This window comes from Mustela putorius, unplaced genomic scaffold (genome assembly GCF_011764305.1).
Source record: "Mustela putorius furo isolate JIRA1106 unplaced genomic scaffold, ASM1176430v1.1 tig00003863_pilon_pilon_pilon, whole genome shotgun sequence".
Taxonomy (NCBI): Eukaryota; Metazoa; Chordata; class Mammalia; order Carnivora; family Mustelidae; genus Mustela; species Mustela putorius.
Window position 1 is genome coordinate 435,447 of NW_025422015.1, and position 144,179 is coordinate 579,625.

Below are 144,179 nucleotides of genomic sequence, written 5' to 3' on the forward strand. Positions count from 1 at the left end.
GACACTACATGCCTGAGTAAAGTTTTGGGGCTTTATTCTAAGAATTATTTGTAACCACCTAAGCTTAGATTTTAAGTGGGGAATCATTGTGTTACTTGACACTTTTATATATAGCCTGGCCAGCTAACTAATGTTCTGTCTTGCTCTGGAGAGTTTCTGTTTCACCCACCTGTTTTGTGTGTACTGTAGGACACTGTCTTTCTGGTCACGGATGGTTGGCTGAGCTGCAGATAGATGTCCTAATCAGATTAACTCTACCAGATGCTGTCTCTTTTAAGTTTGATCTGAGGATGACCAAAATGTAAAGTTGGGAATGTTAACTTGGGAGCTGTGGAATTACATATTGTGTCAAAAAGGTAAAGAAGCAGATAAGCCAATATGGAGTAATTATTAATGGGAAAGAGAGGCTTAATGACAAAGTGAGATTACTTTCCTATAATTATTCTTGTCTTATTTCAGTCTTAGCTCTTATGAAGACCTGAATGCTTTCCTAGACTTGGGTACTGTAGACACCATGCATTCTCGTTATTAGTTTGGGTTTCCCAGATGCACACCTTAAGACATAGGTTCATGAGAAAAATATTTATTTAAGAAGTGTTCCCTGAAAATAATGGAGTGGAAAAAATTGGATTGGGAAGGAAAAAAGCATAATATGAATATAAACCCAATGGGGGGTAACTCTGGTTCAGTATCTCAGGGGAATTTTAGAGGCAGTGTTGGTCATACCTCTGGAGTTTTTGCAATCAGAGTGGCAGGGAGCCAGGGTGTCTTGTGACCTGTCAGTCAGTAATTAAGAACTGCCCCCCCCAAAAAAAACCCAAATTCTAAGAGGATTCCAGTTTTCTGTGCCTATAGATGAGAGAAGCTTTTGAACATGGATTCCAATATTGGCTGTCAAAAGTGGACACAAACTCACTCGGAGCCATGTGGTAGAGAGTAGTTACTGATCCAAGGAGGTATGGGCCTAGCATTCTAACACTATCGGTTAGAATCCTTAAAGTCATCTTTTTCTTTTTTCTTTTTTTTCAGCCAGCTAAAGTTTATTTTATATAAGCTTCAATCAAAAAGTCTAAAATAACACAAGGATGTTATTAGGTTGCCTTTTATAACAAGAACTATGGGCTGTAGAGCAGAGAATAGATGGAAAGGTTTTCAGGTTTGGAGGTAAACCAGTAAGGAGGTTATTGAAATAATCCATTGGCTGATTATTTTATTTATTTTTTTAAGAAAATATTTATTAAGTGTCTTGTACACTGATTGGTGGGAATAAAACAATGATTAAGGCTGACAAGTTACTAGACTTAGCATATATTTTGTTTAATAAAGGCAATAGGACAAACTGACAAAAAATGAATTACATGTGATGAGAAATATGTGCTTTAAGGAAATATTTGAAGGTACTGAGTCTGCATCTGAGTGTAAGAGAACATTCCTTGGAGAAAGTGTTCTGGAAATTGGATCCTCAGGGCACCTGGGTGGCTCATTTGGTTGCCTGACTCTTGATTTCAGTGCAGGTCATGATCTCAGCTCAGATCATGGTCTCAGAGTTGTGAGATCCAGCCCTGTGTCAGGCTCCAAACTGAGCATAGTGCCTGCTTAAGAGTCTTTCTCTCCCTCTCCCTCTGCCCCTCCCTACTCTTTTGTCCTCTCAAAAGAAAGAAAGAAAGAAAGAAAGAAAGAAAGAAAGAAAGAAAAGAAAGAAAGAAATTGGATGCTCATGGAAGCTATAGCCAGAGTATACCTAGATAATAATAGCCTAGGAAACTGTAATACCAGTGAATAGAAGTGACTTTATTTGGAAGGTGTTAGAGGTAGAAGTAATAGGCCATGGTGGCTATTTGAATATGAAAGAGTTTTGATTGGCTGGCTAGACATACTTATATTACTGGGGAAAAAAATTACAAAAAAGTAAATTTGAGAGTTAATACTTAAGTTTGTCTTGGCAATGTTAAATAGGAAATGCCATGAGACTTCTAGATAGATTTGTAATACTATTTGGAAGGCGAAAGTATAAAAATGGAGGCCTTACAAAGAACTATAAACTTCTAACTCTAACCTGATTTTGAAGGAAAGTTTAATTAAAAAGACTGATGTAGTCTTAAAAATTTACTGGACATAATCCCAATGTTATTTATCTTCTCCTCTACTTTCATTTCCCTTGGTTAGATTAATTTTTTAAGTTAGATTTATTTTTTAAGAAAGCCTGAGCCAATCATTACAGTGATTTATTAAGAAAATTTATCATGCCTTTTTTATTTGTAGAAAGTTATTTCGCAAACTTTATCATTTAGTTTTGCAACTCTATAATTTTGCTTTAGCCATGTACCACCTATACTATTTTCCTTTGAAAGTACTCTTTTATACTGTTCCCAAGCAATAATAGCAAGTAAACCATAGATTTGATATACTAGTTATATTTTTATAATGTACAATAAAATAAATGCATAACTGTCATGTATTACTTACCATTAATCATGAATCATGGCAAATGTTATATCAATAGTGGTAAATGTACTATGGTTGGGGAAATATTGGTTTAGATAAGTAAGTCTGTGAAGGGGTTAGACTCTGGGTATTCCCTCCCTAGATATGGCTTCTCACATAGTTACTTTTCAAGAAAAAAAAAAAAAAAGGTAGATTTTGCCAGTGGAAGAATTGTATGTAGATTAGAGACCATACATTTTGTTGGTTGTCAAGAGACTCAGTTATTCAGAACTTAACATGGCAATTATGTGGAGGTTCATGCTCCCTTCAAACCTGTAAGGGAGAACCCTTCCTTGTCTTTCACTAGCTTCTAGTGTTTTGTTGGCAATCTTTGGTGTTCTGTGCTTTGCAGAGTTTCTCTGGGGGATGACTCACAGCATTCTTACCGATGAAGGCAGAGGCTGTGAGATTGCAGTTTCCCCCAGAATACTATCTTTGGTGGCATCGCAGTTCTCTTTGGTACATTGATTTGTTAGACCATACTCCTTGGGTTGGCAATTTACTAAGAATAAAAGATTATATGATAAGCTATTAAGCTTATATATTTAGGGGCACATGGGGTGGATCAGTTAGTTAACCATCAGACTCTTGGTTTTGGCTCAGGTCATGATCACATGTATTGTAGGATGGAGCCCCATGTGGGACTGCATCTGCTTGAGGATTTTTTTCCTCTGTCCCTCCCCCCATCACACAGGCATGCTCATGCTCTCTCTCTCAAATAAATAAATAATTTTTTAAAAAGATGCATATATATTTAGAATTATATCTTTTTGTTCCATGGACAGTTTTATCAGTATAATTGGCTTTCTTTAATAATTCAGTGTGGCATACTATAATCTTTAGTATAGCTAATGAAAAAAGGGTCTACTATACATTAATATTCTTATCATTTCCTGAAAAACCTATTGACCTTACAACATTTATTATTTATTCTGAAGGTAGAACAAAGTACTAGGATGGCAGTGTAATCCCCTTTCATGATCCAGAAGAATATTTTAAGGAGCATGAGAAAAGTTTCTGTCAATGAGGAGGAGCATGACACTTTAAAAAGAAGAGGAAAAACTGTTTATTCCCTACTATCCTATTGTTCACAAACTAGAACATATACATCATACATATATATATATAAAACATATTTACATATATAAATATGTACATATCCATGTATAATACACATATACCTATAAAAGGCAATATTATAAATAATAAGATAATAGGGAACAAAATATGGCATAATAAAAGATATTTGGTTAATCCAAAAGAATACAGAAAAGGAGAAAAAAGATAGCATGGATTAGGGGGACATTAAAAAACAAATAGTAATATTACAGTGCTAAAAAATTCAACAATAACATTAAAGAAAAATGAACTGAGGACTCCACGTAGAAGACTAAAATAATAATTATATGGCATTTAAAAGATAAACAAAAGAAATATGAGAACGCAGAGTGACAGAAAGTAAAAGAATGGAAAAAGAACTATGCACATACTCATCAAAAGAAAGCCAGTGTAGGTAGGTATGCTTATGCAGACAATCATGTTAGAGTCATCAAGAATTATTTTTAAAAAGTTCTAGCTCCTACCAAAGAGAAGCAGAGTGCTTAGAGAAAAGGGGGAAAAAGTAAACCAAAAAGATAACTGGATAAAAAGAAGAGTAGATTTTTGAGATAGGGGTACCTGTGTGGCTCAGCCGGTTAAGTATCTGACTTAGGTTCAGGTCATGATCCCAGGGCCCTGGGATCGAGCCTCATGTCTCTCTCCCTGCTTAGCAGAGGGCCTGCTTTTCCCTCTCCCTCTGCCTGCCATTCTACCTACTTGTGCTCTCTAACTCTCTGTCAAATAAATAAATTAAATCTTTTTAAAAAATGAAATAACCAGTGCTAAAAAATGAAAATTGTAATGGTAGAATTAAAAGTCACCCCAAAAGATTAAAGAAGAAAACTGCAAAAAAAGAAATGACTGAGATGGAGGACATATTTTTTAAGTGTTCTTGGAAGTAAAAGGAAAGAGAAATGAGGAAAATAAAATAGTAAGGGGAGGCTAATGAATATGGACAATAGATAATAATTATCTAACTTTTTAATAACTTTCAGAGATAGAAACGAAATTAGAACAGATGCAAAATCAGATATAAAAACTTTTGATCTGTGTTCCAGGTAAAATCACTGTAAAACAACTAGTGCTAGAAAAAACTAGCAACATTTTTTTTTTAAGCCAGAATTAGAACAATATGTTCCAATTGGACATACAGTAGAGGGCGAGACTTCCCAGGGGGTAAAGATAAGCTACATGCTTTCCTAGTTGTGTCTTTTTTTTTTTTTTTTTGAACATTTATTTGCATGGTTAGGCCCTTTTAGGGGTTTGTGAAGATAAGGGAGTACAGTGATATTTTCTATAAACAGGCTTAGATGTCAATGGATAAAAGCAGGTATAGCAGAAGTCAGTAGAAATCTTCCATGACTAAACACACTCTTTATAACACTGGAGAATGTTTCCCACTTCTAGCAGTGGGAAAGTCACTAGTTGACTAGTTTGGAATGAGTTAGTCAACTAGAAGTTGTATGTACGTCCAGCAAAACATTCTAAAAGCCGTATCATGAAAAGTCTTAACACTTCTGCTAAAGCACACCACTCTCTCTTCTATAGCATAATCTACTTTGTAAGAATCAAGACATGGATTTCTGTTATCAAGGCCATGTTGAGTACCAGCTCTTCTGTTATGACATAGTGCAATTCCAAATTCAAGGCATCAAGTTGCAGTGAATTCCCAGAACCTTCAAGTGACAGAGTTTTAGCTCAAAGGCACCAAAGCAAAAAGATGTTTATGATATTACTGTTGTCTTTAATTTTCCCAGAACCTAGGCAATAGCAACTGGATGGCTTGAGCACCTATGAATGGAGTTCCAGCTCAGAGTGACATCTCTGTGGTACATATGAGTCCAGAGTTGAGAATTTTTGGCTCAGCTCATGCAGTGATAAACACAAGAGATGGTTCATGAATACACATAAGCATACTAAAGAATTCTGGAACTACTTGGGAGATGAGAATCTTATGAAAAACTGTAACAATTATAAAGTCAAGCATTTTGAGCTCAGTACAGTTGAGATATCAGTGTTAATGTTATTGGGACCACATTCATAACTATAAGCTTATAAATCTACTATTCTCAGGTAACAAAGTTAAAAGAATAACACCAATCACAAAGCAAACTCTCAGAAGCACCTGGGAAAGTATATCAGTCAGGATCCAGTTGTAGGAAACAGAAATCATAGAAGCTATGTTAAGCAAAAAAAGGTTTAAGAGAGGAATTATTATTAGAAGGTCTTGAAGACCTTCTAGGTAGGTGTTGAAGAAGGAGCAAGTACTGATATCACAATTAAGAACTAGGAAGAACCAGTGGGTCACCACTTGAAGTCTTGTAGACTTTAAGCAAGAATAGATATAACTGCATGCAGGGATCAGAAAGATTATGCAACTGCTGCTAAATACTCATACAGCCAGCAGCTGGGTCCTGGAATGTTGCTAGAGGGAAACCTAGACTATCTATAAACATGCTTGGCCATGGCAGGACCCAAAACCAAAGGAAGATGGCTTTTCCTTTACTTCCACCATCTAAATATCATGCAAGTTCATGAAATTGGTGACATGTAAGTCAAATCCAGATCCTGCAAAGGAGTTAGGAAAATATAGTTTGTTAATTATTAGCATTTGCTGTAGAGGAAGGTGCACTAAAAGAAGGTTGTAGTAGGCTTTGGGTATCTACTTACCATGTCACCACAGTAGGCTGAAGGGATCAACAGCAAAACAATAAAAATCAGGTTGGGTTTTGCAAAACAAAATGCTAGTGAACAAGGGGAAGTCCCTCATAGAATTTCAGATTGAAAAGATAGTAACCTAAAAATTATACTTAGTTCATTTTCTTTCTTTTGTATAAGATATTCTTAAATATTCAAGGATTTTTTAAAAAGGTCACACGTTTTAAAAAAAAATACTTAAAGACTATGTCTGGTCAAATGAAAGATGAATTGAAATGAAAATTTCAAGAAAGGAAAAGTTTTGGTATAAAAGGATTTAAAGATTATTTACAATTTACCTGTTACTAATAGAAATTCCAATCTCAAGGATCCACTTGGATCATATGTAGTCAGGTGAATTCTGTAGCTCAAGATAGAATTTAGACTGTGTGTTTCCTTCAACTATTTTATTTCTGCCTGTGCTTCTCTGATAATAGTAGAAACAGTCTTTACCTGTTTATCTCACGATAGAGATGGAGGTCACTTCAAACTACAATAGCTATATTTCTCTGCTTGCCTTGATAACAATGTCTAAATTATTTACAAAATTGGGCAATTGGATGCAGTGTTTTTGCTTCTATCCACAAAAACAGAACTGCACAGAAAGAAGTCATTTTTAATGCCAAGGAATTTCAGTCATGTTTTTCTGCATCTTTAAAGCTTTCATTGAAAGACCTGGGTCTTTGTAGACTATTTTTTAAATTGGAAAAGATTAATAAACCAACCATACTAGATATTACCTGTCATCTCTCTTTATATTATCTTCTCTTCTGTATCTCTGAATATTTGTCTGAAAAGCAGTACCTGCACTATCATCAGCAACATGCACAGCAATAAGATGCAAAAGTCCACTAATATAAAATAATACTTTTATAAGGATGTTGGGTATGGGTAATTAAAAAAATTTTGTATTCACCAAGTTTTTAATTAATTAAAATAATTAAATTTAAGAAGGCACCATACTATATTACCAGGATGTCAATTTTGTTCTGTCAGTCTATCTATATGACTAGATGGATGGATACTCATACACATTAAGGATAGTTATGAATACTGGGGATATAGGTAATGTATGGTTTTCTGTATTTTTAATTTTCTAAATAAGCCAATCAGAGAAAGACAATCATCATATATGATCTCCCTGATATGAGGAAGTTGAGAGGCAATGTGGGGGGCTTGGGGGTAGGAAAAGAATAAATGAAACAAAATAGGATCGGGAGGGAGACAAACCATAAGAGACTCTGAACCTCACAAAATGAACTGAGGGCTTCTGGGGGGAGGGGAGTCTGGAGAGGGTGGTGGGGTTATGGACATTGGGGAGGGTATGTGCTATGGTGAGTGCTGTGAAAAGTGTAAACCTTGTGATTCACAGACCTGTACCCCTGGGGATAAAAACATTATGTTTATGAAAAAATAATAATAAATAAATAAATAAAACGTGCATTAACTATGGGCATCTAGCTGGCTCAGTCAGTAGAGCATGCAACTCTTAATCTCAGGGTTGTGAGTTTTAGCCTCATGTTGGGTGTATAAATTATTTAAAAAAATAAAATTTTTAAAAAATTATTAACTTAAAAAAAAAGATTTTATTTATTTATTTGACAGACAGAGATCACAAGTAGGCAGAGAGGCAGGCAGAGAGAGAGGCGGGGGTAGTAGACTCCCTGATGAGCAGAGAGCCAGATGCCGGGCTAGATCCTAGGACCCTGGGATCATGACCTGAGCCGAAGGCAGAGGCTTAACCCACTGAGCCACCCAGGCACCTCTCATTAACTTTTTGATCATGATATCTTGAAAGGTTAATTGTGCTGTTTTATAAATAATCTTTGATGATAGTCTTGGCTCAAAGCAATACAGGAAGACCCCTAATTTTTGAATTGGGTTTTTTCCTTTCTAAATTAAGGAGTGGTCCTGTGATTTTTAGCTTTCCAGGGCTCCCCCTTTTTCATTCAATATAAGAGTAACATTTCTGGAAAATATAGTATGAAAACCATTTATTTAGGCAGTCTGGGGTCAAAGCACCTGGTGATTCCATTTCAACCTTCATATTCAGTTAACTGTGTTTTATTTTAAACCTGAATGACATAGCCATGGTTCCTATAGAAAAATACCGGATTCACATCTTTAAATGCTTGTTTTTGTTGCCAGATTTTAAAGGGAAATAAAAGCTAAACAGAAATTCTCAGAAGATTTATGAAACAAAACTACTACTACTACTATACACATACACACGTTCTTAAAATATAAACTATTTTAAAAATTATTACTAAGAGAAACAGTATGGCTCATAGATGGAATATACATGTTATATAGATAATATGAAATGTATATGTATTTCTTAAAAACATAATAAAAACATAATTCAGTGACATCAAGTAGAAGCATAAAATACCTTCATAAATGTTTGTGCAAAGTTGAGTACATATTCTTTCACTTTATCATTTATTCATATCATTTTTTCCCAACAAAGATGCAAAAAACAAGACTAAACCTGGTAAGAATAAAAAAGGGATAGATTTTCTTCAACCGTTAATTGCTCTTCATTATCTACTCCTAGCACGTTCTGTAGCTACTGCCTCAAAACCTACTTTTTACTAACTGCAGTGTTAAAAATTATCTGGTAACTTAATTAGAAAGCTCAAATATAGAATGCCTCACAGTTAGAATTTTAAAAAGGAATTTATAGGGCACAGTAGAAAGGAACAGTATCAATACTGAAGGGGTATAGATTCAAGAAATTTACAGTTTGATCTTTTCATTTGTTAACTTTCTGACTTTGAATAAATCACTAAGTTCTTTAAGCTTTCATTTTTTCCATCAAATGAAGATAATGAACCTAACGTACCTTGTAGGACTACTATGACCAATGGTAATTCTTGTGATTTTTCACACAAAGCCTGATCAATAATAGGTGCTTGCTAAATATCCCTGCACTCACTATGGAGTCACTGAATTCAAAAGACTAGTGTTCTAAGGATAGTATTCCTGATGGTACTTGTAACCAGTAGAGAAGATTATTTTATACTTTTTAATCTGGTGAGAATGATTGACTACTGGCATTGGTGGGTAGAGTAAGTAACTTCGGGGAGGCTCTAATAGGCTTTTTTCCATAATTCTATATTTCTGTCCATCTAGTGAGTTAAGAATCCTTTCTAGTTCAAGGACTCTTTCACATTTCACGCTTATTTATGTCCTAAAATTATTCTCATGGAAGAAAGAACTTTGGGACGGGAGGACAGTGAAATAGCATAACCAAAGATTGTTTATGAATAGCTATCCAGTTTAGTTATTCCCATGCTTGGTAATCTCTATAGTGCATCATTTTGACCAGCAATGATGTTTGGGTGCTGCAGAATACAGATGATGAACACACTTCCTAAGCCTCTCTGTTGCTGCACTCAGCCAAAAAGCTGCACATGAGTCTAAACAGATGTTACTGTTGTTTAGGCCAATGAAGTTTATAGAGTGCATGTTTATCTTTCAAAAGAGATTGTGGAGAGTTCATTCAGTCTTGAGATCCAATCTTTCCGGAAGTTGGACTGCCTAGTAAAGTTGGAACAGAAACTGGATGAGTACATGAAGTCATTTGGGGGCTGTCAGAAAAAAAAAAAAATAGTCCTTTACTACTTGGTAGAAAAGAAATAGGACACATGAAAATTGATTTGTCTAAAAATGGTTGTATTTTAAAAGACTGAGCCTGAACGATAGTTCACATTTTAATACATTTTATGCTGCTTCAGTGTAACTGATACCTAAAAAAAAAAAAAAAGCCAATTTATTAGATAGGAAATAAGCACACAGGATCAAAATTTCCTACACACATTTCATATTAGAATAAAATTATCTGCACAAGGAGAAAAACATCAAAGAAATGAAAATTTCATATATCATTTATGTGAGTCATTTCTCTTTTGAAGTATTGGCCACAGAAAATGAAGAGTGTACTTGTCCAATTAACCATTTGCCTTCTAACAGTTTAACAAAGGAGATAGATAGGAAAATAGTCAACTGCAATGCAGTGCTATGAAATATATATAAGCTCTACCTTGGAACATTTGTCTTTTTGTTGCCAAACATCAGATTGCCTTCCTATTTTAGAAGAATGCCAACATAAGTGGGAGGGATGATTCATTCTTATAAAGGCTGAAAAGATGTGCATAATACTCTCTGAATCTTCTCAGTGAAGAGTGTGTATATGCCACCCAAGTGTGACAAAAGCCAGGACTAGCACCATGGGTGTATGACCTGTGCTCAGAAGAGTCCAGCACTTGGTTTAATGCTCTGCTGTCACTGTCTTGAAATTTCTAATAATTTTTGGATAAGGGACCCCCCATTTTTATTTTACACTGGACCCCACAAATTAGATAGCTGATCATGGTAAGATCACTTTTCACTCAACTTGAGGGAGTGGAACAAAGTCACATGGGGAGTTGGAAAGGGCTAATAGTGTCTGGAGATGCACTGAGGATTCAGGGTGCAACAGTGTACCAATAGTACAAAATTTACACAGAGTGCTGGCAATGCTGGTGATAATGATGGGTATCAAGAGAAAACTTTCTAAGAAAATCATGGCATGATTTTAATGATGCCTTGATTAACAATAGCATATATTTTTATCCTTCCTATTGATTGTCTGGGCTACTGTAGTAGTCTTCTAGGGCTATTGTAGTGAATAACCACAAACTAGATGGCTTAACCACAAAAGTATATTCTCCCAGTTCTGGAGGCTAAAAGTCTGAAATCAAGGTGTCACAGAGTTGGTTTCTTCTGGAGGCTCTGAAGGAGAATTTGTTACATGCCTCTCTCTTTGGCTTCTGGCAGTTGTCAGGAATCCTTGGAATTCCTTGGCTTATTCCTTAAGAGATGTATCACTTCAGTTTCTCCTTCTGTCTTAACTTGCATATGGTATTCTCCCCTGTGGGTATGTGTCTTTGCGTACAAATTTCCTTTTTCTTAAAAGGACACCAGTCATATAGGATTTAGAACTCACTGTATCCAAGTGTAGTCTCATCTCAACTTGATTACATTTGAGAAGAACTTATTTCTACATAAGGTAATAGTACAGGCTCAGGTTGGACATAAAGTTCTGGAAAACACTATTCAACCCAGTGTAGATGCTAACACACTTTTAATAAATTCCTTTTCTATCTAAGTCATCCAGAAACTCATTGTCTTATTTCAACCATAAACCTTGATAAGTATGAGCATTCTTTGTAGACTTGTGTTGGTTAGGGAATAAAGTATTCTTGAAGTTACATATGAGCTGCATCCTGAATAATAAGTGTGAATGAGCGAGAAAAAAAATAGAGTACAGTGTTGGCTTTCCATCCTGAAATACAAAGGCACAGAGGCTGAAAAATAGCAATAAATCTTTTGGATCTTCAAGTATTTAATTTGTGTAGAGGATTTGGAGAGCTGGTGGCAGAAATGGGAGATTTTGAAACAAGAAACTAGAGGTCTAAAAGGATGAGACAAGAACAGGATCAGCAACTTCAACTTCATGCACTGGCAATAAGAGCGAAATGACAGTTTTTCCATGAGAGTGACATCAATAGATCTGTGTTTTGGAATGGTCCCTCAAACAGCAGCAAAGAAATTGATGGACAGCGAAATAGGGAGAGGGGAGATTAATGAAAGGAATTATGTAGTGTAGGCAATAGTATGAATGAAGTCTTGGCTATGATGATGGCAACATGGAGATCGATTGTATCTCGAATCTGTGGGACTGATAAATATCTAGATGTGGAAAGGAAGAAAGGAAGAATGTAAGGATGACTTCAAAGATGGATAATGGTGTTCTTGTTCTCTGAAATGTTAACTCATTAACTGTTAATTAACCATTAAATTAACAATTTCTCAACCATTTTGGAAATGAATCTTTAAAACTTGGCCCTATTAACCAATTTCTATTTGGAACCAGAAAATTCTTTGCTGTGTGTTTGTGAGGACATGTTCTATAAAATTTAAAATATTTAGTGGCATCTCTGGAACTACCCATCATATGCCAGCAATACTCCTCTACTTTAGTTGTCTCTAGATATTACCAAGTATCCCTGGGGAGACAAAATCACTACTGGTTGGAAACTGCTGGGTTCATAGTAGATAGAGTAGGTTTGGGGTAGAGAGAGATGAGTCCACTTTTATACTTTTACTTTCATCATGTCTGTGTGGCATATAATTGGATACCCTGCACTGCAGCTGGAGGGAGGAACCTGAGACTCACTGTAAAGATCTCGGATGGGATTTCAGAATATTGTGTACCTGTGACAATTGAGACTTGGGTAAAAACCAGATTGCCCACAGAGTTTAAGAACGGAAGACCATGAAGAAGTATCTAGGAACTGCAACATTTGGAGCTAATGTAAACTGAAGACACTGAGTTTGTCAAAGTGACCAAGAAGGACAACCTGAGAGTCTTCTTTCTCTTCCCTCTTTGTGCCTCTCAACAAATAGGTAGTTACACAACTTTTCCAATAGTAATTACTAAACTGCAAAAGAAAACAAAAACACAACATAACCCAAAGAAGTGCTTTAGGGACCCAAACTGAGGATTTAAACTACGTGTAGAGTTTGGTAAATGACTGTGGAAAGGGATGTTATCTCATAGTAACTCCAAAATATTTTTTTAAAGATTTTTATTTATTTGACACAGAGAGATCACAAGTAGGCAGAGAGGCAGGCAGAGAGAGTGGGGGAAGCAGGTTCCCCGCTGAGCAGAGAGCCCAGATGCGGGGTTCCATCCCAGAACCCTGAGATAATGACCAGAGCCAAAGGCAGAGGCTTAATCCACTGAGCCACCCAGACGCTCCATAAGTCCAAAATTTTAAAACAATTTTTTAAACCTCTTCACTCTGAAAAAAGTATTAGATGACAAGTTGTAAGAGTATTTTTAAATTTGTGGCACCATGGTCTCATTTCTGGACAGATTCTTTTAATGTTGCCAAAAGTTAAAACTTAAAGTATATTAGACATATTTTAATATTTGAAACCTTTTTAAAGTTACATTTAAAAATGATTAAAATCTCCTAGAGAAGTGAGCTACTGGGTAACAGAACCAAACAGAAAGTAGCCTTTAGAAACTAAAACCATTAATTGATTTCACAAAAATTAACCTTTAAGCAACATTGTGAGTAAAAAGACCCATTTCTCATTGACTGAATGAATCTTTTATTTTATTGTCCTTTTAAAATCATAGAAATCATTCATGAATATGTTATTGTTGTAAAAGATTCAAACCACACAGAAATATTTAGAAAAAAAAATGAATGTCCCCCTTCTCTGATCTGCCACCCCTCCTGCCTTCCCCTTCTTTCCCTAGATGCAACAATTCTCAACTGTTTGTTGTTCCTCCATCTTGTCCTCTGTGCTAGACACTGAGTGCACACCAGTGAATGTGAAACATTGTTCTGTGACTTGCTTTTTTCCTTTTCCATATCTTGGAGGTATGAAAGAACCTTTAGCACCATATAAACAAAAAATTTTTTCTTTCAATATGAGAGTGAGCTAATATAATTAAATCAATCCAACATTTATCACAGAGAATGACAGTAATAATTGCACCACTGATCATTCAGCTAACTGACATAAAATCTTTGGAACCCATTTGCTGGATCACTGGTGAAAAGCATGTTGAATTTTGAAGTCTCAGTCTTTAGGTTTGATAACTGCTGAGACAAAATACTGTCCTTCGTTTCACAGCAACAAGAGACCGCAAGAGTGACAGTATTCTGTTTTACTAAAATTACCTTTTTACTCTATCAGACATATGTAGAGGTAACATTAATGTAATTGCCTGAGAAGAAAATTCAGGAAACGAGGTGAAATAATTATTTTCTATGTTGCAAAAGATACTTAGCCAATTTCTTATTCTCGTTATTTAAGTGCCTTACCCTCTTGGGGAAAGCCTGGGGATATTTCCTAATGAAAAATTAACTTGGCTGAGGAGAAAATTGTGACGCTGACCTGACAATTTCATTTGCTGTGTAATTCCAGTTGAAACCTTGCATGACACAGATAATGCAAAGAGATCTGCAATGAATTCACTATTTAATAATCCTATAGGGGCATCTTCTGCAAGACTGTTACAATTAAACCTGCTTTTTTCACCACTGATTTCCTTCTGCAGGCTAATGCTATTCTGACAACATTGTTCATCATCTTGATATGAGTGTGGAGTATTTTCATATCATCAGAGAAAATCATTTTATTTATTCCTCACAGAGTGAGTGTTTCCTAAATTAGAATAACAGTATATTTTATTCCTCATTATCATTTGTTAGCTAAATCCCATGAATAAATTTGCTGTTTGTTTCTGAATAAATTCTCTTTGCTATCATTTTCACTTTATCGCTAGTTTAATCTTTCATCTGGACCCTACTATTCACCTCCTTGGACATTAACTTTTTCCTTCTCAATGAAATAAGCAGCTCAGTACCTCTTCCCCAAGCCAGTACTAAATATTCACATCCAGTATTAATAGGAAGATGACTGGATGGGGATTAAAAACTCAGAGGTCTGAGTCCCAGTTCTACTTCCCCTTTCCAAACAAATGACTTTTGGCCAAGCTTTTTGTCAGCTTGAGTTTCTTCCTCTATAAAAATTGGGGAGAATACTATCTGTACTACCTCTATTTCTGTGGTTGTTTTGAGGATAAAGGAAAAAAGAAAATAAATGTCTGTGCAAAAGATCTTTGTAAACCATAGCACATTATACAAAGGCAAATTATTAAAATGCCAGATACAGCTTAGCTGATCAGGGAACTTTTCAAAATGTTAGTTGAATCAATAGCTCTCAGTCATTATTTGCCTCTACCAGCAACTTCACAGAGTAAGAGAGACCAGAGCTGCAATGAGCTCTGGGCTTTTAACCTTGTTCTTGTGCCCTATTCCTAACTTCACCTATCCCAGAGCTCAGTCAAAAACATGCAGATGGGTCTCTGTTGACTATGTATGAGCTGTTGATTTTGCCACTCTGGACACAGCTGATTGATCCTAGGTAGACATCTACCCCAAACTGAACTAACCAAGACTCTTCTCTGAAAATCTGATCTTTGCTAGGGAGACAAACTTTCCATGTCATTAAAGTGGAATCAATTAATGATTATGACCTAGAGAGAAACATCTTGAATTGTTGTTGTTAACATGCCCAGCTTTACTATTGATTCCTTTGATTCCTAGGTCCTTCCTAGGATTAGGTACTCCCTAGTATTCTGTAAGGTAAGTAGATAAAAAACAAATAATATGTACCTCATAGGGTTGCATAGTGTGCTTACAATGGCACCTGGGACTCAATAAGCATTCAGTAAGTATTAGCTGTTGCTATTATTAAATTACTTCGAATAATGCCTGGCATATATAGTGAGTTTTTAAGTGATTTTTTTCCAGCTTTATTGAAATATAATAGACATAAACCCTGTAAGTTTAAGATGTATAACATGGTGATTGACGCACTTATATATTGCAAGACAATTACCAGTGTAGCATTAGCTAACACCTGCATCATGGCAAATGATTAGAGTTTCTTTTTTGTGTTGAGAATATTTAAGATCTTCTCTCTTAGCTACTTTCAAGCTTATAATAAAATATTGTTAACTATAGTCACTATGCTTAACATTAGATACGCAGAAGTTATTCATCTTGTAGCTAGAAGTCTGCACTCTCTAGCTAACATTTCCCCTTTTCTCTTACCATCCTCTCTGCTCCTTCCTAACCCCCACCCCTAGTAACCACCATTCTAATTTCCATTTCTACAAGTTCAACGTTTTTAGAGGCCACATATATGTGAAACTGTAAAGTATTTGTCTTTCTTGGTAACGTTTCACTTAGCAAAATGCCGTCAGATTACACCCATGTTGTTACAAATAGCAGATGACATTTTCTCATGGCTGAATAATATGACATTGTGTGTGTGTGTATATATATATATATATCTCACATGTTCTTCATTCATCTGTTGAAAGACACTTAGATTGCTTTCATATCTTGGCTGCTGTTAATAAAACCTTACTAAATGTAGGGGTGCAGATATCTGTTTGGGATCCTGTTTTCATCTCATTTAGATAAATACCCAGAAATGGGATTGCTAGATCAAATGATAGATCATATGATCTATTTTTAATTTCCTGAGGAACCTCCATTCTGTTTCCCATAGTGACTGTACCAGTTTACATATCTATCAACAGTGCAAAAAGGGTTCCTTTTTCTCCACATCCTCACCAACATGTTATTTCTTATCTTTTTGATGATACTCATTCTAACAGGTATGAGGAGATATCTCTTCTTTTTCTAGTTGCTTGTGGTGTTAAGGTATTTAATTTGAGATCTTTATTTTGTCTTAAATTAGGCATATAACACTATAAATTTTTATTGTAGAGCTATTTTTGCTATATCCTATAAACATTAGTATATGTGTTTCCACTTTCATTTGTCTCAAGATAGTTATTGATTTCTAATTTGATTTCTTCTTTGACCCATTGGCCTGTTAGGAGAATGTTGTTAATCATATTTTTGTAAGTTTTCCAGTTTTCTCTTAATTGATTCCCAGTTTCATACTATTGTGGTCAGATAAGATTTTTGATATGATTTTAATCTTCTTAAATTTATTAAGACTAATATATGATCTGTCATGGAGAATATTGCATATGCACTTGAAAAGAATGTGTCCGCTCTTGCTATTGGATAGAATGTTCTATAAATGACTGTTAAGTCCATCTGGTCTAATGTGTAGTTTAAGTCTAATGTTCCTTTCTTGATTTTCTGTCTAGATGATCTATCCGTTGTTGAAAATTAGATAGTGAAATCTGCTATTATTATGGTATTGCTGCTTATGCCTCCCTTCAGTTCCATTAATATTTAGATACTTACGTTGGGTGCATAAATGTTTACAAACATTATATCTTCTTGATAAATTAATCCTTTTATTATTATATAATGACTTCCTTTTTCTCTTGTTTCCCCTATTGTCTTTTATAAGTATATCTTCTCCTGCTTTCTTTTGCCTTCCATTTGCATGCAATTTTATTTTTCTATCCTATCAGTTTCAGTCTGTGTGTGAAGTCTCTTATAGATAGCACACAGGTGGGTCTTATTTTTTCAAATTAACCTAGCCATTGTATTTCTATTGGAGAATTTAGTCTGTTTACATTAAAGTAATTATTAATAGCTATGAGCTTACTATTTCTTTTTTGTTAATTGTTTTCTAATTCCTTTGTTCTTTCCTTTCTCCTTTATTCTCTTCCTTTTTGATTTGGTAATTTTCTGAAGTGATATGCCTTCATTACTTTCTCTTTTTTTGTGTATGTACTGTAGGCTTTTTTTTTCTCTTTTTGTGGTTATCATGGAGATTACATAAAATATCTTATATCTGTAACAGTCTATTTTAAGCTGACAAAAATTTAACTTCAGATGTATATAAAAGTGCTACACACTCATCCACATTTTATACATTTTTCATTATTATGTTCAGTTAGCCAATATACAGTACATCATTAGTTTTTGATGTAGGGCTCAATAATTCATTAGTTGCATATAACACCTACTTCTCATCACAACATGTGCCCTCCTTAATACCCATCACCTGGTTGCCCCATCCCCTTACTCCGCTCCCTTATGTAACCCTCACTTTGGTTCCCAGAGTCCAGAGTCTCTAATGGTTTTTCTCCCTCTCTGATTTCTTCCCATTTAATTTTCCCTCCCTTCCCCCTATGGTTCTCTGTGCTATTCCTTATGTTCTAGGTATGGATGAAACCATATGATAATTGTCTTTCTCTCCCTGACTTATTTCACTTAGCATAATCTCCAGTTCCATCCATGTTGATGCAAACAGTAGGTATTCATCCTTTCTGATGGCTGAGTAGTATTCCATTGTATGTATGAACCACATCTTCTTTATCCATTCATCTGTTAAAGGACAAAATTGCTGTATGAGTTCTAGCGATTTGGTGGTGGAGTCTTTTGAGTTTGACTCCTCTTTGAGAATTTGAATGCTTTTTATTTCTTTTTTTTGTTTGATTGCTGATGCTGGGACTTCTAGTACTATGTTGAACAATAATGGTGAGAGTGGGTATCCCTGTCATGTTCCTAACCTTACGGGAAAAGCTCTCAGTTTTTCCCCATTGAGAATTATATGAACTGTGTGCTTTTCATAGATGGCTTTTGTAACATTGAGATAGTCCCCACATCCCTATACTTTGAAGAGTTTCAATCAGGTAAGGGTGCTGTATTTCGTCAAATGCTTTTTCTGCATCAATTGAGAGTATCATATGGTTCTTGTCTTTTCTTTTATTAATGTGCTTTTTAACATTGATTGACTTCTGAATGTTGAACCACCTTTGTATTCCAGGAATCAATCCCACCTGGTCCTGGTGAATAATCCTTTTAATGTACTGTTGGATACTGTTGTACAATTTATATTTTGATGTCACAATTTACATCTTTTTGGTTGTATATCCATTCAAAAATTATTATAGTTTTGTTAATTCACATATTTTTCTGTTTTGTCATGTATACACTGGAGTTACAAGTCATCTATGCATCATCATTACAGTATTAGAGTATTCTGAATTTAATTACAGTTAGCTTTAGCACTAAGTTTTATATTTTTATGTGTTTTCCTGTTACCAGTTAGCATCTTTCATTTCAGCTTGAAGCACTCACTTTAACATTATTTGTAAGACTAGTCTAGTAGATGAACTCCTTGGGTTTTCTTGCCTGGAATTTTTAAAAAAATATTTTATTTATTTGCCAGGGAGAGAGAGAGAATGGCAGGCAGGCAGAGAGAGAAGTGGGCTCTCTGCTGAGCAAGGGCCCCAATGTGGGACTTGATCCAAGGACACTGAGATCATGACCTAAGCCAAAGGCAGACACTTAACCAACTGAGCCACCCAGGTGTTCCTATCCAGAAAATGCTTTACCTCTCCTTCAATTTTGAAGGGTAGTTTTGCCAGGTAGAGTATTCTTAGTTGGGGGTTCTTTTTTTTCCTTTCAGCTCTTTGACTATATCACTCACTCCCTTCTGGCCTACAAAGTTTCTACTAAAAACCCTACTGATAGTCTTATATAACAAGTTGTTTTCCACTTGTTGCTTTAAGATTTTCTTTTAGTCTTTAATTTTTGACACTTTAATTATGATGTGTCTCATTGTGTGTTTCTTTGGATTTTTTTTTTTTTTTAACTTTTGAAGCTTCTTTGGTCTGGATGTCTATTACTTTCTACACTTTTAGAGAAGTTTTCAGCCATTACTTCTTTGAATAAGCTTTCTGACACTTTCTTTCTTTGTTCTCCTTCTGGGACCTCTATAATATGTATATTGGTCCTCTGGATGGTTTTAAAAGTCCCTTAAACTATCTTCACTGTTTTAAATTTTTTTTTTTAATTTTCACTTTTCAGATTAGATGAATTTCAGTGCTTTGATTTCAGGTTCACTGATTTTTTTTTTCTGTTTCATCTAATCTGTTATTGAAACTGAATCCCTCTAATGAATTTTTCAGTACAATTTTTTAGTACAGTTTTGTATTCTTCAGCTCTGCGTTTTTAGTAGTTTTTCATTTTTCATATTTTCTATCTCTTCTTTGAAATTTTCACCTCATTGATGTATTGTTTTCATGACCTCTGTGAACATTATGGTTGTTATTTGCATTCTCTATTAAGAAAAGCAGTTCTCTCCATTTTATTAACACCTGTTTCTGGAGTTCTTTTGTTTGAAATATGGTCCCCTATTTCTTTATTTTTCTTGACGCTGTGTTGGTTTCTGCTCATTAGATAAAAATAGCCAACTTTTCCAGTATTGATAGAGTGTCTTGGGTAGAAGCAGTATCATCAATCAGTCTGACCTGAGTTTTTCATTTTGTCTTAAACTCTTGTGAATGCCCAAGTTGCCTTCATTGTTCCAGGTGCCTCCCCATATTTGAGGGTGTGCCCAGACTCATCAGTGTCCTAAAAGGGAGGATCACAGTTATTACCTCAACACCAGTTGATCAGAAGTTGAACCCTCAGACAGCTGCAGAAAAGTATGTAGATAGGTTCCTTCCTCAGAGAAACTGGGAGTTAAGCATTTTTCTGCTCTCCCTGTGCCTGACCCAGTTGTAAAGCCATGGGAGGGGTACAGGGTGCTCCTGTATTCATTAAAACTGCTCTTTTTGTTTGCTGTAGTCCTGTGGTATATAAATGCATACTGGCTCTCAAAGCCAAATGATCCAGGGGCCTGTGCCTGGGGCAGCAGTTAGAAAACCTGGGGTACCAGATGTGTGAACAAGCTTTTTTCTAGTGAGATACCGCCTACTTGATGTGGGTTAGAGGGAAAGGACAGAGATGTCCAAAGGCTTCCCTGGTCTCTAGGGATGATGTCATTCAGCCCTAAGATGTGTGTGCTAAATTAGAAACTTGATCCATGGGCAACAGCTTTGAAAGTATACAAATAGACTTCTTTCAGAGAAAGACTGAAAGATGGGTGTTTCTGTTTATTCTTTCTGCTCTGAGCTCTGGGAGGACAGCCAATTAAGAACTGATTCTTTATTTGCTACAGTCCCGTTGAACTTCTGAATGCAAGTCCCAGTGGCTATCAGGACCAGGCAATCCAAATCCCAATCTTCAGATGGCAGCCACTGAAGCTGGGGTACAGATGTGTGCACAAGCTACTTTTAGAGAGATGCTGGTGATTTGGTGTGACTAGAGGGAAAAGGCAGAAATGTTCACTGGCTCCCCTGGTCTCCAGGGAGCATGGCAATTAGCTCCTAGAGGTGTGCCAAATTAGAATCTCTATCTTCAGTAAGTAGCTTTTAATGTATGCAAATAGACCTTTTTCAGGAGAAGACTGGGAAGATTGAATCATTGCTCCCCCCCACCTCCGCTCCTATCCAGAGCTCTGTGGAGATAGCTATGGTGAGTCCTTTAGAGTAGAACCCATTAAGAACTGTTCCTTTTTCTCCTATAGGATCCAATAGTCATGTGGACCTTGTGGATGTAAGCCCCATCGGTTTTCAGAGCTAGAAGTTTTGGGGTCCCTCTCTCAGAATGGAGTCTTAAAAGTTAAGGTGTTGGATATGGGTTCTAAGCCATTTTCTCTCAGGGAGAAACTGGGAGTTAGGAATTCCCTCCTGATTATATGGTTTCTGTGCTGGGGTGGAGTTTAGAGTGAGTGTGTCTTGGCCTTCTCTACCCATTTCTTTGTGGGTGCTTTTGCTTATCTGATATATAGGAGTCCCTCAGTTTCTAGAATTCTTTCAGAGAAAATTGCTCAATGTATAGCCATACAGTTGGTTTGTCTGCAGAAGGAAGGGACTTCTAGCCTCCTATGTTGCCATCTTGGACTGGATCCACAAATCGAATGTTAGATATTATTAATGGTACTCTACTTACACAGCTGTTTTGAGGAATAAAGTAATTAGTTAATGCATGTAATTTACTTATTATAGTGCCAAACATGTAGTAAGTGCTTAATAATTATTTGCTATTATTTGTAGCATACGAATGCTATAAAAGACTATATATATTATCTTTCTTTTTCAATACACATTGTTTCAAATATTTTCACCTTTGTACATAGAGAGTGATTACATTTTCTTAAAACTGGTAAATGCTGTTAGTTTTTCATTTATGTATGGGCATTTAGGAATCTTTAACTTTTTAGAAAACTGCAAAAAGCTCCTTAAAATATGCTACCCTGAACATGAATTTGGTTCTCTTATAGTATAGATATCTGGTATTGTAAATTATAAAAAGTTGGTCATTAAAGTAGTTGTGTCCATTAGCTATTATGGCTATGTGTTTTTCTATTGCCTTACCAATGTGTCGTGTTATCAAATTCTGAAATATTTGCCAAAAAGATTTTATGAGTTCATTGCTTTAATTTGTATTTCCTTGATTACCACTGAGAAACACTTTTGTTTATTTACTTTATAGAGTCTTTGTATTACCTTTTATGTAAACTGCCTGTTTTCTTTTTGTTTATTTGTTGTCTGATTTAGAAAGTCTGGTATCCCCCTAGAAATAATGGAGAGTCTCTTGAGAAGACTGAGAATATTACTTTCTTTCTTAGACCCACAACTTTGGGTGTAGAAAAATGGCAATGAATTATTTTAGAACAATATTTCAAATTAGAGTTACAATGTGCTCTTAATTATACCTTTTAAGCAGTGTTATTTAAATTGAGGTTGTCAGCATCAGTCTCACTGAGGAGGCGCTTTCAGATATGTGCATTCTCAGGTCCTCTCCAGACCATTGCATCAGGAGATCTAGGGGTAGAGCCCACTAGCTGGGTTTTAGTTTAAAAAGCCCCCAGATGATTGAGAAGCACCAAAAAGACCATTCAAAGATTCTTATAATCATCATAAGATTATGATTATGTTTGTCTTATATTACTTAGCAGTGTTAATATTTAAAAATTTTACTGGTATACACGACAACTTGGGTGAGTCTCAAAGGAATCATATGGAGTAAAAGAAGTCATTCCCACACATACTGTATGTTCACATTTATATAACATTCTTGAAATGACAAACTTATAGAGATAGAGAACAAATTAATTTTTGCCGGGAGTTAGGGAGTATAGAGGGTGATAAAGGGCTGGAAGGTGGGGGTAATAAAAGGAAATTACCAGGAATTCTTGTGTTGTTAGAGCCATTCTATGGTAGTGGATACACAAACTTACACATGTGACAAACTGCATAGAACAGAATGCACACACTCGTATATACAAACGCACACACACACAAATGAGTGCAAGTAAAACTGGAGATATCTGGATAAGATTAGTGTATTGCATCAGTGTCAATATTCTGGTTATGATATTATATTACAGATGTGTAAGCTGTTACCACTGGGGAAAATTGGGTAAAAGATAGAAATGTTCTCTCTGTATTCTCACAACTTACATCTGGAACAACCAATTCTACAATTATTTGAAAATTTAAAGCTCATTAAAAAACAACAACAAAAGCTTTATTAGGTTTAACTGTTACTAATTCCTCCATATATTGATAGGAAAATGGCTTATTGTCATTTTCACTCTGAATTTGGCAATTTGTTTAAATTCTTTTAGTAATATGTTTGAAGAATGAAAAACAAACAAAAACATGAACAAACAAACATGCTGGATGAAGAACATTTAATTTCCTATTGAAAATATTGAGGAAAAAAAGACCATTTTTAAACATAGCATTAATTCTTCAAACAATGTATCTCTAATCTTCTGATCTTATGTGAATTATTCCTAGATAAAATAATAAGAAATCTGTAAAATACAGAAATGCTTACAGAGGAAAACATAACACACATTTTAATTTTTAACTTTGAACATTTATGACTGGGTCCATTTCTATTTGCATAACAGTCCTCCTTAGAGAAGTAAAAACATAACTGAAACATGTAGAGTGCAATTTTTACAAAACAGACATGAAAAGAGCCATGGGAACTCTTAACTACAGATGGTAGTTTTCAAGTAATTACAAAATAAGATTGCTCAATAATCCCTAAGTAGTCCTTAGGACTACTTAGTCCTAAATAGTCCTCCTAAGTAGTCACACCACTAATTAAAGATTCCAAGAGAATGTGTTTATGGATCTTTGGTAAATCATTGCGATTTTCATGTTGACACAATTTCCCATCTAGCCATCCTAAAATACTCCAGGCTACCGATTTTGTTTCTTTTTCTCCCCAGAAGTCATCTGGGAGCTCTTATGATATACCTATAGGAATCTTATAGGAATCCTTTTATTTTGTCCCCTTCCTGGAACTTTGCTCTGAGAACTACTTATTTTGATTTATTGGCTGGCATCTTTAGACATTGATTGAACATTTATTTCAGGCTTGGATGATACACATTAATACAACTCTTCATTTGTGAAGAGTTAAAGTAGTCAGTAAATGTTGAAAGACAAAAGACAGATTGAGTTTTTATATCTATTTATAGTCTTCATTTCCTCTGTACGGCTGACTTGTTCCTGGACTGAGTAGTGTAGGTTACATTCCATCCAACATCCTCTTTTACCTGGGACTTAAGAGCTGACACAAAAATTTACCAAGACAGTTAGTAGAGTTTACCATATTTAGAATTCTTAAATACAGTTATTAATTTCAAAAGTTGTTTAGTAATTTTCACAAACTAAACTCATTTAATTTATAAGAATCCAGCACGTGATTTACTCTTTATTTCTATTCATCTATTTGTTTCCCTTAGTGTCCTGGAGGGTAAGAATGAGTTGCTGTCTTAGCGGTGGCTATTTGGTGAATATAGCATAGAAATTGGAAAAAACATGGGTTGGTAGCTTTGCTTTGGGATGAACTTCCTCAGTTGGATTCTGTTCTCAGAGAATTTTTAGAAACACATCTATGTGCTGTGTGGTTTAAGGGAAACTGCCCTGAAATAGTTACTCAAACAATAAGAATAAAAATATATCCTTGAAATTTGAGACCAGATTTATTTGTAAGTCTATGTGTTTTTCTCTGTATTTTGGGGATCTCTTTCATTTTTTCTAACATGGGTTTTGACCCCTTTCTAAAACCATAGGGAGAGAAGCAGTCTTTTGTATTTCCTGTATACTGAGTCACAGGGTACCAAGTTCTGGTGCCAAAAATCCACACTAGACTCCCTCCCCATAACCAGTTTCTTCAAACAGGTCATTGAAGGGCTCCTGCAAGTATAATTTATGGTGCTTCAGCATTGATACAAAAAATGCTGGACTGAATTCAGAAACAAGGGTCAAACGATGACAATGAGAACAATTTCAGATTGTTTTACTTGCAGCTGACTACCAGGCTGCTGAAAGAGAATGTATATCTGGAAGAACTAAACAGTCAGCCTTCCTAAGCCAGCCTTCATTTTATATATGTATATATGTATGTATGTATGTATTCATTCATTCATTTAAAAAGACAACACTTGATTCCTTGGCGAAAAGACTAACATGTTTCCATCTTTCTCCTAAAATGTTCAGTTATAAAAACTGGGAAAGAGCTCTTTTTTGTCATGGATTCCCAAGGAGTGGTAAGACTCAATTTTGTGAGCTGATTAAAAAGCATTAAATATTTGTGGTCAAGGAGAGACTGACCTGATGAAGCTTCACCACTGACATTAGGCTGCTCTGTGCTTGTACTGTCATACAGTGGCACAGTACAGTTTTCATTCTCATGTGAATAGTACGTGTTTTGTATATCACTCTGTTGCACTATTACTCACCATTATTTATCTCCATATGAATTCTTCCCCATTTTTAACTAATATAGTCTTAAAAATTCATTAACAAGTGCTCACTGTAGCAGCACATATACTAAAATTGGAACAATGTGGAGATTAGCATGGCACCTGCACAAGGATGACTCGCAAATTCATAGAGTTCTATATTAAAAAAAAAATCCTTTAACAAAAGTAAAGTAACATTATTGAAAGGGAAAAAGATAATGGCTTCAGTCCTATTTGCCTGAAAGTCTTAGATTTTCTAGATGATAGAACAATCTTAAATATTTTGAAAAATTCCTACGTTACTAGTCTTTAATCTGAAAAAGAAAAAAATGTATATCTATTCATGCTTTTATTAAATAAAAAGAAAATAGCCATTATATAGCCTTTATCTTTGGTCCAGTTTCTGACAGCATGAATCACACTCTTTCCAGTTAGGGCAGCTCTTCCATTCTACTTCACATAGAATTTTTACAGGCTTTTCCCTTACCTAAGCCTAAGAACCTCACCTCTTTTTCTGTTATTTTATCTAATTTGGGAGGTAAGCAGGGTTAAAAACTAACAAAAAACTGCCAAGGAAATAATAAGGCTCTTGTCTTTTTGTTGAATTGAAACACTCCTATGCAGTAAAATATAAATTAAAATGCAATATGTCATCCTTTTCCATCATTTGCATGAGTACCACACCTACTGTCTACCTTTGGCAAGAAAGGTCATTTGCTGAGAATAACGATTCATGTTGCCTACACTTCTTCACGGACTTTCTGTCCATGCTCACCAACAGCATACATAAAATTAATTCTACCTGGCACTTTCTTTAGTCTAGGTTCTTGAAATCACTAGACCTATGCTGCCTCTGAACAAGGATCTTCTTATCTGACTTAAGTCTCCTGAGTAACTCAGGCATGTGATGCTGACCCCAGGGCCCTAGAAGGGGCCCTGGAATTCAATATGTGTAAAGCAAGCCACATTTGATTTCTTAGCAATAGAAAGGCAATCATCATGTGGCATCATTTATTCTCTGTCAAAACAAAGTGAATCTCCTCTATTATTGTTCAGTAGTAGTTCAATGTTATGATATATTTATATTATTAATTTTTTTCTTTGAAAACCCATTAAAAACTGTGGAGGAATAAGAGTAGTTATCATGTACTACATGACCACTACCGTGTTAAATGCTTTAATTAATGGCTGTATTTGACTTCAACCGAAAAGAAACTCGCTGCAATCTCCATTTTTTTCCAGAAGTAAAACATGAGGTCTAGAGATTAAAGAACTTATCATCATGCAGTTAAGAGGAACTGGAGGACTGCCTTGATTCATAGACTTCTTTTCTCCAAAATCTGTGTTCTTTTCCACCTTGCTATAACATCTCAAGAAAATATCCTACTTATTCTGAATCTGCTTAACAGAATTTGTGATAATATAATCAGGGCAATCATGCACCTTTGTACTCTGAGGAAAAATCTGTTAATTCAACAAATATTTACTTTGTAAGAGTTATGTGCCAACTGATTCCTTTTTTTCTACGTTCTTCAAATATTTGTCAATTTTATTAATGTGGAAACTGCTTTAGAAATAATACTCATTTTGCAAATGGGTATCAAAGACAGTGCTTTCATCTAATGCTAATTGTTAGAACATTGAGCCTATCAGAAATCTTTAATACCTTGTTCCTTCTTTCAGACTTGAGTCTGAATATGAAGTATTATACTATTCTTTGAAAACTTTTTAAAGACCATAATTCCAAGTCATCACCAAAAGATAAAGTCATCTCTATTGAAATATTTTGAAATTTAACTAAACGCTGAGATTTTATAGTAGTTTTAAAATAAAATAAATGGATATTTGGCTTTAAAATCCCCTAACTAGGCAAAAACATTTAAAACATGTAAACAAAACTAAATCTAATTCATTTCATGAACACAAGCAAAATATATTTCTTATAAATGTATTGCTCTGATAACCATAAAAGAATCGTAGGCCATTTTTCCAAAATGGTGTAAAATGATCACTTTTTTACCAATCCTCTGACTTATATAAACCATAACCGATCATTGTAAAGGTTAAAACACTTTGTCATTTTCACTCTACAAGCCATCTTGCAGTGTCAGACCTCTGAGCTTTTTTACAGATTAGTTTGAAGGCTCCTAGTTTTTAAACATTTGTGCACAATAAACTCTTAGTAAATACTACTTTACTGATATGGTTTTAATGGTTAGTGTTTTTAGATGTTTGACAGTTTCTGGGGTCAAAAATAGGATACAAAGATGACCCCTTCAATGACTCTGAGGTTGATGAGCAACCATGGAAGTCGTACTCACTGCTTTCTCACTAATTTCGGCTAGAGGGTCAGGTTCTCTTAGGTCCGAGTTAGAATTCCCTGACTTGGTGTATATCAGCATTATGTTTTTTGAAGCTGTTGGTAAGTCACACTTCAGTCCATAAGGACAGAAAACTCAGGATCCTCTGGGTTTTGGGATAAGAGTTAAATCACTGTACTCCCCATTTATTTGTCATTTTAAGGAACCTAAAGGCAAAGATAGTTCCACCTGTTCTAAAATGTTCTCATCTGGGGCGCCTGGGTGGCTCAGTGGGTTAAGCCGCTGCCTTCGGCTCAGGTCATGATCTCAGAGTCCTGGGATCGAGTCCCACATTGGGCTCTCTGCTCAGCAGGGAGCCTGCTTCCTCCTCTCTCTCTGCCTGCCTCTCTGCCTAACTTGTGATCTCTCTCTCTGTCAAATAAATAAATAAATGAATTTTTAAAAAAAAAATGTTCTCATCTCCCTCAGAAATCCCTACTTCTTATATAAACACTATAGACCAGGATCTTGAGCCTTAGTTGCAAAATGGATGAACTTTTGGATAATTTGTAGTGGCCATTCTGGGATAACTTTAACCTAGATAAGATACCCCACATTAAGGGGCACTCTTGAAAAGAGGATTCCAGACCTCTTGGAGACCATAGAATGCATTCTTTGATTGGTATGCATAAGTTTCTTTCTTTCTTTTATTTTTTAGATTTATTTATTTATTTGAGAGAGAGCGAGAGAGAGAGCACAAAAGGAGTGGAAGAGGGAGAGGGCAAAGCAGACTCTCCGCTGAGCAGGGAGCCTTATGTGGGGCTTGATCTGGGGCAGACATCTGCCTTTGGCTCAGGTCCTGATCCCAGGATCCTGGGATGGAGCCCCCCTCCCCCCAATCAGGCTCCCCGCTCTGCGGGAGGTCTGCTTCTCCTCCTCCCATCCCCCCTGCTTGTGTTCCTTCTCTTGCTGTGTCTCTCTCTGTCAAATAAATAAAATCTTAAAAAATAAAATCTTCAGTAAAAAAATTTTGATTTTGAGGGGAGTTCTCTGAACCTCCTGAATTTTGATGCTCGTTCCCTTTGCCATATTGGGGAAATTCTCCCTAATAATTCTCTCCAGTATACCTTCTGCTCCCCTCTCTCTTTCTTCTTCTTCTGGAATCCCAATTATTCTAATGTTGTTTTGTCTTATGGTGTCACTTATCTCTCGAATTCTCCCCTCGTGGTCCAGTAGCTGTTTGTCCCTCTTTTGCTCAGCTTCTTTATTCTCTATCATTTGGTCTTCTATATCACTAATTCTTTCTTCTGCCTCATTTATCCTAGCAGTGAGAGCCTCCACTTTTGATTGCACCTCATTAATAGCTTTTTTGATTTCAACTTGGTTAGATTTTAGTTCTTTTATTTCTCCAGAAAGGGCTTTTATATCTCTCGAGAGGGTTTCTCTCATATCTTCCATGCCTTTTTCGAGCCCGGTTAGAACCTTGAGAATTGTCATTCTGAACTCTAGATCTGACATATTATAAATGTCTGTATTGATTAGGTCCCTAGCCTTCGGTACTGCCTCTTGTTCTTTTTTTTTTGTGTTGAATTTTTCCGTCTTGTCATTTTGTCCAGATAAGAGTATATGAAGGGGCAATTAAAATACTAAAAGGGTGGCAACAACCCCAGGAAAATATGCTTTAACCAAGTTAGAAGAGATCCAAAATCATGAGGGGGGAGAAAGGGGATAAAAAAAGGTTCAAAAAGGAAGAAAGAAAGAAAGAAAGAAAAAGAAAAAAAATTTTAAAAAAAAGAAAACACCTTTCAGAAAGTGGTTGTTTTTCTGTTTTCAGAATTGCTGTTCTTCTTCTCTTCGATCTGCCGATGGATTTTCAGGTGTTTGCAATCTTTAGATAAGCTATCTAGCTGATCTCTGGCTAGCTGAAGTAGTCTCAGCCTGCTACTTCTCCGCCACCTTGACTCAATAAGAATAGGCCCACACCCCGTCACCTAATAGTAAAATTTACAAGTCTCAGTGACAAAGAGAAAATCCTGAAAGCAGCCTGGGAAAAGAAGTCTGTAACATTCAATGGTAAAAATATTAGATTGGCAGCTGACTTATCCACAGAGACCTGGCAGGCCAGAAAGAGCTGGCATGATATTTTCAGAGCACTAAACGAGAAAAACATGCAGCCGAGAATACTATATCCAGCTAGGCTATCATTGAAAATAGAAGGAGAGATTAAAAGCTTCCAGGACAAACAAAAACTGAAAGAATTTGCAAACACCAAACCAGCTCTACAGGAAATCTTGAAAGGGGTCCTCTAAGCAAAGAGAGAGCCTACAAGTGGTAGAACACAGACCATATACAGTAACAGTCACCTTACAGGCAATACAATGGCCCTAAATTCATATATCTCAATAGTTACCCTGAATGTTAATGGGCTAAATGCCCCTGTCAAAAGACACAGGGTATCAGAATGGATAAAAAAACAAAACCCATCTATATGTTGCCTCCAAGAAACACATTTTAAGCCCGAAGATACCTCCAGATTTAAAGTGAGGGGGTGGAAAAGAATTTACCATGCTAATGGACATCAGAAGAAAGCAGGAGTGGCAATCCTTATATCAGATCAATTAGATTTTAAGCCAAAGACTATAATAAGAGATGAGGAAGGACACTATATCCTACTCAAAGGGTCTGTCCAACAAGAAGATCTAACAATTTTAAATATCTATGCCCCCAATGTGGGAGCAGCCAACTATATAAACCAATTAATAACAAAATCAAAGAAACACATCAACAATAATACAATAATAGTAGGGGACCTTAACACTCCCCTCACTGAAATGGACAGATCATCCAAGCAAAAGATCAGCAAGGAAATAAAGGCCTTAAACGACACACTGGACCAGATGGACATCACAGATATATTCAGAACATTTCATCCCAAAGCAACAGAATACACATTCTTCTCTAGTGCACATGGAACATTCTCCAGAATAGATCACATCCTCGGTCCTAAATCAGGACTCAACCGGTATCAAAAGATTGGGATCATTCCCTGCATATTTTCAGACCACAATGCTCTAAAGCTAGAACTCAACCACAAAAGGAAGTTTGAAAAGAATCCAAATACATGGAGACTAAACAGCATCCTTCTAAAGAATGAATGGGTCAACCGGGAAATTAAAGAAGAATTGAAAAAAAATCATGGAAACAAATGATAATGAAAATACAACGGTTCAAAATCTGTGGGACACAACAAAGGCAGTCCTGAGAGGAAAATATATAGCGGTACAAGCCTTTCTCAAGAAACAAGAAAGGTCTCAGGTACACAACCTAACCGTACACCTAAAGGAGCTGGAGAAAGAACAAGAAAGAAACCCTAGGCCCAGCAGGAGAAGAGAAATCATAAAGATCAGAGCAGAAATCAATGAAATAGAAACCAAAAAAACAATAGAACAAATCAACGAAAGTAGGAGCTTGTTCTTTGAAAGAATTAATAAAATTGATAAACCCCTGGCCCGACTTATCAAAAAGAAAAGAGAAAGGACCCAAATAAATAAAATCATGAATGAAAGAGGAGAGATCACAACTAACACCAAAGAAATACAAACTATTATAAGAACATACTATGAGCAACTCTACACCAATAAATTTGACAATCTGGAAGAAATGGATGCATTCCTAGAAACATATAAACTACCACAACTGAACCAGGAAGAAATAGAAAGCCTGAACAGACCCATAACCAGTAAGGAGATTGAAACAGTCATTAAAAATCTCCAAACAAACAAAAGCCCAGGGCCAGACGGCTTTCCCGGGGGAATTCTACCAAACATTTAAAGAAGAACTAATTCCTATTCTCCTGAAACTGTTCCAAAAAATAGAAATGGAAGGAAAACTTCCAAACTCATTTTATGAGGCCAGCATCACCTTGATCCCAAAACCAGACAAGGATCCCACCAAAAAAGAGAGCTATAGACCAATATCCTTGATGAACACAGATGCGAAAATACTCAACAAAATACTAGCCAATAGGATTCAACAGTACATTAAAAAGATTATTCACCACGACCAAGTGGGATTTATTCCAGGGCTGCAAGGTTGGTTCAACATCCGCAAATCAGTCAATGTGATACAACACATCAATAAAAGAAAGAACAAGAACCATATGATACTCTCAATAGATGCTGAAAAAGCATTTGACAAAGTACAGCATCCCTTCCTGATCAAAACTCTTCAAAGTGTAGGGATAGAGGGCACATACCTCAATATCATCAAAGCCATCTATGAAAAACCCACCGCAAATATCATTCTCAATGGAGAAAAACTGAAAGCTTTTCTGCTAAGGTCAGGAACACGGCAGGGATGTCCATTATCACCACTGCTATTCAACATAGTACTAGAGGTCCTAGCCTCAGCAATCAGACAACAAAAGGAAATTAAAGGCATCCAAATCGGCAAAGAAGAAGTCAAATTATCACTCTTCGCAGATGATATGATACTATATGTGGAAAACCCAAAAGACTCCACTCCAAAACTGCTAGAACTTATACAGGAATTCAGTTAAGTGTCAGGATATAAAATCAATGCACAGAAATCAGTTGCATTTCTCTACACCAACAGCAAGACAGAAGAAAGAGAAATTAAGGAGTCAATCCCATTTACAATTGCACCCAAAACCATAAGATACCTAGGAATAAACCTAACCAAAGAGACACAGAATCTATACTCAGAAAACTATAAAGTACTCATGAAAGAAATTGAGGAAGACACAAAGAAATGGAAAAATGTTCCATGCTCCTGGGTTGGAAGAATAAATATTGTGAAAATGTCTATGCTACCTAAAGCAATCTACACATTTAATGCAATTCCTATCAAAGTACCATCCATCTTTTTCAAAGAAATGGAAGAAATAATCCTAAAATTTATATGGAACCAGAAAAGACCTCGAATAGCCAAAGGGATATTGAAAAAGAAAGCCAAAGTTGGTGGCATCACAATTCCGGACTTCAAGCTCTATTACAAAGCTGTCATCATCAAGACAGCATGGTACTGGCACAAAAACAGACACATAGATCAATGGAACAGAATAGAGAGCCCAGAAATAGACACTCAACTCTATGGCCAACTAATCTTTGAAAAAGCAGGAAAGAATGTCCAATGGAAAAAAGACAGCCTCTTCAATAAATGGTGCTGGGAAAATTGGACAGCCACATGCAGAAAAATGAAATTGGACCATTTCCTTACACCACACACAAAAATAGACTCAAAATGGATGAAGGACCTCAATGTGCGAAAGGAATCCATCAAAATCCTTGAGGAGAACACAGGCAGCAACCTCTTCGACCTCAGCCGCAGCAACATCTTCCTAGGAACAACGCCAAAGGCAAGGGAAGCAAGGGCAAAAATGAACTATTGGGATTTCATCAAGATCAAAAGCTTTTGCACAGCAAAGGAAACAGTTAACAAAGTCAAAAGACAACTGACAGAATGGGAGAAGATATTTGCAAACGACATATCAGATAAAGGACTAGTGTCCAGAATCTATAAAGAACTTAGCAAACTCAACACCCAAAGAACAAATAATCCAATCAAGAAATGGGCAGAGGACATGAACAGACATTTCTGCAAAGAAGACATCCAGATGGCCAACAGACACATGAAAAAGTGCTCCATATCACTCGGCATCAGGGAAATACAAATCAAAACCACAATGCGATATCACCTCACACCAGTCAGAATGGCTAAAATTAACAAGTCAGGAAATGACAGATGCTGGCGAGGATGCGGAGAAAGGGGAACCCTCCTACACTGTTGGTGGGAATGCAAGCTGGTGCAGCCACTCTGGAAAACAGCATGGAGGTTCCTCAAAATGTTGAAAATAGAACTGCCCTATAACCCAGCAATTGCACTATTGGGTATTTACCCTAAAGATACAAACGTAGTGATCCAAAGGGGCACGTGCACCCGAATGTTTATAGCAGCAATGTCCACAATAGCCAAACTATGGAAAGAACCTAGATGTCCATCAACAGATGAATGGATCAAGAAGATGTGGTATATATACACAATGGAATACTATGCAGCCATCAAAGAAATGAAATCTTGCCATTTGCGACAACATGGATGGAACTAGAGCGTATCATGCTTAGTGAAATAAGTCAAGCAGAGAAAGACAACTATCATATGATCTCCCTGATATGAGGAAGTGGTGATGCAACATGGGGGCTTAAGTGGGTACGAGAAGAATCAATGAAACAAGATGGGATTGGGAGGTAGACAAACCATAAGTGACTCTTAATCTCACAAAACAAACTGAGGGTTGCTGGGGGGAGGGTTTTGGGAGAAGGGGGTGGGATTATGGATATTGGGGAGGGTATGTGCTTTGGTGAGTGCTGTGAAGTGTGTAAACCTGGTGATTCACAGACCTGTACCCCTGCTGATAAAATTATATGTTTATAAAAAATAAAAAATTAAAAAAAAATTTTTGACCATCTGAGCAAATAACCTTAACTTAGTCCGTCTTCCAGAAACACAATTTGAATCAAACTGTTCTTTCCAGATTTTATAAGTATGTGAGACATGGCTAAAATTTAAAAATGCAAGCTATAACATCTCTGTATCTGTTCATATGTTTATGTATATGTGTGTGTGTATGTATGTATATATGTATATATGAATATTATGCATATGTCATATTTTAAGTTTTCTATTTACTTGGCTTAAAAAAATAAACTCTTATGCAAATTAAGTATTCCTAAAGCTCAGAAATATAGAAACCAGCCTTTTTTTTTTTCAAATTCACATAATATGGAGATTAATTTTTATAAATTAAAACTAGCTTAAGTTTTTTTGAATTTATAAAAACAGTTATGTCTCCAGTGTTTTCAACATTAAATATAATGCAAAATATAACTATTTCTACTTATTACTAGTCAAATAAGCTCATGTTATCTCTATACTACAGAATTTGTCAATAAGAAAGAACTTCAAATGATAGTTAACTGCTTAATATGTAACATGAGCTATTTTTTTAAACTAACTTAAATAGATATAAATGTAATAGAAGTTTATGCTGTTAATCTAAATAATGGATATTCATTTAATCTTTAGATTATTTTAGATTATTTTCAGATAAGATAATATACTGGAACATTAATTGCTAAACCCATTTATCTACTTTTGACTTCGTAATTTTTTTATTGAGAGACAAAGGATATGTGGGTCTTTTGCCACATTAAAAACTGTACTATGAAGAGTATGAAAAGGGGTGCCTGGGAGGCTCCAGTGATTAAGTGTCTAACTCTTGATTTAAACTCAGGTCATGATCTCAGGGTCATGATATTGAGCCCCATGTCTTAAGAATCTCTCCCCTTTCTGTGTGCCCCTTCCCACCTCACCCTGTGCACATACACACTCTCTCTCTCTCTCTCAAAAAAAAAAAATATATATCTAAATATTTTAATTTTATAATTATGTATTTGTGATAATTTTCTAACCTATTATAGGACACTAATATATGAAACAATTCACAATTGTCTGCTTTCTAATTTTCACTGGAAAATAAAGATTACCAGTTGTTCAAATTTATAATCATATGTAGAAGTAAAACTCCTAAGAGACAATAAAAGTGAGGAGAAAAAAACTTTGTATACAAAGTATGGGAAGAAAATGGGATGTTATTTTTATATGAAGAATATGTAGGGTATGTTTTAGTTAAGGAAAAAAGAGAGTAATTCTGTCCTAAAATGAAATAATAATTGGCTGTTTCAGAAAAAGAAAGATAAAAGTAGTAAGATAAAACTTAAATGGATAGAAAATTGAAGAAGTGTTGTGGAAGTTTTATGTTAGAAGGCCAAAGGTGGCTAAAATTAAATGACTTATTTATAAAGGTTTTTAAAATGAGATCAATAATGTACTGATATAAAACTGGAATTTAATTTTCTTTCTGTAAAAATCACAGAATTTCTTAGATTATTGGTCTGCCACTATTAAAAAACTTTCAAAGATTTGTCTTTATGTATAATGTAAACTTCCAGGAAACAAGATTATACATCTCATCAAAATATTTTCTCTTTTTCAAATTGTCTTTATTAGGTCTTTGATTATCTAGAAAAACTAAGAATTTATAGTATTTAAAAAACTTTCTTTTTTTAGGCCTATAGAATTTTTGTTGCCTTTGAGATCTTTGTTCAGTTTGGCTAAATGGATAATTAAGTGTTGTTTTACAGTGATTTGTGATCTTTTTTGATCAAGTATTTTACATCTTTTGACTTTTTTTTTTAGTATAGTTGACATGCAATGTTACATAGTTTCAAGTGTACAAGTATTTCACATGTTTATTCATTATGCTATGCTTACCACAAGTGTAGCTACCATTTGACACCATGCAATGCTATTACAATATCATTGACTATATTCCTTATGCTGTGTCTTTTGTTCTCATGGCTTATTTTTTCCATAACTGGAAGCCTGTATTTCCCACTCCTCTTCATCCATTTTGCCCATGCCCTCCATCCCTTCCTCTCTGGCAACCATTCTCATACACTGTTGGTGGGAATATGAATTTATATATCTACTGTGGATAATAATATGGAGGTTCCTCAAAAAATTAAAAAATAGAAATATCGTTATGATCCAACAATTCCTCTACTGGGTATTTACGCAAAGAAAAAGAAAACCTAACTTGAAAATATATATGCACCTGTATGTTTATTAGAGTATTATTTATAGCAATCAAGATATGGAAACAGCCTAAGTGTCTGTCAATAGACCAATAAAAGGGAAGTTATGTTATATATTGGAATATTATACACTCATAAAAAGGATGAAACTATGCAATTTGTGACCAAATGGATAGACCTAGAAGGTATTATTCTAAGTAAAATAAATCAGACTGAAAAAAACAAATACCATGTGATTTCACTCATATGTGGAGTCTAAAACAAAACAAAAAAACAAATGAATACACAAATTAAAAGAGGAATTTTACCTATAAATACAGAGAACAAATTGACATTGGCCCTAGCAGCATTTTTCTAGAGATGTCTCCCTAAGGCAAGGAAAACAAAAGCATCTTTTGTCATTTTTCACCAACTCCCCGGAAGCAAATTCTAAATGAATCTTTTTTACCTAAATTAACTTTGGTATATTCTGAAGGCTCCCTGCAAGAGCTCAAAGATTTGCTCTGTCTCCTTATAAAAAGAGAAATATTAATTTATTTAAGCTTATTTGACATATTCAATTGGGTGGAAAACATCATCAAATTTATATGAGCATATATTATCAATATAAGTGTTCCAAAAAGTATATGGAACTCCTAGAAATCTGGTATGTCTTGGTATTATACTACCAGTCATAATTCCAGTTATTATTTTTAAATATTATATATTATAAAAACAATCATATGGACTTGTCAATTGCATCATATTTTTAGTGAACTCTCACCACATCTTTAACCATGGCTATTTTTTAATCTTTTTTTTCCTTGTGACTTATTTGTTTGTTTGTTTCTTTTTTTTCATTTTATTCAATTTTATTTCTTTTCAGTGTTCCAAAATTCATTATTTATGCACCACACCCAGTGCTCCTTGCAATACATGCCCTCCATAATACTAACCACCAGGCTCACCCAACCCCCCACTCTCCCTCCATTCCAAAACTCTCAGTTTGTTTCTCAAAGTCCCAAGTGTCTCATGTTTTTTTTTAAGACTTGTCACTCATGGAAAGTTGTTGTTTTACCTTTATTCTTCTCTGAAGGCACTGACAAACAGCTATAGGCAAAAATGGTGCACCTTCAAAAAGATTTATGAAAAATACCCTAAAAATTGCCCTGGAATACAAATTTCTAATACCTTGAAGATCACAACACTGAACTGAGTAAGAATTTGTAGAACTCTAATCGAAAAATTGATTGATTCATATAACCACTAGTTCAGTATCAAGAAAAACGAGAATTAATTACATGGGACTTTACATAGGACTAAATGAACTGATGAAGATGATTATAATTTTTATGACTTTGTTTAAAAGATTACTTATACTTTAATGTTTTGTTCTCCAAATTTAAAGAATTCCCTTTTTTCCTTTTTTTTAAAGTCTTCTATAACTTATAGCAATTAGGCATAGTCCACCTTTGCAAAACAAAGGTTGAAACATTTTTTTCTCCCTATCTGATCCCTCTAGAGTTCAGAAACTCTTATTAAATATTATTTTATGATAGTATAGGTATTTATAGGAGTTCAAATATAATCTGTTTACTTTGTAACAGGACACGTTTGAGCAAGTTCTTAGCTTGGCTCCGTAGCCTAAAAAGACTTTTAAAGGTCTGATCTGAGATTCATTATCACCTGACAATTTTAAAGACCAAAGATTAGCTTTACAGAGCTACTTTATTGGTAATATCCAAAGCTTGGACTAGAATATCATGTTGAGAATATGCATAGAATCACTATTCTTGCTACATTTAAGTAATAATCAGACCACATTTAATGACACTGTACATATTTACAAACTAGTCTCATTATAATTATCTTTGGCAAAAATGGAATGACTATTAAAATTGTTTCAATAGAAAACTGTAGTAAATCCTTTTTCAATTCTAGTTCTGTTCATTTTCTTTGAAGTTTTGTTATTTGACTGTTAACTTCAGAGAAATCACAACAGTGTGGACAACCCTCATGCTTGTTGCTGTAGGGGCCACTTGGGAGTTTACCAGAACATCCAGTGACATCGTCAAAGACAGTCAAACTGCAAATCAGGAAATTACATCAGATCGAAGCTGCCATTCTTATTCCATCATATAAAGATGCTTTGAACTCAAATCTAGACATTTTCTCAACTGGCTGCTTTTCATACCCAGATACTAAGTTTATATTTTACTCCACCTATTAATCTTTTTTTCCCTTTTGTTTTCATAAAAACTTCTCTTATTAAATACCTGATCACTTACATGATAGAGAGGCCTAGTTTAAGTGGAAGATCACTTGAAATACCACTTCCTGAAATATCTTCATGTTCATTCTGTCCTAAGAAATTGTGAGCCAATATATGTCATGAGCCAATATATATATATGTGATTGCCAATATATTATGTCATGTTATATAAATAACTCTGGAAAAAATTGAAACCCAATTATACATTACCTCAAAAATGTAGGTTGACTTAGAAATGCAAGATCCAAATCTGATTGTAACACATTTGATATTCTTAAATCTTGTCTCCTGAGAATCTTTTTCTGGGGAATTTTTTAATCCTTGGCTATTATTATCCTCACAGTTATTATATTAATAACCTCCCTAGTGCATTGTATCCTCTCAAGGTTATTAAATGCCTTTCAGCAACCACTTATATATCAAATGATATCCACCAGGATTAGACAATCTGCAGAACTCAATGATCCAACAACACATGCTTGTAATGGTGATGGCGACTGTTAGTAATAGCCACTACATGGCTATCCATCCCAATGACTATGTCAGCAGTGGTACCCAAGAATAACACTACACTAGTTGGTCACACCCTTAGCTTGCTGACACAGTGACCAAAAGTGGAGAATTATTAAAATAACAATGTACCAGATACTATAGGGGAAAAAAAAGAAAGAAAGAGAACTTATACACAAGATCTTGTCTGAAAACTTATGTATTAAATAACTTCTCTGAGTGTTTGACTAGATCCTCAACCATAACAAATACAAAACTAAACTCAGCATGTTCTTCATACTGTACTCCATCACTAATCATACATTCCTCCCACATTTAACTAAATCTATTCTTCCACTAATATCTCCTATTTTGCTTATTAGTAAAACTCATCCACTCTTTCATACTAACCAGAAACTGCAAAGTCATTCTCTGCTCTGTCACTTTCTCTACCTACTTCTTTTTTTTTTTTTTGAAGATTTTATTTATTCATTTGACAAAGAGAGATCACAAGTAGGCAGAGAGTCAGGCAGAAAGAGAAGGGGAGGCAGACTCCCCACTGAGCAGAGAGCCCGAAGCGGGGCTCGATCCCATGACACTGAGATCATGACCTGAGCCGAAGGCAGCGGCCTAATCCACTGAGCCACCCAGTCGCCCCCTCTACCTACTGCTTTAATCAGTCATTAAGGACCTTCAATTCTGCTTCTGGTTATCTCTTTTTCTCTCTATCCTCTTATCATCTCCTACTTGGACTTAACTGAGATAGGCTTCTGTCCAAATTTTCCATCTGTCCTTTTCTCCCTTCTATGTGCACTGTAGTCTGAAAACGATCTTTAAAATACAAATCTTAATATATCACTTCTGGGTAAAAATCATATTACTCCTCATTGCCAAACAAGGAAAAAAGTCACTTAAATTATAGAGAAATATACCTTCACATAAATTCTATTTAATTATCTATCTAGCTATCTAATCTTTATACTTTCATCATATACATTTTTCCCATGCTCTTGACTCCCAGTAAATTGTATTTTTCTTGAAATATTTGTTTGGATCCATATTTTCTGGACTTTATTTTATGAGACACACAAAATAATTGGATTTATTTCCATAAGATAGAGACAAGATTCAGATATGATTTATGAAGGAGAACATAGTAATGATTGACAAATGAAGAAAAGGAGAAATAGCTACAGTACATGGTTGATGCGATGGTGATGAAGATCAGAGCCTGGGGAATAGAATAAGAAAAGAGGTGCGAGGAGGTACTTTGTGTAGCTAAGATCATATATGAATATATCTGAGCTGTTAGGATTCACCTTATCAGCATGGTTTTTTGGCATAACACTCACAGTGGACAACTGAAGGGACAGAAGGAACAAAGAGTCTTAGATTTTTCTTAAATGTCAGTATGAGGATTTAGAAGAGAAGTGAAAAATATGAAGAAGAGTACTATACAATTAAATGAGAACCACTTGCATTTAATATAAGAGTTGTATAATATCACTAAAAAATTGGAGCATCTTTTGGTCACGAAACCGTCTCCTGTTTCACGTTAATAGTATTAATTTGTTAGCAAACACTTTATAAGACTTTTAGGAATGAGTACAATCTGGAGTAAAGAGTTGTGTTTTTTTTTTCCCTTTCTACTTTGAAGTTGTTTTATGCTGAACACTGTATAGAGCTCTACAGAAATAAATAAACACAAGATAATCCCTACCCTCAAAGGAAATTACAAACTTGTTAAGAGTTTAAAACAAGCAAAACAAAAATCTAGAATTTATTCAATTAAGTAGAAATTTAGGCCCCAAACACTTTCCTCTTAAAAGTGTATAACCAAAGCATGAAATAAAGGGACATTTAATTTGTTTTGCTTAATTTATTGGTTACCTACTAAAACCAGAAGCCCCCTAACACTGAACAACAAGAAAGTATTCATGGGAAATATTCAACATGCAAAAACATGCCTTCCAAGAAACCAAACAACCCACACATAGCCAATTAAAGTGAAGCCTCTTACTTCATACTCTAAATGTCCCCAGTTTGAAACTGTGTCAGTGTGAGAATATTTCACAGCTGTAGTACTTCTTTTTAGAGAGATTTCCCCACCACTGTCAAAATTCTGTAACAAAGAAATCATTACTTAAAGAATCATACCCAAACTTCTAATAATAATAAGAGGTACGGACAGATATGTCATTTTGAATTATTGTCCATTGAACAAACAACTATTAACATAATCAGTAATAATTTATGCAGATACTATGTATCCCTTGATGTGATATGATGAGGTTACCTCATCTTATGATGTGTTTCCTTCAAACCATATCCTAAGCCTTATCATGAGAAAAACATCAAACAGCCTATGTTGAGGGATGGTCTACAAAATAACCGACCTATACTCAAAATTGCTAAGGTCATCAAAAACAAGTAAAGACTGAGAAACTCTCACAGGTTAGAGAGTAGGAGATTAGATGACTAAATGTAATGTGGTATTCTGGATTGGACCCACATCTATAGTTTAGTTAATAGTACTGTACCAATGTTACTCTTAGTTTTGACAAATGTGCCATGGTTATGCAAGGTGTTACTTAAAGAAAACTAGATAATGGGTATATGGAAACTCTAAATTATCTTTGCAAACTTTCTGTAAATCCAAAGTTATCCCCCCCCCAAAATATTAAGCACACATGCATATACACCGCCCCCCAACCAGGACTTAATTACAGTTTTTTTTTTTTTAAATAAGTTTGCTAAGTACATACACCAATAGGACCCTTCTTCTCATGGACAGACAAAACCATTTTACTAGTTTCTTGATATTTAAAATCTAAGCTTAGTATTAAAGTAACTTTGAGATTTTAGTTGTATTAGAAATTTAAGCAGCCCAAGTGAGACTTTTAAGATTTACATTATGCATGCAGAGAAACAATGGTGAGTGCTTTGTGAAATCAATGTTACTCAGTTTTTCTTTAAATTATTATTTATTGAACACTGGTAGGACTCAGGAAACTTTTTAAAGCATTAAATTTATATGTAGGTAAGCTGGTACTCAGAGAAACATTTTTTAAAATTTATTTATTTATTTGACAGAGTACCTGTGAACACAAGTGGGGAGAGGTGGAAAGGGAGAGGTAAAGGGAGAGGGAGAAGATGACTCCCCGCTGAGCAGGGAGGCCCCACTTGGGACTCCAAATAAGTACCCTGAGATCATGACCTCAGCCAATGGCAGACACAACTGACTGAGCCACCCAGGCTCAATTTATTGCCAGACTTGGAGCCAGAGTACAGTTCTTCTGAATTCCAGGATATAGTTATTCCAGTCATGCCTTGAAATCTACTAGACTGCTCCCGCAGTTCCATGGGGCATGTGAGATACCCAGTGAAGTCATCTTTTGCAGTGGAATTTCTATCCCAATAAGCTAGTGAATGGGCAGAGACCATAATTTTTCTATCATGACTTATAGATTAAGTTGCTGCATCCTTTATGGGGATTTGGTTATCCTCTTTACAACTCTACCTGGTTCAATTGCTGGGATCATTAGAATTATGAATTAAAGATAATAACAAGGTTGCTTGCTGTATTCCTTTTAAGGTTGTTAAAGTAGACAGTCTCTGAGATGACATCCTCACATAATTGCTTTGTGTAATTTACAGGCAATTAGTGTAGACCTGATTTAGTGAGTTGCCTCTTAGTGAATCTAATACAGCAGAAATGAGGGGAGGTCACTTCCACAATTGGCTTATAAAAGATTGTGGCTTCCACCTTAGGAGTGCTTGGTGGAAGAGCTCTCAATTTCTCCTGAAGCACTTTCGGCTTCAGGGAAGCCAGCTGTGAGTCATGAGGCAGAGCTGTGGGCAGACCAAATGGGAGAGGACTAAGGGCTGCAACAACCACGTGAGTGAACTTGAAATTGAATGCTCCCTAAAACCTCCCTGCCCAACTCAGTTGTGACTGCAGGACATAAGAAAGCTTGGGCTAGACCCATCTAGCTAAGCTAGGCCTGCATTTCTGATCTGCTGGAACTGTGAGATAAGAATTGCTGGTTATTTTTAAGCCACTACATTTTGAGTAATATGCTATGTAGCGGTAGAGAACTGATACAGTTGATAAGGGGGAAGGGATGGATTTTAACCAGATACATATATTTACTTAATGTTGAGTGTATTACTACAATTTTCTATTATCTTTTTTATGAAGACTAAGAATAAAGTAACATTCGCTTATTCAAATTTTGTCTGTTTGAGAGGTGTAGTTTATAATTTTCTTGATAATTTAAAAAATAATTATAGAAATACTTATTCTCTCATTTCGTTTTTTTTGGTACTTAAGGCCATCTTTGGGACCAAAAGAATTAAAACAAAATAGAGGTTGAACTTTAGTTTTATTTTTTGATTGTTAAAATGTTCTAATGAGATGAAAACATGTATTTACTGAAAACTGTTATAAACCACCTGCCATACTTTAATTTAAATATAATGAAGGTTATGACATAGTAGTGTCTCTGTTTATAAGAACACCAGCCTAGTGCCTTAACTGGCACAGCAGCCTATGTGATACTTTGAAAAGTGCCTGTTCTTTCTTTTTGTTCCTTTCTAATTAAATCATTTTTATACACATTCAAAAACATTTTATATTATTTTTTTTTATTTTTTATAAACATATATTTTTATCCCCAGGGGTACAGGTCTGTGAATCACCAGGTTTACACACTTCACAGCACTCACCAAATCTCATACCCTCCCCAATGTCCATAATCCCACCCCCTTCTCCCAAACCCCGTCCCCCCGGCAACCTCAGTTTGTTTTGTGAGATTAAGAGTCACTTATGGTTTGTCTCCCTCCCAATCCCATCTTGTTTCATTTATTCTTCTTCTACCCACTTAAGCCTCCATGTTGCATCACCACTTCCTCATATCAGGGAGATCATATGATAGTTGTCTTTCTCTGCTTGACTTATTTCGCTAAGCATGATACGCTCTAGTTCCATCCATGTTGTTGCAAATGGCAAGATTTCATTTCTTTTGATGGCTGCATAGTATTCCATTGTGTATATATACCACATCTTCTTGATCCATTCATCTGTTGATGGACATCTAGGTTCTTTCCATAGTTTGGCTATTGTGGACATTGCTGCTATAAACATTCGGGTGCATGTGTCCCTTTGGATCACTACATTTGTATCTTTAGGGTAAATACCCAATAGTGCAATTGCTGGGTCATAGGGCAGTTCTATTTTCAACATTTTGAGGAACCTCCATGCTGTTTTCCAGAGTGGCTGCACCAGCTTGCATTCCCACCAACAGTGTAGGAGGGTTCCCCTTTCTCCGCATCCTCGCCAGCATCTGTCATTTCCTGACTTGTTGATTTTAGCCATTCTGACTGGTGTGAGGTGATATCTCATTGTGGTTTTGATTTGTATTTCCCTGATGCCGAGTGATATGGAGCACTTTTTCATGTGTCTGTTGGCCATCTGGATGTCTTCTTTGCAGAAATGTCTGTTCATGTCTTCTGCCCATTTCTTGATTGGATTATTTGTTCTTTGGGTGTTGAGTTTGCTAAGTTCTTTATAGATTCTGGACACTAGTCCTTTATCTGATATGTCATTTGCAAATATCTTCCATTCTGTCAGTTGTCTTTTGATTTTGTTAACTGTTTCCTTTGCTGTGCAAAAGCTTTTGATCTTGATGAAATCCCAGTAGTTCATTTTTTCCCTTGCTTCCCTTGCCTTTTGCGTTGTTCCTAGGAAGATGTTGCTGCGGCAGAGGTCGAAGAGGTTGCTGCCCGTGTTCTCCTCAAGGATTTTGATGGATTCCTTTCGTACATTGAGGTCCTTCATCCATTTTGAGTCTATTTTTGTGTGTGGTGTAAGGAAATGGTCCAATTTCATTTTTCTGCATGTGGCTGTCCAATTTTCCCAGCACCATTTATTGAAAAGGCTGTCTTTTTTCCATTGGACATTCTTTCCTGCTTTTTCAAAGATTAGTTGACCATAGATTTGAGGGTCTATTTCTGGGCTCTCTATTCTGTTCCATTGATCTATGTGTCTGTTTTTGTGCCAGTACCATGCTGTCTTGATGATGACAGCTTTGTAATAGAGCTTGAAGTCCGGAATTGTGATGCCACCAACGTTGGCTTTCTTTTTCAATATCCCTTTGGCTATTCGAGGTCTTTTCTGGTTCCATATAAATTTTAGAATTATTTGTTCCATTTCTTTGAAAAAGATGGATGGTACTTTGATAGGAATTGCATTAAATGTATAGATTGCTTTAGGTAGCATAGACATTTTCACAATATTTATTCTTCCAATCCAGGAGCATGGAACATTTTTCCATTTCTTTGTGTCTTCCTCAATTTCTTTCATGAGTACTTTATAGTTTTCTGAGTATAGATTCTGTGTCTCTTTGGTTAGGTTTATTCCTAGGTATCTTATGGTTTTGGATGCAATTGTAAATGGGATTGACTCCTTAATATCTCTTTCTTCTGTCTTGCTGTTGGTGTAGAGAAATGCAACTGATTTCTGTGCATTTTATATTATTTTTATTGGCTATTTTACATTTTGTTTGGATTTAAGGCCAGATCCTAAGTCTTAGTACTATTTATACGTCCTATGTCTATCTGTAATTTTATGTACATACATATATAAGTACAGGCATAGATGTATCTTTATTTCTTTATTGCCTTTGTTATTATAGTTCAATTAAAGTAACCACAAAAAACTTAAGCTGGATTTATATCAGAATCTTCTGACCTTTCTCAAATAATATATATTCATTATGAAGAGGATGGAATATAAACTTGAGCAATTTTTCCCAGATAATTTTGCTGTTAAATCTCAAGTAGATAAATATGACTCTAAAGAATTTTTCTGTTTTTCCTCTTTGAAATCAAACATTTCTATGCATCTGTTAAGTTAAAAAAAATATATCCTAGGGATTATTATTATGGAACAGTTATGATGGGACATACTGAACATTAAACATGGATTTTGCCCTCACATGACTCACAATCTGGTAGAAGGGACAGAGAGAAAGCAACCGCCTACAATTCTGTGCTTTATGTATATCATCTTTAAACTTATGTTCAAAAGAATAGTGACTCTAAAATCAACATAAAGAAATCAACTGCATTCCTTTACACTAATGATGAAGCATCTGAAAAAAGAAATAAAGAACACCATCTCATTCACAATAGTATTAAAAACAATAAAATAAATAAATTTAACCAAGGAAATGAAAGATGTGTAAAATGAAAATCATAAAAGTTTGCTGAAAGAAATCAAAGACACAAGTAAATGAAAAGTTACCCTGTGTCCACAGATCAGAATTAATATTATTAAAAAGAGCTATCTACAGATTCAACACAGTCTCCATCAAATACCAAAGGCATTCTTCATAAAATAGAAGATAAAATCCTACAAAAATATGTGGAACCACAAAAGACCCAAAATAGTCAAACCAATTCTGTGAAAAAAAACAAAGCCAGTGGTATCATGCTTCTGTATTTAAAACTATACTACCCCAACCATAGTAGTAAAAACAGTATGTTAGTGGTATAAAAATAGACATATTGACCAATGGAATGGAACAGAGAGCCCAGAATTAAATCCTGTCATATACAGTCAGCTAATATTTGACAAGAGAGTTAAGAACACCCAATGGGGAATGGAAAGTCTCTTCCATAAATGGTAGTGGGAAAACTGCAGAAACACATGCAGAATGATGAAATTGGACAGATATCTCACACCACTCACAAAAATTAACTCGAAATGGATCATCGACTTAAACATAAAACCTGATACCACAAAACTCCTAGAAGAAAATATAGGGAGGAAGTTCAACAATATTAGTTTTATCAATATTTTTTGAGGTATGACCCCAAATGCACAAACAGGAAAAGAAAAAAAAAATCAGCAAATGGGACTACATTGAACTCAAAAGCTTCTGTATAGCAAAAGAAATGATTAACATAGTAAAAAGACAACCTACAGAGTGAGAAAACAATTTTTGCAAACCACATATCAGATATATCTAAAACATATTTTTAAAAAATCTTCAGTCAACTCAATAATAAAAAACAAATAAACAAACAAAAAACAACCCAAACTATCTGATTATAAAATGGACAAAAGAACCAAGTAGACATTTCTCCAAAGAGGATATGAGATGGCCAGATGCTCGACATCACTTATCATCAGAGAAATGCCAATCAAAATCACAATAAGATATCACCTCACACCTGCTAGAATGATTGTCAAGAACAACACCATACAGTCCATCATTCGTTTTTGATGCAGTGTTCCATGATTCATTGTTTGCATATAACACCCAGTGCTCCATACAGTATGTGCCTCCTTAATACCCATCACCAGGCTAACCCCCACCAACCCCCTTCCTTCTAAAACCCTCAGTTTGTTTCTTAGAGTCCCTAGTCTCTCATGGTTCATCTCCTCCTCTGATATAGTTCCCTTCATTTTTCTCTTCTTTCTCCTAATATGCTCCATGCTATTCCTTATATTCCACAAATAAGTGAAACCATATGATAATTGACTTTCTCTGCTTAACTTATTTCAATTAGCATAATCTTCTCCAGTCCCATCCATGTTCATGCAAAATGCAGAATTCATCCTTTCAGATGGCTTAGTAATATTCCATTGTATATATGGACCACATCTCTTTTATACATTTTGTCTGTTGAAGGGCATCTCAGCTCCTTCCACAGTTTGGCTATTGTGAATATTGCTGCTATGAACATTGGGGTGCACATGCCCCTTCTTTTCACTTCATCTGTACCTTTGGGGTAAATGCCCAGTAGTGCAATTCCTGGGTCAGAGGGTGGCTCTACTTTTAACTTTTTGAGGAACCTCTGCACTGTTTTTCAAAGTGGTTGTACCAACTTGCATTCCCACCAAAAGTGGAGGTGTTCCTCTTTCTCCACAGCCTCTCCAATGTTTGTTGTTTCATGCCTAAGAAGACAAGAAACAATAGATGTTGGAGAGGTTGTGATGAAAAGGGAACCCTTAAACATTGTTTGTTGGAATGTAAATTGGTCCAACCACTATGGGAAAAAAAATGGTTTCCTCAGAAAATTATGGGTCTACCATACAATCCAACTTCTGGGATATATACCAAAGAGAATGAAAACAGTTTTTCAGGAAGATACATGTACTCTCCTGTTCATTGAAGCATTATTCATAATAGCCAAGATATGGAAATAATCCAAATGCCAATCAACAGATGAATAGATAAAAAAGATGTAGTGCATATACACAGTGGAATATTATTCAGACATGAGAAAAATACTCTCCCATTTGCAACAACATTGATGGACCTTGGGTACATTATACTGAGATAAATCAGATAAAGAAAGAAAAGTAATATATGATATTACTTATATATGAAATCTGAAAAAGTGTAGCTGTAAAAAAAAATAGTGTAGGGGCGTCTGGGTGGCTCAGTGGATTGAAGCCTCTGCCTTCAGTTCAGGTCATAGTCTCAGGGTCCTGGGATCAGGCCCCACATCAGACTCTCTGCTCAGCGGGGAGCCTGCTTCCCCTTCTCTCTGCCTCTCTGCCTACTTGTGATCTCTCTCTGTAAAAATAAATAAATAAAATTTAAAAATAAATAGTGTAAAGTGGAGGTTACCAAGGGATGGGTGGTAGAGGTGATAAGAGTGCTGGTATTTAAGGGTACAAACTTGTAACAGGTAGTAAATAAGCCATAGAGATCTAATACATGGTTTAGTGAATATAGATAATAATATTGTACTATAATTATGTAATATGATAACTATCACTACATGAGCAATCATATTATAATGTATAAATGTATCAGAGTAATACACTCTATACCTTAAACTTACACAATGTTGCACATCAAATTTATTCAATAGCTTCTAAAAACAGACAAAACAAAATAAGCAAACAAAAAGAATATTGACTCAATTTTGCTACTCTGACAGTTGACATGAGCAGTGACTTATGAATGTTTTAGTCCCTGTCATCATACTGTGGCTAGATTATTGTCTTAGTTCATTCTGGCTGCTGTAACAAAATATCACACACTTCGTAGTTTATACACAACAGAAATTCATTTTGTATAGTTCTGGAGTCTGAAAGTCCAAGATCAAGATGCCAGCATTGTCCGGTTCTGGTGAAGACATGCTTCCTGATTGTAGACTGCTGACTTCTCGTTCTGTCTTCACATAGTGGAAGAGGCACAGGATCTCTTTGGAGCCCTTTTTATAAAGGTTCTAATCCATTTATGAAGGCTTTGTCCTCATGACTTAATCACCTCCCATCTCCTAATATCATCACATTGGGCATTAGGATCCCAACATGTAATTTGGGGGGTTGGGAAGAACACAAACATTTAGGCCTTAGCAGTTACTATAATTTTTTGTTAAGTTTGCCTTTCATTTTGAGATGTTCATCAACAGATACAAAGAGCATTTTAAGGGGCGCCTGGGTGGCTCAGTGGGTTAAAAAGCCTCTGCCTTCGGCTCAGGTCATGATCCTGGGGTCGTGGGATCGAGTCCTGCATCGGGCTGTCTGCTCAGCGGGATACCTGTTTCCTCCTCTTTCTCTGTGCCTGCCTCTCTGCCTACTTGTGATCTCTATCTGTCAAATAAATAAATAAAATCTTAAAAAAAAAGAGCGTTTTAAGTCAGAGCATTGATTATAATTGAAACAAAAAGTGAAGTCACTGGAAATGAAGTTATTTGTACAAAAAACTCAGGACAAAGAACAAATCACTCAACATGTGATAAATATTAAATATGTAGTCAGTGATACTCAGTAAAAGGTAAGGAGTAGCTAGAGATGAAATTTAAAAAAATGTATTCATTAAAAAAATATATTTATTGCGGCTAGGAAGATCAGCAATGTGGAATGCCTATTGACTTAGTGCTATCTCAAGCAAGGATAAGACTTTGAGATGAAAGAGCTGATGACGACATTTTTTCCTCTGGAAAACTAGGATGATTCACAGGTTCTAGGCCAGTTGTCCTTTCTGTACATCATCAAATTGTGTGGTGGTACATGCTGGCTGCTGAGGGACTCGCTGTGATCCTCATCAAGAGAGACATTACCTGCATCAACAGATATTCATATGGATGAAGTAGCGTATTTTGAGAAAAACTATGGCTAAAGATGACATACGAGGAAGGAGCTAAGTGTGCCTGGTTTCAAAGCTTCAAAGGACTCAAATAAGTACACGCTCATTTCATGGAGACGCAAATGCAGTCTGTGAGCCAAAATCCCTCTCAGACATTGTGGGCTTAAATACAAAAAGGTTTTGGAAGGCCTCCTCTGTGATTAGAGGTTAATTACAATTGTCAGAGAAATACTCATAGTTTAGAGCACTCAGGACAAATCTTTAGAGTATCAACAGACACATATCTCAGGCCCCAGCATGACCCAGTGGTTTCTTTTCGGGAGTACTGTCCCAGTTTTGGCACTCAGCCTCTCCTTTTGCTGGTTCCCCATATCCTTGTGGCTAAACTCTGACTTGCACTTGATAAATTCTTCCCGTTATCTGTTGCATTTGCATTTCACCTTATCTTCTAGTTTTGGTTTGTTTCCTAATTTCTTTAGTCACAAATCTCTTAATAACACATTTGAAACTAATAGAATAAGGTTAAGGGGGATGAACACAATGTTCTCTCTTCTCCACTGGATCATAAAAAATTCCACTGGATAAAAGTGCACTTTGTATAGTCAAAGTCATGATTTATACAAGTCATTAATATTTTGTAAAAAGTAGTAATTTCTCTTATCACATATAGTGAACGTTTTTCCCATATGATCTGAAGAGACACATGTAAACAATACAGTGTTTGTTTTATAAAGAGATAAAATAGCATGAATACAATAATCTCGATTAAAGTACGATTTATCTGTAGTCACATGTGCATTATTTATATGAGTAAGAAACATGAAGATAAAATGCAATAACATAGAGTAAGTCTTAACTCACAAACAGATGTGACATTGTTTAATCTACAAGTAGCCTGGAAAGAGTGGGTAGGTGTTTATCATATTCTTTCTGATGTTTCAAGCCCAAGTAGTAAAAGGATGTGTAAACTTTCTAAATTTTGTCAGTAAAACTTATTTCATCCATTGCTAAATTTCACTCAGTTTGAGGGTGAAACAAAGCAGTTGTTAATGCCATATAACTTTGCTTACACAGTGGATGAGGTCAGAACATCATGAAGGGCCCATACTATGATGTAGGAAAGGCCAAATACTTGAAGATTAACTATCATGAGTATTTGTGGTAGCCAGTGCACGTTTAATCATTTGCTATCCTAAAGAAAAATGATTTACATTAAATCTCACCCTAACCATTTTCAATTGACAAATTGTGAGCTTTATTAACATTGCAAAGAAGAAGAATAAATAACCCAGGGTTGAGTCATCAAACCCTTTTGAAGGAAAGAAAATGAAGAGGGTTTGTTGAATGAGAGAAAAATGAAATCAAGGTAGATATTTGGTAACATTCAGCATATTGAGCCCTATAGTTTCTTCATTTCTGTACTACATCCTATAAACTTCATCCTCCTTGGTCTCCTCAACTCAGAAAGTCTGTGGGATTCTGAAGGAGTTCCCCCATTCTATGCTGCACCTTGAAAACTCCGAGGACCTTAAGCTAGGACAAACTTACGGCTCATCCGGTTCAAATCCCTTCTCTCAGGGATCACTGTTCTTTAGAGTCTAATGTTCAATGCCTTCAAAACTATTGCTTCATATATTTTATTTGTTGTTTCAGCTGATACAGATAAGAGGTTAAATTTTGTCTTTCATCATGTTGTTCAGAAGTGGAAATTTTTTTTTTGTTTTGTTTTAATTAAACAGTTGAATTCCCCTGGTTGGCACCAGTTCTAAGTCAGCTCCCCATTTGATCCATTTTGAATTTTTGTGTTTGGAATGACGTAGGGATGGAGGTTCATTTTCTTTTTCAGTTGTTCTAGCACCATTTGTTAGGAAGCAATATACTGCACGGTTTCACTTGAATATGGAAACTAATAAAAAATTTAAAAGTTGAACTCAAAAAAATAGAAAGTAGAAAAGTGGTTTTCAGGGACTGGGGTGTGAGGGAATAGAGAGAGGTTGGTAAAGGGTATAAATCTTTCAGTTACAAGACACATAAAGTTTGAGAACCAAATGTATAACATGGTGACTATAGTAGTTAACACTATTGTGTAATTGAAATTTGCTGAGAGTGGAACTTAAAAAAAAAGGTAAATATGAGAGGCAATGGATGTGTTAATTAACCCAATGGAGGGAATCCATGCACAATCTCTCTCTTTCTGTTTCTATATAATACATATATATATATATGTATATATATATACTCATAAGATATTCAAAGTATACAATGTGATGATTATATATAATATTATATATAATATATACTATATATTGTGATGATCATCACAATGTGATGATTATATATAATGTGATATTATATTATATATAATCATCACATTATATTTTGAATATTTTGAATATCTTATGATTTTATTTGTCAATTAATGCTCAATAAATCTGGAAAAAGAGGTATATCTTTTCCCACTGAGTTTAGTTGATACTTTGGTTAAAAATTAATTGAGCATACATATGTGGATCTAATTTTATAATTGTAATTCTGTTCCATTGACCAGTTATCTCTTTATATAGGTATTCTTTAATTTCAGTGTTATTTATAGTTTTTAATGTAGAAGTATTGCACATATTTCATTAGATTTATTCTCAGATATTTGAAGGTTTTGATATTATAAGTGCATTTTTTTTTTAATTTTTATTTTCCAACTATTTGTTGTTAACATATAAAAGTAACATTCACTTAGTAGTTTTTTTAGTAGTTACACAGATTTTTGTACATGTAATCATGTCATCAGTGAATAATGGGAGTTTAAGTTATTCTTCTTTCATAGTTCCATCTTTTCTTTCTTTATCTCATACATGAACAAGAGTGCAAAATCTTTGCCCTGTCCCTGTTTTGGAGGAAGAGGATTTAGTATGTCACCATTGAGTAAGATGTTAGCTGTAGGCTTTTCAAAGAAAACCTATAGCAGATTGAAAAATGTCCTTTTTCTTTCTAGTTTATTAAAATTTTTTATCCACTGAAAAGAAATTAAAAAACATATATACATATACACACATATATATGTGTGCATATAAAAACATATATATATACACATATATATGTGTGTATATATATGTGTGTGTATATATGTGTGTATACGTGTATATATATGTGTGTGTGTGTGTGTATATGTGTGTATATATAATACATACACACACACACACACACACACACTCCGGGAAAGGTAAATACATGAACAAATACAAAAACAGTTTTATAGAAAAAAAAAGTTTGTATCATAGAAGAGGATTAAATTTTGTCATATATTTTCTCTGCACCCATATAGATAATTGTATTATCTATCTATTATCTATTTAGGTAATTTCTCCTTTATTCTGTATAAAGTGGTAGTTTATACTGATTGAATTTTGAATATTAGGCCAATCTTGCATTCTTGGGATATACCTTCTTGATCATGGAGTAGTGTTCTTTGTATTTGTTGCTGAATTTGAAATGCTAATATTTTGTTAAGAATTTTGCATCTTCTTGTGAGGAATTTTAGTGTATAGTTTTTCTTCTTTTGAAGGCTTTTGACATCAGGTATTGCTAATGTTTTAAAACAAGTTAGGAAGTATCCCTTCCTCTTCTTTTTTTAAAAGAGATTATATAGGACATTTTAAATGTCTAATAAAATTTATCAGTGAAAACTTATGACCCTAAAGTGTTCATTGTGGAAAAGTTATTATCTACAATTTTAATTTCTTGGGAAATATAGTTTTCTTTAGGTTTTAAATTGTTTCCTTTCCTATTTGGTCTGACAATTTGTGTCTTTAAAGGAATTTGTATATTTTATCTAAGATGTTAAGTATATTTACAAGAATCTGTAGTAATAATCCTTCTTGCTTTCCTGAGAGCAACAGTTTGTGTTGTACAAACTTTTTTTTTAATCATTCTGAAGATTAGACAATTTTACTAAAATTATCAATAATTATCAATAATAAAGTAACTTTTGGTTTTGTTATCTTTCTTTGTCATTTGTATGTTTCCTATTTCACTGATTTCTTCTCTTATTTTTTTAAAATTTCCTTTCTTCTACTTATTTGGGATTTAATTTGCTCTCCTTTTTCTAAATTCTTAAAGAAAACTTATTCATTGACTCCACACATTTTTCTTTTATTTAATGATTATTTGACAAGCTATCAATTGCCCTCTAAGCACTACTCTAACTGAATTTCACACATTTTGACTTGTGGTGTTTTCATTCTTTTAGCTTATGGTTTAGTTCTTTTAGTTCAAAGTGTTTTCTAATTTTCTTGTGTTTCTTTGATATATAGTTTATTTGACTTTTATGGCTTAATTTAAAATTAATTTGAAGATTTTTTCCAAATCAAAATAGCTTATATTATTTATTTCTAACTTAATGCTTGTGTGACTAAAGAATATACTGTATATAATTTCAACCATTTTATATTTGAGATTTATTTGACAGCACAGCATATAACCTATTATCAATGTTCCATGTGCTATTGAAAATAATGTGCATTCGTTCAAATTGGTGGTTAGTATTGCTCAAATCTTCTGTTAAGTTCATGAGCTTTTGAGATTATGTCTTCTTGAATGGTCAATTTTCTTAACATTTTGGAATATACCTCTTTATCTTTCTTTATATTCTCTTTTGTCTTAAAGTCTTTTTTGATAATAATAAAGCCATACCAGATTTATTATGCTTAGTGTTTGCATGTATTTCTTTTTCTGTACCTTTACTTTCAGCTCTTTGCTGTACCATTATATTTATTATGTGTTTCTTTTTTTTTTCTTTTAAGATTTTATTTATTTATTTGACAGAGAGAGATCACAAGTAGGCAGAGGCAGGCAGAGAGAGAGAGGAGGAAGCAGGCTCCCTGCTGAGCAGAGAGCCTGATACAGGACTGGATCCCAGGACCCTGAGATCATGACCTGAGCTGAAGGCAGCAGCTTAACCCACTGAGCCACCCAGGTATCCTATTATGTGTTTCTTATAAATAACACCTGTTGGGTCATGCTTTTTTATCAGTCTAACAATTGATATCATAAGACAAATATATAAGTTATTTATTTTCTGTTTATCCAATTTTTTAATTTGTTCTTCATTTTGTGCCTTGTTTTGGGTGAATTAGGCATTTCTCATGTTTAATTTTACTCCTTTCTTGGCTTTTTATGTCTATCTCTTCATGTGTGTATGTGTGTGTGAACACACTCTATAACACAGAATGATATGTATCTCTAACTTGTCGCAATATACCTACAAATAATTGTATACTTTTTCATGATTCTTACAATATTATCCCAGTTTTTGTGCTCTAATTGCATTGTATTTTACTTTACATATGTTATAAACACCAACTATTATTTTTGTTTTAAAAAGTGAGAAGTTTTTAAAGATAAATAAATATATAGATAGTTTAAGAAAACTATTTTATATTTTACCCAAATATTTGATATTCTGATGCTCATCAGTCCATCCTGTGAATCCAGGGTTTCATCTATTAACTCCTTCCTGTCTCTTTTAACATTTCTTATAGGAAAGGTCTGCTAGAAACAAATCATATCAGATTTTTATCAGTTGGAAGATGTATTCCTCTTTATTTATTTATTTATTTATTTATTTATTTCATATATTTTTATCCCCAGGGGTACAGGTCTGTGAATCACCAGGTTTACACACTTCACAGCACTAACCAAAGCACATACCCTCCCCAATGTCCATAATCCCACCCCCTTTTCCCAAACCCCCTCCCCCCAGCAACCCTCAGTTTGTTTTGTGAGATTAAGAGTCACTTATGGTTTGTCTCCCTCCCAATCACTTCTTCTTTCATTTATTCTTCTCGTACCCACTTAAGCCCCCATGTTGCATCACCACTTCCTCATATCAGGGAGATAAAGGACTAGTGTCCAGAATCTATAAAGAACTTAGCAAACTCAACACCCAAAGAACAAATAATCCTCTTTTATTATTAAAGATAAGTTTTGTTGAGGGGTACCCGGGTGGCTCAGTTCGTTAAGCATCAGACTCTTGATTTGGGCTCAGGTCATGATCTCAGGGTTATGAGATGGAGCCTGGCTTCAGGCTCTGCACTTACTGCAGTCTGCTTTTCTTCCTCTTCCTTCTCACTGCCCTCCCCCTACCCCAGGCACTCGCTTTCTCTGAAATAAATAAATAAATAAATAAATCTTTTAAAAAAGATATATTTTGCTGAATATAAAATTCTAGGTTTTTTTTTCCCCCCAGCACTTTAAATGTGTACTTACCCCTTTTTCTCTCGCCTGTTTTCTGATGAGAAGGTAGACATCAACAATGTTGTCATTCTTGTCAATGTAATGTATCTTTTTTCCTCAGGCTACCTTTAAGGTCTTTTTTTTAATCTTTGGTTTTTAGACTTTTGTTTAAGATGTGCCTAAATCTGATTTTTCTTTGCATTTGTTCTGCTTTGGTTTTGTCGAGCTCCTTATATTTGTATGGATGATTTTCTTAAATTTTGCAAAACTGTCATCCAGTGTTTCATCAAGTATTTCTTCCATTTCCTCTCTTTTCTTTCCTCATGAAACTACTTTGGTTTGAATAGTGACTGCTTGCTATTGTTCTACAAATATTAACAGATCTGCCTTTTTTTTTTTCCTCTTTAATGTTTCAGTTTGGATATTTTCTTTTGTTCTGGCTTTGAGTGAACTGATCTTTTGTGACCCAGTTGTTAAGCTTCTCTAATGAATTCTTCATTTCTGATAACATTTTGCATTTTAATCATTCACTCTTAGTTTTTTTTTCCAGCATTTCCATTTCTTCACTAAAATTCCTTATCTCTTCACACATGTGGTCCATCTTTTCCACTGGATCCTTTAGGGTTTTTTTTTTTTTTTATATTGTAATTATTTTGTAATCTCTTCCTGATAATTCTAACATCTGCATACTGGCATGACTCCAGAGATATCTTTTATAACAAAGTCACCAGCTTTTTGAACCATGGGGATTTTGTCTCTCGTTTATAGTTCAGCTGCCTGCTCTTTTTGCATTATAGATAATCTTTCTGTGCCTGCCCACTCAGCGTTTAGCTTTGGGAGGGTATCTGCAAACTGTCAAGACTGGAATGCCTTTGAGGGATTTCTCTCAGCTCCTCTTACCTCCATCCTTCTCTGAAGGTGCCTGCCTTTGTTTCAGGATCACCCACATGCCTCAGGAGGATCTCTCTTAGCTCCGCTGTTAGCCTGTAGTGTATTCCGTATGGAGACCTATGAGAAAGAGCCTTTGGTGAGTGCAGATTTGCTCTCTGGCTGGGTCTTCTTGAAATTATATCTGCCCATAGTCATTAGAAGTTCATTAAAATTTCAGCTGATTCCTTCCTCCTTACTTCACCTCCTTGCATTCCACCAAAAATGAGAACAGGCATGTGTCTCTTCTCTCCTACGGAAGGCTTGTCATTTTTTGGATTCAACTAAGGTTCTTTGTCTCTTCAGTTCTCTAGTGGATTAAAAACAACAGTGGGTGATTTAATAGCTTATATCATTATGATGTTAATATGAAAATCAGAAGAAATCCCCAAAATATAGTTACAAAAGTTGCCAGTGAGAATACGTGCTTTCCCCCGTCACTAGGATGGCTACTATAAGAAAATCCATCGATGTATTAACTGTGTCAGAATAGAACGGAGGCAGTCGCTCTGAAAGCTAGAAAAAGACAAGGCAAGAACTTGATTTCCCAGGGCACCTGGGTGGCTCAGTGGGTTAAAACCTCTGCCTTCAGCTCAGGTCATGATCCCAGGGTCCTGGGATGGAGCTCCACATGGGCTTTCTGCTCAGCAGGGAGCCTGCTTCCCTCTCTCTCTCTCTCTGCCTGCCTCTCTGGCTACTTGTGATCTCTGTCAAAAAAAATAAATAAAATCGTAAAAAAAAAAAAAAAACAAAAAAAACCAAAACTTGATTTCCCCAGTGCTGGGGAAATATGAGATAGAAGTCAATATTGCCTGAGTGAGAGGCACAGTAAAGACCATACAATTTGCTTAATTCATTGGTTTGTTTATTATTTGATCAATTTACTCATTGCTTTAATAAATGATTCATAGTTTTATTAGAGGGATAAGCATATAAAAAGGCAGGAAAGAGTAAATTTCTCTACATGTTGTAGTAGAGGTACAAGTGCTCAGTAAATGTTGGCTATTTTTATCAGTAATATTACTGGCAAGGCCTATGAAAATGTGATAAATCAGGATAGCAGAGAGCTGCTGGACAACTCATTGTGCCACTGAAGAAGACTGTGTCAAAGGTGCTAGCTGAGCACATACAATTAGTGTAGGACCCTGGGTTACATGGAAATTCTGGGAAGGGAGTGGAGTTGAGATAGACGGGGTTGAAACAGTGGAGTTCAGAGAGAGAGGACCCAGTTGCTACTGGTTCCAGTTGTTTCCAGTAGCTGGATTATGGTCTTCAGAGATGCAATACAAATGTCACATTTGCATTTCTTGCAAGGCAAAGACAAGTAAGGAACTGAGTGAGAATTTTAGAGGAGAAAAATGTAACTTGCACAACTATAGAGAACTTTATTAGACTTACCCAGTAATAATATGCATGCATAAGACTCAGATGTTGGCTTGTGTTCTAACAGGTGTCATTTTCTGAGCATGGGGAACTTTATGAAATTAGCATATCTAATAGTAAATGCCGTATTTAAAAGCCTATGACCATTGAGCTAAGAATTTTTCTAAACTTTTTAAGTGGAAGAGGCTATTTTGTCTAGTTAACATAAATATTTCATTTCAATTCAATTAGGGAAATTACTGAGCATCTAATAATGCCAGATACTTTGGTGGCCATAGTGACATAGAAGTAAATAAGACATATTCCCTGTTTTCAGGGATCCCACTGATTAATAGGAGAAGAAATCATGTAAATAAATAAATTAAATTATACAATGTTAGAGCTAAGTCCCTTAGGAGGGGGACAGTCCTGTAATTGACATGAATGCATCAAGCTATTGTAATATGATAGCATCATTGTTTAACGTTTTGCTGAATTTATTATATCAGCAACTGTTTGTTCAGTACCTACTATATTCTTTCAAGGTACTATCAATATCACAGTTCTCTTTTAATTTGAATCTATATTCATGTGGCAGACTTGTGACTTTCCCCTTTGGGAGGAGAATATGCTAACCACTTGATAGGAGAACTGTGGTCTACCCAGCAATGATATAATTTCAGAATAAATAATATGTTGACATGCAGTATATTTACTCACAAACCTATCGATTTGATTAATGTCAACTAACCATGTTTAGTTTGATTATTCTAGATGAAAAAATAAAATCAAGTTCCCAAATACACAACACTGCAAACTGCCTGTTGAGGAAAAAGTGCCCCCACTTCAGTGTTGATGCTGAGTGTATTTCAGTCCACATTAATCCACCTAAGCCCTTACATCCATATTTCCCATGAAAACACTTTTGTATGTAGTATTATTCATTGCATTCACTTGCATTTTGACTTAATTTATTCAGTGAAGTGGATTACTTGTGAAATATGTTTTTATATTATCTGATATAATATATATTTCCTTTTTCATGAGAAAAATTTAAAATGATTAATGAAGCAATGTTTTTTTTTTTTTTTTTTTACTAATTGTAGGGAATCATTTTTGAGATGTGTGAAAGGATATTTAATGGGAATTAGCAGCAGGGAGAGAGAAAAATCTGGGAAAATTTGAATATTATAGCTTTTTGTCCTATTTAAAGAAAAAAACTCTAATGTAGTAAATTTTACTAGGAAACAGAGAAAACACCTGTATTCTATTTTGACTCAAGGTGGAGAAACACAAAGGAAATAGAAACTATAGTGTACCTTTGGAATTACTAAAAAATATTGAAACTAAATAATTGATGAGAGAGAGAAGCTAGAGCCACTGTCTTTTCAAAGTGTCCTTCTTGTGATTTCAGAGCAATCTGAGAAGGTCAGAGCCTCTCATTTTCACTGACTACAGAGTAATATAAGACTGTATTTAATTATGAGATTAAATGAACATATGGCCAGTGATTTTAAAGGAAGAGAGTTAGAATTTAAAAAAAAGTAATTTTTATCAATAGTAATGAAGCATAAGGAATAATACAGAGGGCATGGGGAGATGGAGAGGAGAAGGGATTGGGGGAAATTGGAGGGGGAGAAGAACCGTGAGAGACTGTGGACTCAGAAACAAACTGAGGATTTTGGAAGGGAGACGGTGTGGGGTTAGGGGAGCCAGGTGGTGGGTATTAAGGAGGGCACATATTGCATGGAGCACTGGGTGTGGTGCATAAACAATGAATTCTGGAACACTGAAAAGAAATTTAAAAAATAAATATAAATTTTTTAAAAATGTTAAAATAATTAAACTAAATAAATAAATCTTAAAAATAGTAATGAAAGAATCAAGAACAAAATTGAGAACTAGTTTTGCTTTTCCTTTAGGAAAATTGGCATATAAATATAATATACACACACAAAATATAATTGTATGTAATACATAATTATGTAATATATTATATCATATATTACACATATGATCTCAATTATTTAGATTTTACTTGGGTTTTAGATACACTTTCTAAAACTAATAGGAAAACTTTTAAAAAAATTTAAGAAGTCTACTTTTTGAAGTTATTAAAAGATATGTATCAAGGGCATTCTTATCCCTTTAATATTTATAGCTATATTGATACTTGTGACTAAAGTATCAGATTCAACCCTGAGTCTGAGTTTAACTGACCTTCATGATTTTAAAGGTTATTGCAGGCTAAAAGATAATTTCTACAAGTCTGGCTTTGTAATCTTCTAAATAAGACTAGAACCTTTCTAAAAATTAATAATTAGATATATAAAGCAATCTAAAAGAATGGCAAATCACTTAAGTAAACACTTAAAAGTACAGAAGATCACAAATGCTTACCTTTGAAAGTCAACAGTCCAAATGAAGACCCAAGTTTAAATTCCCATTGAGAATCCAAACTCACAGAACCTCTAGTTAAAGATAGTGAACATAAGTAGAAGGTTTACCATTTTTCTGTTCCCTGTTCCACTGAAACAACAAAATTGAAAAACAGATCCAATGCTGCATTGCAAATAGGAAGTGATACTAACTGCACAATTGCAATTGTGAATGATTTCTGGAGAATAGGATCTTATAGACAAATAAGCCAGACTATGAGAAAGCATTGGGAGTCCAAGACAGTCAAAGGTGAGACCTCCTGGATATGTTGGGAAAATCTCCAAGTTCGGTGTGTAGTTATGGGGTTTGGGGAGAACTGTGAAATAAGAATCAAGATAATTATTTAAAAATCTGTCTTTAGGCTACCAGGGCAATGGGGCCTTTTACGGCCTCCCTACACAGTGACTTACAGCAGCAGCATTTTTTTCTTGAGTTTAAGTGAGAGAACTTCTTCCTAAAGAAACTGAATGGACCACGTAGGATGGGCTAGCAATCCAGGGTGACACTTGTTACTTGAAACACAGGCAGAGCTGGCTTCCAGTTACATAAGAGCTCTAAAACTACACCGAGGGAATGTAAAAGGAAACACCTCTCAGACTAGGAGAAAAACATGCTGAAGTACTCCATTCCCAGAGTAATATTTTTGTTATTTTGGCCTAGGGGCAGCCTGCCTGCTTATCCACTAGCCACACATTCTAAAGTCATGCTTACCTATTTACACAGACAGGAAAGCAGTCTGCTCATTCCAGGGAAAGGCCTTCTGGGGAAATAGATCCAGACCTACCCAGAGTGGGTGTGACAGTTACCCTAATTCATCAATCAAGTCCTCTATTCATAAATATGAATCACCAACTAAAGATCATCAGAGTTTAAAAAAACCAACAACCCAAATGCAGAGCAACAAGCTAAAGAGACAGAATAAATGACTACAGAGGAAAAAAAAAAAATAGTTCAATGAACCTAGGAAGGCCACAAAAATATTCAGAGCACATTCTCAGAAAGATTTATTTGGATATTAAATACATTTAAAAAGAAAGACAGGAAACCAGGCTATTATTAAAAACAAGCAAAATATTGTGGAATTAAAAGCATATTTTCTGAAAATTTATAGAAGAAATCAAACACATTAAATTAACAATCTATTCTGAAAGATAAAGTTGGTGAACTCACAAAACATAGAACAAAGAAATGAAAAATATGGGAAAAATTGAGATACAGAAATGATGTAATATTAGGAAATATTAGGAAAGAAATTTGTCCTAATCAAAGAAAGATTGTACAAGTTTTCAGACTGTACTACCTGTACAGGATCTTTCAGAATTCAAAGGATAATGAGAACACTGTGAAAGTTTCCAGAGAAGAGGAAACACAGGTGGCTGAAGGCTGCTAAATAGTGATTTAAGAACAGGAACCAAAGAAAGGGAGTTGTTCCTACGTTTGAGGGGTTATGAGTTGACCTTTTGAACAAACAGGGATTTATGTAAAAGTTTTGCAAAAGAAGTATAAGTTTAAAAGACTACTAGAGTTCTGGAGGAGAAGAGAACTGTTAGCCCTTAGAGACTCAGAAACAGCTTCACAGAGAGGGTGCCTTCGGATCTGGGTTTTTTTTTTTTTTTTTTTTTTTAATTTTTTATTTTTTATAAACATATATTTTTATCCCCAGGGGTACAGGTCTGTGAATCACCAGCTTTACACACTTCACAGCACTCACCAGATCACATACCCTCCCCAATGTCCATAATCCCACCCCCTTCTCCCAAACCCCCTCCCCCTGGCAACAATCAGTTTGTTTTGTGAGATTAAGAGTCACTTATGGTTTGTCTCCCTCCCAATCCCATCTTGTTTCATTTATTCTTCTTCTACCCACTTAAGCCTCCATGTTGCATCTCCACTTCCTCATATCAGGGAGATCATATGATCTGGGTTTTGACATACAAGTAGAAATTTGCCTTAAATGTCAGGAAATCACTAATCTGCTTACTTTAAATGACTAGGAATCTTCATTTCCTTTGCTTCTATTTCCACATTCTCTTTTCCATTTCATTTGTGTTGCCATATTTATGCTATGTTACTGTAGGTTTCTTCAAACCTCTTGTAGTAAACAGGCCATTATAGTTTAAATGAATAAAAACATTTTGTGTCTTAAATATAAGAAGCAGGTAAGTTGAAAGTTTTGTATTTTCCAGGGAAATAACTAAAAATAGTTACACATTATTCTTAACTTTATCAGGAAGGGGTTCTCACTCTCATGCCAGAGGCTTTAGTACATCATGTTAAGGATTTAGTTACTTAAATGAGATGATATTATTACTGGAGGAATTGGTCAACCATGACTTTTCAACAAGGAATGAAATCTTCTCTAGATTAAACATTAAAATTATCGGGTTTTCTATTTATGCCAAAACAAGAGTGAGGAATAAAGATGAAGAAGGAACATCTCATGTGACAGTTGTGAGACTGCCTGGTAGCTGTGACAATATTCTGGTAGCCTTCCTTTTCATTTGAATGTCTATGAGAAAAGGGAAAACAGGATGATGAAACCTGAAAACAATACGGTTATTTTCAAAGACCATGGATTTCCATAAATTATTTTCAGAAAAGACGTTTTAATTTAATGACACAAAACAATGACAGATTATTAGTGAGTCAGGAAGTTGATGAGCACATTTTATTGAGTACACTGTGTATGCAGGACTCCACACTGGCTATTTTAGGAAAGGCATTGTCAATATCAGTGCTGATGACACCTTTGGGAATAAATTGGCAACACTCAGAGTCACCCAAATAAGGCAAAAGCTGTTTCAACATTTTCATGTTACATGTGATTTTCAAATTTCCTTATCATAATATTTGGAAATGAGGGTTTATATTTTAATAATGCAATTTTCCTTCACGTCAGAAAACAATACCTACAGTTGTAATTTTATATTATCATTTGTTTGGTAATGTTATGTGCACATAACGTTTGGAACAAAATAGGTAGGGATCCTCTGCACCCACCTGCATTGAGTTGGCCTTTTTTTTTTTTTTTTAAAGATTTTATTTATTTATTTGACAGAGAGAGATTACAAGTAGGCAGAGAGACAGCCCGATGTGGGACTCGATCCCAGGACCCTGAGATCATGACCTGAGCCGAAGGCAGCGGCTTAACCCACTGAGCCACCCAGGCGCCCGAGTTGGCCTTTTTAAAATTGACTTTCATGGTCTTTCACTTTGATATTTTATACCCTTTCAAAAAAGAGGGAAAAGCTAGTGTGTGAGGGCAAAGATGCTGCTTAGCTCCATCCCTTAGCCCAGAATCAGGAATATTTGTTTTGAAACCTAACAGCATTAGCCTGACCATAAAGAAACCTTGAAATCCATCCGGAGGCTGTCTTTGGCAAAAAGCAGGAAGATGTTTGAGATGGCAATATAAGATTTACATAAGGCATCTGAATAGGAGAAAAAGGATCACTTAAGTGTTTAAGAGAAAGATTTGGAACCCAAGTTGGAATTTAGGCTTTTTGGTTTCATTGCTTGGCAAGAGAAAATTGTTATCATTTGAAAAATCTTTGTTTTGTTGTTTTCAGGTTGGTAATTTATCTAATCATTTGGGCAGAGAGCTTAATCCCTTCTCAAAGCATGTAGAAATCTGACCTGCAAAGAGCCTCACTCCACCAATGGGAGGTGATGTTATGATTTTCTTCCCCTACATCCACCTCTTGAAACTCTGCTTGCCATTTTTCCTTTGTACAATGAGGCTGCCAACTGTGATGGTCTTAAATGCCTTTTTCAGCTCTAAAGGTCAAAAGGTTTTTCAGTTCACTTTTCATTTTTTTCCCTACATAACCCATATTTACTAACATTTTTAAAATGAACATACATTACTCATTAGTCAGTGTTGCACAGCTGTCTAAATGCTTGTATGTTTATTTGTGTTCCTATTTTCTGGTTTACACTAGAACTTCTGGGGAAGCAAGGGCCATGTCTTATTTGTTCAATACCAGTACCCAATCCATTGAAATATGTTGAAGAAAAAAAGATGACTCTGTGTGTGTGTGTGTGTGTGTGTGTGTGTATAGATTGATGGTAGAGTTTTCAAGTTCAGAGACACATAAAATGTATATGAATGTGGTCATGAGAAAGTGGTGGAAGAAAACAAAAATGGAGAATGGGGAAAGAGGGGACACATTTTAAATCAAATTTTCCATTTTCTTAGATTTTATAGCATCTTGATGTTTCATTCAAATAAGCCAAAGTAAAGGAGGCAGCATAAATCTTGTACCTATTATATTCTGGATTTAGGTCATTTGCTATTTTTCTAAATAGCCTGAAAATTTCTGAGGGTAGAACAGTGACTGAACAGACAGATAGAAGAAAGAGAAGTCTTGACACACAGGATTTCTCTGAGTTCTGTTTACCTTCTTATAGAAAAACAATTATACAGGGTTACAGAAGGCCTTAAATTAAGAATGTCTGTTTACAAGTCCATGAAAGCAAAGAATGTCAAACTCCAGCCTCAGTGTACAACTGTTTTGAGGAGCTGTCACTGCAGTATTTGAATTAGACTAAAACTTCCGTGAGTTAGCACTGTGCTCAGAGGTGGATACCATGTCTGTTGGGCTAAAAATTACGTAAAGAAATGTCAGAGGGTCAGGTCTAGTTAATTTCTCAGTTGTATGATTCCTTCTCCCCTTCATTGTTGCTTTACCATCTATCAATATTGTGTTTGGCAAATATAATTAAAGTTGTATTAATGAAGCCTTTAACAAATAAGATAACCATCACCTAATTTGAAAGCTGATTCAGATGAGTGTATTTCATTGTTCTCATCAGTTACTTCAAGTCTTACCTCAGGGGACATGACATCTATGAAGAGTCTTCTGTTATCCTTCTTTCTATGGCCCCCTTTCTGAACAACTTCCGAACTTTCTGAATACCTGGCAATTGTGTGTCATTGCAGCATCTTCTGGAACAACTTCAGTCACTTGGCAATTGTGTGTCATTGCAGCATCTTCTGGAACAACTTCAGTCACTTGGCAATTGTGTGTCATTGTAGCATCTTCTACTCTCATCCACCTCAATGGAATCACCTCTTTTTATGTTTATCTATAAGCTTCTTAAGAGTTCAACATGGTGTGTTCATTCAGGGTAGATCATCTGTCCCTGGTTCCAGGACATTTGTGTCAAAGATGCTCAGTACATAGCACATAAATGACAGTCTAGATGAATGGATAAATTCTAAGTTCTACCTCTATAATGATCTAATTTGATGTAACCTTTCTCCTGGGATACCCGTAGAAATTCTGCTCTAAGATTCTTTCTATTTTGTTTTTCTTCTCACACTGTTGTGTTGCCTCAAAGCCCTATAAAGATAACTGCTGTATTTACTCACAGAAACAAACTCTCTATTCCCACTTACAAGCAGGCTATCAAGAAATTGTGGTTACAACTAAAAAAATAGTGACAAATTTCCAAACCCATAGAATGTGCAACACCTAAGAGTGAATCCTAAGGTAAACTATGGACTATGGATGATAATGATGTATCAGTTTAGATTCATTAATACTAAGAAATGTACCACTCTGGTGGGAGATGTTGATAATGGGAAAGGCTGTGAATGTTTTCCTCTCAGTTTTGCTGTGAACATGAAACTGCTCTAAAAAATAAAGTTTTTTAAAAATAGCAACAAACAATATTTAAGATAAAGGAATATTCCACCATGCCACTACCTCATGTGTTATAGTTGTGCTTCCCAACCTCTCTCACAATTCCCAGTTCCCAGCATGTGTGTGTGTGTGTGTGTGTGTGTGTGTGTTTCTCTCCATGTTGACATCTATGAGGTTTCTGCTAATACACCTTGCTTCCTCCATTACTGAATTATTTACTCAATCTGAATATTGTCTAAGGCCCAGGCTTAGTGTTACATTATCACAATGCTCCTTTTCCTTCTGTCACCCTGGGTTCTCCTCTGTGTCCTTGTACTGTGCCGCCCTCTATGCTAGAGTTCTTTCTTTTCCTTGTGTTCTTTCCTAGACACCTAGGACATTGAGGGATGTCCAGATGTCTAAAGGAGAAGTTTTAGATTTATTTTCTAATTTGTTGTATAATTTCTATGCTCTTATGAGCACCATCTCTCATGAAAATGTCCCAGTTTTCATTGCTTTAACGTCCAATATTTTCTGTTTTGTTACCATAGGCAGGACTTTTGTCATCTATCAGACTTAGCTTATGAACATCTTAGCTATGAGGAAACATTTGTAAAAGAAACCTATTATTATCCTTTTGAGTACTTTATTCAAACAGCAAACAGTAATAAAGGCAGAAAAAACAAAGAATTGTCAGCAGTCACTGTGCACATTAGCCACATGTCCTAGACTCTCTGACCCAGTGTACTTTTCAACTCTTTTATTCTACTGCCCTACTAGGTATCTTGCATTTTAAAAAATGCATTAGTGGGGTGCCTGAGTGGCTTAGTGGGTTAAGCCTCTGCCTTCAGGTCAGGTCATGGTCCCAGGGTTCTGGGATTGAGCCTGCATCAGGCTCTCTGCTCAGCAGGGAGCCTGCTTCCCCCCACCCCCGCTCCGCCTGCTTCTCTGCCTACTTGTGATCTCTCTCTCTCTCCCTGTCAAATAAATAAATAAAATCTTTTAAAAAATAAAAATTAAAAATTAAAAAAAAATGTGTTAGTTTAGTCCATGAATATGGTTACCAAATAATTATAGGTTATACCAGTTTGGGCTCTAATAGAAAAGGGAGGTAAAAATGAAGTAGCCAGATGTTTTAAGAAGGAGAAAAAAAGCTTTGAATGGAAATTCTCTCCAGATTTGGTTTCAAAGGCAGTGGGGAAGTGAGTAGGACAGTCATCATGATTACCAAATAATACATGATTGCCAGATTCTGAAAGTTAGCCAAATATTGATTGGAGAAAAAGTTTTTTGAGGGGCAAAATTAAATAAACTACTTGAAAATGTTTTAAGATACCCATTACCTAAATTTTAATTCTAAGAACAGATAGTTGCATTTAATGTTTAGAACAGATATCTTCTGGAATGTGGCATAATGTTTTTGAGAAATACCAGCTTTATAAAGAGATTTCCATGTTTTCAAATTTTGTTCTCCTAGTCAAATCAATTAGTTTTGGCCACCATGACTATTGTTGGAACCCCTTTGGGAGCAGAGGGCTAGCCAAGCTCTTATCCAACTATAGTTCTTAAGCTATGGATAGGAAACAAAGCAAAACATTTTACAGTTGATTATACGAACTTGCTTCCAGGTGTTGCATCTGGGTGTTTCAGTGAGCTCCATTTTTAACAGGCAGCAATTGGTACTACCTTGGTTTTATCCTCTGATGCTCACTTAAGGTAAGATTGGATTTGAAGATTGGTTAGAGGGAATACTGACCTAGTTTATTTCAGTCTATTCATAACTTTCATCAGCTTTCACCACTACTACTCTAATCTGTTAGAATCAAAAACAGAGAAGAGTAAGCAACCTATTAGAAGCAATAGTGGTAAATTCTAAAGTTTCCCTTCTCCCCCTATCTTTTGGAAATATGTCCTATTTGGTTGGGCTTCTCTGCAAAGTCTACTTGTTCCAGGGGTTGCTAACCTGGTCCTGGAGTAGGAAAGGAGGATGTGCAGACACATTTAAACTATGGGGCTCTTAGTAGACCACTTTACTTAACTGTTCTGTTGGTGTACCTGTACTATCTTTTAAGCAGTCTTCTGTCCCATTTCTTGGGTTTCACCACATGGGTCAAACCAATGTGTGCTCTTCCTGGAATAGTAGTTCAGACAGCTCCAAACATTACAGAAAGCTTTCCTTTATGGGTCAAGCAAAAGGAGAAAAAAAATGACTTTGAAAACCTTAAAGATCCAAGTTCAAATTGTTGGAGTCCTCAGTGTGCTAGCTGTGCAAGTTATTTACCTGAGTACCAAATTCATAGTAATGATTAAATATTATCAACTCTAGAGCAGATATAAACTCTGCTTGCTATATATAAGAATATTTGTGAAACATTAACAAACATTTGATAAGATTTAATCTTTTTCTTTTCTCTGGGATCATATGAAGCAATATTTGTTGAGCACCTCCAAGTGCCCACTGCTTTACATACATATTATCTCATCTATAATAATCATCCCAATATGTCAGTAAGGAAGATGTTATCTAATTTTAAAGATAAGGAAAAGTCAACTGACTCATAAGGAAGATTTAAGGTTATATAACCAGGAAAATTTCAATTTTCAGACTTGAATGTAGATTACTCAGAAGTCTCTTTCCACTATATGATGTTACTTCCTGGGAAAGTTACATTGTGAACACTTACAAGTCCATGTGAATATTAGGATCTAAATTTTTTAAGTTCTGGTGAAGTTTTGCATATTCTTCCTGAGCAAAATATGAGGTAATTAGACTGATGCTTAACAAATGTTTGGCAGATATTAATATTTATCATTCAAAGTTACCTCTAGCAAATACATCTGGTCTTTAATTTTGGACTTCTTTTATAACACTCTTTATTAATGTTTCTTGAAATATCATGGTAAAATCAGTATTTGATTCTTCATGCTAATCATAGAGGCTACTGCTACAAATAGTTAAAAACTTATTTAAATTTTGGTGCGCCTGGGTGGCTCAGTGGGTTAAGCTTCTGCCTTTTGCTCAGGTCATGATCTCAAGGTCCTGGGATCAAGCCCCGCATTGGGCTTTCTGTTCAGCGGAAAGCCTGCTTCCCTCCCCACTCTCTCTGCCTGCTGCTCTGCCTACTTGTGATCTCTGTCTCTCTCTGTCAAGTGAATAAATAAAATATTTTTAAAAAATTATTTAATTTTCTAGGGCACCTGGGTGGCTCCGTAAGCATTGGACTCTTGGTTTTGGCTCAGTTCTTGATCTCATGTCTTGATAACAAGCCCTGTGCAGGACTCCACAGTGGGAGTCTGCTTGAGATTCTCTCCCTCCATCCCTCTCCCCCACTCATGCTCTCTCTTTCTCTCTCTTAAAATAAATAGATAAAGAAATATTTAAGAAATATTTAATTTTGATTTAGTTGATAAGTATTTGTATACATATGTACACTAATGCTTGATTAGAACAGGAATATGTAAAAACTATGAAAAGTAAATCTAAACTTTTCTATTGTTTTCTAAGGTAGAGGAAAAGATTCTTTGTCTTTATTCTTTTCTATTGTGTTGTCTTTTAGGTTTCCTACTTCATGCTAAACAATGATAACATTACAAGTTAGACTGAAGCATGACACCAGCCCATGTTGAGCTTCATTTGGCCTTTTTCTAGGTTGCAATAAATGGTTCATGATTTTGGTTGAGAGAACTTCCAGCTAGACTACAAAATATAAAAGCCAAAAATATGAACTCTGCTATTAGACATCTTTATCATTTGACCCATTGAAGCATGCTGTTAGGATCTTTATTTTATTTTTATTTTTAAAATTTATTTATTTGAGAGAGAGACAGTGAAAGAACATGAGAGGGGAGAAGGTCAGGGGGAGCAGACTCCCTCTGGAGCTGGGAGCCCCAGGTGGAACTCGATCCTGGGACTCTGGGATCATGACCTGAGCTGAAGGCAGTTGCTTAACCAACTGAGCCACCCAGGTGCCCAGAAGCTGTTATAATTGGAGAGATTCATAGACCATAATCCTATGAGAACATAAATCTTCTCAGATACTCACAAACTAAAAAATGTAAATGAAAAGAAAAAAAAATAAATATGCCAAATGATATCCTGAGGATACTGGAAAAGAAAACTCCCATAAAATTTTATATTTACTTCTGAATTTTAAGTTGAGAGATAAGGAAGCCACATAACTAAAAACAAGCAATCTCATAGGCTGATGCATCAGATAAAACAAATATTTAATGGTTGGCTTCTCTCTTTGTTTTTATTGACTTTAAATGCTAAATCTACTCAATCCCTGCTTCATCAGAGTTTAGTAGACAACTCACCCAAAACTTAAAAAATCAATTTAAATTCTTTAGTATATAAATTCTTTACTGTATTGTACGTTATAATTTGTTCAATATTTTAAAATATTTTACTCGGAAAACATTTATTTTGCTAACTACAGTCCAGACATTGTGCTAGGGATTCAGACAGAAGTGAGGGAGAAAAAGAGTGTGTCTTCCTGCATGGAACTTTTAGATTAGTGAGATAGACAGAAGAACTAAATAAATAAACCAATAACAAATATGTTACATCCTTTGAAAAAAATTGTTGACAGTATCAGTGAATATATCTCTGAAGTAACACTCAAACTGGCACCTATAGGAATATACAGGAAGAGAGATTCACCTATGCAAAGAAGTAGGTAAAGAGCATTTTGGGCAGAAAGATAGCATAAGGAAAATAATTTAAGGACAGAAGAGCTTGGAGTATTTCAGGAACTGAAAGGAAGTCAATGTGATTGGAGTACAAAGAGTAGGTGGGCTACAAGGTGAGATGATATCAAGCATAGTGGGACAAGATGTGGAGTTTGGAAACAGTCAATAATATTAAATCAGAGAGAGATCGTATGTACTTTCCCTTTATCTTTGTAACTGCTGTGAGGGAAATGAACTGGAAGAGGCAGGAAGAAAAATAAATAGCAAAGAACACATTTAGGAATCTGAAAAGAGAATCCACATAGAAGATGATAATGACTTGGACAAGAACAAGGTAATAGAGCAATAAATAAGAGCAGATATGAGGTATATCTTGGAAGTAGAACTAGTAGAATTTGATGATTGAATGTGAGGCTTGAGAATGAAGAAGAAAGAAAGGCATATATTATGTCTACTAGGAACATGGGTTGAAACGTTGGGTAGATGGTAGTGTAGTTTACTAGTTCCACCTGGATGGAACACATTTTGGGGTAAAGATACAAGTCCACTTTGGGACGTGTTAAGTTTAAGATGCATTTCAGACATCCAAGAGAAATCAGTGGGCACTTTTTTATACCAATCAGGAGCTCAGTGAAGTCTAGATTGGAAATATGTCTGGATAGTTAATGTTTCATCTATAAGCCACAGAACTGACTATTACCTAGAGATAGATGTAGTAGAACATATAGAATATTACCTAGAGAAGAATATAGAGCATGAAAAACAGAAGACCAAGGGTTAAGCTCTGAAGACTCCTGCATTTTAAGGCTGTCCAGGAGTAGAAACTAGAAAAATAAAAAAAAAGACTTAGGAGTGGACAAAGAGATAGTGATGTTTAAAGAAAAAGGGAATGACTTATAATGTGGAATGCTATTCATCACTCTACTAAAAACAAACAGACAAACAAACAAACAAAAACCTGTTGGACTTAGAAACAAGGACTTTAGTGATCCCGATAAGGGCAGTTTTAGTGGCCTAATTGGGACAGAAGCAAGATCCTGTTGGGAGAGTGGGAAGTAAGAAGTGGAGACAGAAAATAATATAAAGAATTGTTCCTACAAATGAGAACAATAGAAAGGTTTGTGGGGACAAACTTATTTTGTTGTGTTTCTTTATTTTTTAAATTTATTTTTTCACCCACTGATTCTTTTTATTGTTTTTCTATTTTAATTGTAGTAGAGTAAACATACAGCATTTTATTAGTGTCAAGTGTACAATATAGTGATTCAGCACTTTCATACAAAACCCAGTGTTCATAAGTGCCCTCCCTAATACCCATTTAGCCCATCCTCCCACAACCTCCCCTCTGGTAACCATCACTTTGTGCTCTATAGTTAAGGGTCTGTTTCTTGGTTTGTCTCAATCTCTCTCTATCTTCTTTGCTCACTTATTTTGTTTTTTTAAATTCCACATATGAATGAAATGTTTTGTTCTATTTTAAATATGAGTTAAGAAATTGCTTTGTAGAGGCTCCAGGGAGGCTCAGTTAGTTAATCATTCAACTCTTTTTCTTAAATTTAATTTTATTTTTTCAGTGTTCCAAGATTCATTGTTTATGCACCACACCCAGTGCTCCATGCAATACATGCCCTCCTTAATACCCACCACCAGGTCGTCCCAACCCCCCAACCTCCCACCCTACTCCCCTCCAAAACCCTCAGTTGGTTTCTCAGAGTGCACAGTCTCTCATTGTTTGTCTTCCCCTCCAATTGCCCCCAACTCACTTCTCTCCAACTCACGATGTCCTCCGTGTTATTCCTTATGCTCCACAAGTAAGTGAAACCATATGATAATTCACTCTCTCTGCTTATTTCACTCAGCATAATCTCTTCGAGTCCCGTCCATGTTGCTACAAAAGTTGGGTATTCATCCTTTCTGATGGAGACATAATACTCCATAGTGTATATGGACCACATCTCCCTTATCCATTCGTCTGTTGAAGGGCATCTTGGTTCTTTCCATAGTTTGGCGACTGTGGCCATTGCTGCTATAAACATTGGGGTACAGATGGCCCTTCTTTTCACTACATCTGTATCTTTGGGGCAAATACCCAGGAGTGCAATTGCAGGGTCATAGGGAAGTTCTATTTTTAATTTCTTGAGGAATCTCCACACTGTTCTCCAAAGTGGCTGCACCAACTTGCATTCCCACCAACAGTGTAAGAGAGTTCCGCTTTCTCCACATCCTCTCCAACACATGTTGTTTCCTGTTTTGCGAATTTTGGCCATTCTAACTGGTGTAAGGTGGTATCTCAATGTGGTTTTGATTTTAATCTCCCTGATAACTGATGAAGATGAACATTTTTTCATGTGTCTGTTATTCATTTGTATGTCTTCTTTGGAGAAGGGTCTGTTCATGTCTTCTGCCCATTTTTTGACGTTATTATCTGTTTTGTGTGTGTTGAGTTTGAAGAATACTTTATAGATCTTGGATATCAACCCTTTGTCTCTAGTGTCTTTTGAGAATATATTCTCCCATTGTATGGGTTGCCTCTTTGTTTTGTTGGCTCTTTCCTTTGCTGTGCAGAGATTTGATCTTAATGAGGTCCCAAAAGTTTATTTTCACTTTTGTTTCTTGCCTTTGGAGACATGTCTTGAAAGAAGTTGCTGAGGCTGATATTGAAGAGGTTACTGCCTATGTTATCCTCTAGGATTTTGATAGATTCCTCCTTCATCTTGAGGTCTTTTATCCATTTTGAGTTTATCTTTGTGTATAGTGTAAGAGAATGGTCAAGTTTTATTCTTCTGTATATAGCTGTCCAATTTTCCCAGCACCATTTATTGAAGAGATTGTCTTTTTTCCATTGGATATTTTTTTCCTGCTTTGTTGAAGATTATTTGACCATAGAGTTGAGGGTCCATATCTGGGCTCTCTACTGTGTTCCACTGATCTATATGTCTGTTTTTGTGGCAGTACCAAAGCATTGATTTTGACTCAGGTCATTATCTCAAGGTTGTGAGATGGAGTCCTCCATCAGGCCTCACTCTGGGAGTGGAGTCTGCTTAAGATTCTCTCTCTCCATCTGCCTCATCCCCTCATCCCCCTCTTGCTCTCTCTAAAAAATAAAATGAAATAAATTTAAAACAAACGAAATTGCTTTGTACTGGTGGAACATTCCATTAAAAAAGGAAAGCCTGATGACACCACAGACAGAAGAGATAGTGAAAGAATTAAACTCTTGATAAACAGAGAGGTGTAGATGAGGGCTTCTGGAAACTTTGACCTAAGGAAATAAAAGTTTACTTAATTTTTTATTTCTTTTTTTCTTGAATTAGCCTTTTTTTTTTTTTTTTTTTAAAAAGATGCTCTTCCTTGTGTTTCCAAAGAAACAGGTAGTGTGTACCTTCCAGAGTGGATACCAAATGAATGTTTTTTGAATAAGCAATTAAAATGTGTACCTTATCTATAGAAATATATACATTCTTATATGTGTCAGGTTACTCTTGAGCTTATCCATTCTATTGTTTTCTTTATTTTTTTAAATTTTGTACTAGAATAGTATGTTTAATAATGTCATTTTATGAAACCATTCATATTAATACTTAGGAATAATATAGTTGATTTGCTAAAAACAAAAAATAATCCTGAAGAATTTTGACCTTTTCCTCAAAAAAAGTGCCATGAATAATTGAGTTAACAATTAATAAATATTCATTAATCTCTTTCTAGATATAAGGCATTGTGATAACTCATATGAGACATTCCAGATCATTTATTTATGGAAGCAGCTGAGAAATAGTGTGATATTTAATATCATGTATTTTCTTTACTTCTTCCACCCCTGATTCCTACTACTCTTACTCTTTTTTCCCATTTTGATCCTATTTTATTATATATTTTTATATTATTTTAATCATTATACTTTAAAAAACTCTGTGAGCAATGTTAAATCCTTTATAGGTTGAGGTGTACAAAACTAAATGAGGGAGTGAGTGAGTGTACAAACTAAAAAGTTCATACATACATAAATAAAGACACATAGCCTATCCTAATGGATAAATTTAATTTTGGGATCTTAATTTGGGGGGCAAGGGGAATAGATAACAGTAATAATTATGACATAAAGCAAAACACTGTATTTAAGAAGTATGTAATTTTTAAAAATGTCTAAGGTGGGAGAAGACAATGTTTCTAATGAAAAAGGAAGTGGCATTTTGGGAGTTGAGATAAGCCCAAACTGATATAAAGAATTAAAAAAAAATGTTTTTGAGTATATGGAAACAGCAATGCAATCCCCTGGTAGAGAAATTGAAACATGGAGAAAAAACTTATCGAAGAAAATAATTTACATCATTTTATGAATTATTAAATTTTGCCAAGTCGACCAAGAGCTGAGTAAGGAAAGACATTTTCAGGTTGAGAGAACATCATGGCAAAGTCAAGAAGGAGGGAGAGACCAACATGTGTTGGGAAGAGTGGGCAATTTGACAGGTAACAGTGTCACTACTCAGGACTGGAAATGTAGATTTGATATTTGGCATGAAAGACCTTAAACCCCCACTGAAGACTTCTAATGTATTTCTTTCTCTAGGATCAGGGAAAGGATACACTGTATTTGGTTTTATTGTTTTAGGGTACCTACTGTGGTGAGTACTGGTAACAAAAACTAAGGGAACATGGATGGTAGAATAAGAAAACCAGCTAGGCTTCTTATAGCAAAAGTCAGATCTGAGCCATAGGCTTAACAGTGGGAATGAAGTGGTTGAGAAGTTTGAGTGACACACTGCAGAATGAAAAGTTTTCAGGACTGGCAAGTAGGGGAGAGGGAAAAGTAAAGTTACTCCAGAATCTTAAACTTAAGATACTGGAAGCTTGGTGGAATAGAGATAGGGAAGTCAGAAGAACTCATTGCAGTGACTCTGAATGGTAAGATTCATTCTGAACCTGTGGAGTTTCTGGTGTCAGAATCTGTCAGGGAATTGACAATATGGCAAGAAGGATGGGGCTGGAGTTCATAAATTTGGGAACCTTAATATAAAGGTAATAGATAAAGCCATGGAAAGCTTAACATGATGAGGAAATTTCACAGCTGGAGAGAGTAAGAATAAAATGAGTAATAAACAAAAAGTCAATGTTTCATTATATTTCTTTCTTTTCTTTTACAATCCTAAAAATTGACATCATATGAGAGATTGATTGTCTGACAAGGAGAATTGATAGTATGAATGGGTGGAGCCTATGACAAGGACCAGAGAGTTTGGCAAGTATATATTAGTACCAGGAGTATTGATTGCAAATGTGGATCCTGGAAACAAACTCAGGGTAGAAGACAGCAGTTATTTTAAAAGAAATATGTTAGAAACAATTATAATATGTGTAACTTTTTGAATATAATAGATTATAGTTGAGGCTATGGGATATTTTTAGGTAAAAAATTACTTGTATATTAAATAATAAGGAAATTTAGTTCTCTTTAAAAAAAAAAACAAAAACAAAAAACCCTAACTAATGGGTTCTAACCATGGGAATTGGGAGGGGATGAACAGCTGGAAAGCAGATGGGGGTAGGGTGGGGTGAGTATAAAAGTCATTACTAAAGAGAAATGTTTAATCTTACATGTCTTCTGTTTGATTTGGTGGCTTTATAGTGGAATTTGAGGCATTGTTTTGGCAGTCAAATTGACTGAACTTGGATTCTGTAGGAAAATTTATAGGTACTACAATGTGATTTTATAGAGAAAGATAGAGGATGCCTGTTATAAGTTCTCTTTGTAAGAACTTCTGTCACCAGATTTTGTATGTATAACAGATTTAATAAAGGATGCCAAAGCATATAAATTGCATTGGTCTCTCAGAGTCTCTTAGAGGTAATATTACGAAGACCTTTCGTGTGCATCTTGTAGAAAGCAGTCCCTGTCTCACCTGTTCCATTAGCTTCTATGCTTTGCTCCCTAGCACTTATGGACCTACCAAATATTACGAACACTTGTTCATTGTCTATTTACAGGATCACTGAGGTAGATACCTGGAGCTTCAGAAAGTACTAACTGCCATGAGTGTGTCCTGCTGTGCCTGACAAAGTGCAGTTTAGAAAAAACTTGTTGGCTGATTGCTAACTGAAGAAATAACCGACAGTTTGTTTTCTCTCTTACACTGCATGTGCCTTGAGAAGAGAGATTATTTCTGTTCAATCTTATTTAATCTCCCCTTTCTTCATCCTTTCCTCTTTCCTCATTTTTTAACTTGTTGTTTTGTGTGTGTGTGTGTGTATAAGACAGTATTTTCCATCACTTAAAACAGTGCCTGAGACACATAACAAGCATTTATTGAATTTGTGAATCCTTCATTTATCAAACACTATGCATCTATTTTCTTTATACTAGACATTATTTTAGATCCTAAATATGTAAGGAATATCTTCCCCACCCCCTAAAACACACACACACACACACACACACACACACACACAAACCATTTACAAGTTAAGAGATACAGCAACTGCTCTCTTCAAAGGGTGCTCTGGGGACTTGTTGAGCAGAAAATTGCACCTAATTAGACAGGGGAAAGGCAAGGTATATGGAGATGGGTGAGAGTCACTGAAGGCTTCCTTGAGCTGAGAATTTAAGGAGAATCACAGACCTCATAAATACCCATACATACGTCAAATTGAATTAAATACATATTGTCTTTTAACAATTGAGAAATTTCAGCACTGGATTTGAAATGCAGTGACATGGGCTGAAGTAGATACATCAGGATAAATTGGAGAGCTTTCTAAAAGTAAATATCTCCTTTCCCTTCTCATATCTGAGATCCTGTATTTTGACAGAACATCAAAGATAATTTCATATAGGTCCCTCACCCCACTTCTCCTTGATAGAGGGTTCAGAGAACCCTAGCCTAACAGAATGGATACTGCTCTCTAAGTGGTGATTTTATATCCTGAGAGGATCTTATGAGTTAAAACATAGGTACATATGGTAAATTTTTATAATTCTCCTTAAGGAGATGATGTTTTTTGCATTCTAATTTAATATTCTTTATTTAATAGGTTTCATATATTTGTAGAATTTAAAGTGTTATTTCAAATACCCCTCAATTTACATGCTCTTGGGGTGCCTGGGTGGCTCAGTGGGTTAAAGCCTCTGCCTTTGGCTGAAGTCATGATCCCAGGGTCCTGGGATCAAGCCCTGCATCGGGCTCTCTGCTCAGTGGGAGGCCTAGTTCCTCCTCTCTCTCTCTCTCTGCCTGCCTCTCTGCCTGCTTGTGATCTCTGTCAAATAAATAAATAAAATCTTTTAAAAAAATTTACATACTCTTTAAGAACAACTATTTCTTTACTTAGAATAGAATTGACATGAGGCATTTTTCAAGAACAAACTATTAAATGTTTATTGAGAGAAATGGTAGTACATATGAGTAAGACATAAAACTTAAAATTTCCTTTTGGAACAATTCATGAGGGAAATAAAATGGACTGTGTGTATATTTGCTTATATACATGTGCACATATGTTTAAGGTCCATCAACAACTAGCAGACAGATGTCTGTGCTGAAAACTCTTCAGCTTGATGCTATGTTTACTGAACTGATGGGTTCTGTTTTCATTCAACATTCTTAGAACATGTTTATTGAACTGATACTGTACTTGTGTATATTCTTTTCTCCTGAAATTCATTTTTGTCATTATTGTTCAAAGACCTCTTGATGTTCCAAAAGATTCTAACTGATCGCAGTTGAATATACTGTTGATCATTAATAATTCTGTCTAAATTCTAATTTATAAGCTAAATTTACCAGAGGAACATATTTAATTTTTATATGGAAAAAAAGAATGGAGTCCTCAATATTCCTAACAACTGGAAGAGAAGGAAGTCCCTTTAAAACTTTTGCATGAAACTTTATAAATATAAAATTTGAAGTTGACGCTTTCAGAGAAATAATTCACTTTTTGCTTTTAAGATAAGTTATCTTATATGCCTTGAGTTAAATTTTTTTCAGAGAAAGAGAAAATGCTGATTTCCAAATCTGAACTTGACTTGAAATGTGTAAATCCAACACTATGTATAATATGCCGTGATATACACATGAATAAGTTTTATTAGTTTTTTAATATCTGGGCTCCAAAAGTATCTATATGCTTAACCCTCCTTCTTAGTTAGGCAGACAATGATATCTTGATTAGATTTTATAATTTTATAGTCTTTTTTAAATTAAAATGTTCTTATTTGAATTCTGTTCAGTTAAAACTACCAAAGTCAAATTTGATTTCAAGATCTTCTTATCATCTTTCTCCTCCTACACCCTGTTTCCCTCTCCCTTCTCTGTGAGCCCCATCCATTCTCTCTACTCACCTCCTCCCTACCCTTGCTAGTTCAGTTTTTAGTGGATTAAAGTGTGTGTGTGTTGGGGAGGGATGGGGGAATGTTACAGTTGAAGTCAGGATTGTTAAATTTACTTTTAATCCACTAACTGCTTTTAAATAAAACTCTAGATCTTGAGGTGCCTGGGTGGCTCAGTGGGTTAAGCCTCTGCCTTTGGCTCAGGTCATTATCTCAGGGTCCTGGGATTGAGCCCAACATCGGGTTCTCTGCTCAGTAGGGAGTCTGCTTCTCCCCTCTGCCTGCCTTTCTGCCTACTTGTGATCTCTCTGTGTCCAAAACAAACAAACAAACAAACAAACCCGAAAAAAACAAAACAAAACAAACAAAAATCCTCTAGATATCAACATGGTTTACTCGAACTTTTAAAGATAAAGAAATCAAACTTCGAAATATGCCTCTTATCATTTTTCTTTTGATATTTTTTCTTTTCAAATTCTTCACTTAATATTCTTCCCTTCAATGACTGAGAATGTCTTTACGCCGTAAGAAAGAAATCATCTCGTTCTATGAACTATTTAATTTTGTGCTCTCCTCAATTCTGTCTTTAGTTGAAAGAAGTCTTTTGGGAAAAATCTTGTTTCTCTCTGATAGATTCTACCTATTATACAGAATGTATTATGCAAGAAGCTATAGAAATGATTAATAATAGCATGTTACATTTAAGCGTCCCTATACAGATGACATTTTTCTTAGAAAAAGCCATCAAATAGTGTGTTTGATCCAGAGTGTCAAAGCATTTGTGTCTGGGGAGACATTCAGAAAGTGGCATGCCTATTTCTGAGTGCATATTAGAAGCGTCTGCTGAAAGTGTGATGCAAACTTACCCTAGCCAGGAAATTGTGTGTTCAGGCTGACATGCTGCCTTTAGCTTACATCACCATTGGATTCAGATCACATGGGTTTGGCATGGGCTAAGTGACCTTCTCCTTTAAAATATTCATGCCATTCTCATTTTCTGGGTCATTGTGTTCCTAGTCACATGCAAATAAATTTCTTATTAATTATATAATTTGCTTTAATAGCATTTTGGTGTACAGATGAATTCATGAATATTTTGCAGTTGTTCCCAGAACAGCCAGATAATAGAGTTAGCCAAATTCCCTTGGGTAATTAATGCCTTGATGTGGCTCTTATCTCATCTGAGCAGAACATCTGGGCCCCTGAGATAAGTCTTCAGCCCACAGTAGACTTGATGCTATTGATGATCACACCAGGAATAGTTCTCTGCACTGATGAAATAGTTGTCTACTGTGAAAGATGTAGCACATATTGATATAAATAGAGATTAGAATTAGTACTAATTGAATGAAAAATGGAGGGGGCTAAGAAATGTTGAGTAATGAATACATTTCAGTGGTAATAGGAGGAAATTACAGCATTTGATGAAGAGATTGTATTTGATTAAGACTCTTTTATTAAAGGAAAAGATTCAAGGGGGGGGAGAGGTCAGAGGGCTTGACAGACCATGGACCTATAATAAGATAGAAATGGGAAGGCAGGGGTGCCTGGGGGGCTCAGTGGGTAAAGCCTCTGCCTTCAGCTCAGGTCATGATCTCAGGGTCCTGGGATCAAGCCCGGCATTCGCATTCTCAGCAGGGAGCCTGCTTCTCTCCCATCTCTGCCTCCTCTCTGCCTACTTGTGATCTCTCTCTCTCTCTCTCTGTCAAATAAATAAAAAAATAAAATCTAAAAAAAAAAAGGAATGGGAATGCAAACTGGAAAGTTGTTGGTGTGGGTGCAAAGTGCACTGTGTGTGAGGGGTGGTGATGAACAGGAGTGGAAACAAGTGAGGAAAATGACAGGGAGGTGAAGCTGGGAAGATACAGAGAAGTTAGAGGAGACCCACAAAACACAATCTGTGCAGTTTTTTATTCTGTAAAACAAACTGAAGGCATTTTTTGGGTCTTGAGTAACATGATCAAATTAGTGTTTGAGCAAGACGAATCTCACCCTGAAGGAAGAGAGATGGAGGGGCAGGAAAATTGTTTACATGAATATGGGTTTTTTAAGCCTTCAGTTTTTAATACATGAAGGAAAGTTCTGTAGGTACACATGCAAAATTTACACATGATCACAACTGAGGATGCAAAAAACCTGAATAAATGGCTCACTGTCTGTTAGCTGATACACAAACTGAAATTCACTGGAAGTTAACAAAAGTTGTTTCAGGAGGTTTTAAAATTGTAGGTATTTAAATTTTTCTTTTTGAAGTAAGATTTCAAATTATATAAAATGTTTATATAGTTCCAAATCAAACAAGAAAAAACAGTACAAAAGTCTTATTTCCTTTCTTTCCTTGTTTTTTTGTTTGTTTGTTTTGTTTTGTCATATTATTCCTGGCTTTCTAATTTATGTTGATACTTCTTTGTGTGTACTTTTTAATTAATTACTTGTTTTGTAGTCTGGAATAATATTTCAATCTGACCATGGACATATTTCTCTGCTGTGTTTCCATATCTGTTGATGTACTATTTTTTATATTTAAATCTTTTTTTTTCTCTACACAATATCTTTGTGTAAAACTTCTTGATTTTTTCTTCCAGTTGCTTATGTCTTAAATAAATTAGTTTTTCTGTAATTTTAAGAACAGTTTTCTGGGGGCGCCTGGGTGGCTCAGTGGGTTAAACCGCTGCCTTCGGCTCAGGTCGTGATCTCAAGGTCCTGGGATCCAGTCCCGCATAGGGCTCTCTGCTCAGCAGGGAGCCTGCTTCCTCCTCTCTCTCTCTCTCTTTCTGCCTGCCTCTCTGCCTACTTGTGATTTCTCTCTGTCAAATAAATAAATAAATAAATCTTTAAAAAAAAAAAAAAAAGAACAGTTTTCTGTATAAGGGGTGAAGTGTGCCTGTGGAGCTTTTCCAGATTTATGGCTGGGTCTCTCAGCTTCAGTGTTATTCTGAAGTCTTCAAATAAGGCTAGAGTTATCTGAAATGCAGGCATGCATGGCATGACCATAATAATCTACCATTGGAGAAAGCATGAAAATTTTTGTATCCTAGTGTCAGAATACAGAGTAACTAGAGAAATAGAAATGGTTTTTTAGGACTCTATATCCCATATTTTATAGTATTTGCATAAAAATTAAGCAAGAGAATATATTAAACCAACCCTTTCTTTTAGAAATCACCAGAAAAATTGCTCAGCAACTTATAGCATGACAGGAAGCAACTTGCAAAGACACAAAATTAAATCTAACCTCTAGTGCTTGTGCGTGTATGTGTGTGTGTGTGCATGAGGTGTTAGTCTATTTATCTGCTACACATCTGGATTAATAATGTACTGAATTTTCATATAACATTGAATTAGGTCAAAATGATTTTCCCTTTGAGGCAGAAGGAATTTATCAGTTCAGCAGGGTAAAGAGTTTGAGGAAGAAATGAAAAAAGAAAACATTTTAAAAAGTCAAATGAAATGAAGAATGAAAAAGAACTACCACATCAATACTTTTTATTACTTTATGTAATTTGTATGCTGTTGAAGTGTTATTCTGAATATACTTCATTTGGGTTAATAATAGCTGCATTTCTGCAATTCACATTTTGTGAGTAATTGCATGTGCTTCTACTTTAGCTATTTCTTTACAAATGTGCAATAGTCATTATAGGAAATATTCATAAAAAAGAAAACTGCCACTAAAGCAAAAAAAAATTCTCTTAAGTATTCAGTTCATTGATATTCAAACAACAATGATAAAATATATTTCTCTTGAATCGAGAAAGTGGGAATGTCGTTTGTTAGTCTCATTCTCTCTACATCACCTTGATAATGCCAACAGACTATGGTACTAAACTGAGGGTATTTGCTGTAACAAGGTTAAGAGGCCTATGAATTCTGTTTCTCAGAGATATTTCTTAAATGAATCTTCTGGATATTTGGTCTTGTTTGTGTGAATTTTGAGCTTTTTCCAAGTCTCTAGTCACTAATAAGCTATCAATAGTTTCAAGTGTCATTTGCCACATGAGTGGCAATGATTTCAATATCAATATTAATTAAAAAAATTTTTTTTCTTAATTTGTGCAGAAGCATAACCTTTACAGGACAACTCAACATTAGTATATTGCATTATAGACTATATGCTTTTTTCCTTTAAATGAAAAGTATACTTTTATTAATAGTTATCTTCTGATAATGAAAACATACTCATTGTAAATCAATTTGTATGTATGTGTGTATTTAAAATATCCTTAATATGAGTGAGAAAAAAAATTAAATGGAATGGAAGCTTAAGTACTCTCTTTGAAATCTAACTTCTGAAACTCTCATGATTCTGGTGCTGACAAGTCAGTTTAAATAGGAACATTCCTTTTCAGTGTGGTTACCTCTTAAGTCTAGCACAATAATACAGTGAGATCCACACTAAACACTCTTTTCCCAAAGGGACAATATGTCATGCCAAGCAAATATTAAAGGATCCTTTCTGGTTTACTCTAATCCAATTATATGCCAAATTTAAAAATTTGTTTTCTTTAGCAGTGTTTCTAAATAACTAGCATTTTTCTTCACATTGTTCTGCTGACTAGTTTCACATTCATTTTAAGAAACAAGAGTTGGTAGGGGTGTCTTAGTGACTCAGTCAGTTAAGCATCTGACCCTTGATCTCAGCTCAGGTCTTGATCTCAGGGTTGTATGTTCAAGTCTCACACTGGACTCCACATTGGGCATGGAGCCTAAGCAAATAAAATAAAGAAGGAAGAAAGGAAGGAGGGAAGGAAGGAAGGAAGGAAGGAAGGAAGGAGAAAGAAAGAAAGTTGTGGTGTCTAATTTAGAAAAGTATTGTTTGAAGTTTAAGTCTTCCTATAAATAATTACATAGGGGACACAAAACTAATCATAAGGGACACAAAACTAATCATACTAGAATGTTGATATTAAGTAATTACTAAAACTTTATTTGGTAAGAGGAATTGAACATGAAGTAGAGTGTTCCAGTTATTTATTCTTATATAGTGAACCACCACAAAATTTATTGGCTTTAAGTAACAACTTATTTTCTCTCTTGGTTGTGTGGGATGATGGCCCAGAGGAGTATTGTTTGAGTCTGTCAGGGAGTTGCGGTCAGTTGTCAACTGGAGCTGACATATCTTCTGGAGTCTCGACTGGGCTGGCATACAAGATGGCTCCTTTACATGGCTGGCATGTGATCCTAACTGCCATATGGTGAATGTACACATGAGCCCTTCGTGTAGTTTGAGATTCTCATAACATGGCAGCTGAGAGTGTCCCATCCCACGTGTGAACATTCCACAAGATTTATCTCCACTGACTTTTATTTATAGTTTCAATTACATATTCTTAATTTCTTATGAGATTAAGGTTATTGGAAGAAATTAATGTTACTAAAGATGGGAAAACCAGAAACTCAGATGATAGGGTTATAGCTGGTTGTCATATGAATAATAAACTTATCTAAGAACATGGAGGAAACTGGAATTGAAAGAAGTATGTAAGTCAGTTGAAAATTCACAGATCTTTTAACTCTGCAGGAGTTGTATTACTTTACTTTTGAACAATTCTAAAACATTTCAAAACACATTGTTTTAACCTAGCATCTTATTTCCTTCTTTAATGCTTGCTCTGTGGCCTCAGCAAGACATCAAGTACCTTGATACCTTCCTTTAGTTTTACTAAATTATGGCTTTACATATCTTTTGCAAACCAGCTTAGACTCTGAATCAATATCATACTTCAAAGTTTTCTTAATAAAACCCCTAATTTCCTGGCTATTTTTTAGTACCATTTTCTTCTTTAAAGCAACCATAAACTTTCCCTTCACAAAGTCCCTTCACTGATGACCTTCCTCAGTCTCTTCTCATAGTATTCTAAACCTTTACTATATCAACAGCATAACCATTCAATTCATATTTCATAAATTGCAGAAAAAATTCTACCTCTTACCATACATGAAACAGTCTACCCTATCTTTCTCAACTTGACATCACCATGCCTATAAACATCTGAGTCCATCTTTTTCTTATGTCTCAGGTTAAGAAGGATATCTTGTTCCAGTTAAGGAACATCTAGAACCAATCTTGACCAAAGTCAAGATTCCATCTAGAACCAAAACCCTCCCTTCTGGGGTTTTTCTTTGTGTTGACCTAGATTTTTATTTGTGTTGTTGTTGTTTTCTAGTAGGTTGTTTTTTTCTTTTTGACAAAACTACTTTCTTTTTTTCTGTTTCCAGCAGTAGCTCTCTTTTCCTCACAATCTTATTGTACTTCGTAAATGATGTTAGGTTCAATAACCCACCACTTGTATATAACTCTCTAATCTCATTCTAGCCCAAATCCCTCTTCTTAATTGCAACTCATATCTGCATGCTTATTGCACTTATTCTTTGATCCCATTATGACCTCAAACTCAAAATATCCTAAGCCTTACCTACATAACTTTCAACCTTCTTTCCAAACCCATTCATTATTTGCATTTCCCTTTCTCAGTGATTAATATCATCTTCTAACATGTGACCTAGGTCAGAAACCTTGAAGGCGTTCTAGATTTTGTAATCTTGCCCTCTTGTCCCTAATCTGATCAATAACAAAGTTCCAGTATTTCTGCTACCCTTAATATGTCTTATATTTGTTCTTTACTCTCCAAATACACTGCCACTGCCATCTTTTAGGCCTCCATCCTTAGTTACCTTCTGAAATTTCCTGTTTTTTTTTTTTTTTTTTTCCAGTTACATCCTTGTTTATCTTTGGTCTGTTTTCTACATGCTTGCTAAAGGATTTTAAAGGCCAATCCAAAGGCACCTTGAAAAATAATTAATTAATTAATTGATTGATTAATTCACCTCCATTGCCACAGTTGGAGTCCAAAGTCTTTGACATCTGATAGAAAGTCTTTCCTATGGGATTTTTACTTTTCCTTTCCAGGGTCATCTTCTACAGTACCCTTTCAGCAGCTTGTACTCTGGTCCAATAAGATTGCTGAAATTCGAAAATCTTCCCTAAAATATTTTTTATGCTCTTTTCTCTCTGATGTGAAAGACTTTCTCCTCTTTCTTTTTTTATTTTTTAAAATATTTTATTGATTTATTTGTCAGGGAGAGAGAGCACAAGCAGGAGGAAAGGCAGGTAGGAGGAGAAGGAGCACCCTGCTGAGCAGGGAGCCTGATGTAGGACTCCATCCCGGCACCCTGGGATCATGTCCCAAGCTGAAGGCAGATGCTTAACCAACTGAACCACCCAGGCATCTTTCTTTCTCCTCTCTTATACCTCAGTAAAGATCTAGCATTTAAGATTCATTTCAAAGGCTATATCCTTCCCGTATGTATGCTATTATTTTCTTTGCACTGTTCCATTCTTTGATTAGTGCTTACTTCCCTGTTACACCTATAAATCTGCTCATGTTCCACCAAAACTGTTCCTTGAGTACAAAATTTTGTTTTATTTATCTAGCATTGAATGATACAACATATAATTATTGATTAAATAAACTTCAGGTGACCTAGAAGGCAGTAAGCTTTCATTTTAACAAAGTAAAAGAATACAAGCTATGTCACATCAATACCCTTTGTCTGACCCTTCCTTCTTTGAAATTTCCAGGATCTTTGGGTTGTTAAATAAACATGCAGTTTGAGGGCGCCTGGGTGGCTCAGTGGGTTAAGCCTCTGCTTTCAGCTCAGGCCATGATCCCAGAGTCCTGGGATCGAGTTCCGCATCGGGCTCTCTGCTCTGCAGGGAGCCTGCTTCCTCCTCTCTCTCTCTGCCTGCCTCTCTGCCTACTTGTGATCTCTGTCTGTCAAATAAATAAATAAAATCTTAAAAAAAAACCATGCAGTTTGATGAGTGAATGGAAATATCAGTAAGATTTTTGTCAGAGTTGATTGGGATAGTTTAAATGCAAAGGACTTTGAAAATTCACTTCTAAACCATGAAACAGTAGACATTCATTCTTCACCTATTCCTTAAATTAGCATCAATACAAAGTCAGTAATTCAGTAATAGTAATGAAATGCCTGAATGAGACAATAAATACCTTCAAGATATCTCAAGTTCCAGAGCACTGCAGTTAAGCAAATAAGCAAATAAATAAAGTGAGTCAATGACTTTTTGGTTTCCCAGTGCATATAAAAGTTATGATTACATTATACTATAGTCTATTAAGTGTAAAATAGCATTATGTCTAAAAATGTACATATTTTAACTAAGAATACTTGATCTCTTAAAAAAAAAAAACACTAATCATCATCCCAGCTTTCTGAATAATTTTGCTAGTAAAATGTCTTACCTCAATATTGAAGGCTGCTGACCCATCAGGGTGGTGGCTGCCAAAAGTGGGTGTGGTTCTGGTAATTTCTTAAAATAAGACAGAATGAACTTTGCTGTATCAATTGATTCTTCCTTTCAGGAATGAATTATCTGTAATATGAGGCTGATTAACAGCTACCTACTTTCAGAATTGAAGTCAATCCTCTCAAACGTTGCTTCTGCTTTATCAACTAATTTTGTGTGATATTCTAAATTCCTTGTTGTCATTTCCACAGTCTTCATGGCATCTTCACCAGGAGGAAATTCTATTCAATAAACCACTTTCTTGCCTTATCTGTAAGAAGCAATGGCTCATCTGCTAAAGTTTGTCATGAAATTGCAGCAGTTCAGCCACATTTTGAGACTGCAATCATAACATAAAAATCACTGATCACAGATCTCTATAGCAAATATAATAATAACGAAAAGGTTTGAAATGTGAAAATCATCAAAATATATCATGGAGGCATGAAGTAGGCAAATGCTGTTAGAAAAATGATGCAACACAAGGTTACCACAGACTTCCAATATGATAAAAACTTCATGTCTGTGAAGGGCAAAAAATCAAAACACAGTAAAACAAAGTATGTTGGTATTGATTGTATTGATTTATCCTTTATAGAGAACTTTCCATAAAAAAAATGACCAGAGTAGATTTCCTAGAGTAAGGTAGAAATAGTTCTGTTATGGAAATATCTTTATGGTATTAGAGTTAAACTTCACTGATCCATATTTTAGCATTAGTCTATAAAAGAAAACATACTTGGCTTTAACAAAAAACACTGCCTGTTTGTATTATCAAAACCACTGAGAACCTCCATGACAGAGATAGGCCACATGTGGTTCTCTAAACACTGAGCAATCACCTTTAACTATGGAACTGGCCTCAATTTCTGACTAACAGATATACATTGTAGTGGTTTCATTTAAGCTTTTCTTCAACCATGTCTAAGTCAGACTGCCTTTTCCTCTCTGTGGGAACCATGACTATCAAACAAGCCAATTAACTAACTAACTTCACTAAGAAAAATGGAAATCATTTAAAGCTTTCTTCATCTGTTTGCTTTTTTCCTTCCCTCCCCTTTTAACCTCTTCTTCCCCACTTCTTCCTCTTCCCTTTCATCTTCTCCCTCTTCTTCTCATACTTTCTTCTTCTTCTTCTTTCCCCTTCTCTTTAATCAATTACCAGTAGATATAATATTAGAATATGTATGCCAATAGCCTTTCTTATTTAAATCAAGATTATCCCAAAATTATGTAGATGGAATCAAGGAATTGGCATGATATGAGATTTTTAAAGTTATAGATTTCTGGTTTAATCATTTGTCAAGTTCCTATCCTTCTCATTTGGCAAAAATTTCTGTTTCTCATTTGGCTACTAAACCCAAGACTTAAGTTATTTATTAAAAAATTTTCTTTAGGGGTGCCTGGGTGGCTCAGTCGGTTAAGCATCTGCTTTCAGCTCAGGTGATCATCTCCTGTTCCTGGGATCCAGCCAGGATCTGGGATCTCCTATTCCTCCTGCCTGTGCTCTTCTCTCTCAAATAAATAAACAAAATCTTTAAAAAAAAAATCTTTAATAAAAACAAAATATTTTCTGTAGATGTTCTTTCTTTGCTTCTTTCCAAAGATCAATAACAAATTTATCTCCAGACAACATACTAATATTGGGATTCTCTTAGATCATATTGGTTCTTTAAATTTAATTCATAAAACCCTGACTTCATTTTAATACCTTTTAAACCATTTCAGTGACATTGAAGGAATAGGATATGTCAAAAATGCCTCAGCTCTAAGGCATAGTACAGAGGATTATAGTAATCTGCCTAGACCTATTGGTTTAGTGAAGCCAGAAATGTTCCCCTAAGAGGAGGGAGTAGGTGAGCAGACCACCTCCAGGAAAGGAAGAAAAGAAATCAAAGAAAACATACATGGGTTTAGCTGAACTATTTGGTAGAAGTAACATGTTGCTCACTTAGGCAGCTCTCTCAATTTTCCATCTAGCTCCTTTCCTGGTTTATATTTTACACTCTGTACTTTTCCAGAGACCTATACTTATATATTTATTTTCCTCTATTCATTTTCTTCTATATTTCTCTATTTGCTCAGTAAAAAGGTAATCCTGAAGTGTCCTGAGACACTTCAGGGGAGTGGGCAAGCTTATGTCAAATTCTTTCAGAATGAAAACAATCTGCAAGAATCTAAATTGTGATCTCTACACAGAAAGAGAATGAAAAGCAGCCAAATCTCCAATGAGAGAGATGTTGGAATTTTCCAGTGTCAAACCCATCTGACATATGAAAAAACAATTTTTTTTACCAAAATCTCAAAAAAAATGAATCCAACCCTTAGTACTTTTTCTTGATAGTCTCAAAATTGAAATAATAAAAAAAGATCGAGATTTATTCTACCTTTTCACTGTATCAAGCTCATACATGAGTATAATTTTGCTAATAACATACCTATAATAATTTTGAGTTCTTCAGGGGTTCTAACAAGCATTAATGAAAAGGCATAATCCACTGGTAAGTAAGCCATACAAATTCTTCAGCTCTGGACACCTGGGTGACTCAGTTGGTTAAGCAGCTGCCTTCGACTCAGGTCATGATCCCTGTGGCCTGGGATGGAGTCTCGCATCGCGTTCCCTGCTGGGTGGAGAGCCTGCTTCTCCCTCTCCCTCTGCCTGCCACTCTGCCTAGTTGTGCTCTCTAACTCTCAGTCTAATAAATAAATAAAATCTTAAAAAAAATTCCTTAGCTTCTTGAAACATAAAATTGAAATGATTAAATACTTCATACAATTGTTTTGCTTGTTGAGATAAAATTTATGAAAGTTCCTTGGGTCCTCTAAGGTTTCACACAGCAGTCAAATACTATTGTTTAAAAATACAGTAGTCTCTTTTTAATAATGGGGATACTTTCTAAGCCCCCCTAGTGGATGTCTGTAACTGTCAATAGTATTGAACCCTATATATAAAATGGGTTTTTTCCTATACATACACACCTGTGAGAAATTGAGAAATTAGATACAGTAGGAGTTTGCCAACAATAACTAATAATAAAATGGAACAGTTACAACAATATGCTATAATAAAAGTTATGTGAACTTAATTTTTCTCTCAAACTATGTTACTGTACCATACTCGTACTTCTTCTTGTGGTAATATAAAGTGACAGAATGCCTATGTGATGAGATGAAGGGAGATGAATGAAATAGGCATTGTGATGTAGTGCTAGACCAATATTGGTTGATTCTGATTTAACATTAGAAGATGGATTATCTGTTTCTTAATCACACTTGACCATAGGTGACCGAAACCGTGAAAAGTGAAACCATAGATAAAGGGGTACTACCGTATCCCATTTGGAATTAATAATGTCCTCAATCCTGACCTTGCATTTTGCTACTCTAATTCATCTTCACATTCTCAAATTATTTGTACATTTTCTGAAGACAGAATTTTACAAGGGAAGAATTCTTTACTACTACTTTTCATTGTGGCTTATGTTTAGTACCAGGGCCTTGGGGTCAGCTAGACCTTAGCTTTGATTTTGGTTGAGTCCTAGTTACACTGGGTCCTGGGTGTATGGCTATGGATATATAACTCCTCCTCTTTGAGATTTTCAACTTTTTTAATGTGTAAAATGGAGGTCATATTGGGTCCATAAAATAGGTTTGTTGTAGCTCACAAGTAAAATAATATATGTTGAAGCCTAGTACAGCGACCAGTGTGTAAGCTGCCAAAGCCTCCTTTGCACCACTTCTCATTTGTCCCTTAAAAATAATAATAATAATAATAATAATAATAAATCCTGATATCTTAGCTTGGAAACTGAAGCTATATGTCTATTATCATCAACTTCAGCATTCCCTGCCTCCCTTCCTTTCTGTCCACCTCCCTGAAAAAATCAAAACCTTAGATAAAACTAGCTGTGTAAAAAAAACAAAAAACAACAACAACAATAACAAAAAAAAACTAGCTGTGTATCTTCCCTTATCTATAACCAGATTGATAAATACTACTGGAATAAAAATTACACAATATCTTGAATCTGCCCCATAAAATGCATGGTCTCAATCTCAGTGGGATTTCAGTGCCAAAACACCATCTCTCATCTTTCACGATCTTCTTCCATTCCCACAAGAACAATTTCAAACTTTTTGTACTTTATTCAACCTTTCTCCTCCCTTATCTCAAACTCCAACTTGAATATAAGATTTTATAAGGAATAGAGAAGTCATCTACTGTGTTCTGCACCTACGTTCTGCTTTTCTTCTTTCTCTCCTATTATTATAAAGATGCCCCCACTTTCTTTTTTTTTTAAGATTTTATTTTATTTATTTGACAGAGAGAGATCACAAGTAGGCAGAGAGGCAGAGAGAGAGAGGAGGAAGCAGGCTCCCTGCTGAGCATAGAGCCCGATGCGGGACTCGATCCCAGGGCCCTGAGATCATGACCTGAGCTGAAGGCAGCAGCTTAACCCACTGAGCCACCCAGGCGCCCTGATGCCCCCACTTTCTGAATAAAACTAAGCTTTCTTCTGGATTTTGGATACTGATCTATCTTAGTTTATCAGAGATCTTTATTTATTCCCTCTTTTCACTCTTAAATCTGTAACCAATGACTATCAACTGATTTCTTGTCACCATTATTTAAACATATTTGTCTTTATTATCTTTTTTTAAAGATCCATTTATTTATTTGAGAGAACTAGACAGAAAGCACAAGCAGAAGGGACAGAGGGAGAGAGAGTCTCAAGCAGGCTTCGCACTCAGTGCAGAGCCTTATGCGGAGCTTGAACCCATGACCCCGAGATCATGACCTAAGCTGAAACCAAGATGCTCAACTGACTGTGCTATACAGGCACCCTAAGACTTTATTATCTTTAGGACAAAAAATCTAAAGAAAGCCCCAAATCTTAGACTTTTCTAGCTCTACCTGCTCTCTCTCTCTCTTCCCTTTTATATGCAAACTTTTTGAAAGAGTTGTTCACATTCATTTTCTCACTTTCTCATCTCCCACTAGCTATTCAGCTTACCATTACCTGACTTACTCATGAAAAAAATCTATTGAAATTACTCTCACCAAGGTTATAGATGATCTACTTGTTGCAAAATTAAAGATAGGCATTTTTCTTGATACTCTTTACTAATCTTGCTCCTTATTGTAATATTTTCTGTTACCATTTTCATAGCTCTCCTTCTTTTTTTTTCTTTTTTTGGATGTTCCTTCTTTTTTATTTTATGGACTCTTCTTCAATTCATCTCTTTTATCCTGCTATTCATATCTAAGGCAGCATCTTACATTCTTTCACCCTCTCTATCACTGTCTGGAATCTCTTTCACTCCCTTGATCTCATCTTTGAGAGTAACTCCTGAATCTGTATTTATATCTGATTTTTTAAAATTAATTTATTTTTTTCAGCAAAACAGTATTCATTATTTTTTCACCACACCCAATGCTCCATGCAATCCGTGCCCTCTATAATACCCACCACCTGTACCCAAACCTTCCATCCCACCACTTCAAACCCCTCAGATTGTTTTTCAGAGTCCATAGTCTCTCATGATTTACCTCCCCTTCCAATTTTCCCCAACTTCCTTCTCCTCTCTAACTCCCCATGTCCTCCATACTATTTGTTATGCTCCACAAATAAGTGAAACCATATGATAATTGACTCTCTCTGCTTGACTTATTTCACTCAGCATAATCTCTTCCAGTCCCATCTATGTTGCTACAAAAGTTGGGTATTCATCCTTTCTGATGGAGACATAATACTCCATAGTGTATATGGACCACATTTTCCTTATCCATTCTTCTGTTGAAGGACATCTTGGTTCTTTCCACAGTTTGGTGACCGTGGCTATTGATGCTATAAACATTGGGTTATAGATGGCCCTTCTTTTCATGACATCTGTATCTTTGAGGTAATTAAGTGCAATTGCAGGGTCATAGGAATTTCTATTTTTAATTTCTTGAGGAATCTCCACACTGTTCTCCAAAGAGGCTGCACCAACTTGCATTCCCACCAACAGTGTAAGAGGGTTCCCCTTTCTCCACATTTCCTCCAACACATGTTGTTTCCTGTCTTGTTAATTTTGGCCATTCTAACTGGTGTAAGGTGATATCTCAATGTGGTTTTAATTTGAATCTCCCTGAGGGATAATGATGATGAATATTTTTTCATGTGTCTGATAGCCATTTGTATGTCTTGATTGGAGAAGTGTCTGTTTATATCTTCTGCCCATTTTTTGATATGATTGCCTGTTTTGTGTATGTTGAGTTTGAGGAGTTCATTATAGATCCTGGATATCAATCTTTTGTCTGTACTGTCATTTGCAAATATCTTCTCCCATTCCATGGGTTGCCTCTTTGTTTTTTTGACTGTTTCCTTTGCCGGGCAGAAGGTTTTTTTTTTTTTTTTTTTTTAGATTTTATTTATTTATTTGACAGAGAGAAATCACAAGTAGATGGAGAGGCAGGCAGAGAGAGAGGAAGGGAAGCAGGCTCCCTGCTGAGCAGAGAGCCTGATGCGGGACTAGATCCCAAGACCCTGAGATCATGACCTGAGCCGAAGGCAGTGGCTTAACCCACTGAGCCACCCAGGTGCCCCCGGGCAGAAGGTTTTGATTTTGATGAAGTCCCAAAAGTTTATTTTCACTTTTGTTTCCTTTGTCTTTGGAGACATATCTTGAAAGAAGTTGCTGTGGCTGATATCGAAGAGATTACTGCCTATGTTCTCCTCTAGGATTCTAACGGATTCCTATATCTGATTTTGCTTTCTTGAGTGCCAGACCCATATATCCATGAGTTTTCTGGATATGTCCTTTTAATATAGCATAGTCAGCATTTCTCCATCTAACACAGTAATAAACATTTTGGTGAAAAGAAATATTTAAAAACAAAAATGTCTTTCTTCTCCCATGTTCTATGTTCCAGTTAACCTTTCAGCTAGTTGCCAATGCTATAAATCATCATTCTTGCTTCCTTCCTCTCTTCTACCACCCACCTTCTATGACTTCATTAATCTCTAAATTCTAGGGATCAATAACCTCTACATCCCTTAAATATCTACTTACAGTCATCCTTATTTCAGCTTCCTAGTTCAAGCTTTTAACATCTTTCTGTTCCTTTGACCAGTAGAAAATTCTTGGTCTCCTCCCATAGACTCTTGCTTCCTTCCTCCATCTGTTCTCCACATAGTAGCCAGAGTGATATTTCTAAATCTCAGATCTGATTATGTCATGCTGCAGCTTCAAACTTTTACATGGCTTCCCATTGCCCTTTGAAAAATATCCAAATATTTAGGAAGTCTACAAGGTCCTTTTAGCTCTTGAGCTTCATTTTCTTCTCCATTAAAATGACAAATGTGTAGTGAATGCCTGCTGTGTTGAGTACTATTCTAGGCACTGGGGATTCAGTAGTGAAAAAATAATGTTTCTGATCTTTTGGACTTTACCTACTCATCTCTGTTGATTCTCTCTCTCTCTCTCTTTAAATCTTTTCTACTTTTTTTTTTACTTTTTATTTATTTTAAAAATTTTTATTATTGAAGTATAGTTGACGTATAGTATGTTATACTAGTTTCAGGTACATAAGAGTGATTCAATAATTCTATACATCACATACTACTAAACACAAGTGTGGTCACCAACTGTCACCATACAATGTTATTCTCAATCTCCTTGTTTCACTCATGCAGAGCTATTATCAGTTCTTTAATGAAATATTGTCTTTCCTAGCTTAGAAAGAACCTTGCAGGTGTTCTAACAAGAGACTATTTCTTCAACATTCTTCCATCTGAATGTCTGCTAGCCATTCTTAGGCCCTTCCTCTAACAGTTTGCAAGCCTATTTTGGTATTTCAGGCAAGGGAAACTGAAAGCCTTAATGAAAGTTCCATTTGAGAGATATAAATATGAATGTCTATTGGATATGGCAAAAAAAAAAAAAAAAGAAAGAAAGAAAAGTAAAGAGAGGTATTTATATATTAACTCCAAGATTTCTGGTTTGGGTAGAAGGAGATTACATGTATAAAGCTAAGGTTTTTTGTTTGTTTGTTTCAAGATTTATTTATTTTAGAGAGAGAGAGTGCATGAATGGAAGGGGCAGAGGGAGAGGGAGAGAGAATCTCAAGCACACTCCATGCTGAGCATGGAGCCAGTCATGAGGCTGCATCTTATAACCTTGAGATCACAACCTGAGCCCAAATCAAGAGTTAGAGGGTTAACCAACTGCACCACCCAGGTGCCCTCAAAGATGAGGGTTTTGATTGATAAATGATGAATTTTGATGGATAACAGATACCATAGGACCTCTAACAGGAAGAGTGTGATAAGTGAGTCTTGAAATGAGGAAAATAACTTGAGTTGAATATAAGATATTAATTGAAATTACAAATGGTTAAATTACTCAGATAAAATATATAAAATAAGAGAAGAATGCTTGAATTTTCTTAACAAATCATGAATTTGTATGAATTTACATGAATGCCTCTTGGTCATTTTAGAAAATATCAACTCAGCAGGAACAGAATAGAGAGCCCAGAAATAGACCCTCAAATCTATGGTCAACTAATCTTCGACAAAGCAGGAAAGAATGTCCAATGGAAAAAAGACAGCCTTTTCAATAAATGGTGCTGGGAAAATTGGACAGCCACATGCAGAAAAATGAAATTGGACCATTCCCTTACACCACACACAAAAATAGACTCAAAATGGATGAAGGACCTCAATGTACGAAAAGAATCCATCAAAATACTTGAGGAGAACACGGGCAGCAACCTCTTCGACCTCTGCCGCAGCAACATCTTCCTAGGAACAACGCAAAAGGCAAGGGAAGCAAGGGAAAAAATGAACTACTGGGATTTCATCAAGATCAAAAGCTTTTGCACAGCAAAGGAAACAGTTAACAAAATCAAAAGACAACTGACAGAATGGGAGAAGATATTTGCAAACGACATATCAGATAAAGGACTAGTGTCCAGAATCTATAAAGAACTTAGCAAACTCAACACCCAAAGAACAAATAATCCAATCAAGAAATGGGCAGAGGACATGAACAGACATTTCTGCAAAGAAGACATCCAGATGGCAAACAGACACATGAAAAAGTGCTCCATATCACTCGGCATCAGGGAAATACAAATCAAAACCACAATGAGATATCACCTCACACCAGTCAGAATGGCTAAAATCAACAAGTCAGGAAATGACAGATGCTGGCGAGGATGCGGAGAAAGGGGAACCCTCCTACACTGTTGGTGGGAATGCAAGCTGGTGCAGCCACTCTGGAAAACAGCATGGAGGTTCCTCAAAATGTTGAAAATAGAACTGCCCTATGACCCAGCAATTGCACTATTGGGTATTTACCCTAAAGATACAAATGTAGTGATCCAAAGGGGCACATGCACCCGAATGTTTATAGCAGCAATGTCCACAATAGCCAAACTATGGAAAGAACCTAGATGTCCATCAACAGATGAATGGATCAAGAAGATGTGGTATATATACACAATGGAATACTATGCAGCCATCAAAAGAATTGAAATCTTGCCATTTGCAACAACATGGATGGAACTAGAGCGTATCATGCTTAGCGAAATAAGTCAAGCAGAGAAAGACAACTATCATATGATCTCCCTGATATGAGGAAGTGGTGATACAACATGGAGGCTTAAGTGGGTAGAAGAAGAATCAATGAAACAAGATGGGATTGGGAGGGAGACAAACCATAAGTGACTCTTAATCTCACAAAACAAACTGAGGGTTGCCGGGGGGAGGGGGTTTGGGAGAAGGGGGTGGGATTATGGACATTGGGGAGGGTATGTGATTTGGTGAGTGCTGTGAAGTGTGTAAACCTGGTGATTCACAGACCTGTACCCCTGGGGATAAAAATATATGTTTATAAAAAATAAAAAATTAAAAAAAAAATAAATGAACTTTTATTAATTTCTAAGATATAATCTTAGTATTATCTCCAAATACATTCTATTCTATTTCTTATATAAGAATTGGATCTTTTGCATTCATCTGTGTTGTTTAATTTTTAAAGCATTTTATTTTATCTGTTCAAAATTAAGAAGGAAACTTCTCAGGTTACAAATAAATGAAGAGTTTTATAATGCTTAACTCTGTTAAAGAGTTGTAAGAACTCACCCATTTTATAAAGTTTAGCATAATCCTTAGATTTAAATATATCTATTTAAATAAATAAATAAGTAAATAAATGAATAAATAAATAAGTTTCACTTAGAGGTGTGGAACAGATCTTGTAACTTTAAACGTGAAGGTGCCTACCAACATTCATTATCTGTCAGCTTGCAGAGAAGCTATTCTGTGTGGTTTGGCCCTATGTAGTGAAGAGGTTAAGAGAGAGGAGTGGTCAATCATTTACCTGCTTTAAGCTTCAGAGCATTTTTTTTCACATATTCTTCCAGTTAGATATCTATATTTCATATACGTTAAAAATAACAGGGTGTTTAACATTTAAAAATGTCTTTGACAAGTTCCTGTTCACCATCTGAGTAGGTTCCCTAAAGTATCTTGGAAATTGAAAATACAGTTTTTAAATTTTCAGAGTGGTGTTCTAGTGTCTATGAAGTGCTGAATTATATTTCTAAAATTATTATATTACATGTAATATATATTATTGTTAAATTTTTAAAGTATAGTCTTTCATTTTTTAAATGGAGCTTAGCAATTGCCTAATTTAAATAATCTTATCTATAGATTTCTTCACTATAACCATTTCCATTTATTAATTTTAAAATGTATTTAAAATGACAATAAATAGAAAATGTGGCAGTAACTTATTTAATGCATGCCAAAATTGCCATTGACTACTTAACACTGCTCCACTATGTGTTTAAAACATTTTTTTAGATCTACAAGTTTTTAAATTAAAGCAAAAATAGCTTTATGTTTCCTGAGTCTGAATTTTCAAACTGCATTTTATGCCAGTTTTTTTTGAAAAACTGTTCACAATTATGTGCTTTTCAAATATCTTTTTCATTATGTAAATGCTTTTAAATCATGTGCTTACAGAGAAAAGTGAGAATTGAAAAACGAGATGTTTTAAAGATTGCATATTTCTTAGAATATCTCAAAATAGGTACTTCAGATGTGTGTGGCAGAGTGGTTTATGAATGGCTGGCAGAAGGTTACTATTTACTACACCAGTGGGAAGTGTAAAAGGAAAAGCAGTTCTGCATTGTGTGGGTTTCTTGGAATAGCAGCTACAAACTGTCCTTGTTTGGAATGAGCCAATCAGAGACTGCACTTGGCGGGGAGCTGATGAGGCTCTCCTCCACTGGTGGCCTTGCCTTGTGTGTTACAGAGGCTTGCTGTTTTATGAACTCAGCAACACAAATTAAATGCTCACTCACTAAAAAAATCCAATGGAGGTCTATGTTAATGATTTAAGAACACTGTCTATTTAAGCAATGGAAACATGGTTCCTCTATGTAGTGTTTTCTAATTATACTGTGAAACCATTGTGACTACATGAGGTTGACCAGACTCTTTAGCATTTCAGAAGCTTTTCATACCTATTAACTTGTTTTATATTCCCAGCAACCTAAGAAGGTAGGCCAGGAGGGGGCTGTTTAATATGAACTGAGTTAATGCATGGCCAAGCAAATTGGTAAAGGCAAAACCATATAAATTATACCATTAAGATGCTCGCTTTATGGAAAAGAAAGCAGAGGGCAGAAATGCCAAATGATCTGCTTCAGGTCATATAACCCTGGGATGGCCACAATGCAAGTCAAGTGACTTGCCTTTAAAATTGTTTGTCAGGGGGTGCCTTGGTGACTCAGTTGTTAGGCTCCTGCCTTCAGCTCAGGTCATGATCCCAGAGTTCTGGGATCAAGCCCCACATGGGGCTCCCTTCTTAGTGGGAAGCCTGCTTCTCCCTCTCACACCCCTCCTGCTTATGTTCCCTCTCTCACTATGTCTATTTCTGTCAAATAAATTAAAAAAAAATTTTTTAAAAATTGTTTATCAGTTCCTTGCTCACCATTCACTAGCAGTCAATATAAGAAACGGACCAGTTTTATAGAACAATATCCTTCAAAAGGCTTATTCTGAGTTACTCAGTTAGCCATTACGTGAATATACACACTCAATTTTTTTTACAAGTATTTTTGGACTAGTGTCTGCCTGAAAATCATAGAGTGCAAAGTGCCCCCAGCACTGTGGTTAAAGCTATTATGCTATGAAATATTATGACAACCCAGCCAGGTCTGGATCAATGATCTAGAGGGAAAAATTTTGCATTTCATTTGTAAACTCTGGCTCACTTTACATTTATTAATCTGGTTCCATACAACCTCTGTATCAAAGCTCCATTAATTCTTTTCCCAGTTTTAAAGCAAATACTATAACAGATCTATTGAATTTTCAGTAAGGAACTGGAGTGTGACCATTTTTTCCTCCCTTCTAAGAGCTTTAACCTTTCATTCCTGTGTGTTTTCTTTTCTGGCCAGGCAGTTGAGAACAAGAGGTTGAAGAAAAGAGAGAACTATTTTCCAAGTCTCGGATTTTTATGCCACTTACTTAACTTTTACTTGCTTTATGCTGTGCTTGACCTCAGTTCAGAACACAGGATTAGGAGAGTACATTGCAAGAACATAATAATAATGGATAATTATGAAATAGCACCACAAGGATACATAGTATTTACTGAACACTTACTCTTCATCACTTCTCAGGTCCTGTTAAAAGCTTTATGTGCACAGTCTCACAAAGAGATGTTAAGTAATTAGACCCAAGTTACACACTAGTTAGTGCTGATGCCAGGACTCGACTCCGTATTTGTCTAGCCCCAAAGCCTGTGTATTAGCCATTATGCTGTTTCCCTTTCTGGCTCAACTGAAAGTCAAGACATTCAGGAAGAATCTGTATAATACGGGTCCCAATGAGTGGTTGGTTCCAGGAAACTCTGAATCATTTTAATAGTCAAGATTTATTTAGGAAAAAAATAAATAAATAACCACACGGGCAGCTCTCTCCACAAAGAAGTGAAGGAAAGCCAGCCAAGGAGGAAGGCAGACATCCAGCTACTAATGGTGTGTCATAAATGCAATTATGTTCAGTGGTGATGAAGAGCCAGAAATTCCACTGTTCAACAACTGTATGCTTTTTCTAACAAGTTATATATGATTGCTGAGCCTCAGTTTTCTCATATGTAAAATGAGATTAATAATGGGATTGTAAAATGGGATTAATAATCTTTATATCATAGTTTTTTTATAAGGACTGAAAACACACACATACACACATTTGTAGTGTCTACTATACCTCCTAAGTTTAGTGGCCACTCTGTAAACCTCATTTCTACCCCCTGTCCTGATACCCATCTAGTCTGCTCTTCCCAAAGAGGCAAGAGTTGGATATTTATGGTAATACCAGGACTGTGGATGGTAGGAATCAAAAGCTGAGAACCAAGTAAACCCAGCCAAAGGGTTAGGCAAAGAAACACATCTGATAGGGTAATAGCTAAAATCCAGACAGTAAACTTCAGAACTAGTCTTGAGTTGGCGTACACCAAGAACCACCCTTAGGCCATCAAAGTAATGGGATTGAACCTACGTAGACAAGAAATAACCAAGAACTGTATGTTTACCAATAAAGGTGGTAAGGTACCCAGTCAAAGATTTTAAGTCCAGAATCCTACTGGCTGACAAGGTTTGCAAGCCAGGGTTAGGAATCTATCTAATTCTAGATTATAGATTTCTAACAGCTACCTAAAGGAGATCTTGGGACAAAAGTAAAAATGTTACCTGTCATGAATCGTTGCACACACTTTCTGCCCAGGTACTATTCAATACCAGAGCATATTGGACTTATAAGTGGCTGTCCCTCAGGGGAAAGGTAGTAAAAGATTTGAGATTATAAAATTGTCTGGTAGAAAAAGGACACCTATGTTATGATCTAGGCCTACTGCAGTGCCCTAAACTACACTGTCTTGAGCCACTGAGAAACAAGCTTTAGTCTTCTTACCCTCTGACTCCCTAGCCCGGTCACAAAGTTATCTAGGGTTATTTGTCCTATCTTTGTCCAATTAGTAGGATATAATAAATGCCCACAGGAGCTACATATTTGTTTAGTTACTACAAAGACATTAAAAAAGTTTTAGTCTATTTTATAGAAACTAAAATATATAGTTTAAAAACTGAAAGTTATTCTACCAAATTTAAGAACAAGAGACTGAGGTATAGGGAGGTTAGTTTCACAGGTCATCTGCTAAATCTGGCAAAACTAAATTTGAACCTAAGCAGTCTAGCTTCAGGGATGTCCACTTAACGGCTATATTGTATTTCACTTTAGAGCAGCATACCCATGTAACACCCAAATCTCTAGGAAGGCAAAGCAAAGGGAAGCACTTCTTCTTCCTTCCCTTCCTCACTTTTTTCTACTTCCTGATTCTCCTAAGTGCCCTCATCCACTCATTTCCTATATATTGGAGTTGCTGCCTATTTTCATTAAAGTGGAGTATATTTTATTTTCATTTTAAACTTTCTCCTAAAAAAGACAAAATTTCAAAGATAGAATAATGTATATTAGTAACCCTATATATTTTAAGACATAAAAAATGTAAGTGAAAAATTTTAACAAGGTTGTTAGAATCTGTTCTGGAATAGGTACTTTCTTTATAAGGCATAGAAACTTACTCAAACCAACTCAAATAAAATTTGAGCTTTACTGTAAGTTTCCAGTGAAATCTCAAAAAATTCTAGAATTAAGCAGGCAGAGACCTTAAGATATCTGGACCCAGGGCTGCTCAGGTGACCGTAAGAGTTCATGAGCCTGTACTCTTCTATTGAACCTGTCAGTAATCCTGCTGGTCACACGCTATGATGTCAACACATATCACCTTTGTCAGAGGAGACCTATGCCCTGGCATCAGAAGGTGAGCTGGGACAATTAGATCTGTCTCTTAAAAATTTGAATTAAGACACTGATATGCAGGAGAAACCACGCTAATCAGTAGCTGGATAAAACTTAGCAGGTGCAGAGCCAGTGTTGAAGATGGCAACTAACATAACAATGAGACTAAGGCATTGCAATGGTACACAAAAGTGTAATCTCCAACTACTCTTTGTAACCTGATCTGTGTTCTGCATTGACCTCCAGCTACTTTGTCTAGGCCCTTAGGATTTATTTTCCAAACTGATCAACAAAGAAACCTATTTGTTGTCTCACAAAAATTTTATCAGAAAGATACATTTGAGGAGGAGTTCCTCTTTGCTAATCATATAAAAATGTAAGATGATTAGAATACCTCATAGTTTCAAGTCCCAGGGTTGTCAGATATAAAATGTGAAACTGAATTCTAGGTTATTTTCATTTTCCATAAGTGATGGTAACAACCTTGTCAACATCTCTCCCTCTACTCTCCCTTTTTAGGTCGTAAATATTGTAAGAACATAGTTATTGGGCCAAAATGAATCCTCATCACTTAATGATTTTTCAAAATAATCTGTAGAAAAGATATAATATGTATGCTAATAAACATTTTCTAGGTTATCTTTATATTAACTCTGGAGTATAGTTCTTGTAATTTTTAACATTTCACATCCAAGAACTGAAGATCTATCCATGAGTGAATTAGAAAGTCAAGGGATGTGATTTCTGAAAGGAGACAATCTAGCAAACTTGTCCCTGATCTTTCTGAATTTAGAGTTATAGACTCATATTTTAGAAATATATGTGTATATATGTTTGGCTACAAGAAGCCCTGCCTTCAAGAGGTTTAAGATTAGAAAAATCAAACCATGGTTTTTATGTTATGTTAAAACATAACATAAACATGGTTTTATGTTATGTTAGGTTATGTTATGTTACTGTGCTTTTATTTCAATGCACAAGGGAAGTACTGGATGATGAAGGATCTGAGACAACTTGATGTTTGCATTTATTATTTTTTTCCAAAGATTTCATTTATTTATTAGACAGAGATCACTAGTAGGCAGAGAGGAGGCAGAGAGAGAGTGGGGAAGCAGGCTCCCCGCCGAGCAGAAAGTCCAATGTGGGGCTCCATCCCAGGATCCTGGGATCATGACCTGAGCCGAAGGCAGAGGCTTTAACCCACTGAGCCACCCAGGCACCCCTAATGTTTGCATTTATTACAAGATGTCTTCAGCACATTGGGTCTTAAGAAAATCAGCTGTGAGTATAAACTATATTTTACTATAGTTCTAGTAAAATTTCTATAATTTGAAATATGACTTGGAATGCTTGGAGGAATCACAGAAATTAAGGTTCAATCAAAGGAATAATTGTGGAATTTCTTTCTGTAACATGGGAGGCATAAAATGTACTGTATGAAAACTTGAATTCTAGAAATGAACCATGATTTAAAGCCTTATTTGACACTAAACATTTTTAATACTCCATTTCTACATCTATGAAATGGACATAATAATGGTCCCCAACTCACCTAAATATATATTACTTTGAGGACTAAATGAGGTAATGCAGGTATATTATAAGCACATAGAAAGTACTACTGTAAGTGGTAATTATAGATCATAGGATATGAAATATTAAATAAGATAAAGAGTTATAATAGAAAAAGTAGAAAAACTGGAAATAATTAGGGTCATTTTTAGAATGCAAAATTTATTGGTAGCCCTTAAAGTTCAAAGTTCAAGTGAAGTATCATTATTCCCTTTTTGATGTTTAAAATTGTACTCTCTTGAAACTGCTTTAGGACAAAAAAGTACATGAACTGAAAACAATTGCTAAAATATGTAAAACCTGAAACAGAAGTGTGTCTTCAGCTTTGATAATGTCCAAGGACTGAATAACTAAGATGATGTTTCTTAAATCCAAAGTGAGTCAGTAAATTATGATTCGGTGAATTGTATACTAACCACTATTTAGAAAACATTATCACTCAAATACTTAGAAAAGATTGTGTCCCAGTGCACAATCAATAAGAAAACTGAAACACTTTATTTAATCTTTGATCTTTCACTTAAAATAATGTGTTTATAGAAATCCACATGATGAGGCTGCCTTGTGTTTGAGAGCCACAGAACATGAGGACCAGCTGTTGGAGATGACTGGTGGTGAAGGTCTTATTAAAAGAGTCACACACGGGGCACCTGGGTGGCTCAGTGGGTTGGGGCCTCTGCCTTCAGCTCAGATCATGATCCCAGGGTCCTGGGATCGAGCCCCGCATTGGGCTCTCTGCTCAGCAGAGAGCCTGCTTCCTCTTCTCTCTCTGCCTGCCTCTCCACGTACTTGTGATCTCTGCCTGTCAAATAAATAAATAAAATCTTTAAAAAAAAAATAGTCACACACCTTCCTGAAGGGCAGTAACTGGAGAAGGTTTAAGGAGACATTTTTGACACTCTGACACTTCGTACACTTGAATCCACCTTGTACTGTTTCCTGGCTGGGTAATTAGAAAAAGAAACCATCTTGAAGTAGTAGAGTAGAGGTGATCGATCACCTGTTCTAATGAAACTGGTCCTATGTTCTGATCTTGGTTGTGAGAGGCCATCAGCTTTTCTGAGATTCAGTTTCCTCCTCATCTAAAACACTGGAAGGTTGGGCAAGAAGTATGGTTTTCAAAGTGGCTTTGCTTGACCTTTTACTTAAAAGAAAAATCTTAAGATGCCAAATAAATTAAACAAAAATAAAATGTTGATAGTTTTTGAAACAAAGTGAGTCGGGGTCACTTTGTATGTGTATGTGGGTTGGGGGGAGTTAGGGGTGTGTGTATGTGGGTCGGGGGGAGTTAGGGGTGTGTGCCAGAGTGCTGTCTGCTTCCCTTCCCTCCTCAACAGCATGGTTTCTCTTTCCCCATGACAGGCTTGCTCCCTCCAACCCTTGAGTTTCTCAGTATCAGAGCATATGAATATTCAGAGAACAGTTTGTAAACACCACACCAGGTGACCTTCATTGTTCTAAGCATTGGTTGTTGACCTTTCTGAAGAATTGAGATAGGTGACTTAACAAAAGAAAAATATACATAGCTATTAACATATTTAAATTTAAAATATTTAAAATAAAAAAGGAAAAGCCTTGTTATTTTGACATATTAGCAAGAATTACAAATGATATTAGAAAAGTTGGAATGGTGTTGGGGACAGGTCTCTCATTCACTGCTACTGGAAGTTTATACTAGTCTAACATTTCTGGAATATGTTTGACAATATATACCAAAAGCTTTTAAGATAAATGTACTATTTGACCACAAAATTCCTCTCTCTTTTTTTAAGATTTTTATTTATGACTTTGGAGATGCTATTATAGATTTGTGCTCCCTGATAGCAATGGGAGTGATGGGTTCAGAATAATGGAGAGCAGGACACAAAACTAAGACTTTAAAAGCAATGTAGGTACAATCATCACAATCGATAACAAGGTCTGAAGGATAACCAGTGGGAGCTGGCCTTCTTGGAACTATGAAGATATAGAACATGATGTTCCTAGGTACAAGCTAGATGGACAGCCAATAAGAGTGTTGCTCAGTTGGGGCACTTGGGTAGTTCAGTAAGTTAAGTGTCTGCTTTTGGCTCAGGTCATGATCCCAGTGTCCTGGGGTCTAGCCCCACATCAGGCTCCCTGCTCACCGAGAGTCTGCTTCTCCCTCTGTCTACTCCTCCCCCTGCTTGTGCTCTCTCTCTCTATCAAGTAAATAAACAAAATCTTTAAAAAAAAAAAAAGTGTTGCTCAGTTTATAAAATTTATACAACCAAAAAAAATCCAAGATTTATTGGATAGGCACTACAATAAAACATCATGATCTCTGTCCAATATTTGAACCTCATCCTATTTTTAGATCCTGAATCAACAACTGAAGGAAAGGCTGGATAAGGAAGCATCTTCTAATACTATAGATGTATGCAACAACCCCCCTAAAGCAGCCTATGGCCATTTATATAAGTAAGGGGAATACTCAGGTATTTTGAGGACTATTGAACATAGGGCTTAGGTTGGGACTAATAGTCTTGAATCCAAAGTATCACCAAGACTCTCCCTCTTAAAGACAGGCATTTGTGGATTATATTAAAAGTTGGAGTCCTGGCCTAGATCCAGATCTTTGACCTAGATCTTTGGGTTCACCCACAAATTCATAGCTAATTTTTCCAAATATGCAATTAGAATGGATATACTTGGTAGTTGGCAGAATGCCTGCATTGGTTCCTTGTCTTGAGGTACAAGAGCTAATATAGAAGAAAAGACCAAATGAAAGCTCAGAAATGCACTTCCCTCCCATCCCGCCTCCACCCCTGGCCAAGATAATAAACAAAACAAAACAAAACTTCATCACAGAAGAAACATCAGAAAACACTTTTAAAAATCCAAAGGATTCAGAAATGATGGTCCCTATTATACCTATTCAATTCACCAGTCTGATCTTTAAAAAATAGGTAGAACTTGGCAGATGATAACAGCTTATCACAAACTTAGGCAAATAGTAATCCCAACAGCAGCTGATGTATTAGATGTGTTGTCACTTCTAAAGTAGATCAACATGGTCTTAAGTTTGTTAGTCTGGTGAGTCTGGTTTTTTTTTTTTTTTTTTTTTTGGTTTGTTGGTTTGTTTGTTTTTTTAAGATTTTATTTATTTATTGACAGAGAGAGAGAGGTCACAAATAGGCAGAGAGGCAGGCAGAGAGAGAGAAGGGGAAGCAGACTCCCTGACGAGCAGAGAGCCTGATGCAGGCTTCTTCGATCCAGGACTCTGAGATCATGACCTGAGCCGAAAGCAGAAGCTTAACCCACTGAGCGACCCAGACACCCTGTTTTGTTTTGTTTCTTCCCATAGCAAGAAGAAACAACAAAGGGAATTTAAATTAATGTGGGACAACCAGCAGTATGCATTTAATCTTTTGCTCCAGGGCTATGTTAACTTTTCTATTCTCTGTCATAATCTAGTCTGAGAAAGCCTGGACCATATGGACATTCTGTAGATGGTCCATTATATTGATGGTACTGAGTTAACCAGATAAGCAAATAGTGGCAGGTCTAAGAATTTCTAAGATGTATCTGATCCAGAGGGCAGAAGACAAACCTTGTGAGAATTCAGGCTATTTTTACTAGTGAACCTCACCATTTACTTTCTGTGAAGAGAAGTAGTTTGAGGTAAGAATATATACAGACTCGTTGGCAGTGGTGAATAGCTTGGTTTTTTTGTTTGTTTGTTTGTTTGTTTAGCGTTCTGGAAGGATAAAACCTAAAAAATCAGGGACCATCAGATATGACAAAGAAACAATAGATTTGCATTAATTGTGTTTTATTATTCTGCATTTTTTTTATTATTTATTTGAGAGAGAGAGAGAGCATGAATAAGGAGGGAGGGGCAGAGGTAGATGGGGAAAGAATCTGAAGCAGATTCCACACTGAGCTCAGAGCCCAACATGGAGCTTGATCCCATGACTATGAGATCATGACCTGAGCTGAAACCAAGAGTTGGTGGCTTAATGAATGAGCCACCCAGACACCCCTATTATTTTGTATTTTTGATGCCATCCTGGGACTAACCCTAAAGAGACTGTCCATCTCAAGTTTAGCTAATTCCTAGAGATAGAAATCAACTCACCTGCAATTTCACTTATTACAACTTCCCACAGAAAACCCAATAAAAACTCTTCCTACATTTTCCCCCTCTCCCTCTGCCTCCTGACTATGGTGCTTTCCTGTGTGACTCTCTATGGTATGGCCTCTCCCCTGCTCTTGAGATCTGTGAGTATAATAATCTTTTCAATGGCAGTTGTCTCCTGATCTGTTTCTATAACTGAGTAATAATAAAATCTATACTTGAAAAAGGATGGACCTATGGGATTGGCTTAAAGTATGCAGATTTTGATATCACATGACCACAAGAAAGCATCCACCAAAAAAGAGGCAAGAAACAACCAAGTAGATAAAGTGAGTGAACTGTTAGTTGATACTTAGTACTATCTTTGACCAACTCAATGTTGATTCCACGAGCTCATTAACCATAGCAGAAAGTATGGAGGCTGTGCATATGTCCAACAGCATGGACTTCCACTCACCAAGACTGATCTAGCTACCATGCAACAGAGCATTTCCACTAGCAATACAGTATGCTACTATCAGTCAATGAAACCACTTTGGAAGGAAGAGGGATTTGGTTTATCTAAAATCAACACATATTCCAAGTATAACTTTCCTTTTCTGCCTCAGTCAGCACTGTTATCAAAGAACTTACACAGTGTTTGAACTACCAACAAGATATAGTATACCAACAAAAATATATATATATATATATATATATATATATATATATAATATCACCCAGACCAAGAGACATGCTTTACAGCAAAGGAAGTGTGAGAATGGGTGTATAACCATTGGATTTTCTGGTCTTATCACATACCAAGCTTCCCAGAAGCTACTGACATGTTAGAAATATGGATTGATTGATTGATTTGTAAAGGTGGAGCTGAAGCAACAGCTTGTAGATAATCCCCTGGGAAGATGAGGTACCATTCTCCAGGAAGCAGTCTATAGCCTCAACCCTGATTACATACAGTATTGCATCCCCAGCTGGTAAAATACATGGATCTAAGAATCAAGAACCAAGGCCCATATCTCATCATTTCCAGAGATTCCTTTGGGGAATTTGCATTTCTGTGAGTCTAGATGTCTCAGTTTCCATAGAGGAATGTTTCCACCAGAGGACACAGTAAGAGTTCCATTAAATTTAAAGCTGCAGTTGCTGCCTTAGCATTTCAGATTTGGAGAGACAATCAGGCAAGAAGAGAAGTCACCACTTGGGCAGGGGTGATCAGCTCTAATCCTCGGTAGTAGGTTTGGCATCCAAGTGATTTACTAGTGTTTATCTTCCCTGCACAATTTCCATGATAAATGAATAGCATAGCAACCTGAGAAGAGCATGGTGAGCAGGGGATTTAGCATTCTTTAAGGATGAGGATCTGAGTCACTCTCCCAGATAGGCCACCTAAATTGCAGAGGAGATAGCCAAGTGGAGGAAGTGGAGTAGTAGTGGGTAGAGGAGGAAGAACAAAATGAGTATCAGCTATGGTCTTGAGTCTAGCTGCAGTGGCAGGGTTTATAGTTTATTCTAATAACTATCCTCTTATAAATTTCCTCAGAAAAGGAAGCCAACCAGAAACTTGGAGAAGGTGTGGTGTACTTAGTAGATGAAGCAAATGAATCTGAGCACCATGAGTGTGAGCTGGACAGATGCACTGATATGCCATAGTTCACAATCCTCGGTTCAGCTGTGGGAGTGCTAGTTGCTGATTGCTCTCAGATGAGTTTCCTTGGGCTGAAGTAGTGACTTTCACAAGATTATGTTCCCTCTAGGGAATTGGCCCTCCTCTAGTAACTTGTCGTTGTTGGGCGTAATGACCTGCCTTCCTGGAGATTTGGGAAAATGCTAAAAGGACATTCCAGTTCTGGAGCTCCCTGTAGGATTGACTAAGGCCTCTGTTGCAACTGCCTGGCAGTTCAATTTCTCCCTATGTCCAATCCCGCTTTCCTTACCAGTATTGTTCCCAAGAGCATTCTCTGCCTCAGAATCTGTGCTTTGGGGAAACTGTCCTAAGTCAGTCTTGTAGATTGTGAGTTATTCATCACCATTTGAAGAATGTTCTAATTTGGACTCCTGACTAGCTCTTTCCATTTCTAGCAACATTCAATATTCCCCATACTCTTAGACTTAACCTTTACTATTTTCCCAGTAATTTTTAGGCTGGCCCCTGCTGCCATCCTCACTTTCATTAGATGGTTAACTTCTTTGATGTTACATATATACATTAAGCATCTATTTATAGTTCCTTTCCTCTAATCCCCAACAAAACCATAGCACATTAACACTGCATTTTGATTTGTTTAATTTATTTTGTAGAAGACTTAGAATTTATAAGCCAGGTAAATGAAGGATTGGTATTCAGTTAGTATGAACTTGAAAGAATTGCAGGCAATTCTTTAAAATTTGAGGATTCTCTAAAATTAGTTATTATTACTAATAACTAAAATTAGTTATTAGAATTCCTCCCTGAGCTCCTGATTCCTCTAGCTACTATCTAAAGTGAATTTGGGTGTATTTACTAAAATAGTTATGCTGTTTAAAAATCTCAGCACTTGTAGATTATAGTTCCTCCATTTTCCTATAAAATATCACAATGCTTTGAGGCTTCTTTAGCTGACAATGCCACCACCTGTCTCTGTTTTCTACTTAATTTCTGGAAAAGCATCTACTTTGAAGATCTTGGCAGGCTCACTTCCCCACTCTTAGTCACACCATTATCTGAATGACATTACTCTGAAAGCTGGTGATTTTAGCTTCATGATCCTTTACCCTCTTTAATGACAATGCACACCAATTAACTTCACTTTCCATGCCACATCATGAACCTTATCATAAGCTCAAATTGCTCCACCACTAAAAACATAAGTGTTTTGTTCACTGAACATGGTGCCTGATGCCATTCCTTCTAGCTCTCTCATTAACTTACTCCACTATACATGGTCTTCCTCCATACCCTTTAATTTTCTCATTCAATGAGACCGTTTTTCTTCCTTTCTTAATGATAATTTTTTCCTGAATATTACATATATGTTATGATTGTCCTGAATACTACATATATGTTATGATTTATTATCTGATCTACAGATACCCTCTGTCACAGATACCATCAATACAAATAAACATGGACTATTACTAAAAGTCTTCCTCACCATTCCTAAACTGCTGAGAAAAATTTCACAGTTTTTAGATTAGTATCATTATAATTGATTATAAGAACTTAAGTTGGACCATCAAAAACACTTCTCAATCCTATATTTATTTGGCAGATCTCATTTGTTTCATCAATTCTACTAAAGCTTATAGTTCTCAACCTTTATTCCCAGTTGCCACCCTACCCTGGTTGTGAGTCTCACTCTGAACTCTCTCACTTTCTATAAATCTATTTCTACCCTCCCCTTCTTTTATCATTTTGTTTAAGACTAACTTGCCCACTTCCTAAGTCTTCATCAGTCATTTTTCCTTCAACCCAACCCCTTTCATTTTATTGCTTATGCTCAGATGAGGAATATAGTCAAGTTTCTCTTATAGAATTCCTCCCTCAACTCCTATGATTCCTCTAGCTACCATCTTATGTGAATTTGGATGAATTTACTAAAATAAGCCCCCAAAACACCAACTTACTGAGGCTATTTTATATATATTATATATATAATATATAAATATATATTTACATATTATATACTTACTGAGGATATTTTTATATATTTATATATTATATAATTTATATATTATATAAATATAATATATATATTTTATGTATATAAAATATCCTCAGTAAGTTGGTGCTTATATATCTATAAACACCATATATACCACATATATATATATATAAAAACACCATATATACCATATATATATATATATGTGTGTGTGTGTATATATATATCTCCAATAAACAAAGAGACAAACAAATAAAATGTCATGGGAAGAGAAAATTTACTTATTATTATTAGTTTGTATAATGAATGTCATTGTGATAATAAAATTATAAAATATATGGATGGTATAAAGAATCACATTGGAGTGATGACTACCACCTACATTAACAAAGAGATCATTATAACTACCTTGAAACTCACTGTATTTCCTTGCTGGTCTCCGTTTTTTCCTTTCCCTTAGAGGTAACTATTTTCTGGATTTTGTATTTTTCATTCCCTTGTCTTATATTTTTACTAAATTATTTGTAAACGTAAACAGTATATTTATTTCTTTTGCATACTTTTGAGATTTATGTATGTGGAATTATGCTACATGTCTGCTTTTCTTTGGTTGACATTATGACCATGTTATTGTGTGTATATGAAATTCAACTACTTAATAGTATATCAATATATGAATACATGGTGACTGTCTATACATTTGACTATTAATGACTATTAGCATTTTTAGATTAGTTTTGCTTGTAGCCCTATTACAAATAGTACTGCTCTAAAATCTACTGTACTGTACAAATCTCTTGCTGCACCTCTATACGTCTTCCAGGGGCTTTGTTTTTTAAATGACAATTGCGCCCTTTGGAGGGCTGACTATAATCATAGCATAATATCTCTCCCTTCTTATATAAGGAAATCTTAAAGTTTCTCTTTAAAACATTTATGAAAAGTACACATCTATAATGTGATCCACCCTTGGTACTTAGTGAGTGGGCAGGGGGCTTGAAGCACCCTGGGCTGAAGATAAGGAATGATGAAGATAATGAAATTTCTCTAGTCCATCATGTAATTTATGATCTTACTGGGAATTCCTCTCTCCCCCTAAAAGGCACACTGAAACTATAGAAAGAAATGGAAAAGGGCTTAAGGCCTAAGAATCTAGTTGTTAGAAAAATTATTTAATAAAATAATAAAAAGCCTATGAACTTGAAATGATTAAATAATCAAAATCCTGCCACTGTGTTCATGTACAAAACAAGCTGAGGTAGAATGAATTATTTTCAGTCTTATTTTCATTTTGGTTTAACTTTAAGAGTAAACCTTGCTGATTACAGATGACTTTTGCATTTAATCCAGAAAATTTTTACTGAATGGAAAAGCAATTTATGAGAACCTTTACAAAGAAATGTCATGTTGATAATAATGTTTTCAAAATTGAATTTTTTCTCTTTAATTGATCTTTTCAATGTTGACTCAGACTGATTTCTACTAAGATTGCTTTATTATCCATTTTCCCTTAAATCTTTAATGAAATAGTTAGAAACTGGGATTCTCCTTTTCTTGGTTTGATCGCAAATTTAAGGTGAGGAATAACATTAGTTTTTCTGAGAAGGGGAAGGAGGTTTCTTCACTAATTCCAATGCCAAACAAATTTTCCAAATGCTTTGTTGTATTTCAGAGTATTTTTAGTATATGCTTGCATATACCATATACCATTTGGTATATGATTGCAGATTTAGCAAAAACAAAACAAAAATAAAAGCAAAAAATAGGATGCCTAGTTAAATTTGTATATCATATAAACAATGAATAATTTTTCAGTATAAATGTGTCCCAAATTACTTTTCTTAATCTGAAATCAAATTTAACTGCCAGTCCTATATTTTGCCTGGTAACCCTAATATGGTGAAATATAAAGTTGGATAAAGAAAAGTATATAAATCACTTCGGGGAAGGGGAAGCATCCGCATGAGGGTAATTTAAAAGATCAGATTGGAGGCATCTGGGTGGCTCAGTGGGTTAAACCTCTGTCTTCAGCTCAGATCATGATTTCAGCGTACTGGGATCAAGCCCCACATCAGGCTCTCTGCTTAGCGGGGAGCCTGCTTCCCCGTCTCTCTGCCTGCCTCGCTACCTACTTGTGATCTCTCTGTTAAATAAGTACATAAAATATTTTAAAAAAGAAAAGATCAGATTGATTTGGGTTAGAAAGATGAATGTCTATCTGTCTGTTTGACAGATAGAACAAAGGCCAATACCAGACAGAGATAAGATGCTCATATTGACAATCTATCATTATTAATGAGAATTGGGGAAATGTATAAGTATTATAAAAATATACCCCCTCTAATTCCAGGCTTCTGTCTGTTTAGCATAGCCCAGATTTCCTGCCAGTCCAGAAAAATCTCAGAACAGAAAATCATATACTTGAGGTTGAATAAATTGGATTAAAAAATCCCAGAACACTGGGGCACCTGGGTAGCTCAGTGGGTTAAAGCCTCTGCCTTCAGCTCAGGTCATGATCCCAGGGTCCTAGAATAGAGCTCCGCATCTGGCTCTCTGCTCCTCAGAGAGCCTGCTTCCTCCTCTCTCTCTGCCTGCCTCTCTGCCTACTTGTGATCTCTGTCTGTCAGATAAATAAACAAAATCTTTAAAACAAAAAATCCCAGAACACTAAAATCTATAAGAAAATTACCATTTATAAATAGTTAAGAGGGAACCACTTATTTTGCTTGAGTTCAAAGGACCCCCCCAGGGCTCCGCGATAGTCAAAATTGTGTGTGGGAGGGTTGTTGTTTGTCGGTTTTGTTCACTTTTTTTCTCTTTAGGTCTTAATTGATACCTGAAATTCCATTACCTTGGCTTAAAGTTTTGATCAATATTAAAATGTTATACCCCAAGGTGCTCTATTTTGTTCAAGACAGTGGTAAGCCAAGTTAGTGGATTATCACTGGGGATCTCAACCCTTCCTGCACATTGGAGTTACCTGGGGAGTTTTAAAAACTAAAACAACAAAAAATGATGTCCTGGCTCCATCATCAGAGACTGATTCAGTTTTTCTGGGTAGAGCCTAACACTGTATGCTTTAAAAAAAGTTCACCAGGTAAATTTTATACGAAGCTAGAGTTAAGCATCCATTTGTTGTGAATGTTGGGTTGGTGTACATGTGAGCAGCAAGATAAAATAAAGCTGTTCAGTGTCATCAAAGGACTGAGTAGGATTGGGCTAAGGAGTACTTCAGGCAAACATACACACAAAACAGGTTTGGTTGCAGTATCATCAGCCATAGGGAGATCAGTGGGGATTTTCTGCTCAAGAAAAGCTTTATCTTACTTGAAATTATATCTTGGTCAATTCTGGACTATAACTGCCCATTTCTAAGAGGCTGAGTCCTTGTGTCCCATCTAAATGTGCTTATTAGAAAGACCCATTTTGTAATCAAAGAGCCTGCTGAGTCCTCATCCACACACATATTTTTGTGGATGTCTTTCAGGTGGATTTAAGACTTAAAAGATGGCGTTGATGGCTTCTCTGTAAGTTTGATTTGCCAGAGAACAAGTGTTTTATTTTATTAGATGAAATCTTACTGGACAAAGGCAAAGACCCTCATGAATAGAGCAGTGGAGGCTTTTACTTAAATATTACAAATAATTTGCCATGGTATGAGGACTTTGCCTTGTTAGACTCAATTTTATGGTGAACCACATCATTTTATTATTAATTTTTAAAAGTATTAAATGAACCTGCATCTCTGAAATAAATGTAGCTTGATCGCAATGGATGGTTATGATGTATGATAATAAATCACGTATGAACACATTCATGAAAAATAGATGCAAAATCCATAAACAACACAGCAGCTATATATATAATATGCATAATATATATTATATGTATAGTCTGTTTTTCATGAGTGTGGTTTCCCTATAATTTCCTGAAAAGAGAGGGAATTAGAGTTATCAACTATAACTTCTATAACTTCATAATTGTCAATATTCAATTGTCTGAAGCTCAGCATAGATTTTTTTTTCTATTACTTTTTTGACAAATCTAAGAAGGTATTACTCTGCATATGCACAGTGAGTAATGAAAATGTGAACTTCATCATGAGTTGTGAAAAGATGCATATCAATAGATATAAAAGAGATTTTGATAAAGTCTGTGAAGGTTAAACTAATAGGAATTAAATCTTGTAGGTGTCCTTTAGTAAAACTGTCAAAATAAAAATGTATTATCTGATGTAATAAGGTATTTTGCTTAATATGTTTTAATCTTACAATGACAAAACATGTTAACTGGATAAAATGGAAAATACAGAAAACTAGAAAGAAAATAAAGTTGCTTATAACCACAAAACCTGTTGTAATCACCGTAATCAATGTTGGATCATTTTCTGTCCATCTATTTCCACCCATTTGAATGAAAATGGGATATTCCCATGTAGTTTACATATAACTTTATAAAGATTTTATTTATTTACTCACTCATTCATCTGAGAGAGGGAGCAAGAGTGCGAGCACAGGGAGGAGTGGAGGGAGAGAATCCCAGGCAGACTCTGCACTGGGGGCAAAGCCCAAGCACGGCTTTGTTCAGGACCCTGTGAAAACGACTTCAGCTGAAACCAAGAGTAGTTACGCAACAAACTGAGCCATCCAGGCACCCCTAGGTACATAAAATTTTATATTACATTTTTTGTTTTTTTATTTTAACTATTTTTTTCCGTGCTACTAACAACTTTTTGAAAACGCACAGACTGAATATTATCCCTTCATATTGGCTGTTAATAAACATTTAGGTTTTTCTAAACTTTCATTATAACTGTGTTATACCCTTTTGTATCAGTATTACATTCTTTTGAGAGAAATGACCACATTTTCACTATGGGACCATATTTTTTCTAAGTACTTGTTACTCAAAATGTGGTCTGTGAGATGGCAGCTCAGCATCCCCTGGAAGCAGGTTAGAAACGCAGACTCTCAGATCCCATTGAGACCCACTAAATCAGAAACTGATCTTAACAAGATGGCCAGGCAGTGCCTGCGTACTTTCAAGTTGAGAGAGCACTGTTTTAAGAGTCTGTCCCACAGAGACTAGACAACTGGTGCACTGAAAGTTCAAATTATCCTGACTGGTTCACTGAGGGGAAGCTCCAAGCATCCTGACTGGTTATCAGCAGGCCACTCTTAGCCCTGTCTCCTCCCCTGCTTTAGTTTTCCTTCCTAACTCCATGTAAACCCAGCCTTCTCAATTGTGTTTACACAGTAGAATTACCTTAAAAGTTTCTTTTAAAAATGTTATTATTTGGACTCCACTGCAGACCTATTAAGTAAAAATGTCTTAGGAAAAGGGGTGGTTTTCAAAAGCCCACCAGGTGTCTAATGGGCAGCTGGAGTTGACAATAGTTTTAGATGAACAAAGTGAGGGGAGGAAAATAGATGCCAAATGATAGGAGATGATTGTTTTCATCAACCTGCCATGCTTCCAAAGTTATAATCTTCATCGCCAATCATACTAAGTCTGCTGAGAGGTGGAGAAAGGGAGCGAAGGGAGGAACTGTGGTTTATCTGGTTAGTGTTTAGAGATTGAAGGAGTTACTTTAACTGAATTTCCAGTAAAAGGATTATACTCCAAAGGACTCAGAGCCAAATTTAAAAGCCCAAACAAGCAAATGACTGCATGTGTACTTTGTTTTGTAAGTGAAAATGAGGGGACTGTTGTCTTCCAAGAAGGTTTGAGTGTAAGTAAAACAATCAAATGATTTTTTTTCTCGGAATAATCTCTACATAACTAATTTTATTTGCAATGATTAACATTTCAAGGTCTTTTAATATTTATCAGATTATTTGGAAGGCCAAAATATATCTTGATAATTCCAATCTAGTTACAAATCATGAAATGAAACAACTGGATGCATCATTGTATCTCAAGCCATGGAATTTTCAACACCACTGCATTCTTTTTAATAGGGTTTGAAACTTTGGTGTTGGCTATTGCCTCAGTTTATATTTGCTTTGGCCTCTTTTCACACTAAGGCTTTGTGAAATGTCTGAAGTGTTGTGCTGTTTCTAATGGGAAAGTCTGTTTGACTTTAGCTATAGCAAGATTAAGGCGAATTTAAAATGTCAGTTTTGATACTGATATTAATGATATCCTTTAATTCTATTCAACCATTTTTAAAAATTTTTAGTCTGTACTTCATACTTATAAAAAAAAGAAGTAGTTGTCAGTAAAACTAAGCACATACATACACATACACAAATACACACCCAAGTAACAATATTTTATTATTTTATTATCCAATTGCCATCTGAAACTCACAAACTTATATCATCGTTCCCTATCCTTTGGTTTGACACATTATTTTTTAAAGAACAAAAACAAGAACAAAACATACATCTGACTTATAATTTTCTTTCTTAAAAAATTTCATAAATTTAGGATAACCTTATTAACAAACTGTGTTTAAATGATACATCTTCTTTTCTTGGATTGTCACGGAAACGAGCTCTTTGCCTCCTCTCTCCCTTCCCCTTAGCCCTCTCAGGCTTCTATAACAAATGCCAGAGACTGTAGCCTACAAACAACAGAAATTTATTTCTCACAATTCTGGAGCCTGGGAAATCTGAGATCAAGGTGATGGCAGATTCTGTATGTGGTCAGAGATACTTTCCTGGTAGACTCTTATCATTTCTCCATGTCTCCACATGGTAGAAGGGGTGAAGAAGCTCTGGGGCCCTTTTTACAAGAGCACTAATGACCTAACCACTATTCTCAGAAACTACTTGCCTCCCAAAGTCTCCACCTCCTACCATCGAATCAACATTTGACATTGAGGAGTCACAAACATCCAGTCTGTGCCATCCTCTTATTTTAAGTTCTAGATTCATGAAAATGTTGCTTTTAGTCTGTATATAACACATCTAGCCTTTTAAAAGCTTGTGAGGAAATTCAGAAATCGTTGTTAATGAAAGGACCCCAATACAGACTGGATGTGCACATTCTCTTTCCTGGGGATTAACCTCAGAAATCACTAATAAGATTTTAATTTTAAAAGGAATTTACTCCTTTTCAACCAAAAATATTCTTAAAGTTTATGGTCAATAATTAAAACAAAACAAAACAAAACAAAATAAAACCCACAATATTTTCCATTTATTTAAAAAATGCCCGTTTTCCAATTAATTTAGTGATTTTGGCCAATAGTGAGACAGGTTGCACTTGAAATTAACCAGGGTTCAATCAAATGAAGAGTTTTACTTTCACTTTCTGAAGGATCTTCATGAACCATCCTGATTCTCTTTTAAAATCAGCAGGGAGTGAAATTAACTCCCTTGACATTGTATTTCTCTTGCCCCCATATAAGACTTTAACTACCCTAGTCTCACGGGTGGTTTTTATATTTTTATTTTTATTTTTTTGTTTTCTCCAAAATTGTTGAGAAAGTATTCTCCTTCTTTATTATTAATATTTTTTTTCTTTAGAAACATGCAGAGAAACATCTTCTCTAGCTTCTTGTAGGCCTCTCTTGAAAATTGTATCAGATTCTCCAAATAACCCCATGGGACTTAATTGAATATTGACTTGTTCATATTTTATTATTTTGAATGTGTTATTTACCCTTCTCTAAGTTAAAATAATATTCCTTTTTTAAAAAAAATTACAATATTCTAGGAAAATAGGAAAGGGCTAACAGGATCCTCTGAATTTTCTGTAGATTTGCCAGGATTAGAACCTACCGCTCTTTCCAAAACTAGAAAAATCTCTGGATTAAGCAATTATAAAAATGATCTTGACCTTTATTTTTATAAACAATACTGTGGGCATTAAAGACTTTTTTTTTAAGTGTTTCAGATTGTGGGAAAATGACAAAATAAATTCTCTGAGTGAGATGGCAATAATGATTAGATAATCCAGCTGAACCAGTATTATCCAAGACAAACTAATGTGATCAGAATAATTTGAGTCTTAACCAAGTAAATGGAACCATTTTAGAAGAAAAATTTCATGGGTCTCTAAAACGATTTTGATTTTTAACTTTTAGATGAACAGTTAGTTCTATGCTTTAAAAACAAACAGCTGTACAAATTAAGTCGAAGATCTGTATATTTCCATGTCTAAATATTTGATTCATTTCTGTATTTCTTTATTTTAATGCTAGTTTTTAATCTAACACATCCCTTTGTTTGTTACAAAGTTAGCCTTGTGAGACCAGTGAAATAAACATCAAAATGTGTTTTTCATTTCCCCGAGCTACAATCTTCATTGTTTTCCTCCTTACGTTTTAATTTTACTTTTAGCTCTCAAAAAAGGAACAGTAATTCCAGATGGCACAAGTCTGATGCCATTCTCTACCTCGGATATCAAGTCAGGTGGTTGGCAACTCATGTCATCCATGCCACAGATGAATTGGAATTCTCCAAATGGGGGAGCCCCAGGTAAATTCATGAAGTAGGTTGAACTGATCTTTGAGCTGCCCCTACTTCTTAAAGTACACTTTTTTCTTCCTTAACCACTTTTTGGTCCAATCCTGTAAACATTTTTTTTTTTCAGTTCTTAGCACTGATGGTGCTGATAGTTAATATGTTAGAGATTATTAAGGTTGGTTGTTATAGTCTATTCTGTCTGTAGATTCCTGAATCAGTAAGGAATGGCCCAGGCCACACCCTACAGTGAATTCTCAGAGAGGTAACCTATATGGAAAGTCAACTGACATCCCCCATTATGAAACATGGTATCACTTCTTTCATGGAACCCATGTCACAATAAAGCAATCTAAGAAATGAAATGTGTTAGGAATTTTGAGCTGTTTAAGCGTGATGGGTTTTTCCATAGTGATTTAAATAACTATTAAACTTTTTATTTGTTGTCCAGATAGTGGGATGGGGAAGTTTTAGTGATGAAAGCAAGATGTACACAATGGCCCAAAAACCTATAAAACTGTAATAGTTCTAAGTTAGCTAGGTAAGATGATGTATAAATAATAAACAGTCTTGTTGCTTACTGTCCCTATAGTAATCCATTGTACTCTCATTACAAGATGCATTACTACAGTCTAAGCATGGTAATATCTATGTGCCTGGTCTCATCACTGTATGACATTTTAGTATTAAAATGTTAATTTTAACTCTAATATTCAAAGATTATTAAGGATAAAATATCATTAGTATAAGATGATAAAAACACTTCTACTATGGTATCAAAATCTAATCACAGAAGCATAGGTTATTTTTTCTTCTCTTAAAGACATGTAGAAATGTAATAAAACTTATGAGCTATAGATTTGATATGTGGGTGTTACTCAGAATGATCCCTGCTGGATTGGCTGCTATGAGGAAATTTTTAGACCTAATATAAAACACAAAGACAAAGCAGAATCCCAGAATTAAGTCCTGGAAAAAAACCTGCAGCAGGTCTGATCCAAGATAGGAAAAAGCCCCTTGAAACCCAGGCATGGACAGAGCCAGTCCAGAGGGCACAGTGAGCTACAGCTATTAGAAGACATCAAATCCAAGAATGGAGGAGATTCGAGTATATTCTGCATTTTTTGGACCTGGAAGAGGCTTTGGTTGCCAAAGAATCAAAAGGAACTCATGAGGCTGACTCGTCTGTGCTTTGGCTGCTGTAGAGCATGATATCCAGTGAATGGGTGATATAGGGAGGCCTTATTGCTGGGGTGGAGACTTCAGGTGATTCTGTATGACTTTGTAATTAATGCTGTCCTGGTATCAGTCTCTTTTGTTGTTTGTGGCCATGCTGTCTGCTAGATTGTAGGTGTCCCAGTAATTAACGGAGGGCCTGTATGTGGTGAATGGAGAGAGACACTATAATGTGCTGCTTAAAAAGCTTGAAGACAGATTTCCCAGGTTCAAATACAGACATCATTCCTTGGCTAGTTTTGTGATTTCAGGCAAATTACTTTTTCCTATTAAAAGCTTTGATTTTTCTCATCTGTGTAACTCATTTTTCTCATTCCGTGTCCCAGAGAGACATGTGTGGTAGTGGTGCTGGGGATGTGCTATGGCTGTATTGTCTCCCTCTCCAAACACTCCACTTAGATGGCTATATAAACTATTGATATCACCTAGCCAAGGTGTCCCTTCCATTGGCATGCATTTTTTCTTTTCAGAATGATCAGAATAGTCCTTTAATGACATGATGAATTCTAATGAATCATGCAACATGGTAATAGGAAACCTTATTTAATGACATGTCTATCAGAGAGAGTATACTAAGAGGGTTTAATGAATAGTGAGACCACTCATCTACCCCTTGACATGTTTTAATGGGAGTAGATGGTCATGGATTGTCTTTTGGAGGTAGGGGGTTGATTAAGTGCTCTAGATACTGCAGTGAGGGGTATCACAGAAGAATAAGGAGAGAAGAATGGTTCAGCCCATCAGAAAAACATGATGTGGGGAAACAACAGAGGAGGAGGATAGCAGGTGATATGAGAAAAGAGGAAAAGAGTAAAAGAGCTAACATGGTTGAGGATATTGAGAAAGAAGATGCAACTATATTTTATTATGTCTCTACTTCCAAGCTCCTAAAAATAACAAAGGAAGAGTATTTGGCCAAATGCAGCCATTCCAAACTCTGCCATTCTCTGAGAAGCCTTCGTCCTTTCTCTGGAAGGCTTTCCCTCCCTTTCTGACCCTGGCACATTTCTACTCACTCCTTTTGAGTCACTGGCCTTTTGAAACCTCCACAAACCACACTACTATCCAGTATGTTTGGCTGTTTCCTCTTCCATACTGAATGTGCCTTGGTCAGGCTCAATGCAACATATGTCTGAATGTCTCCCCAAATGAACTGTGAGGGTCTTGGGGTAGAGACCAGAATGTACTTATTTTTATACCACCTAACTTCACCACCACAGTGTTCCACAAGGAATTATTAAAATGTTGAGAAATTATCAAAACTTATTCATGCTGTCTAATGGCTATTATGAGTTTGACTCCGTATTCTTCAGTTTGGGTTGTACCAGTCGACCTGGCTTTCACTCTCTCTTTTCCTGTCTTTTGGTGAGGGGGAAACTGTCCCTTCCTTCCTTTGCTCCTTCTTTCCTTTCCCCCTAATTCTGTGCTTACTTTTTTCCTTCAAACTGTGTATCAGTCACTGTGCCAGACATAAAAAAAAAATAGAGGCATGAGAGACACCATCCTTACCTTAAGGGAGACCATATTTTAGTTAGAATTAAAGAAAAAAATCCAACGTACAAATTATAGTTCTCTGCTTGAGATAAGCTACCATCTATGTGAGCACATGGGAGCTACAGAGGGAATCAAGGGAGGGCATCCTGGAAGGGCTGATGATTGAAGTTTTGAAAAATGAGTAAAAGTTGTCAGGCAAAAAAAGGATGATAAGGATAATGAAGATAGGTAACACCACTTACCAAGGTAGGGTGGGAAGAGAGAGTGCATGTCATTCAGGGAAATGAACAGATCACTGGAATGAAAAGTACAAACTGCCCATGGAAAAGAAGACAGACAAAGAAAGGAAATTTTGCCCTAGCAAATGTATCTGCCCCTCATCCTGAAGGCTTTCATTGAACAGATGTTTAAAGATTTTAAGCAAGGGAGAGATATGATTATATCTAAATTATAGAAGAGCTCTTTGGTGGATAAATATGAAATGCTACGGTTAGAGACTAGAAGCAAGGAGACTGACAGTAGAGGGGCTGTTTTCAATAACCCAGGAAAGAAAATCAGGATGACCTGGGTGAAGAAATACTCAACAGGGGCAGGGAGTATTTTAGGGAATCATTCAAATGTATTTTCAGCAAGTTGGAGATATTCAATGGAGCTATTAAAAAAAAAAATTCTAAAGCTAGAATTCTGGAGAGGAGAGAGAATATGGTGATAGTAATAGTAAACAGGGAGGGGAGGATTTTCACAATTACCAAACATATAATGATACCAAGAAAGGAGTTGTCAAGAGCATCAAATATACCTGAAACACTGTAGAAAGATATAAATTTAGAAAATGTCATTTGAGATTCATTACTAGTCCCTCCAGCATTCAGATAACCCTGGGTGTGTCTTCAAGCTTCAGAGTTCATGGTTGTGAAGTAACAGGTCTTCTTATTCTTGGGCCCTTTTTCATGTCCTCTAATTCCCCTTGAATGAAGGCTAGGCTTCCCGAGGAGCGCCTGGGTGGCACAGTTGATTAAAGGATGGACTCTTGGTCTCGACTCAGGTCATGATCTCAGGGTCATGATCTCTGGGTCATGAGGCCAAGCCCAGTCTCAAGCTCTGCGATCAGCACAGTCTGGTAAGATTCTCTTCTCCGGCTGCCCCGGGCCCCTGCACCCATCCTCGGGCTCTCACGTGCTCTCTCTCTCTCTCTCAAAATATAAATAAAAAACCTTGGGCGGAGGGGGGAGGATAGATTTCCTGAAATATCACACTATAACTCCATCCTAAGAAGGGAGCTCATTATTTTCTTCTGCTCTTAGACTTCTCTGCCTTCATGCAGGCTTTGTTAGTATCTTCACTGATTCTCTTCCCTCTCCTTCAATGAAAGTCAGTTCAAAACTTACTGATTTTCTCTTAGGACCCCTTCCCTTCCCCTATTCTATAGCTGTTATCATATTTCTGCCCAGGTGCGTCAAACTTTTTGTGGCACTAGGTTGGACATACCCAAGTAAAACAGAGCACCCATTTTGCTTCCTAATTGCACTGCATTTTGATTGCCGCAGCCTCCTAGCTGGTTTCACATATCTTTAGCCCTGTCCCTTCATTCAGTCCTACACAAAGGGTGTGAGTCATCCCCTGCAAGCTCTGTTTTGATCATCTCTCTCCTTCTCTGAACCCTGCAGGATCTCTGAGTTTCTGCTTACGTCAAATCAGAACTGATCATGAGTCACTCTTTATCTAACTGTCCTCCACTTTCATCATAGCCTGATTGTTCTCTGCTTAATTCAAGCAGCTTGGCTCCTTGCTCAGAACGCAAACACACTGTGTCTTCTCCAGGGCATTTGCAGAGCCTTCCGCCCACCTGGCATGTTTCCGCTCCTCTGTGCTATGCCAGTCCCCTTGCAGCAGAGCCCAGCACAATCCTTGCCTCCGTCTGAAAGCCCTTCCAGCTTTACACATGTTTATCTCAGTCACTCCTGCAAATCTCTCCCCACCACCTTGCTCCATCTTTACGTGCGACCTCTGAACACTTTCATTCATTCACATATTCATTCATTTATGCCTACGTTGCTATTGGGAAATTCTGCAGATAAGGCTGTAAACACATAAGCCAGGCTCTACCCCACAGCCCTTTACCATCCACCATAGGAGACAGATACTGAAACATTACCACTAGAGATAGATAACCAGAAACTGTCATGATTGTTATGAAGTTAAACAAAGAGTGCAAAGAGATTTTAACAGGTCGCTGGATATAGCTGGTCAGAGCTAGGAGGGCTTTTCTGAAAAAGTGGCAAAGGATAAATAGGATTCCATCCGTTGCAGAGTTGGGGGGAAAAGTTTCAGACTGGTAAATAGCAGATGCAAAGCCCCCGATGTGAGAACAGGAATGAAATAGACAAAGAACTGTGCGATGTCTGGGTGACTGGAGTCTAGGCGGTGCGAGAGATTCACACTTGTGTGTGTCTCTCATAATGTGCTTGTCATGTGTTCACAGGCCCCAGATCACAAACAGGTTCAAAGTCCACCCATCTTCGGTATCCAGATCAGTGTTTTCCAAACTTCCTCAACGATAAGAATCACCTAGGATACTTGCTAAAATCCGGCTTTTGAAGCTTGTCCTGGAAAGTCTGTTTCAGTGACATTATGGTTTTGTGTTTTTAAAGAGAACCCCAGGTGTTTTTTATCATCAGAGTTGTTCAGGATTCATTGATTTTTACAATGTTTGGATAATTTCTGAAATGACATGAAGGAGAGGAAATAGACAAATGGCAAAGTGTGACATAATAGGATTTCTTAAGTCCCCACATGGTTTGTCTTTGTAAAAGCAAACATTACTGGCTGCTGTGCATATTAACCTGTCTTTGGATGCTGATTACATAAATCTTTGCCTACTCCCAAGTTTGACCACAGAGTAGTGAATTCCCACCCTCGTTTCTCCTCAGAATCCTTTCTCCACCCCAAGATTCTAGGGTATAGAGCCTCGGCTTCTGTTGCTTTTAAAAGTTTTCCAGCTGATCCTGATCTTAGCCAGGGTTGTCAACTATGACTCTTGGATGTTCGTGGAAGTAGGCTAGTATATTTTATTTGCATTGCTATATCCTTAATTCCTTCTCTCAGTTCTCCAGATAGTGCAGGTTCAGGAGTTTGGTTGAGCAATTGATCCACCCTCACCCCCTGCTGTATGATCATGTGCTTGTAACCCATGCAATCAATTATCACCCATCTCTGCACTTTAAGTAAGGACTGGCCCCAGAACCACAAATGCAGTAACTGTTTGGTCATTGATAGAAGCAAATATACCATCCAATGGCAATGATCTGAACAACTAAGCTTCAGATTTTTTCCTGAGGAATCATATCCATCAGCTTGTATGTCTCAACCACTTTTTTTCTTTGAAGGTAAGAGTAATTTTAGTGCCTATACCACAAATGGCAAGAGTTTAGTAGTTCATGATGAAGCCTTGAAGAAAAGTACAATGTGTTGGCTCTATTTTATAAAATACAGAAAGTTAGAATGAAGGAGGAAGAAATATATCATTTGTCTATTCACAGCTGGGAAGGACCCTATTAATTGCAGTAGGTTAGGGTGGTAGGATCTGGAGCCAATTAACTATGATCACCATGAGAAAAGACCAGATCAATAGAAAGAGAGTCGTACCCTCAGAGCCAGACAATAGTCATAAGGACCACACAAGTGGAATAAGTTTGGGTTCAACAAGGCAACAAAGGAAAGCTATGGGAAACTAAGGGGTTGGTGATATTCAGACATCTTTAAGTACAAAAAGACAGTTGGTACTGAAATAGCTTGGGTCACATGGAAGGATCTAAACCACTGGGATGGACAAAGGGGGAAACATGACTCCATTCCAACATGGTCTGGAATGCTAGTCAGATTATAATAGGCAGATAACCCAAAAAATGACTGGCTAGGAAACAAGACAAGTCCATGTTACCATAACTGAGACTCACTCAGCAGAGACCAAATAAGAATTCCCAAATTAAGATTCACATTTTTCTCGTTTTACAAATGGCAAGCGTCTAAGCATGAACAGCAACTATAACCTGATGTTTACCCCAATGTTTTGGATCAAGTCCTTTCAGCTCCTCCAGCTCAGATTAAGAACTATACCTCAAGGCTGGGAGTGGAGCTTAGAGCATAAATTTGATGGCCAAGTGTCTTTATCTGTGGAAAGAGAAAACATATGTAGGCAAAATTGAGAAGAATGGTTTAACAGAGATAGGTTGTGTTTGAAATCTTGTCTGCTATTTTACAACTATTTCTAACCTCCTAACGATACTTTTCCATTGCTTTCCAGAAGGCATCACTTTCTTTTGTCTCATATGCCTTGTATTTTCCCAAGGCTTTTGATGAAGGAGTTCTCTATATCTAGAATGTCTAACCACTTTTTTCAGAGACTTGGAACCATGTCAGAACTGTGCCTCCGATAATGCGCAGCGTTCTCAGAGTCCATCCAGAAACTGAGACACTGGCCTAGGGGCTTGCTGGCAGAACCTTCTCATATTAGCAGGAAGAAGGAAATATGGCAGAAGTAGAGAAGTAGTTTGTGGAGGAGTAAAGAATAATCACAATGTAGATAGAGGTCAGTCCATACATATATATAGAATTGTAATAGGAACAAACAGCAGTTTAAAATTAGGGAAAAAGTGTTGTAACTACAGCATTCTGTACTGAATGGTGGGAATTTAACATTAAACAAAGCAGACCAAACAAGTAAGAAACCTAACACTTTTTTTTTTGAGGGGGACTGTCATTAAAACTTAACTGCTGTAAAATGTTCCAAAAGTGTGTGACATTGGTCATACATAGAGATTTTCTGTCATTCCAGTTCTTTATCTATGAAAGAGTTTAATCTCCTCTTTGGTTTTCATGGAGTCTTTGAATAGAGAACAATAGGCTCTAACCTCACTGGGTAACTACTAGGTGATACACAGTTTCCAGAACTGTTTTTCTGTGTATATTGAAGAGGGCTCATGAGAACTGATACCAAAATATGTAAGTCTTGATAGAAGACAAAGCTCTTAGAATTTCTCAAATTTCTCCCTACGAAAATCTGTACCTAAGTAAACACAAAATCTCTTTGGTACATTAATTTCCTCCCAAACCTGGGCCTATTCCAAAATAGATTTTAGCCAATATTTTACTCAGAGTATTTATCCTGTTTTTCTCCCAGTAAGTATTTATCAATCTCCTGATCAACTACATCTTGATATATTTTGCTTGTATTAATATTTAAGTGAAAGGTAAGTACATTTTATCTAAAATTACAAGGGTTGGTCTCTGATCATTTGGTGGCATCAAATGCAAATACTCATTTATTGACATTTTTTCTTCAGTCAGAGACTTTAGAGCAATAATAAGTTTGAACTAGTATCTGTAAAGACAGAGTGATTGGAAATCCTAAATGGGAACACTCTGGCATTGAAAATGAAATTCTGCAGTTAGGAAAGTTGAAAAGTACTTATAAGTCCCTATTTTAGAAGTTTGAATGACAAGATTTGGCTACTGCAGACCAAGTGGGAATAAATTTGACTGAATCTGTGAAGTTATTTAACACACATCTTTCTAAGGGAGGATTGAAATCCAGTGTAGAGTTAAGTCACAGTAACAACTTGGGAATTCCCGAGTTTGTTTTTCTTCTGGTAGAGAATTTCCAAGCCTAGAAGAATCCTGATTTGTTTTGTTTTGTTTTTATTTTCTTTCTTTCTTTCTTTCTTTCTTTCTTTCTTTCTTTCTTTCTTTCTTTCTTCTTTCTTTCTGTTTTTTTGGTAGACTTTAATATGAGTTTCTCAACTGCTGCTGAGTAGACCTCATCATATAAGATGAATTGGTTTATAGAACTTCGATAGCTTTCTATGGCTTATTTTTTCTCTTCTCTCTGGTTGAAAGCAAGTTGTAAATATAGGATCTCAGTGCTGCTTTCATCATGAAAGACTGATGAATTACCATTGGTACATTTTGTAGGAAAGAAAGACCTCTATGGGATGAATAGCAGGCCTATAGTTACTTTGGAAATATGCAGTATCCCGCAAGAGTTGGCTTAGAATGTGAGAAATTTGACAATCAAAACCACAATGACCTACTAAGAAAATACTCAATCTTTGCCATAAATTATATCAGATACATAGACATTTCACAGATAGATTTGGTTCTTTTGGTTTCAATGCCTATAATTTTTTGATGCAAGTCTTATGGGAAAACACCTATCCTAGAATGTTTAAACATTCCTAGTTTGAAGTACAATATATGGTATGTAATCAATCAATAACAGAAAGAGATATGAACAGCAATATGGATAATTCAAACATATTAGAGTTATAGCACACTTACTGATCTCACGGACTTGAAAATAATTTGCTCAGGGCAGTGTATATTTTCTTAACACGAAATTTATAGTCTTTTACTGAGTGAGTAAAATTCAACCCAAAATAAATTATCAGTGTTTGCTCTGCAGTAATAGTAAGTGAAACAAGGACCACCAACTGGGTAATATTTCTTGCATATATCTCTAGGCTCTGTATCACAATAGCTAAAATAGCAAACGTTTGTGCTGTCTGGCTCAACTAAAGCAGTGTGGCATTGTATTGCTTATCACCCAACAATCTGTGATTAATTTTTGGAACAACCATATCTACTGTTCTTGGCATGTGTTTTCCCAAATAAATATTGAAAACACATTTGCTTGATCTTTCATGTGTATGAGTATTCAAATAATCAAAACTTCATTGCAATAAATAAATGATTTAAAGAAAAATGACAAGTGGTCCTGGGGCAGAGTATATGGGAGATAAGTGGAGGAAAGTGGTTGGGTAGGATTTAGATGTAATTTGTCCTAGATTCTTCTAAGTCCTTAGCTGTATCCCATATTGGCAAGATATAATAGAATATCAGAGCTGGATGTATTCATTGTGTTGATTTTCTTGATACAAGGTCAGCAGGATATTTGCTTTTCTACTTTAGTAATAAACTTTTAAGTTTTCAGTGATTTTCAAGGACTATAGTACCATGACTGTGCACATCTCTTTTCAGTGTTGACTCATCCTACATCAGAGAATTCTTCCTAAAAAAATTTATTTAAAAATTAAATGTCAAGAATGGAAAATAAAGGGGAAAAGATCTTTTTCTTATATCTGACCAAATTCTCTGCAACTCATACTCACTTCATCTTACCTAAGTTTTGATAAAGTAAAAGATCAATTGATCAATGTTTTTCTCAAAACAATCCTTCCTCTTCCAAACAATGGCCATGAAACTATGAATGATAACCAATAGATTTCTCAAAGAAACAGAACTTTTGTTTTTGTTTTTTAGTCCCTATACCTATTTTTGTTCCTTTAATAAGCTTTAATTACTCATTTTTCCACATCCCTTTCTAATCACTATCTATATTCTTAAATGTAGAAAATAAAATTAAGTCTGTTAACATCTAGTTTTTATTGTCAGTTGGTTTTTACTGCTTGTGAGACAACTTAATTACCTGTATATTTTCCTAAGTGTAACAATGTTAGTGTAATGAAAGTCTGACTTTTAAAAAATATTTTATTTATTTTTTTGACAGAGATCACAAGTAGGTAGAGAGGCAGGCAGAGAGAGAAGAGGAAGCAAACCCCTTGCTGAGCAGAGAGGGCTTGTTCCCAGGACCCTGAGATCATGACCCAAGCCCAAGGCAGAGGCTTTAACCCACTGAGCCACCCAGGTGCCCCAAACACTTCATTTTTAATGTATCTAATGCATTCTGCCAATGATAGAAAGTTGAAAATGTGATCCCAGTTTCATGTTTTCACTGCCCCCGCTTAAATATCCCCTCATTTTATCTTAAGACAATTGTCTGTTTCTATAAATATGGAATAATTCTCTTATTTTTAAAAATCAAAAGGGCAATAAATAAAAAGTTTCACTTAGAATGCTTAGTCAAGGGGCGCCTGGGTGGCTCAGTGGGTTAAAGCCTCTGCCTTCGGCTCAGGTCATGATCCCAGGGTCTTGGAGGTCAGACCTGCATCTGGCTCTCTGCTCAGCAGGGAGCCTACTTCCTCCTCTCTCTCTGCCTGCCTCTCTGCCTACTTATGATCTCCGTCAAATAAATAAATAAAATCTTTTAAAAAAAGAATGTTTAGTCAACAAATAACATATTTTTACACTGCCTGCTATGTAAAAATTACTTTCAACATACTGTGATTTATTTTTTTTCCCTTTGGGGAGATAAATTATATTTTATGAAAATATGTTTATTCATTTGTTTTTTTCTATTACTATCTAAAGTCTGAAAATCCTGCTATGATAAATATATCTTCATATGGAAAATAAATACAGAAATTGATAAAGATAAAAGTTAAAAATCAATTAAAACTCCACAACAACTAGAGATTGTTGTATATCCTTTAAGGGCTTTTTTTTTTTTTTTTTTTTAAGAATATGTACACCTTCATTATTGGTTTAGTCACTTATCAAATGTCCACTGCATGCATATTATGAAACAGATTCTAGCATGCTGAATAAAGTCTACTCTATTGAATGAAAGTGTTTCTCTCTTAATAGAGTTTGCAGTCTAGTTGGGTTCACAGATGAACAAAAAGTAAACAAAGATTCATTTACTATTATAAATTGTGATACTGATATGAAATAAATAAAGAAGGAAGGGTGCCATGATTGAGATTAACAGTTGAGGCAAGACCAACTTAGCCAAGGCAGTTAAAGGAGGTGTTTCAGGGAAAGTAATGGTTAAGTTGAGGACTGGAGCATGAAAAGGCAAGAGCCATGAGATCAACATGAGAAACAGCATTCCAGACAATGGAAACAAACTCTGGACTTGTTATATAAAGCAATTTGAACATCTTCCCTTGAATCCATTTGCCCTGTTACGCCTAGCGAGAACTATTTGATTCTGTAGACCTGATCCTCCATACATGTCATTGACAGCCAGCCAGATGGCTGATGAGTGGCTGACCATGTGAATGATGTTTTAACCACCTGACCTAGTTTCAGTCCACTCATGTGAAATATGAACACGAAACATCAACAGGAGATGGTGGGAGAACAAGTCATAAAGTTTAAAGTTGAGAGAAGAAATGTTCCAAAGTCATCACAGCTCTTTTGGTCAGCTGTATGCTATGAATGCTGACACATGAGAGCTGCATTTTTTGATACATTAAAGCTAGTGTGTAGGGCACTGGGTGGCTCAGTTGGTTAAGGAACTGCCTTTGGCTCAGGCCATGACCCCGGGATTTCGGGATCGAGTCCCGCATCAGGCTCCCAGCTCCACGGGTAGTCTGCTTCTCCCTCTGAGCTTCCCCCCCTCTCATGCTCTCTCTCACTGTCCCTCTCTCAAATAAATAAATCAAAATCTTTTTTTAAAAAAATAAAGCTAGTGTGTAGGTTCAATTGATTATAATGTACACTTGAAAATATCTGATTACTTAATTTGTAGAGGAGAATATGATGACGAGAATAAAATAGGCTTTCTCAAAAAATGAAAACTATAATTTTAGGAAATAAGTTGAGATAGAGAGACTAGTCCAGCTTTTTTATTATGTCTTTATCTGAGAGACATGGCATATCCAGCAAATATCAGCATTCTACATCTTCTTATAAAATTAGAACAGAGAAGAGCAAACCACTTCATGTTTCACCCTAAGGAAATACAAGTGACACTCTTTGTTTAGTAAGGAATGACCCTTAAAAATGTAAGGTCTTCATTCCTTAAGGTCCTAGGAAGTTTTCTGGAGTGACATGAAAATTAACTCCATTGGAAACCAGAATTCCAGATGCTTCACAAGGGAATGCTCTGTCAAGACACCCACCCTACATGTTTAAGTTTCAGCTTATGAGGTGGTTTATTCAGCATAAAAACTGTCTGTGGGTCACAGCAATTGCTGTTTTAGTGCTTCAAATCAAACACACTCTGAGGTTTAGAGATGAAAAAATAAATATTTGCAAACAGTCGTTGAATCAGGCAGACTGTTCACTCTAGTTTGGTTTGAGGATTTTCAAATCTTTTATTTTATTACTATTTCTGAATTTACCAATAAAAACAGTCACCTTGGCCACCAGGAAGGGCCTTTAGAAGGAGCTATTATGCAGTTCCATGAATATTAACAGATGAGACTTAAAGCCTAAGAGGGTCCTTCAGAGGTCCTACATCTTAACACACGTGGTCCCCTTGCAACTGACTGTCAGTCATCAGAAAGACTATTACTCCTAATGCCACGTAGAATGACATATTGAATAATAGAGAAATTTCTTGTAATTCTTAGTAAAATTCATTCTTGACTTAAATACTGTAAATGAATGTATTATCCAGGAATTTTGAAAAATGTAAAATATATATCTAATTTAAAGTTACATAACTTTTTATGTATAATAATGTACTTTTAGAAGAGATTAGACCAATATAAATACTTCCTCATTTATTTTACACATTTTGTACCAAATATACATATGCCTTGCAACTCATGTTTATTTTGGGGGGCTGGGCTAATGTATTCTTTTATGATGTATTTTGTAAAACTCTTACTTTTCTTCTGGAGCCTATTACAGGCTACAGTCATCCATGAAGGAAGAAAGGGAATGATATGTAAAATCATTTGAGACTGGGAATTTTTCCCCACAGAGTCTGTGTGAGATAGGTGGTTGGGGATGGGGTACAGGAATCAGCCAGTTTATCTCAGCATTTTATAGGGCCTAAAATTGTGACTCTGAACCTCCCTTTATGGCACTCTAATAAGGGCAAACCTGCCCTGTCCAAAATGCTTACATTCCTGAATTAAAAATTATCCCAATTATATGGCTTGTTCTTAAGTAATAGAAGTCTACATGCAAATAAATGAAGGTCACTTTCTCTTTTGTTTTGAGGACTCCAAATTTCTTCCTGCTCATATCATTCAGGTTCTATTTTCTCTCTTTGTACCAAAGAATAGCAAATGCAGAATATGAAAAATTCTTGTGGATGGAGATCTCAGAGCACTTTAGTCACCAAGTTTCAATTTTTGTGATGTGTGATATGCCCAGGGGCTTTCCAGTCCTTCCTGCAGGAGCTGGTAATACTCCTCTGCTCCATGTGTTAGTTGGCATTCTCCAGAGAAACAGAAGCTATAGATATATATTTACATATTTACATAAACAATCTTTACATGTTATATACACACAATTATATGTTAGTATATGAATAATTTATGTATACATATATTTATATATGCACATATATTTAAGTATATACATATTTATAAAGATATAAAGATAATGCATATGTTGGGGTGCCTGGGTGGCTCAGTGGGTTAAAACCTCTGCCTTTGGCTCAGGTCATGATCCCAGGGTCCTGGGATCGAGCCCTGCATCAGGCTCTCTGCTTGACAGGGAACCTGCTTCCCCCTCTCTCTCCCTGCCTCTCTGCAGGCTTGTGATCTCTGTCTGTCAAATAAATTTTTTAAAAATCTTAAAAAAAAAGATAATGCATATGTTTAATCCATACACATATGTATATAAAGAGATCTATTATAAAGTATTAGCTCAAGTAGTTATGGAGACTGAGAAATCCAAGTTCTGCAGTCAGCAAGCTAGAGATCCAGAAGGGGCAATGGTGTATTTCTAGTTCAAATCCAAATTCAAAGGTAGGAGATGATTGAAGTGCTCTCTCAAAGGCAGTCAGGCAGAAAGAGAAGGAATTCTCTCTTACTCAGTCTTCTGTTCTATTCAAGACATTGGCAGACTGGGTGATGCCCTGCCACATTCTGGAGGGCAATCTGCTTTACTCAGTCCGTGGATTCAAATGTTAATGTCATTCAGAAACACACTCACAGATACCCCAGAGTAAAGTTTAACCAAATATCTGACACCTCGTGGTCCAGTCAAGTTGACATACAAAATTAGCCATCACATCCATGACTTTTAAATAGTTTAAATGGACTTGAGCTTCACTTAGGCATCAATGTTATTTATTTGTTTTTAAACTGCTCAACCCAGGCTGGGGAAATTAGCTTAGATTTGAGGCCCAAATCAGGACTACTACAGCTAACTACTACAGCTAACCCTCAGTATAAATCTTCCACAGCTGAGGGGAGGGACTAATGTGCACACTCACCTGGCCAGTAGCAGGCAGAATTGTCCCCTGGCTTCTACCAACCATGCACTAACCAGCATGCTAGGCAGAGATGAGTTTATGGACATGGCCCTGGAGTTATGCCCTGGGGCCCTAAGTCCCAACTCAGGGGACTGTGGTAAGTATTCATAGGGAGGTTTGAGGACCTCTGCTGATCTGATTTTTGAAAAATAGGTTCTGTATATTTGGAATCACCCTGCTTTTTATGTTTCCCATTTCCTTTATCTAAAAACACGGACAAAACTCCATTTAGGAATAACTTATATACAATAAAATACACTCAATGATTTTTGACAAAGTAACTGTGTAATTACCACCACAGACAAGATAGAAATTTCTGTCACTGCAAACATTCCCTTGGGGACTTTGGTAGTCAATACCCTCTGCCCCATTCTCAATGGTCTACTTTGTCTCTATAGATTAGTCTACATTATTTAGAATTTTATATAAATGGAACCATACAATCTATATTCTTCTCTGTGTAATATCTTTTACTCAGCCTGGTTTTGAAATTCATTCATGCTACATTTATCAGGAATTTGTTCTTTTGTATTGCAGAAAAGCATCCAATTATTTAGATTCCTATAACTTAATCATTGACCTGCAGCTAGACACTTTTTTCCAAGTTTTCGGATATTATGAAGAAAACTACTATGAATATTCAGTATACATTATACATATACATTTATCTCAGTGGACTTACTGGGTTATACAGTAAATTTATATGTAACTGTATTAGAAACTCTCAAATTGTTTTCCAAAGTAGCTATAGCATTTTGCATTCCCAACAAAAGTATGTGAGAGTTTCAGTTGCCCTAAATCTCTGGCAACAGTTGATATTGCAAGACTTTTTTTTATTTTAGTCATTCTAATGAGTATGTAATGGGCTCTCATTGAGTTTTAATTTGTATTTTTCTGATAAATATGCATTTTTCATATGTTAATAAATTCTAATTTATGAAATATATTTTTTTATGGTTCAGTCTTTCTTTGTCCTATTTGCTTGGACTTTGTCTCCTGCCATCTTGAGCTAGTAAGGTTGCAGTTCTCCTCGGGAACACCATTGGGAAAAAAAGGCTACAAACACAATCCTTACCTGTCACAGTAACAGTTTCTTAAGAGTAAGTTCTTCTGATTCTGCCTGCTTTGGGATGCTTTTTATTGCCTTTAAATAGTTGTTTTAAAATTTGTCTAGCTTTTGTACAAATAACAGTGTGACACTAAGTGGATTGGAACAAAGATAAATAAAGCAGTGACTGGAGAATTATTTTTATTAATTTGTGTGAGCAAAAGAAGAAACAGGAATCATTTTTTTAGAGTCAGGAGAATTTAGGACCAGAGAATTTAGAGAATAAACTGGAAATTTTCTTCCTTTAATTAATAGCTTGTTTATTGAGCCACGATCCAAAGGAAATAGACTTGTCACTAGATTTATAGTTTAAGGGGTACTGGGAAGTTGGTCGGTTCCCTTGCTCTTCACTATAATGCTCCTTCCACATACACACAGATACACATCACACTCTGTCCCGGTTCTGTTGTAACATTGTCTCACGTTTGAGGAGGCATACAGTACTTCATGCAACCAAAGGAATATGATGACACATTCAAGTATCTCTGTGATCAGTATAATTTTTGGCTCAATTTGTTTGGTGATTGAGTAAAAATATTATTTTTCTCCCCAAAGGTGAAGCTTTTAAGGTAGAGAGGCTGTGAGTGTGCTTTCTCCTGGCTGTGGGCACCAGCCCCTGCCATCCACTTTAAGTGGATCGTCCTCTCACTTCCGCCACCCCTTCCCTTACACCGTCCTTCCGGTTCTCATGGCCATGTGCGCCTCACATCTCCAGATAAGCTCTGAGTAGAACGAAGGCCATACAAACGTAGTAAGGCATACCCTCCAGAAATTCAATTAGGGATTTTCTTATCTTCAGTAAGAGAAATTAGCAGCTGCCTCAGGGACAGAAAAGGCTATGTCTTGTGCCAGAAGCTTCACAGAAGTGATGTTCCTTACTTATACAAGAACAGGCAACTAGACACATTTAAACTGTTCCAAGAAGGAATCACTTTAAAAGAATTTTTAAGTAATCATTAGAACACCTGAAATCACCCAGAGACTTAATGAACCGGGTCAGTGTGTAGAGGGACAGAATAGGCCTGCGTGGATGCAGGGAATGTCAGGATTTAAGTTCTGGGTACAGAGGTCACTCATGTGGGCCTACACATGTGAACCCCTCAATATGGACTGGAGTGTCGCCTCAACAGGAGTGACCCTCAGGCCTCCCTTTTGTTCAGTTTTCTTTGCTCTGAAATGTGAGTGTCCCACAGTTCAACATTGTCTGTAGTGCTTTTCTCCTTGCTGCTTACAACACACATTTGATATTCTAGAAAAGGTGCACGAATTTCTAGCTTTAACCCCAACCTAGTGTTCATGATATTTCCTACAACAATTTTGAATAAACAATATGACATAATGAGACATGAGTGTTTTAATGAAATTTACATAGTACAGATAAATAGGACTTTTGGAAGACATATCTCTTTCTGCTATATTAAAAGAAACATCATAAGGGCTAACATGTAATTTGATCTCAAATGTTGTGTGAGCACCTTTAAATTTTGTCAGACAGAACAAAAAATGCCTATTTTGTTGACTTGAGTGAAAAAAAAGTCTCAAACCTCAACTCATTTCCATATTTGTAGAGCATTGTTTTTTAAAATGCTAATAATGTTAATATTCAATATATTTGATCACTTATATATGCTACTTAATATAATAGCATATACAAGTATTAGCTAAATAAACCCTCACAATAATCCTATGAAATAACTGTTGTCCAGAAGCAAGGTTCATCACACATTCCTTCTGAAATTGATTATTCTTTTTCAACCTAATTTCATCTTTTCTTTTTCTAGCATCAAAAAAAAAAAAAACCCTTCTGCATATGTATATTTTAAAGGCGCTTCATGATACATTTACATAGTCATAAATCCCAGCTGTTACATATATAAAACAGGTATTAAATAAGTGACATTTCCAGCTCTTCCCTTGAAAAACTCCAAACCACCCTTACTGCCTTATATACATTGCTGTCAGTACAGTCGCAAATAAACTTTTCATTAAATGGTAGGTTAAAATGCTCTAAAGATTATTGTTAACATGCATAAGCTGCTTAACCAAACCAAGCAAGCATATTTTCTATAAATCTTGGTTTAAGATGAGGAATGGGTAAGTGAATATTTGGACTGGTTAAGTTAAAGAAGGCCCAAACTATCACATATTCTAAATATTTTTACCATGACCTAAAAACTTGACATCAAGTCAATTTTAAGAGCACATCTTTTGAAAGCTTCTGTTATCCATGAGTTTCTTAAAGACTGCTGGTTGGCAGTATTTCACATCTTGACGTATACACATGTCAGATTTGATAGCTGTTTTCAAGCAGCAGACTGATTCTTGAGATTATCAGCCACATAATTTGTTTATTTTACAAATATTTATTTAACATCTGGTATATTCTGAACAGATTCCTCAATCAGCTTATAACCACATAAATAAAAACTTGCAGAATAAGGAAACAAAACTCTAAGATCAGTAAAGAAAAGTCACATTTTATGTGAGGTTAGAACATGAAATCAACACTTAAGCAAAAATTTTTATGTAGTCTAAAGTATCCTTTAAAAATTCCTAAAACGTCGTTGGGTGAGAAACTTACCTACTATTTCTCAATGAGTCTAAACCAACCTGCTTTTCTTCAAGCATTTAGAAAAGATTGTTGATTTTTCAGCTGGCTATCAGATGGAAGTAATTGAAATATGCTCATTTTGAAAGTCTTGTAAGTTTTGCAGGATGCCCACCCTATGAGGGACACATAGGATCAAAGACCCACCAAAGGGGAGCAGAGTCATGTCTACCATGTTTTTGTCATTGTGGGGCTTACACTTGCACACTAGAATGGCTGGTGGTTCATTTACTTGCTCTGTTCAAATTCCGATCCCCACCCGCACCCCCACCCTGGCCCCAGGCTCCGGCTCTGAATTGCTTGCATATAACTAAATGTAGGCAAGTTAAAAAAGTGTATGTTGCAGTCTCCAGTAAAAACTCATAATGGGAATGTCTAGGAAGATTCTAACGCACAGCTGATGCTTGACCTGACTTTTGAAAGATGAGTAGGAATCTAATAAATGGCTAATATGGAAATTCCAGGGAGTAAATAGCATGAGCAAAATCATGGAAGAGTGGGCTTTTCTGGTACATTAACAAAATTAGAGCTAGCTCTCTAGGGCAAGAAGATGATGCAAGAAAGATCCAAAGAAGCCAGATTCTGAGGAAGCTTCTTTGGAGAAATCAGAGAGAACTTTGTATCAGCAATATGAAGGATGTTTAGTGAGAAGACAGTGACAGAAGCAGGGACAACTGGCCAAGGGGACTTAAGCATGGATAGCTGAGGGAACTAACCAGCTCCGAGATTTACCCCACGAAAATTTCTGATCCTAGAATGGGGGCCAGACTTTCACCTCAGTGTCCTTTCTCTTCACTGCCTCTTTTTTATTTTTCCTTTTATGTCAACACCTGTTATTCCTTAATGAAGAATTATCTATAATATGTTCATATACATAGCATTTATATATATGGACTATTTACATGCTAAAAATAAAAATAAATTAAGTTTTAAAATGCATATTTAATAATACATATAAATATAGATTTTTTTTCTCTCAGCTAATTTTTCTTTATCATTTTTGAGGTTGCAAGTGAAATCAGTGTTTTCTGTCTACTGCCTTTTCAGAGACTGTTAGGATCAGTTCTCTCAGGTCACTAGTGTTTCCCTCAGTGTGTGAAAGCATAATCTGCATTTCAGGTTTGTTTTTCAATCTAAACCTTATTTATTATTTTGGTCAGTGATATGTCCTTAGTGCTTACTCAGACAACTAGTAGCACAACTCTGTCTTCACAGTTGAATTTGTTAGGGAAAAAAATGGACTTTAAGTTTCAGCACATTATCACCAAAAAAATGCCGCATGGCCTTTGCCCTTAAAAAATAGTCTGTGAAACAATTTTTAAAAAATATATATGCAAGTTTTCATTTTTGCCATCTTTGCGAATTTGGGGTATTATTATGACAGTCTGGTAGGGAAAAGGTGTCTTCTTAATCTTTTATTATGATATCATCTATAGTCATTCCACATGTATTACCTCTGCTTTTCTACTTCCACGACAACATATTCATGCCCTTAACCATTTGTATTGGAGTGTTTGGATTTTTTCACTGAGTTATAACAACACTTACACAAAATAAATGATCATTATCTTTAAACGTTGTTTCAATTATTTTGTTGAAACTTCGTTTGCTTTAAATTTTATGTTGTTTTAAGATATATGGGGATGTGGGATTTATGTAATTTATTTCTTTTTCCTTTTTCCTTTTGTCTTTTATGTTATACCTTTTCCCAGCTGAAGAGTATACAACTCTAGAAAACAGTTATTTCTTTTCTTCACATTAGTGCTTTAACCCTTTCAGAACTGATTTGAGCCTATAGAGTGACATAGATGCATAACTTATTCTTTTCACTGGTTGCCACACACACGGAGATGTGCTGTTCCTGTCCCTCAAGAAAGGAGACTGCTTGGCGGTGAGGGGCGTGGTTAACTGCCAGCCTCCAGCTGTGAGCTTCTCCAGAGTCCACCTCAACTTTCAGGCCAAGGTCAGTCACATTCTTCTTGCACTGGCCCCTGGCCAGTGACCAGGCAAAGCAGTGTACAAAAGCTGGCTTTTTCCACTCAGTGAGGGACTCCTCCAGTGAAAGGTCTACCCTCCGTCCCTCTCGCTCTCCCTTCTGGATCTTCAGACACTTCACTTCAGTTAGGTCTGCTTCATGGTCTGGCAGCTCCCTGGCCCAATCCCACTTCCTCCTTTTTTCTTTCCCAAGAAACTTTTGAGCTTCTAAATCCAGGTCAACGCTTGCTTCCCAGAGACTCCAGCCAATCCTCTCATTTCCCAATTAACTGTTTCCACACCTTAGTTATAAATAACTAAGTCAGGGATCAGGTCTCCTTCTTGGTTTTCCATTCCGTGGCACTGATCTATTGCTGTGTTCTTTTGACAGTTTCATAGTCTAAATAACTAATTAACTAACTCAATTAATGTAATATATAAATATATATGCTATATAAATGTATATGTATATGTGTATTTATATAATGAATATTTTTCTATATATCCCATTTTTATTCCAAATAAAGTTTAGACTCAGTTGAATTCAGAAACACCTTAAGGTTTTGCTTCCTCTGTTCAAGAATTTGTGTCCTTTTCACTCATTCCAGTCTTCGATTTCATCTCATTAAAGTGCTCCACAGACTATCTATGCATACTCCTGCCTATTTTAGAGTTGTCCAATCCTTATGTTGTACGCCTGAAACTAACGTAACGTGTGTGTGTCGTCTACACATCAATAAAAAAGTCACTGCCTTGGCAAATCAGATCCTTGCCAATTCCTCCAACCCAGAAATCTCATTTTCTATCTCACTCTCTTTTATTTACTTTAAATACAGCATGACCAGAAATCATATTACTAGAAGGTAAGTTTCACAAGTTCAAGGACTTAGTCTGTTTTTGTTTTTGTTTTTCCTCACTGCTAAATCACCACTACAGGATGGTACTACACTCCATTGTATTTAAAATTAAGCAAATGTAAGGGCAAAAGATTAACCTGAGCTACGGAATCTTACAGTTGCTAATTATGTTAAGAGGTCTTTTTGTTTAATAAGTTGGTTATTTAGTGTTATCAAATACTGTTTTGTCATCTTTTGCAATGACATACTCCTTCTGTTTTTCTTCTTTGATCCCTTTATATGATACATTGTGCTAATATATTCTCAAATATTAAATCAGCCATGCATTTCAAGAAGAAACCATGCTTGTCACACAATAATGATTTTTAAAATACTATTTTGAGTCCTATTTAGCAATACTGTATTTTATTTAGGATTTTTTTCATCTATATTCATAAGTGTATTAGTTGGTAGTTTAAATATTATTCTGTCTTTATCAAAATCAGAGTTATTCTAGCTTCAAAAATGTACTGCAACACTTCCTACCTTATTTAATGTTTCTTAAATAGTTTTTTTAAAATTGCATTTTTATCAAAGGAATACAAGTGCTCAGACCCAAATATAAATGGGAAGGAAAGGCTTTTTAATAACACTCACACCATCTACTTTCCCTTTCCTCCTCTCCATAAATTTTGTTTCCATTCATTACAGGGTTTCTTAAAGTTTCTTCTGTTTCTGAATTTCTATATTTCTTCCATATTTCTTAATTTATTAGCTTAGATATTATCTTTTGACTTGTTGATGACTTTGCACATACTGACCTTCCATCTCCCAGCACGCCCCTCAGCCCCCACCCCCCACAGCCAGTGTAACTGTTTTGCTCTAGAGCATATATGCATTTTTAAACCAGGAACTTCTGTTTCTTATTCCAGCAGCCAGCATCTCAAGGCCTCCACTCTGATTCGGAGGATATCAGCACACTCATGCTGCGTTTCCTTTCCCCATATTCTCTACAAATGAGTCTCTGTCTTGTCTTTAATTTTATTTATTTTTGTTCAAGTTACACATGTGGAAAAGTTAGAATCAATTAACGTTACAATGTTTTTTTATGCAAATTAACAATTCACTATTACTTCCTTCCTAATATCCCTTTTTGGAAGTCCTTGCATTTGCCCCTTTTGACTAATTCTTTTCTTATTAAAACCTCGAAGTAATTTCCTTGTCTTGATGGTTCGAGATTTTTCCATTTTGACTTTCCACGAAGAATAAAGGGAATTGAGCTCCTTTTTATCCCCCTGATTTCACTCATGTATTGTGTCTATTTTCCAAGATTGCAAAAATAATAGCCATTTATTCTATTTTGCTATGTAAACACTTTTCCTACCAGAACCATGTTGAAAATTAAGATTACTTCTCCATTCCAAAACACTTTTTTTTCCACTGTAATTACTAATGATACCTAGTTTTTGGTTCACTTAGTTTTCTATCTAATTACTAGTTAAAAAGAAAGTTATCTACATTTTCTTTAAGTTCCCTTTCAATAGATTAAGATCTATAAAGCATTTTATGGTTTTCAACTTCTTGAAGGAGATCTTTTCCAGAAACTTCTGACCTCCAATCTTTACTCTTTTCCCTCTCATTGGGCATTTCCCCTGCATCTTGCCTGGTACATAGCTCCAGTTTCCTGTAGCTTGTGCCTTTATTTTTTTTTTAGTCTACCTTCTTCTTATTTTGGAGAGGCACTTAATCCAATACCTTCCCAAGAAACCTGGGTGGAAAACAATATTTTAAACTGTTAACTTATTAGTAACGAATTAAAATCTAAAGTTACAGAAAAGTTGTAAGAACTATAGTATAAAGGAAATTCTTATAACCTCTATCCAGATTCATCTATTGATGAATCTTTGTTTCTTTACTATTTACTCTCTTTCTCTGATAGGTACATTTGGCTATTTTAGGAATGAAGCAACAGAGAGGCCTAGTGTATCTGGTTGTCAGCTGATGGCTGTTGCCTTAGCATGTGCA

At 35.8% G+C, this 144,179-nt stretch overlaps 1 non-coding gene across 1 annotated transcript; it reads left to right on the plus strand.

The window, feature by feature from the left end:
- The first annotated feature begins 25,516 nt into the window (after nt 1-25,516).
- LOC123387879 lies at nt 25,517-25,618 on the plus strand. The gene has a single exon (XR_006602377.1). It is a non-coding gene; the product is annotated as a U6 spliceosomal RNA (small nuclear RNA).
- The last annotated feature ends 118,561 nt before the right edge of the window (nt 25,619-144,179 follow it).